Raw genomic sequence first — 144,179 nt, 5'->3', positions numbered from 1 at the left:
GAAATCCCTTCTGCATGACCTCCACAAACCAAAGGAAAATATTTGTGAAATTCCCACGTAGAAGACAAGATACACTTGCCAAGGAGGCAGTGGCAAGAATTTTGACACTCCAAATGTAGAGTGTGTGTTTAGGAAGCAGTCACAGTTTCCATGAGAGAGTCCCATGAAATCAATTAGGAAGATCCATGCTCTAGCCCTACCATGCAAGTGATGTGACTTGAAAGAGTCACTTAGTCTTAGTAACCATCATCACTAACAACTAAGTCAATGAATAAAGGTCCTCAGGTGCCAAGCTACAAAATGTGGGATGAGCATGGATGAGGATGGGTGGGAGAAGTCTCCAACTCTAACACAATTAGGGAAGGATGTGCTGACCTCAAGTGGCTGGGGGGCTGGGATCCTGCCACAGAGGGGGATTCCAAACCTCACATCCCCTGACCCAGGTCAGAAGACCAGGTAGAGTCCAAGGACCCTGGGGTGGCCCAATGGCAATAAAGGTCAAAAGGAACTAGGGATCTGCCTGGTCCCTCAATCCCCTACTCTGAGCAGGGCTGCATGACGAGGCCAGAGGCCATCCACAGCAATCTGCCTTTACAGGAAAACAGGGACTGCAGGCTGCCTCTGGCTCACTGAATCAGGGTGGTGTTTTCATAAAGCAAGACCACTTCCTCACATTTGACCAGCAGCTCATGTGTTGATAGCACAATGACTGACTTGACTCAGGCCCTGATGAATGAAATAGAAAATTCATAGCAAACCCATCTTTAGCTCTTCCACATCATCAGGGGCTCTGATTCAATTCCGTCCAGAAAGGTGTCTGAAATGATTTCTAAACATGCTGGGGACTCACCTCTGTGTGGAACTTTTCAGGAAAAAGGGGATCAAATCTCATGAAGCAACTCTTCTCTCTTCTAGCCCATGGGCAATGCAAGGAACCTGCATGATACCAGAGGCTCACTTCTCTCTTCTCATGTCTTCTGGAAAGGATTCGTTAATGCTTCCTGCAAGGTGAAGCAGAAGCCTGCATCCCCAGCTGCACAGAAGTGTTTTAGGGCAGTGTCTCCCTTAAAACCCAAAAATAAAAAAACAGGTCATTCAACAGGCACATGGATTCGAGTACATGTTCAATGATCCCTCCTCCCTGGAGCCTTCCACATGCCCATCTTCCACATTCACAGAGCAATGCTTGGCCATTCTCAAGACCAGGAGACCATGATGCTCATCACCAGGAAGTCAATAAGGAACATGAAGAGAGCAGCATGGATTGCAGAAGGTGGCACATCAAGGATCTTCAGCTCTGCTGCTAGAACACAAGAGCTTAACTTCAGTATTGACTTTTTGCCAACTACCAAGTACGATAGCAGTGTCAAGCCCAATATGCAGATATGCAAGTAGTAGGTGACACCCCGCATCCATTCACAAAAGTGGGCAACATCTGCATCAGAACAAGGAAGTATCTTACCCTTACTCATAAAAATCATCAGAAACAAAATAAAATGGATGCAAGACTTCTCATTTCACTATTAGGTAGCTGTTGGAATTCCCTATTAAATAATACCTCCTCCAAAATAAAAAGTATCTCAGACATGTGTCAACTATTCAATGGATGACATTTTAAAAACTATGGACTTTACTTAATATTTATGTATGCTATATCCCTGCCTAAGGCTCTATGAGAAAGGAGCACATAGAATTGGATCTTTGAAAATCTCACATTTGCTGATAAATATTACTGCTGATCTCAGGCATGGCGAAGTGAAAAGTGGGACTTTGGATATTCCAAGAATGCTATGTTGTGGGCTTGGTGTCCCTGATTCATACATAGCATATGGTTTCTATGAAATCCAGTGAGGGAGCAGGAGTAACGAAGCTGATTGCACAGATGACCTCAGGGAATACTGACAGATAGGCCAAATGAAAAATATGCTCCAGCTAACCATTGGTATTTGGGCTTCTGATCCCAGTCCTGTTTTTAAAAAAGGTGCAGACAGGCAGTGTTCATTAAAAACTGTCTACCATGTAAAAGTGGGTAATTTAAATGGCATCTAGTTACACATCTGATAGAATGGTCTGGCAACATATGAATTTCATTCTAACAACAACAACAACAACAAAACATAGAAAATGAGACATAAAGATAAAACCTTGTCTTCACCAGGATGCCTAAAAATAGGTTTTATTTGGCTCATGCCAATAAATATCTTTCAATAGAATTTCTGATTTCTGAATGAATCCATTCAACTTCATACTGCACAGATCACAAGGTTTTCTTTACAGAATATTCTCTTCTTCTTCTTAAAGCCTCACATAGAAAATGTCTCACAGGACATAGGAGGGGAATGACCCAAAGGATGAGAGAATGGCTGGAACCGTTCTCAAATGTGCCCATGTAGCCTAAAGTTTGAAGGCATCTAATTGTACTCTAAAACAATTATGAACCTATTCGATCCATTATTAATAAATATCACCACTTTACCACTTGAACCAAATCACAGAAAATTGGAAACAGATGATCTTTGGCTTTGATACCTTTACTTCTGTTTCATTACTCAGAGTCGATCAACTCTATACTTCAAGTGACACAGATTTATTACAGAATGCCTAAGATCCTAAGGATCTATTTTAGCTCAGCCCATGGTATTGCTTCATTATTTTATTATTTTGTAAGTAATAAAATATAACTTCATGTTGGATGATATATTCAAGCCATGAATATATCATCCAACATTGTTCTTCCCAAAATATTAGCCCAATTTCTGCGCGCGCTCACTTACTGTTCAGGAATTTTACTAATTGTTTGAAGGTTCTAGAGGACCTGTTAGACTCCTAATGGACAAACCATACAACATACTCCAGAGAACGGACGAGTGCCATAAGAAGAAAATAAGGTCAGCCTACAGCAATGGGCAGCTGCCTGCCCTCGGCTGGGAGGAGCCCTGGCCATGGCACCAGGGCTGCTGGGCAGCAGAAGCCTCCACAGCCCTGCAGGGAGCCTGGAGCACAGCTCTGCCTAACCATGCTCAGCCCTGGACAGATGCACATGAGTTCCCATCACAGGCTCGAGTGTGACAGTCCCAGGTGCATGCCTGTCATGCCAGCCACCAGGGAGGCTGAGGCAAGAGGAACGTTTGAGGTCAGCCTTGGCAACTTAGACCCCGAGGCAAAGGGGAAATACTTTTACAGGGGTCTCTGAGGGTGTAGCTCAGGTAGGTCACTTGCCTCACAGGCTCAAGGCCCTGGGTTCAATCCCCAGAACCCACGTACACACAAAAAGTGAACTTGGAATATTGTTTAAAATGATGGATCAGGTACACACAAGGACTTCAATATGACCTCTCAGAGGAGCTCAATTTGAGATCAGACTGAACAAAAGACCACCTGGACCATTGACTCAGTGTCTGAAACCCTCTGTGAGCATGGGAAGCACTGCTGGCAAGACACCAGAGGGCCAAAGCACTTGTGCCCCCTGCAGGGGCGTCTCTTGTCTACCGCCAAAGACTGTTCCCCTCCTGGGGCAGCTGAGAGCAAGCTGGGCCTTGGAGCAAGGACTAGTGCTTTAGATATAGACTATGCAAGCAAGGGGCAATGTCTTTAATAAAACTAAAATTAAAAAGTCACATTGAAATAATTTTAAAAAGAAGAAAATAAGGTCAAGTAGAGGAAGCCCATTTTCACAGGAAAAAATCCCCCAGTGAAAAGCATCAGAATAGATACCAAGGAAAATACCAACAAAAACAGTGTGCTCCCACTATGTATCTACTCAACATGCAAAAGTTAGAAAGCTAGATGATACAATCCTGGCCACAGGTAGAGCTATGCAGAAGAGCCACCTGGCAGTGCTTAGTCAAAGAAGTAAACATGCACACTTTGACCTAGAAATTCCACCTGTGTGTAAACCAGGCGGTGCTTAAGCAGTTTCACAAGGGGACATGCACAGGGAAATTTATCCTCAGGTTCTTATAGAGTTGTCTGTGCTTACAGGGAGTTGATGGTTGTCAAGATGCCCACAGCTGCGAAAGTCAAAAGCTAAAAAAATAATAGATGCCAACCTGGATATATTAATAATCCCGTATCTATGATCACCTTCATAAGGTAGCTTCCCAACTTCTGTGTGGAAGTGTGTTTCTCCTTGGCCCTTACACTGTTGTGGAGACCACTAGGAGTTCAGCTTTGTGCAGGATCATCTGACCTGGACTTTTGGCAAGACCTGTACAGCCCTCACACATGCTCAGATGCTACAGGACTTTTCAGACCAGTCCAGACAACAGTAGGCATCCATTCATTGTCTGCACTCTACAGATTCCTAGATGCACGACATTCATTACCATCAAATGCAGAATTTTCATCAAAAACTAATATATATATCATTCCAATCTGAATCAAGAAAATCGGAAATATCCCCAAATCCAAAGAGTGGATCCCCATTGTGATGCTACAAGTTGAAAATTCCACAGCTGACCTCATGGGATGGTTCACAGTCAAAAGACAGCTGCATGAAAAATATTACATGACCTTCCTGCTATGTGAAAAGTGGCATGTGAAGTACACATGCATGTCTTCCTCAGACATGGGTTCATTTGCAAGACACCTTGTGCAATTGAAAATACTCCAAAAGGGGAGAAATCAGAACCATGTCTCCAAAGTATTTCAGCAGAGACCAACTCCATCTGTCTATCTATCTCTCAGTGAGTGTGTGTGCTCTTGTGTGTGTTTGTGTGTCTTTGTTTGTGTTTGTACCATCATAGCTGATACTTCATTGCCCCCATTGGAAAACTGACTCAGATAATGCCATCTGCCAAACTCCTAAAAACCAAAGTTCTTGCTGATAGAATGAAACATTCCTTCCTGTTGGTTTGGATGTGTCCTTTAGGAATCACTGCTACATTTAGTATACTCAAATCATCACAGTAGATCAGGTAACAAAAACATATATATGTTAAAATAATAATAATATATTAATGGAAACAACAAATACAGGATAGAGTAACAACTGTGTTACTAAACAAGGTCAAGGACAATGGCAAACTATAGATTCAAACTTTGAAGAAAATAGTAATCAATGTAAATATTCCTGGGCTGCCTCAGCCCCGCCCAGGCACACAGCAACAGAATGGTTTTGCAAGCATCCTCAGGAGGGCAGGAGCCTTCTTTGCAGGACGAGAGGGAGGTTGAGGCGCGATCCACCCATCATTCTTTTGGGAGAGGCTCCTTTTCCTCAGCACAAAGTTGGATTTTTTGTGAGGATTCTTGGCATCAAATACGTTGGCCTCTGCTGGAATCCTCAGCTCTGGGGAGAGAGGGGTGTACAAAAAGAAGGTGGCACTCAGGAGGTGCTCCCTAGGACACGCCAACATCTGAGAGCCTGTGCCAGAAAAGGCCAGAGCCACACACCTGAGAGCTCTCCAATTCAGCACCAATACCAACAAAGACAGCCTCCACAGTCCTCCCTGAGGAAGAACTAGGCAGAGCACTTCAACAGACCTAATGTCTGTTCCTACCGAAGGCTTTGGACTCCAGAATATCTCAGGTCCTCTTGCATCTGCCAAAGCACACCACTAGGGTTTGCATCTGAAATCTCCCACAAAAGGCTCCTGTGCCGAAGATTCAGTCCCCACATGAGCCATCTTCATAGGTGGGTTTGGAGGGAAGCATTGGATGGTGAGTGCTCTGATGTCAACATGAAATTCTCATTCAAGATGAATACACTACTGGGGGGTGGGAGGGACTGGAAGAAAGGTTGAGCATGGTTGGAGTAAGACCTAAACAGGGTTGTGCCCTGGGCAACAGTACCTTGTTCCTGTTGGCTCCACTGAATCCTCATTCTCCAAGGAGAGGTCCTCCCTCTCCATCTTTCTCTCTCTCCCTCTCTGCCAGCCTCGTTCTCTCTCTCCCAGTCTATGCCTTTGTGGCAAGGGCTGAGGAGCTCTCCACTGCCACACACTAGAGCTTTATGGACAGCCTCAGTGCACAACCAAAGAGAAAGCTATGAAACCCAGAGAAAAAAGGCCTAGGATTCCTCCTCTGAGTTATTTTCCTCAAGTATGGCCACAGTGAGGACAGGCTGACCAGCACGGATACCACGTTAGAGCCATGCTTCTGCGTTGGTGGAGCCCGACTCCATGTGAACCAGGCTTCTGAGAATGGAGGCCACATTCCAAATACTGCCCTACTGAGAACAATGGTTCCAAAGACCAGCAAAGGGACTGCTTCCCTCCAACATGGCGTATGGCCCAGTGGTGCCATGACCCCGAGTGGGGGAATACAACAGCCGCTTCTCCTTCCTCTGAACATGTGTTTCCTGTCGCCCTCCTCTAACATAGAGCCTGTTCTCCATTCCTTCTGGGTTGGATGTGGAGATCTCTGCTATGAATTTCTTAGGCTACCAAGGCCCCAGACAGACTTCCTCTTCCATAGACTCTACTAACCTAACAGTAGGTTAAGATAGGAGACAAGTGATCCTAGAACTCATAGGGATGGTGGTCTTCAGGGTACATAGGCTGGGATAATGGCTGCTGTGGTGTTTGGCTCACAAAAACCAACCAACCAACCAACGAAAAAGCGCTGGCATTATTATCAGATGAGCTCTGTGGCTACGTGCTCAGGAAGCCCTCATCTGACTTTAGTTAGGGATCACAACCTGGCTATTGTGATCACTCCTTGCCTAGTGGACTCAGGTGCGTAAGACCATGGAATTTATGCAAAAACAGATGATTCAGGCTGTCTCCCAGGCTGTCTTTTCTTCCCAATTTCATCCTGTTACTGCTTGCTAGAATCCTGGCAATGCTCTGCCCAGGCAGTGGTTTTTTGGTCACACAGAAGGCTTTCAATAGTACTGCTTCAGTCCACAAAATGCCAGTTCCCTCTTTAGCCCATGCATTCCCATGTTCCTTTGAAACCACTCCTATCCCAGACCATGAAAACATACTGCTCCTGGAGAGAGGCTTTCCTCCTCACTCCTCAAAGATGTCAGCTTTGGATGCCTGTTCATGTCCAGGGGAGGGCACCTGGTGGGGAGCCGCAATATCCACCGGGGTATACCATTGGACCTCAAGACCTTCCACCAGCAGAAGTGCAGTTGGCTTTGTGCACGAACCCAACACACCTGTTGGAGTGTTCTTGGGGGTCAGAGACTACTCTTTGTTGCTAAGAGTTGACCTGAGTCCACATCCTGACCCTTGCTCTCTGCTATCTGATTGTCTCACTTACTCTGATGGCGAGAGATGATTTGGCCCAGCTCATAATCCTCTGGATTCTCCTCAGTAAGGAAGTGTAGGTCGAGGGCGCTGCGGATGAAGACAGGAGCCCTATCGTGGCAGGTCACCTGGAGCAGCATGGGAGACAGGCCTTCAGGAAATGGGCCTTGAAGTGACTACTCAAGGACAGTGGGCAGGGGCATTCTGGAGGCACCTCCACTCTAAATACAAGGGCAACATCCATGACCCTACTACCCGAGGCTGACCTCCTGCTCATCGTGTGGGCTCTTCCCACAGGCTACTAGCCCAATCCTTGTACATAGGACTTACTGGGCCTGCCATTGCTCTTTGTGGAGCTGCACTCCTCTCGGAGTGAAAGGACCCCACTACCTGCATACAGATGCAATCTCATCCCACAAGTTGGGAGGAATGGGACAATAGCCTCCAAGATCCCAGGTCTGCCCGAGGATGCAGGCGGCATTGGGAATGGCCTAGGCACAAAACCTAGAGGCTTTGGTCTGGATTGCCAGGGCCAAAAACAGACCCAGGAACATGACCACACACAGGAGAGCTGAAAGATAGCCACGAGAGCTCCTGGCCTCCAGAGGCTCAGTGCTGGCTGGGATGTAGGAGGGCACCTCATCCGGCAAGGGTGGTCATTGGGTTACCTGGACATTTAGTGTGCTTGCTCCACATCCATATCGACTCTGCAGAGAGACTCTCTCAGCTCCTTGTTCAAGGAACATGGAGAACCTCACACTGCTGTCCTCCTCCATAGACGTCAGCATCCCATACAAGGGAACCTGCAACCTAGTTCCTGTCCTATTCTCATCTGTCACCCATACCTGTCCCTGCCCTTCTGGACTGCATGCTGCCACCTGACACACAGACTCCCTCAGACATGGCAGTGGACAAGCTGCTGCACTCGCTCATCTCAGCTCCAGCCCTTCACACTGACCTCTCCCTTCTTGATTCCCATCTATCCTCCTGATCATCCAGAAGCTCCAAATTCAAGAGGGCATGAGTAGTCCATGGTATTGGACCAGTGTCTGCTCCCCACCCAGGTGTAAGCACCACGGGACACCCCTGCTCCCAGGCTTACCAGAACACTCTTGGCCATCTCTGGACTTTGTGTTTCTAAGTGGACACGAATTAAGCAGGTGTCTCCCACCTGCTTGTGGGAAAGCGGCCTGGAGGACTTGCAGGTTGATTCTGAGAACTGTGGGGGATGGAACATCAGCAAACCCAGAAACAGAAAGCCACCCCAGACTGTCAGTTGGCTCTATGGGCTTCCAGCAAATATGTCCAGGTGCTGAGGCTTCTTATTTCCTCAGGTCGGAGTGGAATGGCAGCACATGCACAGCTTGAATAAGGTAGGTGTTTACCTCCTTTCCCTTGACCTGGGGGCATTTCCTCACGATGAAAGATTGTATTCCCAGATTCATGGACAGACACACGAGTGAGTGGTCAGAGACCTTGATTTCTGCAGAGCGAATTGGAGAGAATTGTTAGGTGGCACTCAAGGATTATACCACAAAACACCCACAACCCCTGAGAGTCTCCGCCAGGCCCATCACACTTTGGTATTTTGGGGCCAAGGCCCACTTTCTCTTGGCTGTCAGTTATCCTGAGCCCACTGTGGATCATGTCTCCCCACTGTCTGATTGTCCTACTTACTCTCATCCTCAGACATCATATACAGCAGCTCAAAGTTGTCCACATCCTCATGCTGCAACAAATTTTGGTCCAAGGCCCTGCGGATGAGGCTTGTCACCGTCTCCTGAAAGGTCACCTGGATCAGGGTGGGACAAATGTCATCAGAGAATGGCTTTTAGAAGAGCTACCCAGAAGACTGTGGTCAAACCTTCAGGAGAAATCTCAGCTACATATACAAGGGCACAATCTTGTTATCCTGCTACCTGAGTGTGTCCTCCATATACCACCTGGGTTCTTGCAATGTGCTACTAGAACAATCCTGGTACAAATATCTGCCTGTACCTGCCATCTCCCCTCCCCCTGGGGAGCCACATTCCACTCATGTCAAAGGACCAAACTGCCTATGCACAGACACACTCTCATCTCACTGAGATGAGAGCAATGGGCCAGGGATCTGCGCACCAAGTGTGATCTGGGATGCAGGCTGCCTTTGTGGGTGCAAGAGGCAGATGCACTGAAAATTTGGGTCCTGACTGCCACGACACAAAACAGACTCAGATACAAGAGTGTGCACTTGAGTGCTTCATGATAGCTTTGAGAGGCCCTGGCCTCTGGAAGCTCGGTGCGGGTCTGGTTGTCATGATGTACTTGACTCAGCACTGGCAGTCACTGAACATGTCTCCTCTGCAGCTGGACACCTGCAGCATTAGCGTGTCTACTGCACATCCATAGAAATTCTGCCAAGAACCCCTTTAGCTCCGTATTTACATACATGCAAAGCCTAACATTCCGAAGCTTTGGCATGACCCCCAAGGTGATCCCGACCCCAAATTCCTACACCTAGTCATGCTAAGGAGGTTCTCTTCCCTGCCACCAGGAACACATCCCCTCCTACACATGTGACAAGTCACTGCCACCTCCTCTGCTCCAACTTCACTCATTGAGAATACCAAGTTCTAGGCACTGCAGCCTGCACCCTGGACATATCTCTGCCTTCATCTGTCCACAGCACTTCCGTCTGCACTTCTGGCCTGCAAAACCCACAATACACAGGCCCACTCACCACTGAAGCTGGGCATGCTGATGCTCTCCCTCCTCAGGTCAAGCCCTTAAGACGGACCTCTCTCTTCTTTATTTCCCACCATAGCCCTGGGGTTGGCTGTGTCTCCTGCCTTCCACTGTGTGGACACCCAGGAGGCAGCCCTGCTGTCGGGCTTACCGGGATGCGCTTTGTCTCCCTCAGGCTCTGTCCCTCTAGGAGGACGTGAACAACGCGGCTGTCTTCCACCTGCTCGCTGGAGTGAAGCAGTGAGGAGCTGCTACTCACAGCTGCTGGGGTCCTGGATGCCACTGCCACAGAAGGTTCCAAGAACTGTGGGGGATGACAACATCAGCAAAGCCCAGCAACTGCACCCCACCCAGCCTGGCAGTTGGCTCTGTGGGCATTCTACAACATCCATCCAGAACCTGAGGTTCTTGTCCCCTTGGAGGATGTGGAGTGGCACCAGGAGTAAAGACTGAAGAAGGTGGCTGTTTTGGGAACAAGAGATCCAGCACCTGCTGGGTGGGGATGAAATCCCAGGAGATTAACCCCATGTTGCTGCTGAAATGTAGGTTCCTCCCACAAATGACAGGCAGGAGCTCATTCCTAAGCTGGTCCTGCCTGTAAGGTTCAAGGCTCTGAACCCTGAAGGGCTCCTCCGTGTTCTGATCATTTTCACCCTGGGTTGGGACCAAGAATGGTGGGTTCAAAATGGAAATGGTGACAAACAGAAAAATGACTTGTGCCAATACACTAGAGTCAAAGCACAATGGGACAGTTCCCATCAGTACAAACACACACACACACACACACACACACACACACACACACACACACACAGAGTCAGAATAGGAGTCCTGGGCCATTCATCAGGGATCAGACTAGAGGGCCTGCTGGGCTCACCTGCCCTGTGCTACTCACTGTTACTCTTGAGCTCCTCTGCGACAATCGCCAGAGGCTCTGGCGTCTAAGATGAAGCCTCACCCAGTGTATCCACAAAAGGGCTAGTTGGCCCCCCTGAGATTCCTGGGAGCCTGAGGCTCGGCATTGTCTGCAACCACAGGAGAACATCCTTCTCCCTCCAGTGGCTCCAACCAAGTGAGCTCCGATGGCTTGGTCAGTGAAGTGGGTGCCTGGATACCAGGGTTCCATGTTCTGTTTGATCCATTGTCAAGGCAATGATGTCATTTCCTGTGCCCATACCTGAGCCTCTTTTCACATAAGACCACTTTCAACAGCCCTATGGGCTGCCGATTTCTCCTCCATGCCTACCCATCTCAGGTGCGCAGGTGTTCACCAACAACTACCCAAACATCCCCACCAGCATCTGCCCTGCTTGGTGCCACTAGAGTTCCAGCTTGGAGCCTTCAAAAATGCATTCACAACCAGTCCTTCCCTCTCAGCAGCTTTTGGACCCTGGTCCCATCATTGTGCAACTCATGGTGTGCCCAGTCTTTTCTGGAAAGTAGGGTAGCATCTAATCTCTAGGGTTTATTGTGTCTATTGGCCCATAACACCCTCTGTTCTCTCTGAAACCAGAGATGGGACTCACAGGTGGCTAAAGCACAAATGTAGAGATGGGATAATCACAAGAAAGGGAGAGACAAAGAATGCACCCTAACTCAATCAGGCCTGTGTCCCACACAGGGACATGGCCAATGTCCGTCCCATCGTGGCTGCAGTTCCCTCTCTACACCATGGCAAGTTGGAGGGGACTGAGATGCAGAGGCTGCTCCCCTCTGCCATACAACTTCCCAAGGCTTCTCCAAAGATTTCAAAAGGGCCAAGTGTGTCTCACAGAGACTCCGAGGTACCACAGCATCCTGCTGCCCAGAACCGGTTCACCCCTCACCTCAAGGGGGCTCAGCCTCTGGATTCATGGGAATTGAAGTGGGTACAGGTGATGGGATATCACCTCCAAGACTGAGTTATGCCAAGTCCATGACCCCTGTCTGCATCCCTGTCTCCAGCACCACTCCCCCCTCTCTCTTTCCTCCTCAGAGCAAACAAATCCATTTAGCAAGTGTGTCCTGTGATAAAGACATGACGGTCACCCATCCTCTCATTACAAAAACACTGAGGCTCAGCCAACATGGATCCTACAGGGAACACAGGCATAAACTCAGACTCCGATCCTCCCAGCCGAGCCTCAGTGGAGCCTGGACTCCCAGCCTCCTGAGTCAAGGAAACAGAGGTTCCTAGCCGAGCCACCTTGGATGCAGCCGCACACAAACTGAACTCATCAATGCCCCTTGCTCTCAGTTGTGAGTAAGAGGGGAAGTGGTGTTTCACAACCCTGGACATCAAGTGCAGTCTCCAGGCTTTGGGGTGTGCCCTGGCCTCTGTCTATCTGCCCAGGCTCTCCTACCCACACTGGCCTCTTACCCAACCTCCTCCTAGGGCCAAACTCAATCCTGCCTCTCAATTTCTGCTGCCTTCCCCAACACACTGCTCCCCAAAATGAGCAGGGCTGGCTCTCGGTTATCATGCTGGTGCCAGCAGCAATGCCACCCCACTGACATAATTCTGAGTCCCAACCTAGGCACTCCAGCTGTCTTTGCCACACCTGGCCTGTTTGGGCTCTGGCTCTTGCTCTTTTCTTTCATGTGCATGTGTTTTGAGGTTTTGAGTTTCTCCCACTGCAGAACTGCAGCTGTGGCAGGGTAGAGCTCATGAGGGTGACATTCTGAGCCACATCCAATCCCATCAGGACTGTTCACTGGGGTGACTGCTGGAACACAGTGATGAGTGAACACATGGGAGGTGGTTGGACCCACCTTGCCTCTGAGTGGCTTCCTTTCAGGACAGGAATGTAGGCATGGGAGCCCCTGGCGTGGGATGCTTTGCACAAGGCGTGACCATGGGCTCTCTTTCCTGGCAAAAATGGCTCCACTCAGCATGGAGAGCACTGTCATTCCTGGTGGCTAACAACAGCCCTGGACCCCAGAAAGGAACCCACACTCAAGATTAACGTCTGAGTGTGCGTGTCCTCGAGGAAATGAGGTCTCCTGATCCCAGGTGCAAAGGGGTAAGTCCTCTAACTCCAGGGGCCATGAAGGGACATCTGAGTTTCCCTTGTCCTTCTTTCCCTCTCTAACTAACCACAGTTAGGACCCTGGCCTCATTCCCCAGTGAGGATCATTAGGCTCCATAAAGGACAGTCTCTAAGATGCTCAGTGGACCAACACCCTCTGCACAACCCATAACCCTATTCACCCAAGAGGCAAGAGGATTTCTATTCAGGAAAACCAGGAAAGGGAGAGCCTTTCTCAAGGACACAAGGACATTAGTGAGTGAGGGAGTGATTAATGGATGGAGAACTATTTCCAACACCAACTTCCAGGAGCATATATGGCCCCCTGGAGAATTCTGCAGTGTGTTGGTGATTAAGGAGAACGTGTGAATTCAGGGGTCACTAGGTCCTCTCAGCCATAAGGAGGGAAACTGCCATAAAGGAACTAGGACAAGGGTGCGAGGAATGCTCACTGGTGGGAGATCGGAAGGAAGGAAAGTGTACTCATTAGAAAAGTGTCGCCTGAAAATTCTTAGCCAGCCAAAAGTCGTGCGAACTTGTGTGGGAAAAGAGTCTTTGCACAGTGATGAAGCTAAGAGCTCACATGATGGAACACAGCATCAACTGGGACCAAATCCAATATCTGATATTCTTGTAGGAAGAGGAGAGTCTGGACCCAGATACCAGGGAGACTGGGGGATACCGGATATGTGAGGTTGGAGCCAGGGCGGGATGCCCATATGGGAACCACAGATCGTGGGCAGCAATAGGAGAGTGGGCAAGGGCTGGGAGAGTTGGGGAGACAGTCCCCTTGAAACCTGGGAGGGGTTATGGCACTGGGACAGCCCAACACCTACTGTGTTGAGCCTCTGGAGCTCAACGGAAGACACTTCCTCTGTTGTCGGCCACCCAGTTAACAGAGTTTGGTTGCAGCAGCCTAGGACCCAGCTGAAGGTCTGAGCATGTTGGCCATGCAGGTTGGATCTGGACCACAGACACCCTCATCAGAGATTGTAGGGTCTCAGCCCTGAGGCAAGACAGGAACTAAGTCAGGCCAGGTGGGGAAACGGATAGGCACACACTCTGGGGGCTGGTGCCTGTGTTACTGGGAGCACTTCTGATCGCAATTCCCTGATCTGCTGCCAACACAGGCTACAGAGGAGGGTACAGAAACACAGAACACGGATCTGCCCCACTCAGTGGGCCCAGGCCAACACCACACCCAGCAGCCTCGTGCCATACCCAATGAGTCTCGAAGCGGCCCCCTCTTCCCATCCTGAGAGCTCTTCCCTTCCTCATGTGCCAATAGCTCCCTACTGTCACTGGCAATATCTACTCTGTGAGATGTCAACATCCGTGGGTACTGTTCTCTCATCCCAGGACAGTGTGGTCCCACACACCCTGGTGAAATGGGCCACCTGGAGGCTGGACCTGGAGGTTGTTGAGGCTGAATGGCAGCGGTGGTCCTCTGGCACTTAATATTATTTAAGTTAAAAAAAAAACAAAAACAAAAACAAAAAACGGGTCTTGGTGCTCAAAAATGTTTGATTTGCATATTCTCATCCCCTAACCCCAATATTTTCATTATTTCCTCACATATGAAATCTTACTAGCATAAAGGTAATTTCGTATTAAACAAAGTGGATTGAAATAACATTGGTAAAAATAATCAATCACCATACTTTCAATTTTTGTTCTGCTTTCCTGTTAGAAACCACTTGGATACAAGAGAACAGAGGACAGACTCATGGAAATGCTTGAAATGACAAGAAGCTCCCACTCAAGCTCAGCATTCAGTCCTGGACAGGGTAAGACCAGGCCACTTTGACATCTGTGCCAAAGAGTCTACCAGACAGAATCCTCTGACTGATCCCTGACTGAGCCATAGGAACTGGCTAGAAAAGCCTTCACATCCTCAATACATTCTTCACGTCAGAATACTTGACAACCATTGATATCCATCTCTCGTTAACTTGCTCCCCAGCCAACCATTCTTCAACAAATTCAAAGGAGTAACTCATGCAAGCACACAGAAAGGGGTGTTCACTACACACATCCATGTGCGAAAAAGACAACTGGTATTTCTTGTTTGGGCTATTTCAAATGAAATCCCTTCTGCATGACCTCCACAAACCAAAGGAAAATATTTGTGAAATTCCCACGTAGAAGACAAGATACACTTGCCAAGGAGGCAGTGGCAAGAATTTTGACACTCCAAATGTAGAGTGAGTGTTTAGGAAGCAGTCACAGTTTCCATGAGAGAGTCCCATGAAATCAATTAGGAAGATCCATGCTCTAGCCCTACCATGCAAGTGATGTGACTTGAAAGAGTCACTTAGTCTTAGTAACCATCATCACTAACAACTAAGTCAATGAATAAAGGTCCTCAGGTGCCAAGCTACAAAATGTGGGATGAGCATGGATGAGGATGGGTGGGAGAAGTCTCCAACTCTAACACAATTAGGGAAGGATGTGCTGACCTCAAGTGGCTGGGGGGCTGGGATCCTGCCACAGAGGGGGATTCCAAACCTCACATCCCCTGACCCAGGCCAGAAGACCAGGTAGAGTCCAAGGACCCTGGGGTGGCCCAATGGCAATAAAGGTCAAAAGGAACTAGGGATCTGCCTGGTCCCTCAATCCCCTACTCTGAGCAGGGCTGCATGACGAGGCCAGAGGCCATCCACAGCAATCTGCCTTTACAGGAAAACAGGGACTGCAGGCTGCCTCTGGCTCACTGAATCAGGGTGGTGTTTTCATAAAGCAAGACCACTTCCTCACATTTGACCAGCAGCTCATGTGTTGACAGCACAATGACTGACTTGACTCAGGCCCTGATGAATGAAATAGAAAATTCATAGCAAACCCATCTTTAGCTCTTCCACATCATCAGGGGCTCTGATTCAATTCCGTCCAGAAAGGTGTCTGAAATGATTTCTAAACATGCTGGGGACTCACCTCTGTGTGGAACTTTTCAGGAAAAAGGGGATCAAATCTCATGAAGGAACTCTTCTCTCTTCTAGCCCATGGGCAATGCAAGGAACCTGCATGATACCAGAGGCTCACTTCTCTCTTCTCGTGTCTTCTGGAAAGGATTCGTTAATGCTTCCTGCAAGGTGAAGCAGAAGCCTGCATCCCCAGCTGCACAGAAGTGTTTTAGGGCAGTGTCTCCCTTAAAACCCAAAAATAAAAAAAACAGGTCATTCAACAGGCACATGGATTCGAGTACATGTTCAATGATCCCTCCTCCCTGGAGCCTTCCACATGCCCATCTTCCACATTCACAGAGCAATGCTTGGCCATTCTCAAGACCAGGAGACCATGATGCTCATCACCAGGAAGTCAATAAGGAACATGAAGAGAGCAGCATGGATTGCAGAAGGTGGCACATCAAGGATCTTCAGCTCTGCTGCTAGAACACAAGAGCTTAACTTCAGTATTGACTTTTTGCCAACTACCAAGTACGATAGCAGTGTCAAGCCCAATATGCAGATATGCAAGTAGTAGGTGACACCCCGCATCCATTCACAAAAGTGGGCAACATCTGCGTCAGAACAAGGAAGTATCTTACCCTTACTCATAAAAATCATCAGAAACAAAATAAAATGGATGCAAGACTTCTCATTTCACTATTAGGTAGCTGTTGGAATTCCCTATTAAATAATACCTCCTCCAAAATAAAAAGTATCTCAGACATGTGTCAACTATTCAATGGATGACATTTTAAAAACTATGGACTTTACTTAATATTTATGTATGCTATATCCCTGCCTAAGGCTCTATGAGAAAGGAGCACATAGAATTGGATCTTTGAAAATCTCACATTTGCTGATAAATATTACTGCTGATCTCAGGCATGGCGAAGTGAAAAGTGGGACTTTGGATATTCCAAGAATGCTATGTTGTGGGATTGGTGTCCCTGATTCATACATAGCATATGGTTTCTATGAAATCCAGTGAGGGAGCAGGAGTAACGAAGCTGATTGCACAGATGACCTCAGGGAATACTGACAGATAGGCCAAATGAAAAATATGCTCCAGCTAACCATTGGTATTTGGGCTTCTGATCCCAGTCCTGTTTTTAAAAAAGGTGCAGACAGGCAGTGTTCATTAAAAACTGTCTACCATGTAAAAGTGGGTAATTTAAATGGCATCTAGTTACACATCTGATAGAATGGTCTGGCAACATATGAATTTCATTCTAACAACAACAACAACAACAAAACATAGAAAATGAGACATAAAGATAAAACCTTGTCTTCACCAGGATGCCTAAAAATAGGTTTTATTTGGCTCATGCCAATAAATATCTTTCAATAGAATTTCTGATTTCTGAATGAATCCATTCAACTTCATACTGCACAGATCACAAGGTTTTCTTTACAGAATATTCTCTTCTTCTTCTTAAAGCCTCACATAGAAAATGTCTCACAGGACATAGGAGGGGAATGACCCAAAGGATGAGAGAATGGCTGGAACCGTTCTCAAATGTGCCCATGTAGCCTAAAGTTTGAAGGCATCTAATTGTACTCTAAAACAATTATGAACCTATTCGATCCATTATTAATAAATATCACCACTTTACCACTTGAACCAAATCACAGAAAATTGGAAACAGATGATCATTGGCTTTGATACCTTTACTTCTGTTTCATTACTCAGAGTCGATCAACTCTATACTTCAAGTGACACAGATTTATTACAGAATGCCTAAGATCCTAAGGATCTATTTTAGCTCAGCCCATGGTATTGCTTCATTATTTTATTATTTTGTAAGTAATAAAATATAACTTCATGTTGGATGATATATTCAAGCCATGAATATATCATCCAACATTGTTCTTCCCAAAATATTAGCCCAATTTCTGCGCGCGCTCACTTACTGTTCAGGAATTTTACTAATTGTTTGAAGGTTCTAGAGGACCTGTTAGACTCCTAATGGACAAACCATACAACATACTCCAGAGAACGGACGAGTGCCATAAGAAGAAAATAAGGTCAGCCTACAGCAATGGGCAGCTGCCTGCCCTCGGCTGGGAGGAGCCCTGGCCATGGCACCAGGGCTGCTGGGCAGCAGAAGCCTCCAAAGCCCTGCAGGGAGCCTGGAGCACAGCTCTGCCTAACCATGCTCAGCCCTGGACAGATGCACATGAGTTCCCATCACAGGCTCGAGTGTGACAGTCCCAGGTGCATGCCTGTCATGCCAGCCACCAGGGAGGCTGAGGCAAGAGGAACGTTTGAGGTCAGCCTTGGCAACTTAGACCCCGAGGCAAAGGGGAAATACTTTTACAGGGGTCTCTGAGGGTGTAGCTCAGGTAGGTCACTTGCCTCACAGGCTCAAGGCCCTGGGTTCAATCCCCAGAACCCACGTACACACAAAAAGTGAACTTGGAATATTGTTTAAAATGATGGATCAGGTACACACAAGGACTTCAATATGACCTCTAAGAGGAGCTCAATTTGAGATCAGACTGAACAAAAGACCACCTGGACCATTGACTCAGTGTCTGAAACCCTCTGTGAGCATGGGAAGCACTGCTGGCAAGACACCAGAGGGCCAAAGCACTTGTGCCCCCTGCAGGGGCGTCTCTTGTCTACCGCCAAAGACTGTTCCCCTCCTGGGGCAGCTGAGAGCAAGCTGGGCCTTGGAGCAAGGACTAGTGCTTTAGATATAGACTATGCAAGCAAGGGGCAATGTCTTTAATAAAACTAAAATTAAAAAGTCACATTGAAATAATTTTAAAAAGAAGAAAATAAGGTCAAGTAGAGGAAGCCCATTTTCACAGGAAAAAATCCCCCAGTGAAAAGCATCAGAATAGATACCAAGAAAAATACCAACAAAAACAGTGTGCTCCCACTATGTATCTACTCAACATGCAAAAGTTAGAAAGCTAGATGATACAATCCTGGCCACAGGTAGAGCTATGCAGAAGAGCCACCTGGCAGTGCTTAGTCAAAGAAGTAAACATGCACACTTTGACCTAGAAATTCCACCTGTGTGTAAACCAGGCGGTGCTTAAGCAGTTTCACAAGGGGACATGCACAGGGAAATTTATCCTCAGGTAGAGTTGTCTGTGCTTACAGGGAGTTGATGGTTGTCAAGATGCCCACAGCTGCGAAAGTCAAAAGCTAAAAAAATAATAGATGCCAACCTGGATATATTAATAATCCCGTATCTATGATCACCTTCATAAGGTAGCTTCCCAACTTCTGTGTGGAAGTGTGTTTCTCCTTGGCCCTTACACTGTTGTGGAGACCACTAGGAGTTCAGCTTTGTGCAGGATCATCTGACCTGGACTTTTGGCAAGACCTGTACAGCCCTCACACATGCTCAGATGCTACAGGACTTTTCAGACCAGTCCAGACAACAGTAGGCATCCATTCATTGTCTGCACTCTACAGATTCCTAGATGCACGACATTCATTACCATCAAATGCAGAATTTTCATCAAAAACTAATATATATATCATTCCAATCTGAATCAAGAAAATCGGAAATATCCCCAAATCCAAAGAGTGGATCCCCATTGTGATGCTACAAGTTGAAAATTCCACAGCTGACCTCATGGGATGGTTCACAGTCAAAAGACAGCTGCATGAAAAATATTACATGACCTTCCTGCTATGTGAAAAGTGGCATGTGAAGTACACATGCATGTCTTCCTCAGACATGGGTTCATTTGCAAGACACCTTGTGCAATTGAAAATACTCCAAAAGGGGAGAAATCAGAACCATGTCTCCAAAGTATTTCAGCAGAGACCAACTCCATCTGTCTATCTATCTCTCAGTGAGTGTGTGTGCTCTTGTGTGTGTTTGTGTGTCTTTGTTTGTGTTTGTACCATCATAGCTGATACTTCATTGCCCCCATTGGAAAACTGACTCAGATAATGCCATCTGCCAAACTCCTAAAAACCAAAGTTCTTGCTGATAGAATGAAACATTCCTTCCTGTTGGTTTGGATGTGTCCTTTAGGAATCACTGCTACATTTAGTATACTCAAATCATCACAGTAGATCAGGTAACAAAAACATATATTTTAAAATAATAATAATATATTAATGGAAACAACAAATACAGGATAGAGTAACAACTGTGTTACTAAACAAGGTCAAGGACAATGGCAAACTATAGATTCAAACTTTGAAGAAAATAGTAATCAATGTAAATATTCCTGGGCTGCCTCAGCCCCGCCCAGGCACACAGCAACAGAATGGTTTTGCAAGCATCCTCAGGAGGGCAGGAGCCTTCTTTGCAGGACGAGAGGGAGGTTGAGGCTCGATCCACCCATCATTCTTTTGGGAGAGGCTCCTTTTCCTCAGCACAAAGTTGGATTTTTTGTGAGGATTCTTGGCATAAAATACGTTGGCCTCTGCTGGAATCCTCAGCTCTGGGGATAGAGGGGTGTACAAAAAGAAGGTGGCACTCAGGAGGTGCTCCCTAGGACACGCCAACATCTGAGAGCCTGTGCCAGAAAAGGCCAGAGCCACACACCTGAGAGCTCTCCAATTCAGCACCAATACCAACAAAGACAGCCTCCACAGTCCTCCCTGAGGAAGAACTAGGCAGAGCACTTCAACAGACCTAATGTCTGTTCCTACCGAAGGCTTTGGACTCCAGAATATCTCAGGTCCTCTTGCATCTGCCAAAGCACACCACTAGGGTTTGCATCTGAAATCTCCCACAAAAGGCTCCTGTGCCGAAGATTCAGTCCCCACATGAGCCATCTTCATAGGTGGGTTTGGAGGGAAGCATTGGATGGTGAGTGCTCTGATGTCAACATGAAATTCTCATTCAAGATGAATACACTACTGGGGGGTGGGAGGGACTGGAAGAAAGGTTGAGCATGGTTGGAGTAAGACCTAAACAGGGTTGTGCCCTGGGCAACAGTACCTTGTTCCTGTTGGCTCCACTGAATCCTCATTCTCCAGGAGAGGTCCTCCCTCTCCATCTTTCTCTCTCTCCCTCTCTGCCAGCCTCGTTCTCTCTCTCCCAGTCTATGCCTTTGTGGCAAGGGCTGAGGAGCTCTCCACTGCCACACACTAGAGCTTTATGGACAGCCTCAGTGCACAACCAAAGAGAAAGCTATGAAACCCAGAGAAAAAAGGCCTAGGATTCCTACTCTGAGTTATTTTCCTCAAGTATGGCCACAGTGAGGACAGGCTGACCAGCACGGATACCACGTTAGAGCCATGCTTCTGCGTTGGTGGAGCCCGACTCCATGTGAACCAGGCTTCTGAGAATGGAGGCCACATTCCAAATACTGCCCTACTGAGAACAATGGTTCCAAAGACCAGCAAAGGGACTGCTTCCCTCCAACATGGCGTATGGCCCAGTGGTGCCATGACCCCGAGTGGGGGAATACAACAGCCGCTTCTCCTTCCTCTGAACATGTGTTTCCTGTCGCCCTCCTCTAACCTAGAGCCTGTTCTCCATCCCTTCTGGGTTGGATGTGGAGATCTCTGCTATGAATTTCTTAGGCTACCAAGGCCCCAGACAGACTTCCTCTTCCATAGACTCTACTAACCTAACAGTAGGTTAAGATAGGAGACAAGTGATCCTAGAACTCATAGGGATGGTGGTCTTCAGGGTACATAGGCTGGGATAATGGCTGCTGTGGTGTTTGGCTCACAAAAACCAACCAACCAACCAACGAAAAAGCGCTGGCATTATTATCAGATGAGCTCTGTGGCTACGTGCTCAGGAAGCCCTCATCTGACTTTAGTTAGGGATCACAACCTGGCTATTGTGATCACTCCTTGCCTAGTGGACTCAGGTGCGTAAGACCATGGAATTTATGCAAAAACAGATGATTCAGGCTGTCTCCCAGGCTGTCTTTTCTTCCCAATTTCATCCTGTTACTGCTTGCTAGAATCCTGGCAGTGCTCTGCCCAGGCAGTTGTTTTTTGGTCACACAGAAGGCTTTCAATAGTACTGCTTCAGTCCACAAAATGCCAGTTCCCTCTTTAGCCCATGCATTCCCATGTTCCTTTGAAACCACTCCTATCCCAGACCATGAAAACATACTGCTCCTGGAGAGAGGCTTTCCTCCTCACTCCTCAAAGATGTCAGCTTTGGATGCCTGTTCATGTCCAGGGGAGGGCACCTGGTGGGGAGCCGCAATATCCACCGGGGTATACCATTGGACCTCAAGACCTTCCACCAGCAGAAGTGCAGTTGGCTTTGTGCACGAAACCAACACACCTGTTGGAGTGTTCTTGGGGGTCAGAGACTACTCTTTGTTGCTAAGAGTTGACCTGAGTCCACATCCTGACCCTTGCTCTCTGCTATCTGATTGTCTCACTTACTCTGACGGCGAGAGATGATTTGGCCCAGCTCATAATCCTCTGGATTCTCCTCAGTAAGGAAGTGTAGGTCGAGGGTGCTGCGGATGACGACAGGAGCCCTATCGTGGCAGGTCACCTGGAGCAGCATGGGAGACAGGCCTTCAGGAAATGGGCCTTGAAGTGACTACTCAAGGACAGTGGGCAGGGGCATTCTGGAGGCACCTCCACTCTAAATACAAGGGCAACATCCATGACCCTACTACCCGAGGCTGACCTCCTGCTCATCGTGTGGGCTCTTCCCACAGGCTACTAGCCCAATCCTTGTACATAGGACTTCCTGGGCCTGCCATTGCTCTTTGTGGAGCTGCACTCCTCTCGGAGTGAAAGGACCCCACTACCTGCATACAGATGCAATCTCATCCCACAAGTTGGGAGGAATGGGACAATAGCCTCCAAGATCCCAGGTCTGCCCGAGGATGCAGGCGGCATTGGGAATGGCCTAGGCACAAAACCTAGAGGCTTTGGTCTGGATTGCCAGGGCCAAAAACAGACCCAGGAACATGACCACACACAGGAGAATTTATGCAAAAATTTATGCAAAAACAGATGATTCAGGCTGTCTCCCACCTCATCCGGCAAGGGTGGTCATTGGGTTACCTGGACATTTAGTGTGCTTGCTCCACATCCATATCGACTCTGCAGAGAGACTCTCTCAGCTCCTTGTTCAAGGAACATGGAGAACCTCACACTGCTGTCCTCCTCCATAGACGTCAGCATCCCATACAAGGGAACCTGCAACCTAGTTCCTGTCCTATTCTCATCTGTCACCCATACCTGTCCCTGCCCTTCTGGACTGCATGCTGCCACCTGACACACAGACTCCCTCAGACATGGCAGTGGACAAGCTGCTGCACTCGCTCATCTCAGCTCCAGCCCTTCACACTGACCTCTCCCTTCTTGATTCCCATCTATCCTCCTGATCATCCAGAAGCTCCAAATTCAAGAGGGCATGAGTAGTCCATGGTATTGGACCAGTGTCTGCTCCCCACCCAGGTGTAAGTACCACGGGACACCCCTGCTCCCAGGCTTACCAGAACACTCTTGGCCATCTCTGGACTTTGTGTTTCTAAGTGGACACGAATTAAGCAGGTGTCTCCCACCTGCTTGTGGGAAAGCGGCCTGGAGGACTTGCAGGTTGATTCTGAGAACTGTGGGGGATGGAACATCAGCAAACCCAGAAACAGAAAGCCACCCCAGACTGTCAGTTGGCTCTATGGGCTTCCAGCAAATATGTCCAGGTGCTGAGGCTTCTTATTTCCTCAGGTCGGAGTGGAATGGCAGCACATGCACAGCTTGAATAAGGTAGGTGTTTACCTCCTTTCCCTTGACCTGGGGGCGTTTCCTCACGATGAAATATTGTATTCCCAGATTCATGGACAGACACACGAGTGAGTGGTCAGAGACCTTGATTTCTGCAGAGCGAAGTGGAGAGAATTGTTAGGTGGCACTCAAGGATTATACCACAAAACACCCACAACCCCTGAGAGTCTCCGCCAGGCCCATCACACTTTGGTATTTTGGGGCCAAGGCCCACTTTCTCTTGGCTGTCAGTTATCCTGAGCCCACTGTGGATCATGTCTCCCCACTGTCTGATTGTCCTACTTACTCTCATCCTCAGACATCATATACAGCAGCTCAAAGTTGTCCATATCCTCATGCTGCAACAAATTTTGGTCCAAGGCCCTGCGGGTGAGGCTTGTCACCGTCTCCTGAAAGGTCACCTGGATCAGGGTGGGACAATTGTTATCAGAGAATGGCTTTTAGAAGAGCTACCCAGAAGACTGTGGTCAAACATTCAGGAGAAATCTCAGCTACATATACAAGGGCACAATCTTGTTATCCTGCTACCTGAGTGTGTCCTCCATATACCACCTGGGTTCTTGCAATGTGCTACTAGAACAATCCTGGTACAAATATCTGCCTGTACCTGCCATCTCCCCTCCCCCTGGGGAGCCACATTCCACTCATGTCAAAGGACCAAACTGCCTATGCACAGACACACTCTCATCTCACTGAGATGAGAGCAATGGGCCAGGGATCTGCGCACCAAGTGTGATCTGGGATGCAGGCTGCCTTTGTGGGTGGAAGAGGCAGATGCACTGAAAATTTGGGTCCTGACTGCCACGACACAAAACAGACTCAGATACAAGAGTGTGCACTTGAGTGCTTCATGATAGCTTTGAGAGGCCCTGGCCTCTGGAAGCTCGGTGCGGGTCTGGTTGTAATGATGTACTTGACTCAGCACTGGCAGTCACTGAACATGTCTCCTCTGCAGCTGGACACCTGCAGCATTAGCGTGTCTACTGCACATCCATAGAAATTCTGCCAAGAACCCCTTTAGCTCCGTATTTACATACATGCAAAGCCTAACATTCCGAAGCTTTGGCATGACCCCCCAGGTGATCCCGACCCCAAATTCCTACACCTAGTCATGCTAAGGAGGTTCTCTTCCCTGCCACCAGGAACACATCCCCTCCTACACATGTGACAAGTCACTGCCACCTCCTCTGCTCCAACTTCACTCATTGAGAATACCAAGTTCTAGGCACTGCAGCCTGCACCCTGGACATATCTCTGCCTTCATCTGTCCACAGCACTTCCGTCTGCACTTCTGGCCTGCAAAACCCACAATACACAGGCCCACTCACCACTGAAGCTGGGCATGCTGATGCTCTCCCTCCTCAGGTCAAGCCCTTAAGACGGACCTCTCTCTTCTTTATTTCCCACCATAGCCCTGGGGTTGGCTGTGTCTCCTGCCTTCCACTGTGTGGACACCCAGGAGGCAGCCCTGCTGTCGGGCTTACCGGGATGCGCTTTGTCTCCCTCAGGCTCTGTCCCTCTAGGAGGACGTGAACAACGCGGCTGTCTTCCACCTGCTCGCTGGAGTGAAGCAGTGAGGAGCTGCTACTCACAGCTGCTGGGGTCCTGGATGCCACTGCCACAGAAGGTTCCAAGAACTGTGGGGGATGACAACATCAGCAAAGCCCAGCAACTGCACCCCACCCAGCCTGGCAGTTGGCTCTGTGGGCATTCTACAACATCCATCCAGAACCTGAGGTTCTTGTCCCCTTGGAGGATGTGGAGTGGCACCAGGAGTAAAGACTGAAGAAGGTGGCTGTTTTGGGAACAAGAGATCCAGCACCTGCTGGGTGGGGATGAAATCCCAGGAGATTAACCCCATGTTGCTGCTGAAATGTAGGTTCCTCCCACAAATGACAGGCAGGAGCTCATTCCTAAGCTGGTCCTGCCTGTAAGGTTCAAGGCTCTGAACCCTGAAGGGCTCCTCCGTGTTCTGATCATTTTCACCCTGGGTTGGGACCAAGAATGGTGGGTTCAAAATGGAAATGGTGACAAACAGAAAAATGACTTGTGCCAATACACTAGAGTCAAAGCACAATGGGACAGTTCCCATCAGTACAAACACACACACACACACACACACACACACACACACACACAGAGTCAGAATAGGAGTCCTGGGCCATTCATCAGGGATCAGACTAGAGGGCCTGCTGGGCTCACCTGCCCTGTGCTACTCACTGTTACTCTTGAGCTCCTCTGCGACAATCGCCAGAGGCTCTGGCGTCTAAGATGAAGCCTCACCCAGTGTATCCACAAAAGGGCTAGTTGGCCCCCCTGAGATTCCTGGGAGCCTGAGGCTCGGCATTGTCTGCAACCACAGGAGAACATCCTTCTCCCTCCAGTGGCTCCAACCAAGTGAGCTCGGATGGCTTGGTCAGTGAAGTGGGTGCCTGGATACCAGGGTTCCATGTTCTGTTTGATCCATTGTCAAGGCAATGATGTCATTTCCTGTGCCCATACCTGAGCCTCTTTTCACATAAGACCACTTTCAACAGCCCTATGGGCTGCCGATTTCTCCTCCATGCCTACCCATCTCAGGTGCGCAGGTGTTCACCAACAACTACCCAAACATCCCCACCAGCATCTGCCCTGCTTGGTGCCACTAGAGTTCCAGCTTGGAGCCTTCAAAAATGCATTCACAACCAGTCCTTCCCTCTCAGCAGCTTTTGGCCCCTGGTCCCATCATTGTGCAACTCATGGTGTGCCCAGTCTTTTCTGGAAAGTAGGGTAGCATCTAATCTCTAGGGTTTATTGTGTCTATTGGCCCATAACACCCTCTGTTCTCTCTGAAACCAGAGATGGGACTCACAGGTGGCTAAAGCACAAATGTAGAGATGGGATAATCACAAGAAAGGGAGAGACAAAGAATGCACCCTAACTCAATCAGGCCTGTGTCCCACACAGGGACATGGCCAATGTCCGTCCCATCGTGGCTGCAGTTCCCTCTCTACACCATGGCAAGTTGGAGGGGACTGAGATGCAGAGGCTGCTCCCCTCTGCCATACAACTTCCCAAGGCTTCTCCTAAGATTTCAAAAGGGCCAAGTGTGTCTCACAGAGACTCCGAGGTACCACAGCATCCTGCTGCCCAGAACCGGTTCACCCCTCACCTCAAGGGGGCTCAGCCTCTGGATTCATGGGAATTGAAGTGGGTACAGGTGATGGGATATCACCTCCAAGACTGAGTTATGCCAAGTCCATGACCCCTGTCTGCATCCCTGTCTCCAGCACCACTCCCCCCTCTCTCTTTCCTCCTCAGAGCAAACAAATCCATTTAGCAAGTGTGTCCTGTGATAAAGACATGACGGTCACCCATCCTCTCATTACAAAAACACTGAGGCTCAGCCAACATGGATCCTACAGGGAACACAGGCATAAACTCAGACTCCGATCCTCCCAGCCGAGCCTCAGTGGAGCCTGGACTCCCAGCCTCCTGAGTCAAGGAAACAGAGGTTCCTAGCCGAGCCACCTTGGATGCAGCCGCACACAAACTGAACTCATCAATGCCCCTTGCTCTCAGTTGTGAGTAAGAGGGGAAGTGGTGTTTCACAACCCTGGACATCAAGTGCAGTCTCCAGGCTTTGGGGTGTGCCCTGGCCTCTGTCTATCTGCCCAGGCTCTCCAACCCACACTGGCCTCTTACCCAACCTCCTCCTAGGGCCAAACTCAATCCTGCCTCTCAATTTCTGCTGCCTTCCCCAACACACTGCTCCCCAAAATGAGCAGGGCTGGCTCTCGGTTATCATGCTGGTGCCAGCAGCAATGCCACCCCACTGACATAATTCTGAGTCCCAACCTAGGCACTCCAGCTGTCTTTGCCACACCTGGCCTGTTTGGGCTCTGGCTCTTGCTCTTTTCTTTCATGTGCATGTGTTTTGAGGTTTTGAGTTTCTCCCACTGCAGAACTGCAGCTGTGGCAGGGTAGAGCTCATGAGGGTGACATTCTGAGCCACATCCAATCCCATCAGGACTGTTCACTGGGGTGACTGCTGGAACACAGTGATGAGTGAACACATGGGAGGTGGTTGGACCCACCTTGCCTCTGAGTGGCTTCCTTTCAGGACAGGAATGTAGGCATGGGAGCCCCTGGCGTGGGATGCTTTGCACAAGGCGTGACCATGGGCTCTCTTTCCTGGCAAAAATGGCTCCACTCAGCATGGAGAGCACTGTCATTCCTGGTGGCTAACAACAGCCCTGGACCCCAGAAAGGAACCCACACTCAAGATTAACGTCTGAGTGTGCGTGTCCTCGAGGAAATGAGGTCTCCTGATCCCAGGTGCAAAGGGGTAAGTCCTCTAACTCCAGGGGCCATGAAGGGACATCTGAGTTTCCCTTGTCCTTCTTTCCCTCTCTAACTAACCACAGTTAGGACCCTGGCCTCATTCCCCAGTGAGGATCATTAGGCTCCATAAAGGACAGTCTCTAAGATGCTCAGTGGACCAACACCCTCTGCACAACCCATAACCCTATTCACCCAAGAGGCAAGAGGATTTCTATTCAGGAAAACCAGGAAAGGGAGAGCCTTTCTCAAGGACACAAGGACATTAGTGAGTGAGGGAGTGATTAATGGATGGAGAACTATTTCCAACACCAACTTCCAGGAGCATATATGGCCCCCTGGAGAATTCTGCAGTGTGTTGGTGATTAAGGAGAACGTGTGAATTCAGGGGTCACTAGGTCCTCTCAGCCATAAGGAGGGAAACTGCCATAAAGGAACTAGGACAAGGGTGCGAGGAATGCTCACTGGTGGGAGATCGGAAGGAAGGAAAGTGTACTCATTAGAAAAGTGTCGCCTGAAAATTCTTAGCCAGCCAAAAGTCGTGCGAACTTGTGTGGGAAAAGAGTCTTTGCACAGTGATGAAGCTAAGAGCTCACATGATGGAACACAGCATCAACTGGGACCAAATCCAATATCTGATATTCTTGTAGGAAGAGGAGAGTCTGGACCCAGATACCAGGGAGACTGGGGGATACCGGATATGTGAGGTTGGAGCCAGGGCGGGATGCCCATATGGGAACCACAGATCGTGGGCAGCAATAGGAGAGTGGGCAAGGGCTGGGAGAGTTGGGGAGACAGTCCCCTTGAAACCTGGGAGGGGTTATGGCACTGGGACAGCCCAACACCTACTGTGTTGAGCCTCTGGAGCTCAACGGAAGACACTTCCTCTGTTGTCGGCCACCCAGTTAACAGAGTTTGGTTGCAGCAGCCTAGGACCCAGCTGAAGGTCTGAGCATGTTGGCCATGCAGGTTGGATCTGGACCACAGACACCCTCATCAGAGATTGTAGGGTCTCAGCCCTGAGGCAAGACAGGCACTAAGTCAGGCCAGGTGGGGAAACGGATAGGCACACACTCTGGGGGCTGGTGCCTGTGTTACTGGGAGCACTTCTGATCGCAATTCCCTGATCTGCTGCCAACACAGGCTACAGAGGAGGGTACAGAAACACAGACCACGGATCTGCCCCACTCAGTGGGCCCAGGCCAACACCACACCCAGCAGCCTCGTGCCATACCCAATGAGTCTCGAAGCGGCCCCCTCTTGCCATCCCGAGAGCTCTTCCCTTCCTCATGTGCCAATAGCTCCCTACTGTCACTGGCAATATCTACTCTGTGAGATGTCAACATCCGTGGGTACTGTTCTCTCATCCCAGGACAGTGTGGTCCCACACACCCTGGTGAAATGGGCCACCTGGAGGCTGGACCTGGAGGTTGTTGAGGCTGAATGGCAGCCTCGGTCCTCTGGCACTTAATATTATTTAAGTTAAAATAAAACAAAAACAAAAACAAAAAACGGGTCTTGGTGCTCAAAAATGTTTGATTTGCATATTCTCATCCCCTAACCCCAATATTTTCATTATTTCCTCACATATGAAATCTTACTAGCATAAAGGTAATTTCGTATTAAACAAAGTGGATTGAAATAACATTGGTAAAAATAATCAATCACCATACTTTCAATTTTTGTTCTGGTTTCCTGTTAGAAACCACTTGGATACAAGAGAACAGAGGACAGACTCATGGAAATGCTTGAAATGACAAGAAGCTCCCACTCAAGCTCAGCATTCAGTCCTGGACAGGGTAAGACCAGGCCACTTTGACATCTGTGCCAAAGAGTCTACCAGACAGAATCCTCTGACTGATCCCTGACTGAGCCATAGGAACTGGCTAGAAAAGCCTTCACATCCTCAATACATTCTTCACGTCAGAATACTTGACAACCATTGATATCCATCTCTCGTTAACTTGCTCCCCAGCCAACCATTCTTCAACAAATTCAAAGGAGTAACTCATGCAAGCACACAGAAAGGGGTGTTCACTACACACATCCATGTGCGAAAAAGACAACTGGTATTTCTTGTTTGGGCTATTTCAAATGAAATCCCTTCTGCATGACCTCCACAAACCAAAGGAAAATATTTGTGAAATTCCCACGTAGAAGACAAGATACACTTGCCAAGGAGGCAGTGGCAAGAATTTTGACACTCCAAATGTAGAGTGTGTGTTTAGGAAGCAGTCACAGTTTCCATGAGAGAGTCCCATGAAATCAATTAGGAAGATCCATGCTCTAGCCCTACCATGCAAGTGATGTGACTTGAAAGAGTCACTTAGTCTTAGTAACCATCATCACTAACAACTAAGTCAATGAATAAAGGTCCTCAGGTGCCAAGCTACCAAATGTGGGATGAGCATGGATGAGGATGGGTGGGAGAAGTCTCCAACTCTAACACAATTAGGGAAGGATGTGCTGACCTCAAGTGGATGGGGGGGCTGGGATCCTGCCACAGAGGGGGATTCCAAACCTCACATCCCCTGACCCAGGCCAGAAGACCAGGTAGAGTCCAAGGACCCTGGGGTGGCCCAATGGCAATAAAGGTCAAAAGGAACTAGGGATCTGCCTGGTCCCTCAATCCCCTACTCTGAGCAGGGCTGCATGACGAGGCCAGAGGCCATCCACAGCAATCTGCCTTTACAGGAAAACAGGGACTGCAGGCTGCCTCTGGCTCACTGAATCAGGGTGGTGTTTTCATAATGCAAGACCACTTCCTCACATTTGACCAGCAGCTCATGTGTTGACAGCACAATGACTGACTTGACTCAGGCCCTGATGAATGAAATAGAAAATTCATAGCAAACCCATCTTTAGCTCTTCCACATCATCAGGGGCTCTGATTCAATTCCGTCCAGAAAGGTGTCTGAAATGATTTCTAAACATGCTGGGGACTCACCTCTGTGTGGAACTTTTCAGGAAAAAGGGGATCAAATCTCATGAAGCAACTCTTCTCTCTTCTAGCCCATGGGCAATGCAAGGAACCTGCATGATACCAGAGGCTCACTTCTCTCTTCTCATGTCTTCTGGAAAGGATTCGTTAATGCTTCCTGCAAGGTGAAGCAGAAGCCTGCATCCCCAGCTGCACAGAAGTGTTTTAGGGCAGTGTCTCCCTTAAAACCCAAAAATAAAAAAACAGGTCATTCAACAGGCACATGGATTCGAGTACATGTTCAATGATCCCTCCTCCCTGGAGCCTTCCACATGCCCATCTTCCACATTCACAGAGCAATGCTTGGCCATTCTCAAGACCAGGAGACCATCATGCTCATCACCAGGAAGTCAATAAGGAACATGAAGAGAGCAGCATGGATTGCAGAAGGTGGCACATCAAGGATCTTCAGCTCTGCTGCTAGAACACAAGAGCTTAACTTCAGTATTGACTTTTTGCCAACTACCAAGTACGATAGCAGTGTCAAGCCCAATATGCAGATATGCAAGTAGTAGGTGACACCCCGCATCCATTCACAAAAGTGGGCAACATCTGCGTCAGAACAAGGAAGTATCTTACCCTTACTCATAAAAATCATCAGAAACAAAATAAAATGGATGCAAGACTTCTCATTTCACTATTAGGTAGCTGTTGGAATTCCCTATTAAATAATACCTCCTCCAAAATAAAAAGTATCTCAGACATGTGTCAACTATTCAATGGATGACATTTTAAAAACTATGGACTTTACTTAATATTTATGTATGCTATATCCCTGCCTAAGGCTCTAATAGAAAGGAGCACATAGAATTGGATCTTTGAAAATCTCACATTTGCTGATAAATATTACTGCTGATCTCAGGCATGGCGAAGTGAAAAGTGGGACTTTGGATATTCCAAGAATGCTATGTTGTGGGATTGGTGTCCCTGATTCATACATAGCATATGGTTTCTATGAAATCCAGTGAGGGAGCAGGAGTAACGAAGCTGATTGCACAGATGACCTCAGGGAATACTGACAGATAGGCCAAATGAAAAATATGCTCCAGCTAACCATTGGTATTTGGGCTTCTGATCCCAGTCCTGTTTTTAAAAAAGGTGCAGACAGGCAGTGTTCATTAAAAACTGTCTACCATGTAAAAGTGGGTAATTTAAATGGCATCTAGTTACACATCTGATAGAATGGTCTGGCAACATATGAATTTCATTCTAACAACAACAACAACAACAAAACATAGAAAATGAGACATAAAGATAAAACCTTGTCTTCACCAGGATGCCTAAAAATAGGTTTTATTTGGCTCATGCCAATAAATATCTTTCAATAGAATTTCTGATTTCTGAATGAATCCATTCAACTTCATACTGCACAGATCACAAGGTTTTCTTTACAGAATATTCTCTTCTTCTTCTTAAAGCCTCACATAGAAAATGTCTCACAGGACATAGGAGGGGAATGACCCAAAGGATGAGAGAATGGCTGGAACCGTTCTCAAATGTGCCCATGTAGCCTAAAGTTTGAAGGCATCTAATTGTACTCTAAAACAATTGTGAACCTATTCGATCCATTATTAATAAATATCACCACTTTACCACTTGAACCAAATCACAGAAAATTGGAAACAGATGATCATTGGCTTTGATACCTTTACTTCTGTTTCATTACTCAGAGTCGATCAACTCTATACTTCAAGTGACACAGATTTATTACAGAATGCCTAAGATCCTAAGGATCTATTTTAGCTCAGCCCATGGTATTGCTTCATTATTTTATTATTTTGTAAGTAATAAAAAATAACTTCATGTTGGATGATATATTCAAGCCATGAATATATCATCCAACATTGTTCTTCCCAAAATATTAGCCCAATTTCTGCGCGCGCTCACTTACTGTTCAGGAATTTTACTAATTGTTTGAAGGTTCTAGAGGACCTGTTAGACTCCTAATGGACAAACCATACAACATACTCCAGAGAACGGACGAGTGCCATAAGAAGAAAATAAGGTCAGCCTACAGCAATGGGCAGCTGCCTGCCCTCGGCTGGGAGGAGCCCTGGCCATGGCACCAGGGCTGCTGGGCAGCAGAAGCCTCCACAGCCCTGCAGGGAGCCTGGAGCACAGCTCTGCCTAACCATGCTCAGCCCTGGACAGATGCACATGAGTTCCCATCACAGGCTCGAGTGTGACAGTCCCAGGTGCATGCCTGTCATGCCAGCCACCAGGGAGGCTGAGGCAAGAGGAACGTTTGAGGTCAGCCTTGGCAACTTAGACCCCGAGGCAAAGGGGAAATACTTTTACAGGGGTCTCTGAGGGTGTAGCTCAGGTAGGTCACTTGCCTCACAGGCTCAAGGCCCTGGGTTCAATCCCCAGAACCCACGTACACACAAAAAGTGAACTTGGAATATTGTTTAAAATGATGGATCAGGTACACACAAGGACTTCAATATGACCTCTCAGAGGAGCTCAATTTGAGATCAGACTGAACAAAAGACCATCTGGACCATTGACTCTGTGTCTGAAACCCTCTGTGAGCATGGGAAGCACTGCTGGCAAGACACCAGAGGGCCAAAGCACTTGTGCCCCCTGCAGGGGTGTCTCTTGTCTACCTCCAAAGACTGTTCCCCTCCTGGGGCAGCTGAGAGCAAGCTGGGCCTTGGAGCAAGGACTAGTGCTTTAGATATAGACTATGCAAGCAAGGGGCAATGTCTTTAATAAAACTAAAATTAAAAAGTCACATTGAAAAAATTTTAAAAAGAAGAAAATAAGGTCAAGTAGAGGAAGCCCATTTTCACAGGAAAAAATCCCCCAGTGAAAAGCATCAGAATAGATACCAAGAAAAATACCAACAAAAACAGTGTGCTCCCACTATGTATCTACTCAACATGCAAAAGTTAGACAGCTAGATAATACAATCCTGGCCACAGGTAGAGCTATGCAGAAGAGCCACCTGGCAGTGCTTAGTCAAAGAAGTAAACATGCACACTTTGACCTAGAAATTCCACCTGTGTGTAAACCAGGCGGTGCTTAAGCAGTTTCACAAGGGGACATGCACAGGGAAATTTATCCTCAGGTTCTTATAGAGTTGTCTGTGCTTACAGGGAGTTGATGGTTGTCAAGATGCCCACAGCTGCGAAAGTCAAAAGCTAAAAAAATAATAGATGCCAACCTGGATATATTAATAATCCCGTATCTATGATCACCTTCATAAGGTAGCTTCCCAACTTCTGTGTGGAAGTGTGTTTCTCCTTGGCCCTTACACTGTTGTGGAGACCACTAGGAGTTCAGCTTTGTGCAGGATCATCTGACCTGGACTTTTGGCAAGACCTGTACAGCCCTCACACATGCTCAGATGCTACAGGACTTTTCAGACCAGTCCAGACAACAGTAGGCATCCATTCATTGTCTGCACTCTACAGATTCCTAGATGCACGACATTCATTACCATCAAATGCAGAATTTTCATCAAAAACTAATATATATATCATTCCAATCTGAATCAAGAAAATCAGAAATATCCCCAAATCCAAAGAGTGGATCCCCATTGTGATGCTACAAGTTGAAAATTCCACAGCTGACCTCATGGGATGGTTCACAGTCAAAAGACAGCTGCATGAAAAATATTACATGACCTTCCTGCTATGTGAAAAGTGGCATGTGAAGTACACATGCATGTCTTCCTCAGACATGGGTTCATTTGCAAGACACCTTGTGCAATTGAAAATACTCCAAAAGGGGAGAAATCAGAACCATGTCTCCAAAGTATTTCAGCAGAGACCAACTCCATCTGTCTATCTATCTCTCAGTGAGTGTGTGTGCTCTTGTGTGTGTTTGTGTGTCTTTGTTTGTGTTTGTACCATCATAGATGATACTTCATTGCCCCCATTGGAAAACTGACTCAGATAATGCCATCTGCCAAACTCCTAAAAACCAAAGTTCTTGCTGATAGAATGAAGCATTACTTCCTGTTGGTTTGGATGTGTCCTTTAGGAATCACTGCTACATTTAGTATACTCAAATCATCACAGTAGATCAGGTAACAAAAACATATATATTTTAAAATAATAATAATATATTAATGGAAACAACAAATACAGGATAGAGTAACAACTGTGTTACTAAACAAGGTCAAGGACAATGGCAAACTATAGATTCAAACTTTGAAGAAAATAGTAATCTATGTAAATATTCCTGGGCTGCCTCAGCCCCGCCCAGGCACACAGCAACAGAATGGTTTTGCAAGCATCCTCAGGAGGGCAGGAGCCTTCTTTGCAGGACGAGAGGGAGGTTGAGGCTCGATCCACCCATCATTCTTTTGGGAGAGGCTCCTTTTCCTCAGCACAAAGTTGGATTTTTTGTGAGGATTCTTGGCATCAAATACGTTGGCCTCTGCTGGAATCCTCAGCTCTGGGGAGAGAGGGGTGTACAAAAAGAAGGTGGCACTCAGGAGGTGCTCCCTAGGACACGCCAACATCTGAGAGCCTGTGCCAGAAAAGGCCAGAGCCACACACCTGTGAGCTCTCCAATTCAGCACCAATACCAACAAAGACAGCCTCCACAGTCCTCCCTGAGGAAGAACTAGGCAGAGCACTTCAACAGACCTAATGTCTGTTCCTACCGAAGGCTTTGGACTCCAGAATATCTCAGGTCCTCTTGCATCTGCCAAAGCACACCACTAGGGTTTGCATCTGAAATCTCCCACAAAAGGCTCCTGTGCCGAAGATTCAGTCCCCACATGAGCCATCTTCATAGGTGGGTTTGGAGGGAAGCATTGGATGGTGAGTGCTCTGATGTCAACATGAAATTCTCATTCAAGATGAATACACTACTGGGGGGTGGGAGGGACTGGAAGAAAGGTTGAGCATGGTTGAAGTAAGACCTAAACAGGGTTGTGCCCTGGGCAACAGTACCTTGTTCCTGTTGGCTCCACTGAATCCTCATTCTCCAAGGAGAGGTCCTCCCTCTCCATCTTTCTCTCTCTCCCTCTCTGCCAGCCTCGTTCTCTCTCTCCCAGTCTATGCCTTTGTGGCAAGGGCTGAGGAGCTCTCCACTGCCACACACTAGAGCTTTATGGACAGCCTCAGTGCACAACCAAAGAGAAAGCTATGAAACCCAGAGAAAAAAGGCCTAGGATTCCTCCTCTGAGTTATTTTCCTCAAGTATGGCCACAGTGAGGACAGGCTGACCAGCACGGATACCACGTTAGAGCCATGCTTCTGCGTTGGTGGAGCCCGCCTCCATGTGAACCAGGCTTCTGAGAATGGAGGCCACATTCCAAATACTGCCCTACTGAGAACAATGGTTCCAAAGACCAGCAAAGGGACTGCTTCCCTCCAACATGGTGTATGGCCCAGTGGTGCCATGACCCCGAGTGGGGGAATACAACAGCCGCTTCTCCTTCCTCTGAACATGTGTTTCCTGTCGCCCTCCTCTAACCTAGAGCCTGTTCTCCATCCCTTCTGGGTTGGATGTGGAGATCTCTGCTATGAATTTCTTAGGCTACCAAGGCCCCAGACAGACTTCCTCTTCCATAGACTCTACTAACCTAACAGTAGGTTAAGATAGGAGACAAGTGATCCTAGAACTCATAGGGATGGTGGTCTTCAGGGTACATAGGCTGGGATAATGGCTGCTGTGGTGTTTGGCTCACAAAAACCAACCAACCAACCAACGAAAAAGCGCTGGCATTATTATCAGATGAGCTCTGTGGCTACGTGCTCAGGAAGCCCTCATCTGACTTTAGTTAGGGATCACAACCTGGCTATTGTGATCACTCCTTGCCTAGTGGACTCAGGTGCGTAAGACCATGGAATTTATGCAAAAACAGATGATTCAGGCTGTCTCCCAGGCTGTGTTTTCTTCCCAATTTCATCCTGTTACTGCTTGCTAGAATCCTGGCAATGCTCTGCCCAGGCAGTGGTTTTTTGGTCACACAGAAGGCTTTCAATAGTACTGCTTCAGTCCACAAAATGCCAGTTCCCTCTTTAGCCCATGCATTCCCATGTTCCTTTGAAACCACTCCTATCCCAGACCATGAAAACATACTGCTCCTGGAGAGAGGCTTTCCTCCTCACTCCTCAAAGATGTCAGCTTTGGATGCCTGTTCATGTCCAGGGGAGGGCACCTGGTGGGGAGCCGCAATATCCACCGGGGTATACCATTGGACCTCAAGACCTTCCACCAGCAGAAGTGCAGTTGGCTTTGTGCACGAACCCAACACACCTGTTGGAGTGTTCTTGGGGGTCAGAGACTACTCTTTGTTGCTAAGAGTTGACCTGAGTCCACATCCTGACCCTTGCTCTCTGCTATCTGATTGTCTCACTTACTCTGACGGCGAGAGATGATTTGGCCCAGCTCATAATCCTCTGGATTCTCCTCAGTAAGGAAGTGTAGGTCGAGGGCGCTGCGGATGACGACAGGAGCCCTATCGTGGCAGGTCACCTGGAGCAGCATGGGAGACAGGCCTTCAGGAAATGGGCCTTGAAGTGACTACTCAAGGACAGTGGGCAGGGGCATTCTGGAGGCACCTCCACTCTAAATACAAGGGCAACATCCATGACCCTACTACCCGAGGCTGACCTCCTGCTCATCGTGTGGGCTCTTCCCACAGGCTACTAGCCCAATCCTTGTACATAGGACTTCCTGGGCCTGCCATTGCTCTTTGTGGAGCTGCACTCCTCTCGGAGTGAAAGGACCCCACTACCTGCATACAGATGCAATCTCATCCCACAAGTTGGGAGGAATGGGACAATAGCCTCCAAGATCCCAGGTCTGCCCGAGGATGCAGGCGGCATTGGGAATGGCCTAGGCACAAAACCTAGAGGCTTTGGTCTGGATTGCCAGGGCCAAAAACAGACCCAGGAACATGACCACACACAGGAGAGCTGAAAGATAGCCACGAGAGCTCCTGGCCTCCAGAGGCTCAGTGCTGGCTGGGATGTAGGAGGGCACCTCATCCGGCAAGGGTGGTCATTGGGTTACCTGGACATTTAGTGTGCTTGCTCCACATCCATATCGACTCTGCAGAGAGACTCTCCCAGCTCCTTGTTCAAGGAACATGGAGAACCTCACACTGCTGTCCTCCTCCATAGACGTCAGCATCCCATACAAGGGAACCTGCAACCTAGTTCCTGTCCTATTCTCATCTGTCACCCATACCTGTCCCTGCCCTTCTGGACTGCATGCTGCCACCTGACACACAGACTCCCTCAGACATGGCAGTGGACAAGCTGCTGCACTCGCTCATCTCAGCTCCAGCCCTTCACACTGACCTCTCCCTTCTTGATTCCCATCTATCCTCCTGATCATCCAGAAGCTCCAAATTCAAGAGGGCATGAGTAGTCCATGGTATTGGACCAGTGTCTGCTCCCCACCCAGGTGTAAGCACCACGGGACACCCCTGCTCCCAGGCTTACCAGAACACTCTTGGCCATCTCTGGACTTTGTGTTTCTAAGTGGACACGAATTAAGCAGGTGTCTCCCACCTGCTTGTGGGAAAGCGGCCTGGAGGACTTGCAGGTTGATTCTGAGAACTGTGGGGGATGGAACATCAGCAAACCCAGAAACAGAAAGCCACCCCAGACTGTCAGTTGGCTCTATGGGCTTCCAGCAAATATGTCCAGGTGCTGAGGCTTCTTATTTCCTCAGGTCGGAGTGGAATGGCAGCACATGCACAGCTTGAATAAGGTAGGTGTTTACCTCCTTTCCCTTGACCTGGGGGCGTTTCCTCACCATGAAATATTGTATTCCCAGATTCATGGACAGACACACGAGTGAGTGGTCAGAGACCTTGATTTCTGCAGAGCGAAGTGGAGAGAATTGTTAGGTGGCACTCAAGGATTATACCACAAAACACCCACAACCCCTGAGAGTCTCCGCCAGGCCCATCACACTTTGGTATTTTGGGGCCAAGGCCCACTTTCTCTTGGCTGTCAGTTATCCTGAGCCCACTGTGGATCATGTCTCCCCACTGTCTGATTGTCCTACTTACTCTCATCCTCAGACATCATATACAGCAGCTCAAAGTTGTCCACATCCTCATGCTGCAACAAATTTTGGTCCAAGGCCCTGCGGATGAGGCTTGTCACCGTCTCCTGAAAGGTCACCTGGATCAGGGTGGGACAAATGTCATCAGAGAATGGCTTTTAGAAGAGCTACCCAGAAGACTGTGGTCAAACATTCAGGAGAAATCTCAGCTACATATACAAGGGCACAATCTTGTTATCCTGCTACCTGAGTGTGTCCTCCATATACCACCTGGGTTCTTGCAATGTGCTACTAGAACAATCCTGGTACAAATATCTGCCTGTACCTGCCATCTCCCCTCCCCCTGGGGAGCCACATTCCACTCATGTCAAAGGACCAAACTGCCTATGCACAGACACACTCTCATCTCACTGAGATGAGAGCAATGGGCCAGGGATCTGCGCACCAAGTGTGATCTGGGATGCAGGCTGCCTTTGTGGGTGGAAGAGGCAGATGCACTGAAAATTTGGGTCCTGACTGCCACGACACAAAACAGACTCAGATACAAGAGTGTGCACTTGAGTGCTTCATGATAGCTTTGAGAGGCCCTGGCCTCTGGAAGCTCGGTGCGGGTCTGGTTGTCATGATGTACTTGACTCAGCACTGGCAGTCACTGAACATGTCTCCTCTGCAGCTGGACACCTGCAGCATTAGCGTGTCTACTGCACATCCATAGAAATTCTGCCAAGAACCCCTTTAGCTCCGTATTTACATACATGCAAAGCCTAACATTCCGAAGCTTTGGCATGACCCCCCAGGTGATCCCGACCCCAAATTCCTACACCTAGTCATGCTAAGGAGGTTCTCTTCCCTGCCACCAGGAACACATCCCCTCCTACACATGTGACAAGTCACTGCCACCTCCTCTGCTCCAACTTCACTCATTGAGAATACCAAGTTCTAGGCACTGCAGCCTGCACCCTGGACATATCTCTGCCTTCATCTGTCCACAGCACTTCCGTCTGCACTTCTAGCCTGCAAAACCCACAATACACAGGCCCACTCACCACTGAAGCTGGGCATGCTGATGCTCTCCCTCCTCAGGTCAAGCCCTTAAGACGGACCTCTCTCTTCTTTATTTCCCACCATAGCCCTGGGGTTGGCTGTGTCTCCTGCCTTCCACTGTGTGGACACCCAGGAGGCAGCCCTGCTGTCGGGCTTACCGGGATGCGCTTTGTCTCCCTCAGGCTCTGTCCCTCTAGGAGGACGTGAACAATGTGGCTGTCTTCCACCTGCTCGCTGGAGTGAAGCAGTGAGGAGCTGCTACTCACAGCTGCTGGGGTCCTGGATGCCACTGCCACAGAAGGTTCCAAGAACTGTGGGGGATGACAACATCAGCAAAGCCCAGCAACTGCACCCCACCCAGCCTGGCAGTTGGCTCTGTGGGCATTCTACAACATCCATCCAGAACCTGAGGTTCTTGTCCCCTTGGAGGATGTGGAGTGGCACCAGGAGTAAAGACTGAAGAAGGTGGCTGTTTTGGGAACAAGAGATCCAGCACCTGCTGGGTGGGGATGAAATCCCAGGAGATTAACCCCATGTTGCTGCTGAAATGTAGGGTCCTCCCACAAATGACAGGCAGGAGCTCATTCCTAAGCTGGTCCTGCCTGTAAGGTTCAAGGCTCTGAACCCTGAAGGGCTCCTCCGTGTTCTGATCATTTTCACCCTGGGTTGGGACCAAGAATGGTGGGTTCAAAATGGAAATGGTGACAAACAGAAAAATGACTTGTGCCAATACACTAGAGTCAAAGCACAATGGGACAGTTCCCATCAGTACAAACACACACACACACACACACACACACACACACACACACACACACACACAGAGTCAGAATAGGAGTCCTGGGCCATTCATCAGGGATCAGACTAGAGGGCCTGCTGGGCTCACCTGCCCTGTGCTACTCACTGTTACTCTTGAGCTCCTCTGCGACAATCGCCAGAGGCTCTGGCGTCTAAGATGAAGCCTCACCCAGTGTATCCACAAAAGGGCTAGTTGGCCCCCCTGAGATTCCTGGGAGCCTGAGGCTCGGCATTGTCTGCAACCACAGGAGAACATCCTTCTCCCTCCAGTGGCTCCAACCAAGTGAGCTCGGATGGCTTGGTCAGTGAAGTGGGTGCCTGGATACCAGGGTTCCATGTTCTGTTTGATCCATTGTCAAGGCAATGATGTCATTTCCTGTGCCCATACCTGAGCCTCTTTTCACATAAGACCACTTTCAACAGCCCTATGGGCTGCCGATTTCTCCTCCATGCCTACCCATCTCAGGTGCGCAGGTGTTCACCAACAACTACCCAAACATCCCCACCAGCATCTGCCCTGCTTGGTGCCACTAGAGTTCCAGCTTGGAGCCTTCAAAAATGCATTCACAACCAGTCCTTCCCTCTCAGCAGCTTTTGGCCCCTGGTCCCATCATTGTGCAACTCATGGTGTGCCCAGTCTTTTCTGGAAAGTAGGGTAGCATCTAATCTCTAGGGTTTATTGTGTCTATTGGCCCATAACACCCTCTGTTCTCTCTGAAACCAGAGATGGGACTCACAGGTGGCTAAAGCACAAATGTAGAGATGGGATAATCACAAGAAAGGGAGAGACAAAGAATGCACCCTAACTCAATCAGGCCTGTGTCCCACACAGGGACATGGCCAATGTCCGTCCCATCGTGGCTGCAGTTCCCTCTCTACACCATGGCAAGTTGGAGGGGACTGAGATGCAGAGGCTGCTCCCCTCTGCCATACAACTTCCCAAGGCTTCTCCTAAGATTTCAAAAGGGCCAAGTGTGTCTAGTGTTGGGGTCTCACAGAGACTCCGAGGTACCACAGCATCCTGCTGCCCAGAACCGGTTCACCCCTCACCTCAAGGGGGCTCAGCCTCTGGATTCATGGGAATTGAAGTGGGTACAGGTGATGGGATATCACCTCCAAGACTGAGTTATGCCAAGTCCATGACCCCTGTCTGCATCCCTGTCTCCAGCACCACTCCCCCCTCTCTCTTTCCTCCTCAGAGCAAACAAATCCATTTAGCAAGTGTGTCCTGTGATAAAGACATGACGGTCACCCATCCTCTCATTACAAAAACACTGAGGCTCAGCCAACATGGATCCTACAGGGAACACAGGCATAAACTCAGACTCCGATCCTCCCAGCCGAGCCTCAGTGGAGCCTGGACTCCCAGCCTCCTGAGTCAAGGAAACAGAGGTTCCTAGCCGAGCCACCTTGGATGCAGCCGCACACAAACTGAACTCATCAATGCCCCTTGCTCTCAGTTGTGAGTAATAGGGGAAGTGGTGTTTCACAACCCTGGACATCAAGTGCAGTCTCCAGGCTTTGGGGTGTGCCCTGGCCTCTGTCTATCTGCCCAGGCTCTCCTACCCACACTGGCCTCTTACCCAACCTCCTCCTAGGGCCAAACTCAATCCTGCCTCTCAATTTCTGCTGCCTTCCCCAACACACTGCTCCCCAAAATGAGCAGGGCTGGCTCTCGGTTATCATGCTGGTGCCAGCAGCAATGCCACCCCACTGACATAATTCTGAGTCCCAACCTAGGCACTCCAGCTGTCTTTGCCACACCTGGCCTGTTTGGGCTCTGGCTCTTGCTCTTTTCTTTCATGTGCATGTGTTTTGAGGTTTTGAGTTTCTCCCACTGCAGAACTGCAGCTGTGGCAGGTAGAGCTCATGAGGGTGACATTCTGAGCCACATCCAATCCCATCAGGACTATTCACTGGGGTGACTGCTGGAACACAGTGATGAGTGAACACATGGGAGGTGGTTGGACCCACCTTGCCTCTGAGTGGCTTCCTTTCAGGACAGGAATGTAGGCATGGGAGCCCCTGGCGTGGGATGCTTTGCACAAGGCGTGACCATGGGCTCTCTTTCCTGGCAAAAATCCTCCACTCAGCATGGAGAGCACTGTCATTCCTGGTGGCTAACAACAGCCCTGGACCCCAGAAAGGAACCCACACTCAAGATTAACGTCTGAGTGTGCGTGTCCACGAGGAAATGAGGTCTCCTGATCCCAGGTGCAAAGGGGTAAGTCCTCTAACTCCAGGGGCCATGAAGGGACATCTGAGTTTCCCTTGTCCTTCTTTCCCTCTCTAACTAACCACAGTTAGGACCCTGGCCTCATTCCCCAGTGAGGATCATTAGGCTCCATAAAGGACAGTCTCTAAGATGCTCAGTGGACCAACACCCTCTGCACAACCCATAACCCTATTCACCCAAGAGGCAAGAGGATTTCTATTCAGGAAAACCAGGAAAGGGAGAGCCTTTCTCAAGGACACAAGGACATTAGTGAGTGAGGGAGTGATTAATGGATGGAGAACTATTTCCAACACCAACTTCCAGGAGCATATATGGCCCCCTGGAGAATTCTGCAGTGTGTTGGTGATTAAGGAGAACGTGTGAATTCAGGGGTCACTAGGTCCTCTCAGCCATAAGGAGGGAAACTGCCATAAAGGAACTAGGACAAGGGTGCGAGGAATGCTCACTGGTGGGAGATCGGAAGGAAGGAAAGTGTACTCATTAGAAAAGTGTCGCCTGAAAATTCTTAGCCAGCCAAAAGTCGTGCGAACTTGTGTGGGAAAAGAGTCTTTGCACAGTGATGAAGCTAAGAGCTCACATGATGGAACACAGCATCAACTGGGACCAAATCCAATATCTGATATTCTTGTAGGAAGAGGAGAGTCTGGACCCAGATACCAGGGAGACTGGGGGATACCGGATATGTGAGGTTGGAGCCAGGGCGGGATGCCCATATGGGAACCACAGATCGTGGGCAGCAATAGGAGAGTGGGCAAGGGCTGGGAGAGTTGGGGAGACAGTCCCCTTGAAACCTGGGAGGGGTTATGGCACTGGGACAGCCCAACACCTACTGTGTTGAGCCTCTGGAGCTCAACGGAAGACACTTCCTCTGTTGTCGGCCACCCAGTTAACAGAGTTTGGTTGCAGCAGCCTAGGACCCAGCTGAAGGTCTGAGCATGTTGGCCATGCAGGTTGGATCTGGACCACAGACACCCTCATCAGAGATTGTAGGGTCTCAGCCCTGAGGCAAGACAGGCACTAAGTCAGGCCAGGTGGGGAAACGGATAGGCACACACTCTGGGGGCTGGTGCCTGTGTTACTGGGAGCACTTCTGATCGCAATTCCCTGATCTGCTGCCAACACAGGCTACAGAGGAGGGTACAGAAACACAGACCACGGATCTGCCCCACTCAGTGGGCCCAGGCCAACACCACACCCAGCAGCCTCGTGCCATACCCAATGAGTCTCTAAGCGGCCCCCTCTTCCCATCCTGAGAGCTCTTCCCTTCCTCATGTGCCAATAGCTCCCTACTGTCACTGGCAATATCTACTCTGTGAGATGTCAACATCCGTGGGTACTGTTCTCTCATCCCAGGACAGTGTGGTCCCACAAACCCTGGTGAAATGGGCCACCTGGAGGCTGGACCTGGAGGTTGTTGAGGCTGAATGGCAGCGGTGGTCCTCTGGCACTTAATATTATTTAAGTTAAAAAAAAAACAAAAACAAAAAACGGGTCTTGGTGCTCAAAAATGTTTGATTTGCATATTCTCATCCCCTAACCCCAATATTTTCATTATTTCCTCACATATGAAATCTTACTAGCATAAAGGTAATTTCGTATTAAACAAAGTGGATTGAAATAACATTGGTAAAAATAATCAATCACCATACTTTCAATTTTTGTTCTGCTTTCCTATTAGAAACCACTTGGATACAAGAGAACAGAGGACAGACTCATGGAAATGCTTGAAATGACAAGAAGCTCTCACTCAAGCTCAGCATTCAGTCCTGGACAGGGTAAGACCAGGCCACTTTGACATCTGTGCCAAAGAGTCTACCAGACAGAATCCTCTGACTGATCCCTGACTGAGCCATAGGAACTGGCTAGAAAAGCCTTCACATCCTCAATACATTCTTCACGTCAGAATACTTGACAACCATTGATATCCATCTCTCGTTAACTTGCTCCCCAGCCAACCATTCTTCAACAAATTCAAAGGAGTAACTCATGCAAGCACACAGAAAGGGGTGTTCACTACACACATCCATGTGCGAAAAAGACAACTGGTATTTCTTGTTTGGGCTATTTCAAATGAAATCCCTTCTGCATGACCTCCACAAACCAAAGGAAAATATTTGTGAAATTCCCACGTAGAAGACAAGATACACTTGCCAAGGAGGCAGTGGCAAGAATTTTGACACTCCAAATGTAGAGTGTGTGTTTAGGAAGCCGTCACAGTTTCCATGAGAGAGTCCCATGAAATCAATTAGGAAGATCCATGCTGTAGCCCTACCATGCAAGTGATGTGACTTGAAAGAGTCACTTAGTCTTAGTAACCATCATCACTAACAACTAAGTCAATGAATAAAGGTCCTCAGGTGCCAAGCTACAAAATGTGGGATGAGCATGGATGAGGATGGGTGGGAGAAGTCTCCAACTCTAACACAATTAGGGAAGGATGTGCTGACCTCAAGTGGCTGGGGGGCTGGGATCCTGCCACAGAGGGGGATTCCAAACCTCACATCCCCTGACCCAGGCCAGAAGACCAGGTAGAGTCCAAGGACCCTGGGGTGGCCCAATGGCAATAAAGGTCAAAAGGATCTAGGGATCTGCCTGGTCCCTCAATCCCCTACTCTGAGCAGGGCTGCATGACGAGGCCAGAGGCCATCCACAGCAATCTGCCTTTACAGGAAAACAGGGACTGCAGGCTGCCTCTGGCTCACTGAATCAGGGTGGTGTTTTCATAAAGCAAGACCACTTCCTCACATTTGACCAGCAGCTCATGTGTTGACAGCACAATGACTGACTTGACTCAGGCCCTGATGAATGAAATAGAAAATTCATAGCAAACCCATCTTTAGCTCTTCCACATCATCAGGGGCTCTGATTCAATTCCGTCCAGAAAGGTGTCTGAAATGATTTCTAAACATGCTGGGGACTCACCTCTGTGTGGAACTTTTCAGGAAAAAGGGGATCAAATCTCATGAAGCAACTCTTCTCTCTTCTAGCCCATGGGCAATGCAAGGAACCTGCATGATACCAGAGGCTCACTTCTCTCTTCTCATGTCTTCTGGAAAGGATTCGTTAATGCTTCCTGCAAGGTGAAGCAGAAGCCTGCATCCCCAGCTGCACAGAAGTGTTTTAGGGCAGTGTCTCCCTTAAAACCCAAAAATAAAAAAACAGGTCTTTCAACAGGCACATGGATTCGAGTACATGTTCAATGATCCCTCCTCCCTGGAGCCTTCCACATGCCCATCTTCCACATTCACAGAGCAATGCTTGGCCATTCTCAAGACAAGGAGACCATGATGCTCATCACCAGGAAGTCAATAAGGAACATGAAGAGAGCAGCATGGATTGCAGAAGGTGGCACATCAAGGATCTTCAGCTCTGCTGCTAGAACACAAGAGCTTAACTTCAGTATTGACTTTTTGCCAACTACCAAGTACGATAGCAGTGTCAAGCCCAATATGCAGATATGCAAGTAGTAGGTGACACCCCGCATCCATTCACAAAAGTGGGCAACATCTGCATCAGAACAAGGAAGTATCTTACCCTTACTCATAAAAATCATCAGAAACAAAATAAAATGGATGCAAGACTTCTCATTTCACTATTAGGTAGCTGTTGGAATTCCCTATTAAATAATACCTCCTCCAAAATAAAAAGTATCTCAGACATGTGTCAACTATTCAATGGATGACATTTTAAAAACTATGGACTTTACTTAATATTTATGTATGCTATATCCCTGCCTAAGGCTCTATGAGAAAGGAGCACATAGAATTGGATCTTTGAAAATCTCACATTTGCTGATAAATATTACTGCTGATCTCAGGCATGGCGAAGTGAAAAGTGGGACTTTGGATATTCCAAGAATGCTATGTTGTGGGATTGGTGTCCCTGATTCATACATAGCATATGGTTTCTATGAAATCCAGTGAGGGAGCAGGAGTAACGAAGCTGATTGCACAGATGACCTCAGGGAATACTGACAGATAGGCCAAATGAAAAATATGCTCCAGCTAACCATTGGTATTTGGGCTTCTGATCCCAGTCCTGTTTTTAAAAAAGGTGCAGACAGGCAGTGTTCATTAAAAACTGTCTACCATGTAAAAGTGGGTAATTTAAATGGCATCTAGTTACACATCTGATAGAATGGTCTGGCAACATATGAATTTCATTCTAACAACAACAACAACAACAAAACATAGAAAATGAGACATAAAGATAAAACCTTGTCTTCACAAGGATGCCTAAAAATAGGTTTTATTTGGCTCATGCAAATAAATATCTTTCAATAGAATTTCTGATTTCTGAATGAATCCATTCAACTTCATACTGCACAGATCACAAGGTTTTCTTTACAGAATATTCTCTTCTTCTTCTTAAAGCCTCACATAGAAAATGTCTCACAGGACATAGGAGGGCTAAAGTTTGAAGGCATCTAATTGTACTCTAAAACAATTATGAACCTATTCGATCCATTATTAATAAATATCACCACTTTACCACTTGAACCAAATCACAGAAAATTGGAAACAGATGATCATTGGCTTTGATACCTTTACTTCTGTTTCATTACTCAGAGTCGATCAACTCTATACTTCAAGTGACACAGATTTACTACAGAATGCCTAAGATCCTAAGGATCTATTTTAGCTCAGCCCATGGTATTGCTTCATTATTTTATTATTTTGTAAGTAATAAAATATAACTTCATGTTGGATGATATATTCAAGCCATGAATATATCATCCAACATTGTTCTTCCCAAAATATTAGCCCAATTTCTGCGCGCGCTCACTTACTGTTTAGGAATTTTACTAATTGTTTGAAGGTTCTAGAGGACCTGTTAGACTCCTAATGGACAAACCATACAACATACTCCAGAGAACGGACGAGTGCCATAAGAAGAAAATAAGGTCAGCCTACAGCAATGGGCAGCTGCCTGCCCTCGGCTGGGAGGAGCCCTGGCCATGGCACCAGGGCTGCTGGGCAGCAGAAGCCTCCACAGCCCTGCAGGGAGCCTGGAGCACAGCTCTGCCTAACCATGCTCAGCCCTGGACAGATGCACATGAGTTCCCATCACAGGCTCGAGTGTGACAGTCCCAGGTGCATGCCTGTCATGCCAGCCACCAGGGAGGCTGAGGCAAGAGGAACGTTTGAGGTCAGCCTTGGCAACTTAGACCCCGAGGCAAAGGGGAAATACTTTTACAGGGGTCTCTGAGGGTGTAGCTCAGGTAGGTCACTTGCCTCACAGGCTCAAGGCCCTGGGTTCAATCCCCAGAACCCACGTACACACAAAAAGTGAACTTGGAATATTGTTTAAAATGATGGATCAGGTACACACAAGGACTTCAATATGACCTCTCAGAGGAGCTCAATTTGAGATCAGACTGAACAAAAGACCACCTGGACCATTGACTCAGTGTCTGAAACAATCTGTGAGCATGGGAAGCACTGCTGGCAAGACACCAGAGGGCCAAAGCACTTGTGCCCCCTGCAGGGGTGTCTCTTGTCTACCGCCAAAGACTGTTCCCCTCCTGGGGCAGCTGAGAGCAAGCTGGGCCTTGGAGCAAGGACTAGTGCTTTAGATATAGACTATGCAAGCAAGGGGCAATGTCTTTAATAAAACTAAAATTAAAAAGTCACATTGAAAAAATTTTAAAAAGAAGAAAATAAGGTCAAGTAGAGGAAGCCCATTTTCACAGGAAAAAATCCCCCAGTGAAAAGCATCAGAATAGATACCAAGAAAAATACCAACAAAAACAGTGTGCTCCCACTATGTATCTACTCAACATGCAAAAGTTAGAAAGCTAGACAATACAATCCTGGCCACAGGTAGAGCTATGCAGAAGAGCCACCTGGCAGTGCTTAGTCAAAGAAGTAAACATGCACACTTTGACCTAGAAATTCGACCTGTGTGTAAACCAGGCGGTGCTTAAGCAGTTTCACAAGGGGACATGCACAGGGAAATTTATCCTCAGGTTCTTATAGAGTTGTCTGTGCTTACAGGGAGTTGATGGTTGTCAAGATGCCCACAGCTGCGAAAGTCAAAAGCTAAAAAAATAATAGATGCCAACCTGGATATATTAATAATCCCGTATCTATGATCACCTTCATAAGGTAGCTTCCCAACTTCTGTGTGGAAGTGTGTTTCTCCTTGGCCCTTACACTGGTGTGGAGACCACTAGGAGTTCAGCTTTGTGCAGGATCATCTGACCTGGACTTTTGGCAAGACCTGTACAGCCCTCACACATGCTCAGATGCTACAGGACTTTTCAGACCAGTCCAGACAACAGTAGGCATCCATTCATTGTCTGCACTCTACAGATTCCTAGATGCACGACATTCATTACCATCAAATGCAGAATTTTCATCAAAAACTAATATATATATCATTCCAATCTGAATCAAGAAAATCGGAAATATCCCCAAATCCAAAGAGTGGATCCCCATTGTGATGCTACAAGTTGAAAATTCCACAGCTGACCTCATGGGATGGTTCACAGTCAAAAGACAGCTGCATGAAAAATATTACATGACCTTCCTGCTATGTGAAAAGTGGCATGTGAAGTACACATGCATGTCTTCCTCAGACATGGGTTCATTTGCAAGACACCTTGTGCAATTGAAAATACTCCAAAAGGGGAGAAATCAGAACCATGTCTCCAAAGTATTTCAGCAGAGACCAACTCCATCTGTCTATCTATCTCTCAGTGAGTGTGTGTGCTCTTGTGTGTGTTTGTGTGTCTTTGTTTGTGTTTGTACCATCACAGCTGATACTTCATTGCCCCCATTGGAAAACTGACTCAGATAATGCCATCTGCCAAACTCCTAAAAACCAAAGTTCTTGCTGATAGAATGAAACATTCCTTCCTGTTGGTTTGGATGTGTCCTTTAGGAATCACTGCTACATTTAGTATACTCAAATCATCACAGTAGATCAGGTAACAAAAACATATATATTTTAAAATAATAATAATATATTAATGGAAACAACAAATACAGGATAGAGTAACAACTGTGTTACTAAACAAGGTCAAGGACAATGGCAAACTATAGATTCAAACTTTGAAGAAAATAGTAATCAATGTAAATATTCCTGGGCTGCCTCAGCCCCACCCAGGCACACAGCAACAGAATGGTTTTGCAAGCATCCTCAGGAGGGCAGGAGCCTTCTTTGCAGGACGAGAGGGAGGTTGAGGCTCGATCCACCCATCATTCTTTTTGGAGAGGCTCCTTTTCCTCAGCACAAAGTTGGATTTTTTGTGAGGATTCTTGGCATCAAATACGTTGGCCTCTGCTGGAATCCTCAGCTCTGGGGAGAGAGGGGTGTACAAAAAGAAGGTGGCACTCAGGAGGTGCTCCCTAGGACACGCCAACATCTGAGAGCCTGTGCCAGAAAAGGCCAGAGCCACACACCTGAGAGCTCTCCAATTCAGCACCAATACCAACAAAGACAGCCTCCACAGTCCTCCCTGAGGAAGAACTAGGCAGAGCACTTCAACAGACCTAATGTCTGTTCCTACCGAAGGCTTTGGACTCCAGAATATCTCAGGTCCTCTTGCATCTGCCAAAGCACACCACTAGGGTTTGCATCTGAAATCTCCCACAAAAGGCTCCTGTGCCGAAGATTCAGTCCCCACATGAGCCATCTTCATAGGTGGGTTTGGAGGGAAGCATTGGATGGTGAGTGCTCTGATGTCAACATGAAATTCTCATTCAAGATGAATACACTACTGGGGGGTGGGAGGGACTGGAAGAAAGGTTGAGCATGGTTGGAGTAAGACCTAAACAGGGTTGTGCCCTGGGCAACAGTACCTTGTTCCTGTTGGCTCCACTGAATCCTCATTCTCCAAGGAGAGGTCCTCCCTCTCCATCTTTCTCTCTCTCCCTCTCTGCCAGCCTCGTTCTCTCTCTCCCAGTCTATGCCTTTGTGGCAAGGGCTGAGGAGCTCTCCACTGCCACACACTAGAGCTTTATGGACAGCCTCAGTGCACAACCAAAGAGAAAGCTATGAAACCCAGAGAAAAAAGGCCTAGGATTCCTCCTCTGAGTTATTTTCCTCAAGTATGGCCACAGTGAGGACAGGCTGACCAGCACGGATACCACGTTAGAGCCATGCTTCTGCGTTGGTGGAGCCCGCCTCCATGTGAACCAGGCTTCTGAGAATGGAGGCCACATTCCAAATACTGCCCTACTGAGAACAATGGTTCCAAAGACCAGCAAAGGGACTGCTTCCCTCCAACATGGTGTATGGCCCAGTGGTGCCATGACCCCGAGTGGGGGAATACAACAGCCGCTTCTCCTTCCTCTGAACATGTGTTTCCTGTCGCCCTCCTCTAACATAGAGCCTGTTCTCCATCCCTTCTGGGTTGGATGTGGAGATCTCTGCTATGAATTTCTTAGGCTACCAAGGCCCCAGACAGACTTCCTCTTCCATAGACTCTACTAACCTAACAGTAGGTTAAGATAGGAGACAAGTGATCCTAGAACTCATAGGGATGGTGGTCTTCAGGGTACATAGGCTGGGATAATGGCTGCTGTGGTGTTTGGCTCACAAAAACCAACCAACCAACCAACGAAAAAGCGCTGGCATTATTATCAGATGAGCTCTGTGGCTACGTGCTCAGGAAGCCCTCATCTGACTTTAGTTAGGGATCACAACCTGGCTATTGTGATCACTCCTTGCCTAGTGGACTCAGGTGCGTAAGACCATGGAATTTATGCAAAAACAGATGATTCAGGCTGTCTCCCAGGCTGTCTTTTCTTCCCAATTTCATCCTGTTACTGCTTGCTAGAATCCTGGCAATGCTCTGCCCAGGCAGTGGTTTTTTGGTCACACAGAAGGCTTTCAATAGTACTGCTTCAGTCCACAAAATGCCAGTTCCCTCTTTAGCCCATGCATTCCCATGTTCCTTTGAAACCACTCCTATCCCAGACCATGAAAACATACTGCTCCTGGAGAGAGGCTTTCCTCCTCACTCCTCAAAGATGTCAGCTTTGGATGCCTGTTCATGTCCAGGGGAGGGCACCTGGTGGGGAGCCGCAATATCCACCGGGGTATACCATTGGACCTCAAGACCTTCCACCAGCAGAAGTGCAGTTGGCTTTGTGCACGAACCCAACACACCTGTTGGAGTGTTCTTGGGGGTCAGAGACTACTCTTTGTTGCTAAGAGTTGACCTGAGTCCACATCCTGACCCTTGCTCTCTGCTATCTGATTGTCTCACTTACTCTGACGGCGAGAGATGATTTGGCCCAGCTCATAATCCTCTGGATTCTCCTCAGTAAGGAAGTGTAGGTCGAGGGTGCTGCGGATGACGACAGGAGCCCTATCGTGGCAGGTCACCTGGAGCAGCATGGGAGACAGGCCTTCAGGAAATGGGCCTTGAAGTGACTACTCAAGGACAGTGGGCAGGGGCATTCTGGAGGCACCTCCACTCTAAATACAAGGGCAACATCCATGACCCTACTACCCGAGGCTGACCTCCTGCTCATCGTGTGGGCTCTTCCCACAGGCTACTAGCCCAATCCTTGTACATAGGACTTCCTGGGCCTGCCATTGCTCTTTGTGGAGCTGCACTCCTCTCGGAGTGAAAGGACCCCACTCCCTGCATACAGATGCAATCTCATCCCACAAGTTGGGAGGAATGGGACAATAGCCTCCAAGATCCCAGGTCTGCCCGAGGATGCAGGCGGCATTGGGAATGGCCTAGGCACAAAACCTAGAGGCTTTGGTCTGGATTGCCAGGGCCAAAAACAGACCCAGGAACATGACCACACACAGGAGAATTTATGCAAAAATTTATGCAAAAACAGATGATTCAGGCTGTCTCCCACCTCATCCGGCAAGGGTGGTTATTGGTTTACCTGGACATTTACTGTGCTTGCTCCACATCCATATCGACTCTGCAGAGAGACTCTCTCAGCTCCTTGTTCAAGGAACATGGAGAACCTCACACTGCTGTCCTCCTCCATAGACGTCAGCATCCCATACAAGGGAACCTGCAACCTAGTTCCTGTCCTATTCTCATCTGTCACCCATACCTGTCCCTGCCCTTCTGGACTGCATGCTGCCACCTGACACACAGACTCCCTCAGACATGGCAGTGGACAAGCTGCTGCACTCGCTCATCTCAGCTCCAGCCCTTCACACTGACCTCTCCCTTCTTGATTCCCATCTATCCTCCTGATCATCCAGAAGCTCCAAATTCAAGAGGGCATGAGTAGTCCATGGTATTGGACCAGTGTCTGCTCCCCACCCAGGTGTAAGCACCACGGGACACCCCTGCTCCCAGGCTTACCAGAACACTCTTGGCCATCTCTGGACTTTGTGTTTCTAAGTGGACACGAATTAAGCAGGTGTCTCCCACCTGCTTGTGGGAAAGCGGCCTGGAGGACTTGCAGGTTGATTCTGAGAACTGTGGGGGATGGAACATCAGCAAACCCAGAAACAGAAAGCCACCCCAGACTGTCAGTTGGCTCTATGGGCTTCCAGCAAATATGTCCAGGTGCTGAGGCTTCTTATTTCCTCAGGTCGGAGTGGAATGGCAGCACATGCACAGCTTGAATAAGGTAGGTGTTTACCTCCTTTCCCTTGACCTGGGGGCGTTTCCTCACGATGAAATATTGTATTCCCAGATTCATGGACAGACACACGAGTGAGTGGTCAGAGACCTTGATTTCTGCAGAGCGAAGTGGAGAGAATTGTTAGGTGGCACTCAAGGATTATACCACAAAACACCCACAACCCCTGAGAGTCTCCGCCAGGCCCATCACACTTTGGTATTTTGGGGCCAAGGCCCACTTTCTCTTGGCTGTCAGTTATCCTGAGCCCACTGTGGATCATGTCTCCCCACTGTCTGATTGTCCTACTTACTCTCATCCTCAGACATCATATACAGCAGCTCAAAGTTGTCCACATCCTCATGCTGCAACAAATTTTGGTCCAAGGCCCTGCGGATGAGGCTTGTCACCGTCTCCTGAAAGGTCACCTGGATCAGGGTGGGACAAATGTCATCAGAGAATGGCTTTTAGAAGAGCTACCCAGAAGACTGTGGTCAAACATTCAGGAGAAATCTCAGCTACATATACAAGGGCACAATCTTGTTATCCTGCTACCTGAGTGTGTCCTCCATATACCACCTGGGTTCTTGCAATGTGCTACTAGAACAATCCTGGTACAAATATCTGCCTGTACCTGCCATCTCCCCTCCCCCTGGGGAGCCACATTCCACTCATGTCAAAGGACCAAACTGCCTATGCACAGACACACTCTCATCTCACTGAGATGAGAGCAATGGGCCAGGGATCTGCGCACCAAGTGTGATCTGGAATGCAGGCTGCCTTTGTGGGTGGAAGAGGCAGATTCACTGAAAACTTGAGTCCTGACTGCCACGACACAAAACAGACTCAGATACAAGAGTGTGCACTTGAGTGCTTCATGATAGCTTTGAGAGGCCCTGGCCTCTGGAAGCTCGGTGCGGGTCTGGTTGTAATGATGTACTTGACTCAGCACTGGCAGTCACTGAACATGTCTCCTCTGCAGCTGGACACCTGCAGCATTAGCGTGTCTACTGCACATCCATAGAAATTCTGCCAAGAACCCCTTTAGCTCCGTATTTACATACATGCAAAGCCTAACATTCCGAAGCTTTGGCATGACCCCCCAGGTGATCCCGACCCCAAATTCCTACACCTAGTCATGCTAAGGAGGTTCTCTTCCCTGCCACCAGGAACACATCCCCTCCTACACATGTGACAAGTCACTGCCACCTCCTCTGCTCCAACTTCACTCATTGAGAATACCAAGTTCTAGGCACTGCAGCCTGCACCCTGGACATATCTCTGCCTTCATCTGTCCACAGCACTTCCGTCTGCACTTCTGGCCTGCAAAACCCACAATACACAGGCCCACTCACCACTGAAGCTGGGCATGCTGATGCTCTCCCTCCTCAGGTCAAGCCCTTAAGACGGACCTCTCTCTTCTTTATTTCCCACCATAGCCCTGGGGTTGGCTGTGTCTCCTGCCTTCCACTGTGTGGACACCCAGGAGGCAGCCCTGCTGTCGGGCTTACCGGGATGCGCTTTGTCTCCCTCAGGCTCTGTCCCTCTAGGAGGACGTGAACAACGCGGCTGTCTTCCACCTGCTCGCTGGAGTGAAGCAGTGAGGAGCTGCTACTCACAGCTGCTGGGGTCCTGGATGCCACTGCCACAGAAGGTTCCAAGAACTGTGGGGGATGACAACATCAGCAAAGCCCAGCAACTGCACCCCACCCAGCCTGGCAGTTGGCTCTGTGGGCATTCTACAACATCCATCCAGAACCTGAGGTTCTTGTCCCCTTGGAGGATGTGGAGTGGCACCAGGAGTAAAGACTGAAGAAGGTGGCTGTTTTGGGAACAAGAGATCCAGCACCTGCTGGGTGGGGATGAAATCCCAGGAGATTAACCCCATGTTGCTGCTGAAATGTAGGTTCCTCCCACAAATGACAGGCAGGAGCTCATTCCTAAGCTGGTCCTGCCTGTAAGGTTCAAGGCTCTGAACCCTGAAGGGCTCCTCCGTGTTCTGATCATTTTCACCCTGGGTTGGGACCAAGAATGGTGGGTTCAAAATGGAAATGGTGACAAACAGAAAAATGACTTGTGCCAATACACTAGAGTCAAAGCACAATGGGACAGTTCCCATCAGTACAAACACACACACACACACACACACACACACACACACACACACACAGAGTCAGAATAGGAGTCCTGGGCCATTCATCAGGGATCAGACTAGAGGGCCTGCTGGGCTCACCTGCCCTGTGCTACTCACTGTTACTCTTGAGCTCCTCTGCGACAATCGCCAGAGGCTCTGGCGTCTAAGATGAAGCCTCACCCAGTGTATCCACAAAAGGGCTAGTTGGCCCCCCTGAGATTCCTGGGAGCCTGAGGCTCGGCATTGTCTGCAACCACAGGAGAACATCCTTCTCCCTCCAGTGGCTCCAACCAAGTGAGCTCCGATGGCTTGGTCAGTGAAGTGGGTGCCTGGATACCAGGGTTCCATGTTCTGTTTGATCCATTGTCAAGGCAATGATGTCATTTCCTGTGCCCATACCTGAGCCTCTTTTCACATAAGACCACTTTCAACAGCCCTATGGGCTGCCGATTTCTCCTCCATGCCTACCCATCTCAGGTGCGCAGGTGTTCACCAACAACTACCCAAACATCCCCACCAGCATCTGCCCTGCTTGGTGCCACTAGAGTTCCAGCTTGGAGCCTTCAAAAATGCATTCACAACCAGTCCTTCCCTCTCAGCAGCTTTTGGACCCTGGTCCCATCATTGTGCAACTCATGGTGTGCCCAGTCTTTTCTGGAAAGTAGGGTAGCATCTAATCTCTAGGGTTTATTGTGTCTATTGGCCCATAACACCCTCTGTTCTCTCTGAAACCAGAGATGGGACTCACAGGTGGCTAAAGCACAAATGTAGAGATGGGATAATCACAAGAAAGGGAGAGACAAAGAATGCACCCTAACTCAATCAGGCCTGTGTCCCACACAGGGACATGGCCAATGTCCGTCCCATCGTGGCTGCAGTTCCCTCTCTACACCATGGCAAGTTGGAGGGGACTGAGATGCAGAGGCTGCTCCCCTCTGCCATACAACTTCCCAAGGCTTCTCCTAAGATTTCAAAAGGGCCAAGTGTGTCTAGTGTTGGGGTCTCACAGAGACTCCGAGGTACCACAGCATCCTGCTGCCCAGAACCGGTTCACCCCTCACCTCAAGGGGGCTCAGCCTCTGGATTCATGGGAATTGAAGTGGGTACAGGTGATGGGATATCACCTCCAAGACTGAGTTATGCCAAGTCCATGACCCCTGTCTGCATCCCTGTCTCCAGCACCACTCCCCCCTCTCTCTTTCCTCCTCAGAGCAAACAAATCCATTTAGCAAGTGTGTCCTGTGATAAAGACATGACGGTCACCCATCCTCTCATTACAAAAACACTGAGGCTCAGCCAACATGGATCCTACAGGGAACACAGGCATAAACTCAGACTCCGATCCTCCCAGCCGAGCCTCAGTGGAGCCTGGACTCCCAGCCTCCTGAGTCAAGGAAACAGAGGTTCCTAGCCGAGCCACCTTGGATGCAGCCGCACACAAACTGAACTCATCAATGCCCCTTGCTCTCAGTTGTGAGTAAGAGGGGAAGTGGTGTTTCACAACCCTGGACATCAAGTGCAGTCTCCAGGCTTTGGGGTGTGCCCTGGCCTCTGTCTATCTGCCCAGGCTCTCCAACCCACACTGGCCTCTTACCCAACCTCCTCCTAGGGCCAAACTCAATCCTGCCTCTCAATTTCTGCTGCCTTCCCCAACACACTGCTCCCCAAAATGAGCAGGGCTGGCTCTCGGTTATCATGCTGGTGCCAGCAGCAATGCCACCCCACTGACATAATTCTGAGCCCCAACCTAGGCACTCCAGCTGTCTTTGCCACACCTGGCCTGTTTGGGCTCTGGCTCTTGCTCTTTTCTTTCATGTGCATGTGTTTTGAGGTTTTGAGTTTCTCCCACTGCAGAACTGCAGCTGTGGCAGGGTAGAGCTCATGAGGGTGACATTCTGAGCCACATCCAATCCCATCAGGACTGTTCACTGGGGTGACTGCTGGAACACAGTGATGAGTGAACACATGGGAGGTGGTTGGACCCACCTTGCCTCTGAGTGGCTTCCTTTCAGGACAGGAATGTAGGCATGGGAGCCCCTGGCGTGGGATGCTTTGCACAAGGCGTGACCATGGGCTCTCTTTCCTGGCAAAAATGGCTCCACTCAGCATGGAGAGCACTGTCATTCCTGGTGGCTAACAACAGCCCTGGACCCCAGAAAGGAACCCACACTCAAGATTAACGTCTGAGTGTGCGTGTCCTCGAGGAAATGAGGTCTCCTGATCCCAGGTGCAAAGGGGTAAGTCCTCTAACTCCAGGGGCCATGAAGGGACATCTGAGTTTCCCTTGTCCTTCTTTCCCTCTCTAACTAACCACAGTTAGGACCCTGGCCTCATTCCCCAGTGAGGATCATTAGGCTCCATAAAGGACAGTCTCTAAGATGCTCAGTGGACCAACACCCTCTGCACAACCCATAACCCTATTCACCCAAGAGGCAAGAGGATTTCTATTCAGGAAAACCAGGAAAGGGAGAGCCTTTCTCAAGGACACAAGGACATTAGTGAGTGAGGGAGTGATTAATGGATGGAGAACTATTTCCAACACCAACTTCCAGGAGCATATATGGCCCCCTGGAGAATTCTGCAGTGTGTTGGTGATTAAGGAGAACGTGTGAATTCAGGGGTCACTAGGTCCTCTCAGCCATAAGGAGGGAAACTGCCATAAAGGAACTAGGACAAGGGTGCGAGGAATGCTCACTGGTGGGAGATCGGAAGGAAGGAAAGTGTACTCATTAGAAAAGTGTCGCCTGAAAATTCTTAGCCAGCCAAAAGCCGTGCGAACTTGTGTGGGAAAAGAGTCTTTGCACAGTGATGAAGCTAAGAGCTCACATGATGGAACACAGCATCAACTGGGACCAAATCCAATATCTGATATTCTTGTAGGAAGAGGAGAGTCTGGACCCAGATACCAGGGAGACTGGGGGATACCGGATATGTGAGGTTGGAGCCAGGGCGGGATGCCCATATGGGAACCACAGATCGTGGGCAGCAATAGGAGAGTGGGCAAGGGCTGGGAGAGTTGGGGAGACAGTCCCCTTGAAACCTGGGAGGGGTTATGGCACTGGGACAGCCCAACACCTACTGTGTTGAGCCTCTGGAGCTCAACGGAAGACACTTCCTCTGTTGTCGGCCACCCAGTTAAGAGAGTTTGGTTGCAGCAGCCTAGGACCCAGCTGAAGGTCTGAGCATGTTGGCCATGCAGGTTGGATCTGGACCACAGACACCCTCATCAGAGATTGTAGGGTCTCAGCCCTGAGGCAAGACAGGCACTAAGTCAGGCCAGGTGGGGAAACGGATAGGCACACACTCTGGGGGCTGGTGCCTGTGTTACTGGGAGCACTTCTGATCGCAATTCCCTGATCTGCTGCCAACACAGGCTACAGAGGAGGGTACAGAAACACAGACCACGGATCTGCCCCACTCAGTGGGCCCAGGCCAACACCACACCCAGCAGCCTCGTGCCATACCCAATGAGTCTCGAAGCGGCCCCCTCTTCCCATCCTGAGAGCTCTTCCCTTCCTCATGTGCCAATAGCTCCCTACTGTCACTGGCAATATCTACTCTGTGAGATGTCAACATCCGTGGGTACTGTTCTCTCATCCCAGGACAGTGTGGTCCCACACACCCTGGTGAAATGGGCCACCTGGAGGCTGGACCTGGAGGTTGTTGAGGCTGAATGGCAGCGGTGGTCCTCTGGCACTTAATATTATTTAAGTTAAAAAAAAACTAAAGCAAAAACAAAAAACGGGTCTTGGTGCTCAAAAATGTTTGATTTGCATATTCTCATCCCCTAACCCCAATATTTTCATTATTTCCTCACATATGAAATCTTACTAGCATAAAGGTAATTTCGTATTAAACAAAGTGGATTGAAATAACATTGGTAAAAATAATCAATCACCATACTTTCAATTTTTGTTCTGCTTTCCTATTAGAAACCACTTGGATACAAGAGAACAGAGGACAGACTCATGGAAATGCTTGAAATGACAAGAAGCTCCTACTCAAGCTCAGCATTCAGTCCTGGACAGGGTAAGACCAGGCCACTTTGACATCTGTGCCAAAGAGTCTACCAGACAGAATCCTCTGACTGATCCCTGACTGAGCCATAGGAACTGGCTAGAAAAGCCTTCACATCCTCAATACATTCTTCACGTCAGAATACTTGACAACCATTGATATCCATCTCTCGTTAACTTGCTCCCCAGCCAACCATTCTTCAACAAATTCAAAGGAGTAACTCATGCAAGCACACAGAAAGGGGTGTTCACTACACACATCCATGTGCGAAAAAGACAACTGGTATTTCTTGTTTGGGCTATTTCAAATGAAATCCCTTCTGCATGACCTCCACAAACCAAAGGAGAATATTTGTGAAATTCCCACGTAGAAGACAAGATACACTTGCCAAGGAGGCAGTGGCAAGAATTTTGACACTCCAAATGTAGAGTGTGTGTTTAGGAAGCAGTCACAGTTTCCATGAGAGAGTCCCATGAAATCAATTAGGAAGATCCATGCTCTAGCCCTACCATGCAAGTGATGTGACTTGAAAGAGTCACTTAGTCTTAGTAACCATCATCACTAACAACTAAGTCAATGAATAAAGGTCCTCAGGTGCCAAGCTACAAAATGTGGGATGAGCATGGATGAGGATGGGTGGGAGAAGTCTCCAACTCTAACACAATTAGGGAAGGATGTGCTGACCTCAAGTGGCTGGGGGGCTGGGATCCTGCCACAGAGGGGGATTCCAAACCTCACATCCCCTGACCCAGGCCAGAAGACCAGGTAGAGTCCAAGGACCCTGGGGTGGCCCAATGGCAATAAAGGTCAAAAGGAACTAGGGATCTGCCTGGTCCCTCAATCCCCTACTCTGAGCAGGGCTGCATGACGAGGCCAGAGGCCATCCACAGCAATCTGCCTTTACAGGAAAACAGGGACTGCAGGCTGCCTCTGGCTCACTGAATCAGGGTGGTGTTTTCATAAAGCAAGACCACTTCCTCACATTTGACCAGCAGCTCATGTGTTGACAGCACAATGACTGACTTGACTCAGGCCCTGATGAATGAAATAGAAAATTCATAGCAAACCCATCTTTAGCTCTTCCACATCATCAGGGGCTCTGATTCAATTCCGTCCAGAAAGGTGTCTGAAATGATTTCTAAACATGCTGGGGACTCACCTCTGTGTGGAACTTTTCAGGAAAAAGGGGATCAAATCTCATGAAGCAACTCTTCTCTCTTCTAGCCCATGGGCAATGCAAGGAACCTGCATGATACCAGAGGCTCACTTCTCTCTTCTCATGTCTTCTGGAAAGGATTCGTTAATGCTTCCTGCAAGGTGAAGCAGAAGCCTGCATCCCCAGCTGCACAGAAGTGTTTTAGGGCAGTGTCTCCCTTAAAACCCAAAAATAAAAAAACAGGTCATTCAACAGGCACATGGATTCGAGTACATGTTCAATGATCCCTCCTCCCTGGAGCCTTCCACATGCCCATCTTCCACATTCACAGAGCAATGCTTGGCCATTCTCAAGACCAGGAGACCATGATGCTCATCACCAGGAAGTCAATAAGGAACATGAAGAGAGCAGCATGGATTGCAGAAGGTGGCACATCAAGGATCTTCAGCTCTGCTGCTAGAACACAAGAGCTTAACTTCAGTATTGACTTTTTGCCAACTACCAAGTACGATAGCAGTGTCAAGCCCAATATGCAGATATGCAAGTAGTAGGTGACACCCCGCATCCATTCACAAAAGTGGGCAACATCTGCATCAGAACAAGGAAGTATCTTACCCTTACTCATAAAAATCATCAGAAACAAAATAAAATGGATGCAAGACTTCTCATTTCACTATTAGGTAGCTGTTGGAATTCCCTATTAAATAATACCTCCTCCAAAATAAAAAGTATCTCAGACATGTGTCAACTATTCAATGGATGACATTTTAAAAACTATGGACTTTACTTAATATTTATGTATGCTATATCCCTGCCTAAGGCTCTATGAGAAAGGAGCACATAGAATTGGATCTTTGAAAATCTCACATTTGCTGATAAATATTACTGCTGATCTCAGGCATGGCGAAGTGAAAAGTGGGACTTTGGATATTCCAAGAATGCTATGTTGTGGGATTGGTGTCCCTGATTCATACATAGCATATGGTTTCTATGAAATCCAGTGAGGGAGCAGGAGTAACGAAGCTGATTGCACAGATGACCTCAGGGAATACTGACAGATAGGCCAAATGAAAAATATGTTCCAGCTAACCATTGGTATTTGGGCTTCTGATCCCAGTCCTGTTTTTAAAAAAGGTGCAGACAGGCAGTGTTCATTAAAAACTGTCTACCATGTAAAAGTGGGTAATTTAAATGGCATCTAGTTACACATCTGATAGAATGGTCTGGCAACATATGAATTTCATTCTAACAACAACAACAACAACAAAACATAGAAAATGAGACATAAAGATAAAACCTTGTCTTCACCAGGATGCCTAAAAATAGGTTTTATTTGTCTCATGCAAATAAATATCTTTCAATAGAATTTCTGATTTCTGAATGAATCCATTCAACTTCATACTGCACAGATCACAAGGTTTTCTTTACAGAATATTCTCTTCTTCTTCTTAAAGCCTCACATAGAAAATGTCTCACAGGACATAGGAGGGCTAAAGTTTGAAGGCATCTAATTGTACTCTAAAACAATTATGAACCTATTCGATCCATTATTAATAAATATCACCACTTTACCACTTGAACCAAATCACAGAAAATTGGAAACAGATGATCATTGGCTTTGATACCTTTACTTCTGTTTCATTACTCAGAGTCGATCAACTCTATACTTCAAGTGACACAGATTTATTACAGAATGCCTAAGATCCTAAGGATCTATTTTAGCTCAGCCCATGGTATTGCTTCATTATTTTATTATTTTGTAAGTAATAAAATATAACTTCATGTTGGATGATATATTCAAGCCATGAATATATCATCCAACATTGTTCTTCCCAAAATATTAGCCCAATTTCTGCGCGTGCTCACTTACTGTTCAGGAATTTTACTAATTGTTTGAAGGTTCTAGAGGACCTGTTAGACTCCTAATGGACAAACCATACAACATACTCCAGAGAACGGACGAGTGCCATAAGAAGAAAATAAGGTCAGCCTACAGCAATGGGCAGCTGCCTGCCCTCGGCTGGGAGGAGCCCTGGCCATGGCACCAGGGCTGCTGGGCAGCAGAAGCCTCCACAGCCCTGCAGGGAGCCTGGAGCACAGCTCTGCCTAACCATGCTCAGCCCTGGACAGATGCACATGAGTTCCCATCACAGGCTCGAGTGTGACAGTCCCAGGTGCATGCCTGTCATGCCAGCCACCAGGGAGGCTGAGGCAAGAGGAACGTTTGAGGTCAGCCTTGGCAACTTAGACCCCGAGGCAAAGGGGAAATACTTTTACAGGGGTCTCTGAGGGTGTAGCTCAGGTAGGTCACTTGCCTCACAGGCTCAAGGCCCTGGGTTCAATCCCCAGAACCCACGTACACACAAAAAGTGAACTTGGAATATTGTTTAAAATGATGGGTCAGGTACACACAAGGACTTCAATATGACCTCTCAGAGGAGCTCAATTTGAGATCAGACTGAACAAAAGACCACCTGGACCATTGACTCAGTGTCTGAAACCCTCTGTGAGCATGGGAAGCACTGCTGGCAAGACACCAGAGGGCCAAAGCACTTGTGCCCCCTGCAGGGGTGTCTCTTGTCTACCGCCAAAGACTGTTCCCCTCCTGGGGCAGCTGAGAGCAAGCTGGGCCTTGGAGCAAGGACTAGTGCTTTAGATATAGACTATGCAAGCAAGGGGCAATGTCTTTAATAAAACTAAAATTAAAAAGTCACATTGAAAAAATTTTAAAAAGAAGAAAATAAGGTCAAGTAGAGGAAGCCCATTTTCACAGGAAAAAATCCCCCAGTGAAAAGCATCAGAATAGATACCAAGAAAAATACCAACAAAAACAGTGTGCTCCCACTATGTATCTACTCAACATGCAAAAGTTAGAAAGCTAGACAATACAATCCTGGCCACAGGTAGAGCTATGCAGAAGAGCCACCTGGCAGTGCTTAGTCAAAGAAGTAAACATGCACACTTTGACCTAGAAATTCGACCTGTGTGTAAACCAGGCGGTGCTTAAGCAGTTTCACAAGGGGACATGCACAGGGAAATTTATCCTCAGGTTCTTATAGAGTTGTCTGTGCTTACAGGGAGTTGATGGTTGTCAAGATGCCCACAGCTGCGAAAGTCAAAAGCTAAAAAAATAATAGATGCCAACCTGGATATATTAATAATCCCGTATCTATGATCACCTTCATAAGGTAGCTTCCCAACATCTGTGTGGAAGTGTGTTTCTCCTTGGCCCTTACACTGTTGTGGAGACCACTAGGAGTTCAGCTTTGTGCAGGATCATCTGACCTGGACTTTTGGCAAGACCTGTACAGCCCTCACACATGCTCAGATGCTACAGGACTTTTCAGACCAGTCCAGACAACAGTAGGCATCCATTCATTGTCTGCACTCTACAGATTCCTAGATGCACGACATTCATTACCATCAAATGCAGAATTTTCATCAAAAACTAATATATATATATATATCATTCCAATCTGAATCAAGAAAATCGGAAATATCCCCAAATCCAAAGAGTGGATCCCCATTGTGATGCTACAAGTTGAAAATTCCACAGCTGACCTCATGGGATGGTTCACAGTCAAAAGACAGCTGCATGAAAAAGATTACATGACCTTCCTGCTATGTGAAAAGTGGCATGTGAAGTACACATGCATGTCTTCCTCAGACATGGGTTCATTTGCAAGACACCTTGTGCAATTGAAAATACTCCAAAAGGGGAGAAATCAGAACCATGTCTCCAAAGTATTTCAGCAGAGACCAACTCCATCTGTCTATCTATCTCTCAGTGAGTGTGTGTGCTCTTGTGTGTGTTTGTGTGTCTTTGTTTGTGTTTGTACCATCACAGCTGATACTTCATTGCCCCCATTGGAAAACTGACTCAGATAATGCCATCTGCCAAACTCCTAAAAACCAAAGTTCTTGCTGATAGAATGAAACATTCCTTCCTGTTGGTTTGGATGTGTCCTTTAGGAATCACTGCTACATTTAGTATACTCAAATCATCACAGTAGATCAGGTAACAAAAACATATATATTTTAAAATAATAATAATATATTAATGGAAACAACAAATACAGGATAGAGTAACAACTGTGTTACTAAACAAGGTCAAGGACAATGGCAAACTATAGATTCAAACTTTGAAGAAAATAGTAATCAATGTAAATATTCCTGGGCTGCCTCAGCCCCGCCCAGGCACACAGCAACAGAATGGTTTTGCAAGCATCCTCAGGAGGGCAGGAGCCTTCTTTGCAGGACGAGAGGGAGGTTGAGGCTCGATCCACCCATCATTCTTTTGGGAGAGGCTCCTTTTCCTCAGCACAATGTTGGATTTTTTGTGAGGATTCTTGGCATCAAATACGTTGGCCTCTGCTGGAATCCTCAGCTCTGGGGAGAGAGGGGTGTACAAAAAGAAGGTGGTACTCAGGAGGTGCTCCCTAGGACACGCCAACATCTGAGAGCCTGTGCCAGAAAAGGCCAGAGCCACACACCTGAGAGCTCTCCAATTCAGCACCAATACCAACAAAGACAGCCTCCACAGTCCTCCCTGAGGAAGAACTAGGCAGAGCACTTCAACAGACCTAATGTCTGTTCCTACCGAAGGCTTTGGACTCCAGAATATCTCAGGTCCTCTTGCATCTGCCAAAGCACACCACTAGGGTTTGCATCTGAAATCTCCCACAAAAGGCTCCTGTGCCTAAGATTCAGTCCCCACATGAGCCATCTTCATAGGTGGGTTTGGAGGGAAGCATTGGATGGTGAGTGCTCTGATGTCAACATGAAATTCTCATTCAAGATGAATACACTACTGGGGGGTGGGAGGGACTGGAAGAAAGGTTGAGCATGGTTGGAGTAAGACCTAAACAGGGTTGTGCCCTGGGCAACAGTACCTTGTTCCTGTTGGCTCCACTGAATCCTCATTCTCCAAGGAGAGGTCCTCCCTCTCCATCTTTCTCTCTCTCCCTCTCTGCCAGCCTCGTTCTCTCTCTCCCAGTCTATGCCTTTGTGGCAAGGGCTGAGGAGCTCTCCACTGCCACACACTAGAGCTTTATGGACAGCCTCAGTGCACAACCAAAGAGAAAGCTATGAAACCCAGAGAAAAAAGGCCTAAGATTCCTCCTCTGAGTTATTTTCCTCAAGTATGGCCACAGTGAGGACAGGCTGACCAGCACGGATACCACGTTAGAGCCATGCTTCTGCGTTGGTGGAGCCCGCCTCCATGTGAACCAGGCTTCTGAGAATGGAGGCCACATTCCAAATACTGCCCTACTGAGAACAATGGTTCCAAAGACCAGCAAAGGGACTGCTTCCCTCCAACATGGTGTATGGCCCAGTGGTGCCATGACCCCGAGTGGGGGAATACAACAGCCGCTTCTCCTTCCTCTGAACATGTGTTTCCTGTCGCCCTCCTCTAACCTAGAGCCTGTTCTCCATCCCTTCTGGGTTGGATGTGGAGATATCTGCTATGAATTTCTTAGGCTACCAAGGCCCCAGACAGACTTCCTCTTCCATAGACTCTACTAACCTAACAGTAGGTTAAGATAGGAGACAAGTGATCCTAGAACTCATAGGGATGGTGGTCTTCAGGGTACATAGGCTGGGATAATGGCTGCTGTGGTGTTTGGCTCACAAAAACCAACCAACCAACCAACGAAAAAGCGCTGGCATTATTATCAGATGAGCTCTGTGGCTACGTGCTCAGGAAGCCCTCATCTGACTTTAGTTAGGGATCACAACCTGGCTATTGTGATCACTCCTTGCCTAGTGGACTCAGGTGCGTAAGACCATGGAATTTATGCAAAAACAGATGATTCAGGCTGTCTCCCAGGCTGTGTTTTCTTCCCAATTTCATCCTGTTACTGCTTGCTAGAATCCTGGCAATGCTCTGCCCAGGCAGTGGTTTTTTGGTCACACAGAAGGCTTTCAATAGTACTGCTTCAGTCCACAAAATGCCAGTTCCCTCTTTAGCCCATGCATTCCCATGTTCCTTTGAAACCACTCCTATCCCAGACCATGAAAACACACTGCTCCTGGAGAGAGGCTTTCCTCCTCACTCCTCAAAGATGTCAGCTTTGGATGCCTGTTCATGTCCAGGGGAGGGCACCTGGTGGGGAGCCGCAATATCCACCGGGGTATACCATTGGACCTCAAGACCTTCCACCAGCAGAAGTGCAGTTGGCTTTGTGCACGAACCCAACACACCTGTTGGAGTGTTCTTGGGGGTCAGAGACTACTCTTTGTTGCTAAGAGTTGACCTGAGTCCACATCCTGACCCTTGCTCTCTGCTATCTGATTGTCTCACTTACTCTGACGGCGAGAGATGATTTGGCCCAGCTCATAATCCTCTGGATTCTCCTCAGTAAGGAAGTGTAGGTCGAGGGCGCTGCGGATGACGACAGGAGCCCTATCGTGGCAGGTCACCTGGAGCAGCATGGGAGACAGGCCTTCAGGAAATGGGCCTTGAAGTGACTACTCAAGGACAGTGGGCAGGGGCATTCTGGAGGCACCTCCACTCTAAATACAAGGGCAACATCCATGACCCTACTACCCGAGGCTGACCTCCTGCTCATCGTGTGGGCTCTTCCCACAGGCTACTAGCCCAATCCTTGTACATAGGACTTCCTGGGCCTGCCATTGCTCTTTGTGGAGCTGCACTCCTCTCGGAGTGAAAGGACCCCACTACCTGCATACAGATGCAATCTCATCCCACAAGTTGGGAGGAATGGGACAATAGCCTCCAAGATCCCAGGTCTGCCCGAGGATGCAGGCGGCATTGGGAATGGCCTAGGCACAAAACCTAGAGGCTTTGGTCTGGATTGCCAGGGCCAAAAACAGACCCAGGAACATGACCACACACAGGAGAGCTGAAAGATAGCCACGAGAGCTCCTGGCCTCCAGAGGCTCAGTGCTGGCTGGGATGTAGGAGGGCACCTCATCCGGCAAGGGTGGTCATTGGGTTACCTGGACATTTAGTGTGCTTGCTCCACATTCATATCGACTCTGCAGAGAGACTCTCTCAGCTCCTTGTTCAAGGAACATGGAGAACCTCACACTGCTGTCCTCCTCCATAGACGTCAGCATCCCATACAAGGGAACCTGCAACCTAGTTCCTGTCCTATTCTCATCTGTCACCCATACCTGTCCCTGCCCTTCTGGACTGCATGCTGCCACCTGACACACAGACTCCCTCAGACATGGCAGTGGACAAGCTGCTGCACTCGCTCATCTCAGCTCCAGCCCTTCACACTGACCTCTCCCTTCTTGATTCCCATCTATCCTCCTGATCATCCAGAAGCTCCAAATTCAAGAGGGCATGAGTAGTCCATGGTATTGGACCAGTGTCTGCTCCCCACCCAGGTGTAAGCACTACGGGACACCCCTGCTCCCAGGCTTACCAGAACACTCTTGGCCATCTCTGGACTTTGTGTTTCTAAGTGGACACGAATTAAGCAGGTGTCTCCCACCTGCTTGTGGGAAAGCGGCCTGGAGGACTTGCAGGTTGATTCTGAGAACTGTGGGGGATGGAACATCAGCAAACCCAGAAACAGAAAGCCACCCCAGACTGTCAGTTGGCTCTATGGGCTTCCAGCAAATATGTCCAGGTGCTGAGGCTTCTTATTTCCTCAGGTCGGAGTGGAATGGCAGCACATGCACAGCTTGAATAAGGTAGGTGTTTACCTCCTTTCCCTTGACCTGGGGGCGTTTCCTCACGATGAAATATTGTATTCCCAGATTCATGGACAGACACACGAGTGAGTGGTCAGAGACCTTGATTTCTGCAGAGCGAAGTGGAGAGAATTGTTAGGTGGCACTCAAGGATTATACCACAAAACACCCACAACCCCTGAGAGTCTCCGCCAGGCCCATCACACTTTGGTATTTTGGGGCCAAGGCCCACTTTCTCTTGGCTGTCCGTTATCCTGAGCCCACTGTGGATCATGTCTCCCCACTGTCTGATTGTCCTACTTACTCTCATCCTCAGACATCATATACAGCAGCTCAAAGTTGTCCACATCCTCATGCTGCAACAAATTTTGGTCCAAGGCCCTGCGGATGAGGCTTGTCACCGTCTCCTGAAAGGTCACCTGGATCAGGGTGGGACAAATGTCATCAGAGAATGGCTTTTAGAAGAGCTACCCAGAAGACTGTGGTCAAACATTCAGGAGAAATCTCAGCTACATATACAAGGGCACAATCTTGTTATCCTGCTACCTGAGTGTGTCCTCCATATACCACCTGGGTTCTTGCAATGTGCTACTAGAACAATCCTGGTACAAATATCTGCCTGTACCTGCCATCTCCCCTCCCCCTGGGGAGCCACATTCCACTCATGTCAAAGGACCAAACTGCCTATGCACAGACACACTCTCATCTCACTGAGATGAGAGCAATGGGCCAGGGATCTGCGCACCAAGTGTGATCTGGGATGCAGGCTGCCTTTGTGGGTGGAAGAGGCAGATGCACTGAAAATTTGGGTCCTGACTGCCACGACACAAAACAGACTCAGATACAAGAGTGTGCACTTGAGTGCTTCATGATAGCTTTGAGAGGCCCTGGCCTCTGGAAGCTCGGTGCGGGTCTGGTTGTAATGATGTACTTGACTCAGCACTGGCAGTCACTGAACATGTCTCCTCTGCAGCTGGACACCTGCAGCATTAGCGTGTCTACTGCACATCCATAGAAATTCTGCCAAGAACCCATTAGCTCCGTATTTACATACATGCAAAGCCTAACATTCCGAAGCTTTGGCATGACCCCCCAGGTGATCCCGACCCCAAATTCCTACACCTAGTCATGCTAAGGAGGTTCTCTTCCCTGCCACCAGGAACACATCCCCTCCTACACATGTGACAAGTCACTGCCACCTCCTCTGCTCCAACTTCACTCATTGAGAATACCAAGTTCTAGGCACTGCAGCCTGCACCCTGGACATATCTCTGCCTTCATCTGTCCACAGCACTTCCGTCTGCACTTCTGGCCTGCAAAACCCACAATACACAGGCCCACTCACCACTGAAGCTGGGCATGCTGATGCTCTCCCTCCTCAGGTCAAGCCCTTAAGACGGACCTCTCTCTTCTTTATTTCCCACCATAGCCCTGGGGTTGGCTGTGTCTCCTGCCTTCCACTGTGTGGACACCCAGGAGGCAGCCCTGCTGTCGGGCTTACCGGGATGCGCTTTGTCTCCCTCAGGCTCTGTCCCTCTAGGAGGACGTGAACAACGCGGCTGTCTTCCACCTGCTCGCTGGAGTGAAGCAGTGAGGAGCTGCTACTCACAGCTGCTGGGGTCCTGGATGCCACTGCCACAGAAGGTTCCAAGAACTGTGGGGGATGACAACATCAGCAAAGCCCAGCAACTGCACCCCACCCAGCCTGGCAGTTGGCTCTGTGGGCATTCTACAACATCCATCCAGAACCTGAGGTTCTTGTCCCCTTGGAGGATGTGGAGTGGCACCAGGAGTAAAGACTGAAGAAGGTGGCTGTTTTGGGAACAAGAGATCCAGCACCTGCTGGGTGGGGATGAAATCCCAGGAGATTAACCCCATGTTGCTGCTGAAATGTAGGTTCCTCCCACAAATGACAGGCAGGAGCTCATTCCTAAGCTGGTCCTGCCTGTAAGGTTCAAGGCTCTGAACCCTGAAGGGCTCCTCCGTGTTCTGATCATTTTCACCCTGGGTTGGGACCAAGAATGGTGGGTTCAAAATGGAAATGGTGACAAACAGAAAAATGACTTGTGCCAATACACTAGAGTCAAAGCACAATGGGACAGTTCCCATCAGTACAAACACACACACACACACACACACACACACACACACACACACAGAGTCAGAATAGGAGTCCTGGGCCATTCATCAGGGATCAGACTAGAGGGCCTGCTGGGCTCACCTGCCCTGTGCTACTCACTGTTACTCTTGAGCTCCTCTGCGACAATCGCCAGAGGCTCTGGCGTCTAAGATGAAGCCTCACCCAGTGTATCCACAAAAGGGCTAGTTGGCCCCCCTGAGATTCCTGGGAGCCTGAGGATCGGCATTGTCTGCAACCACAGGAGAACATCCTTCTCCCTCCAGTGGCTCCAACCAAGTGAGCTCGGATGGCTTGGTCAGTGAAGTGGGTGCCTGGATACCAGGGTTCCATGTTCTGTTTGATCCATTGTCAAGGCAATGATGTCATTTCCTGTGCCCATACCTGAGCCTCTTTTCACATAAGACCACTTTCAACAGCCCTATGGGCTGCCGATTTCTCCTCCATGCCTACCCATCTCAGGTGCGCAGGTGTTCACCAACAACTCCCCAAACATCCCCACCAGCATCTGCCCTGCTTGGTGCCACTAGAGTTCCAGCTTGGAGCCTTCAAAAATGCATTCACAACCAGTCCTTCCCTCTCAGCAGCTTTTGGCCCCTGGTCCCATCATTGTGCAACTCATGGTGTGCCCAGTCTTTTCTGGAAAGTAGGGTAGCATCTAATCTCTAGGGTTTATTGTGTCTATTGGCCCATAACACCCTCTGTTCTCTCTGAAACCAGAGATGGGACTCACAGGTGGCTAAAGCACAAATGTAGAGATGGGATAATCACAAGAAAGGGAGAGACAAAGAATGCACCCTAACTCAATCAGGCCTGTGTCCCACACAGGGACATGGCCAATGTCCGTCCCATCGTGGCTGCAGTTCCCTCTCTACACCATGGCAAGTTGGAGGGGACTGAGATGCAGAGGCTGCTCCCCTCTGCCATACAACTTCCCAAGGCTTCTCCTAAGATTTCAAAAGGGCCAAGTGTGTCTAGTGTTGGGGTCTCACAGAGACTCCGAGGTACCACAGCATCCTGCTGCCCAGAACCGGTTCACCCCTCACCTCAAGGGGGCTCAGCCTCTGGATTCATGGGAATTGAAGTGGGTACAGGTGATGGGATATCACCTCCAAGACTGAGTTATGCCAAGTCCATGACCCCTGTCTGCATCCCTGTCTCCAGCACCACTCCCCCCTCTCTCTTTCCTCCTCAGAGCAAACAAATCCATTTAGCAAGTGTGTCCTGTGATAAAGACATGACGGTCACCCATCCTCTCATTACAAAAACACTGAGGCTCAGCCAACATGGATCCTACAGGGAACACAGGCATAAACTCAGACTCCGATCCTCCCAGCCGAGCCTCAGTGGAGCCTGGACTCCCAGCCTCCTGAGTCAAGGAAACAGAGGTTCCTAGCCGAGCCACCTTGGATGCAGCCGCACACAAACTGAACTCATCAATGCCCCTTGCTCTCAGTTGTGAGTAAGAGGGGAAGTGGTGTTTCACAACCCTGGACATCAAGTGCAGTCTCCAGGCTTTGGGGTGTGCCCTGGCCTCTGTCTATCTGCCCAGGCTCTCCAACCCACACAGGCCTCTTACCCAACCTCCTCCTAGGGCCAAACTCAATCCTGCCTCTCAATTTCTGCTGCCTTCCCCAACACACTGCTCCCCAAAATGAGCAGGGCTGGCTCTCGGTTATCATGCTGGTGCCAGCAGCAATGCCACCCCACTGACATAATTCTGAGTCCCAACCTAGGCACTCCAGCTGTCTTTGCCACACCTGGCCTGTTTGGGCTCTGGCTCTTGCTCTTTTCTTTCATGTGCATGTGTTTTGAGGTTTTGAGTTTCTCCCACTGCAGAACTGCAGCTGTGGCAGGGTAGAGCTCATGAGGGTGACATTCTGAGCCACATCCAATCCCATCAGGACTGTTCACTGGGGTGACTGCTGGAACACAGTGATGAGTGAACACATGGGAGGTGGTTGGACCCACCTTGCCTCTGAGTGGCTTCCTTTCAGGACAGGAATGTAGGCATGGGAGCCCCTGGCGTGGGATGCTTTGCACAAGGCGTGACCATGGGCTCTCTTTCCTGGCAAAAATGGCTCCACTCAGCATGGAGAGCACTGTCATTCCTGGTGGCTAACAACAGCCCTGGACCCCAGAAAGGAACCCACACTCAAGATTAACGTCTGAGTGTGCGTGTCCTCGAGGAAATGAGGTCTCCTGATCCCAGGTGCAAAGGGGTAAGTCCTCTAACTCCAGGGGCCATGAAGGGACATCTGAGTTTCCCTTGTCCTTCTTTCCCTCTCTAACTAACCACAGTTAGGACCCTGGCCTCATTCCCCAGTGAGGATCATTAGGCTCCATAAAGGAGAGTCTCTAAGATGCTCAGTGGACCAACACCCTCTGCACAACCCATAACCCTATTCACCCAAGAGGCAAGAGGATTTCTATTCAGGAAAACCAGGAAAGGGAGAGCCTTTCTCAAGGACACAAGGACATTAGTGAGTGAGGGAGTGATTAATGGATGGAGAACTATTTCCAACACCAACTTCCAGGAGCATATATGGCCCCCTGGAGAATTCTGCAGTGTGTTGGTGATTAAGGAGAACGTGTGAATTCAGGGGTCACTAGGTCCTCTCAGCCATAAGGAGGGAAATTGCCATAAAGGAACTAGGACAAGGGTGCGAGGAATGCTCACTGGTGGGAGATCGGAAGGAAGGAAAGTGTACTCATTAGAAAAGTGTCGCCTGAAAATTCTTAGCCAGCCAAAAGTCGTGCGAACTTGTGTGGGAAAAGAGTCTTTGCACAGTGATGAAGCTAAGAGCTCACATGATGGAACACAGCATCAACTGGGACCAAATCCAATATCTGATATTCTTGTAGGAAGAGGAGAGTCTGGACCCAGATACCAGGGAGACTGGGGGATACCGGATATGTGAGGTTGGAGCCAGGGCGGGATGCCCATATGGGAACCACAGATCGTGGGCAGCAATTGGAGAGTGGGCAAGGGCTGGGAGAGTTGGGGAGACAGTCCCCTTGAAACCTGGGAGGGGTTATGGCACTGGGACAGCCCAACACCTACTGTGTTGAGCCTCTGGAGCTCAACGGAAGACACTTCCTCTGTTGTCGGCCACCCAGTTAACAGAGTTTGGTTGCAGCAGCCTAGGACCCAGCTGAAGGTCTGAGAATGTTGGCCATGCAGGTTGGATCTGGACCACAGACACCCTCATCAGAGATTGTAGGGTCTCAGCCCTGAGGCAAGACAGGCACTAAGTCAGGCCAGGTGGGGAAACGGATAGGCACACACTCTGGGGGCTGGTGCCTGTGTTACTGGGAGCACTTCTGATCGCAATTCCCTGATCTGCTGCCAACACAGGCTACAGAGGAGGGTACAGAAACACAGACCACGGATCTGCCCCACTCAGTGGGCCCAGGCCAACACCACACCCAGCAGCCTCGTGCCATACCCAATGAGTCTCGAAGCGGCCCCCTCTTCCCATCCTGAGAGCTCTTCCCTTCCTCATGTGCCAATAGCTCCCTACTGTCACTGGCAATATCTACTCTGTGAGATGTCAACATCCGTGGGTACTGTTCTCTCATCCCAGGACAGTGTGGTCCCACACACCCTGGTGAAATGGGCCACCTGGAGGCTGGACCTGGAGGTTGTTGAGGCTGAATGGCAGCGGTGGTCCTCTGGCACTTAATATTATTTAAGTTAAAAAAACAAAAACAAAAACAAAAACAAAAAACGGGTCTTGGTGCTCAAAAATGTTTGATTTGCATATTCTCATCCCCTAACCCCAATATTTTCATTATTTCCTCACATATGAAATCTTACTAGCATAAAGGTAATTTCGTATTAAACAAAGTGGATTGAAATAACATTGGTAAAAATAATCAATCACCATACTTTCAATTTTTGTTCTGCTTTCCTATTAGAAACCACTTGGATACAAGAGAACAGAGGACAGACTCATGGAAATGCTTGAAATGACAAGAAGCTCCCACTCAAGCTCAGCATTCAGTCCTGGACAGGGTAAGACCAGGCCACTTTGACATCTGTGCCAAAGAGTCTACCAGACAGAATCCTCTGACTGATCCCTGACTGAGCCATAGGAACTGGCTAGAAAAGCCTTCACATCCTCAATACATTCTTCACGTCAGAATACTTGACAACCATTGATATCCATCTCTCGTTAACTTGCTCCCCAGCCAACCATTCTTCAACAAATTCAAAGGAGTAACTCATGCAAGCACACAGAAAGGGGTGTTCACTACACACATCCATGTGCGAAAAAGACAACTGGTATTTCTTGTTTGGGCTATTTCAAATGAAATCCCTTCTGCATGACCTCCACAAACCAAAGGAAAATATTTGTGAAATTCCCACGTAGAAGACAAGATACACTTGCCAAGGAGGCAGTGGCAAGAATTTTGACACTCCAAATGTAGAGTGTGTGTTTAGGAAGCAGTCACAGTTTCCATGAGAGAGTCCCATGAAATCAATTAGGAAGATCCATGCTCTAGCCCTACCATGCAAGTGATGTGACTTGAAAGAGTCACTTAGTCTTAGTAACCATCATCACTAACAACTAAGTCAATGAATAAAGGTCCTCAGGTGCCAAGCTACAAAATGTGGGATGAGCATGGATGAGGATGGGTGGGAGAAGTCTCCAACTCTAACACAATTAGGGAAGGATGTGCTGACCTCAAGTGGCTGGGGGGCTGGGATCCTGCCACAGAGGGGGATTCCAAACCTCACATCCCCTGACCCAGGCCAGAAGACCAGGTAGAGTCCAAGGACCCTGGGGTGGCCCAATGGCAATAAAGGTCAAAAGGAACTAGGGATCTGCCTGGTCCCTCAATCCCCTACTCTGAGCAGGGCTGCATGACGAGGCCAGAGGCCATCCACAGCAATCTGCCTTTACAGGAAAACAGGGACTGCAGGCTGCCTCTGGCTCACTGAATCAGGGTGGTGTTTTCATAAAGCAAGACCACTTCCTCACATTTGACCAGCAGCTCATGTGTTGACAGCACAATGACTGACTTGACTCAGGCCCTGATGAATGAAATAGAAAATTCATAGCAAACCCATCTTTAGCTCTTCCACATCATCAGGGGCTCTGATTCAATTCCGTCCAGAAAGGTGTCTGAAATGATTTCTAAACATGCTGGGGACTCACCTCTGTGTGGAACTTTTCAGGAAAAAGGGGATCAAATCTCATGAAGCAACTCTTCTCTCTTCTAGCCCATGGGCAATGCAAGGAACCTGCATGATACCAGAGGCTCACTTCTCTCTTCTCGTGTCTTCTGGAAAGGATTCGTTAATGCTTCCTGCAAGGTGAAGCAGAAGCCTGCATCCCCAGCTGCACAGAAGTGTTTTAGGGCAGTGTCTCCCTTAAAACCCAAAAATAAAAAAACAGGTCATTCAACAGGCACATGGATTCGAGTACATGTTCAATGATCCCTCCTCCCTGGAGCCTTCCACATGCCCATCTTCCACATTCACAGAGCAATGCTTGGCCATTCTCAAGACCAGGAGACCATGATGCTCATCACCAGGAAGTCAATAAGGAACATGAAGAGAGCAGCATGGATTGCAGAAGGTGGCACATCAAGGATCTTCAGCTCTGCTGCTAGAACACAAGAGCTTAACTTCAGTATTGACTTTTTGCCAACTACCAAGTACGATAGCAGTGTCAAGCCCAATATGCAGATATGCAAGTAGTAGGTGACACCCCGCATCCATTCACAAAAGTGGGCAACATCTGCATCAGAACAAGGAAGTATCTTACCCTTACTCATAAAAAATCATCAGAAACAAAATAAAATGGATGCAAGACTTCTCATTTCACTATTAGGTAGCTGTTGGAATTCCCTATTAAATAATACCTCCTCCAAAATAAAAAGTATCTCAGACATGTGTCAACTATTCAATGGATGACATTTTAAAAACTATGGACTTTACTTAATATTTATGTATGCTATATCCCTGCCTAAGGCTCTATGAGAAAGGAGCACATAGAATTGGATCTTTGAAAATCTCACATTTGCTGATAAATATTACTGCTGATCTCAGGCATGGCGAAGTGAAAAGTGGGACTTTGGATATTCCAAGAATGCTATGTTGTGGGATTGGTGTCCCTGATTCATACATAGCATATGGTTTCTATGAAATCCAGTGAGGGAGCAGGAGTAACGAAGCTGATTGCACAGATGACCTCAGGGAATACTGACAGATAGGCCAAATGAAAAATATACTCCAGCTAACCATTGGTATTTGGGCTTCTGATCCCAGTCCTGTTTTTAAAAAAGGTGCAGACAGGCAGTGTTCATTAAAAACTGTCTACCATGTAAAAGTGGGTAATTTAAATGGCATCTAGTTACACATCTGATAGAATGGTCTGGCAACATATGAATTTCATTCTAACAACAACAACAACAACAACAAAACATAGAAAATGAGACATAAAGATAAAACCTTGTCTTCACCAGGATGCCTAAAAATAGGTTTTATTTGGCTCATGCCAATAAATATCTTTCAATAGAATTTCTGATTTCTGAATGAATCCATTCAACTTCATACTGCACAGATCACAAGGTTTTCTTTACAGAATATTCTCTTCTTCTTCTTAAAGCCTCACATAGAAAATGTCTCACAGGACATAGGAGGGGAATGACCCAAAGGATGAGAGAATGGCTGGAACCGTTCTCAAATGTGCCCATGTAGCCTAAAGTTTGAAGGCATCTAATTGTACTCTAAAACAATTATGAACCTATTCGATCCGTTATTAATAAATATCACCACTTTACCACTTGAACCAAATCACAGAAAATTGGAAACAGATGATCATTGGCTTTGATACCTTTACTTCTGTTTCATTACTCAGAGTCGATCAACTCTATACTTCAAGTGACACAGATTTATTACAGAATGCCTAAGATCCTAAGGATCTATTTTAGCTCAGCCCATGGTATTGCTTCATTATTTTATTATTTTGTAAGTAATAAAATATAACTTCATGTTGGATGATATATTCAAGCCATGAATATATCATCCAACATTGTTCTTCCCAAAATATTAGCCCAATTTCTGCGCGTGCTCACTTACTGTTCAGGAATTTTACTAATTGTTTGAAGGTTCTAGAGGACCTGTTAGACTCCTAATGGACAAACATACTCCAGAGAACGGACGAGTGCCATAAGAAGAAAATAAGGTCAGCCTACAGCAATGGGCAGCTGCCTGCCCTCGGCTGGGAGGAGCCCTGGCCATGGCACCAGGGCTGCTGGGCAGCAGAAGCTTCCACAGCCCTGCAGGGAGCCTGGAGCACAGCTCTGCCTAACCATGCTCAGCCCTGGACAGATGCACATGAGTTCCCATCACAGGCTCGAGTGTGACAGTCCCAGGTGCATGCCTGTCATGCCAGCCACCAGGGAGGCTGAGGCAAGAGGAACGTTTGAGGTCAGCCTTGGCAACTTAGACCCCGAGGCAAAGGGGAAATACTTTTACAGGGGTCTCTGAGGGTGTAGCTCAGGTAGGTCACTTGCCTCACAGGCTCAAGGCCCTGGGTTCAATCCCCAGAACCCACGTACACACAAAAAGTGAACTTGGAATATTGTTTAAAATGATGGGTCAGGTACACACAAGGACTTCAATATGACCTCTCAGAGGAGCTCAATTTGAGATCAGACTGAACAAAAGACCACCTGGACCATTGACTCAGTGTCTGAAACCCTCTGTGAGCATGGGAAGCACTGCTGGCAAGACACCAGAGGGCCAAAGCACTTGTGCCCCCTGCAGGGGCGTCTCTTGTCTACCGCCAAAGACTGTTCCCCTCCTGGGGCAGCTGAGAGCAAGCTGGGCCTTGGAGCAAGGACTAGTGCTTTAGATATAGACTATGCAAGCAAGGGGCAATGTCTTTAATAAAACTAAAATTAAAAAGTCACATTGAAAAAATTTTAAAAAGAAGAAAATAAGGTCAAGTAGAGGAAGCCCATTTTCACAGGAAAAAATCCCCCAGTGAAAAGCATCAGAATAGATACCAAGAAAAATACCAACAAAAACAGTGTGCTCCCACTATGTATCTACTCAACATGCAAAAGTTAGAAAGCTAGATAATACAATCCTGGCCACAGGTAGAGCTATGCAGAAGAGCCACCTGGCAGTGCTTAGTCAAAGAAGTAAACATGCACACTTTGACCTAGAAATTCGACCTGTGTGTAAACCAGGCGGTGCTTAAGCAGTTTCACAAGGGGACATGCACAGGGAAATTTATCCTCAGGTTCTTATAGAGTTGTCTGTGCTTACAGGGAGTTGATGGTTGTCAAGATGCCCACAGCTGCGAAAGTCAAAAGCTAAAAAAATAATAGATGCCAACCTGGATATATTAATAATCCCGTATCTATGATCACCTTCATAAGGTAGCTTCCCAACTTCTGTGTGGAAGTGTGTTTCTCCTTGGCCCTTACACTGTTGTGGAGACCACTAGGAGTTCAGCTTTGTGCAGGATCATCTGACCTGGACTTTTGGCAAGACCTGTACAGCCCTCACACATGCTCAGATGCTACAGGACTTTTCAGACCAGTCCAGACAACAGTAGGCATCCATTCATTGTCTGCACTCTACAGATTCCTAGATGCACGACATTCATTACCATCAAATGCAGAATTTTCATCAAAAACTAATATATATATCATTCCAATCTGAATCAGGAAAATCGGAAATATCCCCAAATCCAAAGAGTGGATCCCCATTGTGATGCTACAAGTTGAAAATTCCACAGCTGACCTCATGGGATGGTTCACAGTCAAAAGACAGCTGCATGAAAAAGATTACATGACCTTCCTGCTATGTGAAAAGTGGCATGTGAAGTACACATGCATGTCTTCCTCAGACATGGGTTCATTTGCAAGACACCTTGTGCAATTGAAAATACTCCAAAAGGGGAGAAATCAGAACCATGTCTCCAAAGTATTTCAGCAGAGACCAACTCCATCTGTCTATCTATCTCTCAGTGAGTGTGTGTGCTCTTGTGTGTGTTTGTGTGTCTTTGTTTGTGTTTGTACCATCACAGCTGATACTTCATTGCCCCCATTGGAAAACTGACTCAGATAATGCCATCTGCCAAACTCCTAAAAACCAAAGTTCTTGCTGATAGAATGAAACATTCCTTCCTGTTGGTTTGGATGTGTCCTTTAGGAATCACTGCTACATTTAGTATACTCAAATCATCACAGTAGATCAGGTAACAAAAACATATATATTTTAAAATAATAATAATATATTAATGGAAACAACAAATACAGGATAGAGTAACAACTGTGTTACTAAACAAGGTCAAGGACAATGGCAAACTATAGATTCAAACTTTGAAGAAAATAGTAATCAATGTAAATATTCCTGGGCTGCCTCAGCCCCGCCCAGGCACACAGCAACAGAATGGTTTTGCAAGCATCCTCAGGAGGGCAGGAGCCTTCTTTGCAGGACAAGAGGGAGGTTGAGGCTCGATCCACCCATCATTCTTTTGGGAGAGGCTCCTTTTCCTCAGCACAAAGTTGGATTTTTTGTGAGGATTCTTGGCATAAAATACGTTGGCCTCTGCTGGAATCCTCAGCTCTGGGGAGAGAGGGGTGTACAAAAAGAAGGTGGCACTCAGGAGGTGCTCCCTAGGACACGCCAACATCTGAGAGCCTGTGCCAGAAAAGGCCAGAGCCACACACCTGAGAGCTCTCCAATTCAGCACCAATACCAACAAAGACAGCCTCCACAGTCCTCCCTGAGGAAGAACTAGGCAGAGCACTTCAACAGACCTAATGTCTGTTCCTACCGAAGGCTTTGGACTCCAGAATATCTCAGGTCCTCTTGCATCTGCCAAAGCACACCACTAGGGTTTGCATCTGAAATCTCCCACAAAAGGCTCCTGTGCCGAAGATTCAGTCCCCACATGAGCCATCTTCATAGGTGGGTTTGGAGGGAAGCATTGGATGGTGAGTGCTCTGATGTCAACATGAAATTCTCATTCAAGATGAATACACTACTGGGGGGTGGGAGGGACTGGAAGAAAGGTTGAGCATGGTTGGAGTAAGACCTAAACAGGGTTGTGCCCTGGGCAACAGTACCTTGTTCCTGTTGGCTCCACTGAATCCTCATTCTCCAAGGAGAGGTCCTCCCTCTCCATCTTTCTCTCTCTCCCTCTCTGCCAGCCTCGTTCTCTCTCTCCCAGTCTATGCCTTTGTGGCAAGGGCTGAGGAGCTCTCCACTGCCACACACTAGAGCTTTATGGACAGCCTCAGTGCACAACCAAAGAGAAAGCTATGAAACCCAGAGAAAAAAGGCCTAGGATTCCTCCTCTGAGTTATTTTCCTCAAGTATGGCCACAGTGAGGACAGGCTGACCAGCGCGGATACCACGTTAGAGCCATGCTTCTGCGTTGGTGGAGCCCGCCTCCATGTGAACCAGGCTTCTGAGAATGGAGGCCACATTCCAAATACTGCCCTACTGAGAACAATGGTTCCAAAGACCAGCAAAGGGACTGCTTCCCTCCAACATGGCGTATGGCCCAGTGGTGCCATGACCCCGAGTGGGGGAATACAACAGCCGCTTCTCCTTCCTCTGAACATGTGTTTCCTGTCGCCCTCCTCTAACCTAGAGCCTGTTCTCCATCCCTTCTGGGTTGGATGTGGAGATCTCTGCTATGAATTTCTTAGGCTACCAAGGCCCCAGACAGACTTCCTCTTCCATAGACTCTACTAACCTAACAGTAGGTTAAGATAGGAGACAAGTGATCCTAGAACTCATAGGGATGGTGGTCTTCAGGGTACATAGGCTGGGATAATGGCTGCTGTGGTGTTTGGCTCACAAAAACCAACCAACCAACCAACGAAAAAGCGCTGGCATTATTATCAGATGAGCTCTGTGGCTACGTGCTCAGGAAGCCCTCATCTGACTTTAGTTAGGGATCACAACCTGGCTATTGTGATCACTCCTTGCCTAGTGGACTCAGGTGCGTAAGACCATGGAATTTATGCAAAAACAGATGATTCAGGCTGTCTCCCAGGCTGTGTTTTCTTCCCAATTTCATCCTGTTACTGCTTGCTAGAATCCTGGCAATGCTCTGCCCAGGCAGTGGTTTTTTGGTCACACAGAAGGCTTTCAATAGTACTGATTCAGTCCACAAAATGCCAGTTCCCTCTTTAGCCCATGCATTCCCATGTTCCTTTGAAACCACTCCTATCCCAGACCATGAAAACATACTGCTCCTGGAGAGAGGCTTTCCTCCTCACTCCTCAAAGATGTCAGCTTTGGATGCCTGTTCATGTCCAGGGGAGGGCACCTGGTGGGGAGCCGCAATATCCACCGGGGTATACCATTGGACCTCAAGACCTTCCACCAGCAGAAGTGCAGTTGGCTTTGTGCACGAACCCAACACACCTGTTGGAGTGTTCTTGAGGGTCAGAGACTACTCTTTGTTGCTAAGAGTTGACCTGAGTCCACATCCTGACCCTTGCTCTCTGCTATCTGATTGTCTCACTTACTCTGATGGCGAGAGATGATTTGGCCCAGCTCATAATCCTCTGGATTCTCCTCAGTAAGGAAGTGTAGGTCGAGGGCGCTGCGGATGACGACAGGAGCCCTATCGTGGCAGGTCACCTGGAGCAGCATGGGAGACAGGCCTTCAGGAAATGGGCCTTGAAGTGACTACTCAAGGACAGTGGGCAGGGGCATTCTGGAGGCACCTCCACTCTAAATACAAGGGCAACATCCATGACCCTACTACCCGAGGCTGACCTCCTGCTCATCGTGTGGGCTCTTCCCACAGGCTACTAGCCCAATCCTTGTACATAGGACTTCCTGGGCCTGCCATTGCTCTTTGTGGAGCTGCACTCCTCTCGGAGTGAAAGGACCCCACTACCTGCATACAGATGCAATCTCATCCCACAAGTTGGGAGGAATGGGACAATAGCCTCCAAGATCCCAGGTCTGCCCGAGGATGCAGGCGGCATTGGGAATGGCCTAGGCACAAAACCTAGAGGCTTTGGTCTGGATTGCCAGGGCCAAAAACAGACCCAGGAACATGACCACACACAGGAGAGCTGAAAGATAGCCACGAGAGCTCCTGGCCTCCAGAGGCTCAGTGCTGGCTGGGATGTAGGAGGCCACCTCATCCGGCAAGGGTGGTCATTGGGTTACCTGGACATTTAGTGTGCTTGCTCCACATCCCTATCGACTCTGCAGAGAGACTCTCTCAGCTCCTTGTTCAAGGAACATGGAGAACCTCACACTGCTGTCCTCCTCCATAGACGTCAGCATCCCATACAAGGGAACCTGCAACCTAGTTCCTGTCCTATTCTCATCTGTCACCCATACCTGTCCCTGCCCTTCTGGACTGCATGCTGCCACCTGACACACAGACTCCCTCAGACATGGCAGTGGACAAGCTGCTGCACTCGCTCATCTCAGCTCCAGCCCTTCACACTGACCTCTCCCTTCTTGATTCCCATCTATCCTCCTGATCATCCAGAAGCTCCAAATTCAAGAGGGCATGAGTAGTCCATGGTATTGGACCAGTGTCTGCTCCCCTCCCAGGTGTAAGCACCACGGGACACCCCTGCTCCCAGGCTTACCAGAACACTCTTGGCCATCTCTGGACTTTGTGTTTCTAAGTGGACACGAATTAAGCAGGTGTCTCCCACCTGCTTGTGGGAAAGCGGCCTGGAGGACTTGCAGGTTGATTCTGAGAACTGTGGGGGATGGAACATCAGCAAACCCAGAAACAGAAAGCCACCCCAGACTGTCAGTTGGCTCTATGGGCTTCCAGCAAATATGTCCAGGTGCTGAGGCTTCTTATTTCCTCAGGTCGGAGTGGAATGGCAGCACATGCACAGCTTGAATAAGGTAGGTGTTTACCTCCTTTCCCTTGACCTGGGGGCGTTTCCTCACCATGAAATATTGTATTCCCAGATTCATGGACAGACACACGAGTGAGTGGTCAGAGACCTTGATTTCTGCAGAGCGAAGTGGAGAGAATTGTTAGGTGGCACTCAAGGATTATACCACAAAACACCCACAACCCCTGAGAGTCTCCGCCAGGCCCATCACACTTTGGTATTTTGGGGCCAAGGCCCACTTTCTCTTGGCTGTCAGTTATCCTGAGCCCACTGTGGATCATGTCTCCCCACTGTCTGATTGTCCTACTTACTCTCATCCTCAGACATCATATACAGCAGCTCAAAGTTGTCCACATCCTCATGCTGCAACAAATTTTGGTCCAAGGCCCTGCGGATGAGGCTTGTCACCGTCTCCTGAAAGGTCACCTGGATCAGGGTGGGACAAATGTCATCAGAGAATGGCTTTTAGAAGAGCTACCCAGAAGACTGTGGTCAAACATTCAGGAGAAATCTCAGCTACATATACAAGGGCACAATCTTGTTATCCTGCTACCTGAGTGTGTCCTCCATATACCACCTGGGTTCTTGCAATGTGCTACTAGAACAATCCTGGTACAAATATCTGCCTGTACCTGCCATCTCCCCTCCCCCTGGGGAGCCACATTCCACTCATGTCAAAGGACCAAACTGCCTATGCACAGACACACTCTCATCTCACTGAGATGAGAGCAATGGGCCAGGGATCTGCGCACCAAGTGTGATCTGGGATGCAGGCTGCCTTTGTGGGTGGAAGAGGCAGATGCACTGAAAATTTGGGTCCTGACTGCCACGACACAAAACAGACTCAGATACAAGAGTGTGCACTTGAGTGCTTCATGATAGCTTTGAGAGGCCCTGGCCTCTGGAAGCTCGGTGCGGGTCTGGTTGTCATGATGTACTTGACTCAGCACTGGCAGTCACTGAACATGTCTCCTCTGCAGCTGGACACCTGCAGCATTAGCGTGTCTACTGCACATCCATAGAAATTCTGCCAAGAACCCCTTTAGCTCCGTATTTACATACATGCAAAGCCTAACATTCCGAAGCTTTGGCATGACCCCCCAGGTGATCCCGACCCCAAATTCCTACACCTAGTCATGCTAAGGAGGTTCTCTTCCCTGCCACCAGGAACACATCCCCTCCTACACATGTGACAAGTCACTGCCACCTCCTCTGCTCCAACTTCACTCATTGAGAATACCAAGTTCTAGGCACTGCAGCCTGCACCCTGGACATATCTCTGCCTTCATCTGTCCACAGCACTTCCGTCTGCACTTCTGGCCTGCAAAACCCACAATACACAGGCCCACTCACCACTGAAGCTGGGCATGCTGATGCTCTCCCTCCTCAGGTCAAGCCCTTAAGACGGACCTCTCTCTTCTTTATTTCCCACCATAGCCCTGGGGTTGGCTGTGTCTCCTGCCTTCCACTGTGTGGACACCCAGGAGGCAGCCCTGCTGTCGGGCTTACCGGGATGCGCTTTGTCTCCCTCAGGCTCTGTCCCTCTAGGAGGACGTGAACAACGCGGCTGTCTTCCACCTGCTCGCTGGAGTGAAGCCGTGAGGAGCTGCTACTCACAGCTGCTGGGGTCCTGGATGCCACTGCCACAGAAGGTTCCAAGAACTGTGGGGGATGACAACATCAGCAAAGCCCAGCAACTGCACCCCACCCAGCCTGGCAGTTGGCTCTGTGGGCATTCTACAACATCCATCCAGAACCTGAGGTTCTTGTCCCCTTGGAGGATGTGGAGTGGCACCAGGAGTAAAGACTGAAGAAGGTGGCTGTTTTGGGAACAAGAGATCCAGCACCTGCTGGGTGGGGATGAAATCCCAGGAGATTAACCCCATGTTGCTGCTGAAATGTAGGTTCCTCCCACAAATGACAGGCAGGAGCTCATTCCTAAGCTGGTCCTGCCTGTAAGGTTCAAGGCTCTGAACCCTGAAGGGCTCCTCCGTGTTCTGATCATTTTCACCCTGGGTTGGGACCAAGAATGGTGGGTTCAAAATGGAAATGGTGACAAACAGAAAAATGACTTGTGCCAATACACTAGAGTCAAAGCACAATGGGACAGTTCCCATCAGTACAAACACACACACACACACACACACACACACACACACACACACACACAGAGTCAGAATAGGAGTCCTGGGCCATTCATCAGGGATCAGACTAGAGGGCCTGCTGGGCTCACCTGCCCTGTGCTACTCACTGTTACTCTTGAGCTCCTCTGCGACAATCGCCAGAGGCTCTGGCGTCTAAGATGAAGCCTCACCCAGTGTATCCACAAAAGGGCTAGTTGGCCCCCCTGAGATTCCTGGGAGCCTGAGGCTCGGCATTGTCTGCAACCACAGGAGAACATCCTTCTCCCTCCAGTGGCTCCAACCAAGTGAGCTCGGATGGCTTGGTCAGTGAAGTGGGTGCCTGGATACCAGGGTTCCATGTTCTGTTTGATCCATTGTCAAGGCAATGATGTCATTTCCTGTGCCCATACCTGAGCCTCTTTTCACATAAGACCACTTTCAACAGCCCTATGGGCTGCCGATTTCTCCTCCATGCCTACCCATCTCAGGTGCGCAGGTGTTCACCAACAACTACCCAAACATCCCCACCAGCATCTGCCCTGCTTGGTGCCACTAGAGTTCCAGCTTGGAGCCTTCAAAAATGCATTCACAACCAGTCCTTCCCTCTCAGCAGCTTTTGGACCCTGGTCCCATCATTGTGCAACTCATGGTGTGCCCAGTCTTTTCTGGAAAGTAGGGTAGCATCTAATCTCTAGGGTTTATTGTGTCTATTGGCCCATAACACCCTCTGTTCTCTCTGAAACCAGAGATGGGACTCACAGGTGGCTAAAGCACAAATGTAGAGATGGGATAATCACAAGAAAGGGAGAGACAAAGAATGCACCCTAACTCAATCAGGCCTGTGTCCCACACAGGGACATGGCCAATGTCCGTCCCATCGTGGCTGCAGTTCCCTCTCTACACCATGGCAAGTTGGAGGGGACTGAGATGCAGAGGCTGCTCCCCTCTGCCATACAACTTCCCAAGGCTTCTCCTAAGATTTCAAAAGGGCCAAGTGTGTCTAGTGTTGGGGTCTCACAGAGACTCCGAGGTACCACAGCATCCTGCTGCCCAGAACCGGTTCACCCCTCACCTCAAGGGGGCTCAGCCTCTGGATTCATGGGAATTGAAGTGGGTACAGGTGATGGGATATCACCTCCAAGACTGAGTTATGCCAAGTCCATGACCCCTGTCTGCATCCCTGTCTCCAGCACCACTCCCCCCTCTCTCTTTCCTCCTCAGAGCAAACAAATCCATTTAGCAAGTGTGTCCTGTGATAAAGACATGACGGTCACCCATCCTCTCATTACAAAAACACTGAGGCTCAGCCAACATGGATCCTACAGGGAACACAGGCATAAACTCAGACTCCGATCCTCCCAGCCGAGCCTCAGTGGAGCCTGGACTCCCAGCCTCCTGAGTCAAGGAAACAGAGGTTCCTAGCCGAGCCACCTTGGATGCAGCCGCACACAAACTGAACTCATCAATGCCCCTTGCTCTCAGTTGTGAGTAAGAGGGGAAGTGGTGTTTCACAACCCTGGACATCAAGTGCAGTCTCCAGGCTTTGGGGTGTGCCCTGGCCTCTGTCTATCTGCCCAGGCTCTCCAACCCACACTGGCCTCTTACCCAACCTCCTCCTAGGGCCAAACTCAATCCTGCCTCTCAATTTCTGCTGCCTTCCCCAACACACTGCTCCCCAAAATGAGCAGGGCTGGCTCTCGGTTATCATGCTGGTGCCAGCAGCAATGCCACCCCACTGACATAATTCTGAGCCCCAACCTAGGCACTCCAGCTGTCTTTGCCACACCTGGCCTGTTTGGGCTCTGGCTCTTGCTCTTTTCTTTCATGTGCATGTGTTTTGAGGTTTTGAGTTTCTCCCACTGCAGAACTGCAGCTGTGGCAGGGTAGAGCTCATGAGGGTGACATTCTGAGCCACATCCAATCCCATCAGGACTGTTCACTGGGGTGACTGCTGGAACACAGTGATGAGTGAACACATGGGAGGTGGTTGGACCCACCTTGCCTCTGAGTGGCTTCCTTTCAGGACAGGAATGTAGGCATGGGAGCCCCTGGCGTGGGATGCTTTGCACAAGGCGTGACCATGGGCTCTCTTTCCTGGCAAAAATGGCTCCACTCAGCATGGAGAGCACTGTCATTCCTGGTGGCTAACAACAGCCCTGGACCCCAGAAAGGAACCCACACTCAAGATTAACGTCTGAGTGTGCGTGTCCTCGAGGAAATGAGGTCTCCTGATCCCAGGTGCAAAGGGGTAAGTCCTCTAACTCCAGGGGCCATGAAGGGACATCTGAGTTTCCCTTGTCCTTCTTTCCCTCTCTAACTAACCACAGTTAGGACCCTGGCCTCATTCCCCAGTGAGGATCATTAGGCTCCATAAAGGACAGTCTCTAAGATGCTCAGTGGACCAACACCCTCTGCACAACCCATAACCCTATTCACCCAAGAGGCAAGAGGATTTCTATTCAGGAAAACCAGGAAAGGGAGAGCCTTTCTCAAGGACACAAGGACATTAGTGAGTGAGGGAGTGATTAATGGATGGAGAACTATTTCCAACACCAACTTCCAGGAGCATATATGGCCCCCTGGAGAATTCTGCAGTGTGTTGGTGATTAAGGAGAACGTGTGAATTCAGGGGTCACTAGGTCCTCTCAGCCATAAGGAGGGAAACTGCCATAAAGGAACTAGGACAAGGGTGCGAGGAATGCTCACTGGTGGGAGATCGGAAGGAAGGAAAGTGTACTCATTAGAAAAGTGTCGCCTGAAAATTCTTAGCCAGCCAAAAGTCGTGCGAACTTGTGTGGGAAAAGAGTCTTTGCACAGTGATGAAGCTAAGAGCTCACATGATGGAACACAGCATCAACTGGGACCAAATCCAATATCTGATATTCTTGTAGGAAGAGGAGAGTCTGGACCCAGATACCAGGGAGACTGGGGGATACCGGATATGTGAGGTTGGAGCCAGGGCGGGATGCCCATATGGGAACCACAGATCGTGGGCAGCAATAGGAGAGTGGGCAAGGGCTGGGAGAGTTGGGGAGACAGTCCCCTTGATACCTGGGAGGGGTTATGGCACTGGGACAGCCCAACACCTACTGTGTTGAGCCTCTGGAGCTCAACGGAAGACACTTCCTCTGTTGTCGGCCACCCAGTTAACAGAGTTTGGTTGCAGCAGCCTAGGACCCAGCTGAAGGTCTGAGCATGTTGGCCATGCAGGTTGGATCTGGACCACAGACACCCTCATCAGAGATTGTAGGATCTCAGCCCTGAGGCAAGACAGGCACTAAGTCAGGCCAGGTGGGGAAACGGATAGGCACACACTCTGGGGGCTGGTGCCTGTGTTACTGGGAGCACTTCTGATCGCAATTCCCTGATCTGCTGCCAACACAGGCTACAGAGGAGCGTACAGAAACACAGACCACGGATCTGCCCCACTCAGTGGGCCCAGGCCAACACCACACCCAGCAGCCTCGTGCCATACCCAATGAGTCTCGAAGCGGCCCCCTCTTCCCATCCTGAGAGCTCTTCCCTTCCTCATGTGCCAATAGCTCCCTACTGTCACTGGCAATATCTACTCTGTGAGATGTCAACATCCGTGGGTACTGTTCTCTCATCCCAGGACAGTGTGGTCCCACACACCCTGGTGAAATGGGCCACCTGGAGGCTGGACCTGGAGGTTGTTGAGGCTGAATGGCAGCGGTGGTCCTCTGGCACTTAATATTATTTAAGTTAAAAAAAAAAAAAAAAAAAAAAAAAACGGGTCTTGGTGCTCAAAAATGTTTGATTTGCATATTCTCATTCCCTAACCCCAATATTTTCATTATTTCCTCACATATGAAATCTTACTAGCATAAAGGTAATTTCGCATTAAACAAAGTGGATTGAAATAACATTGGTAAAAATAATCAATCACCATACTTTCAATTTTTGTTCTGCTTTCCTATTAGAAACCACTTGGATACAAGAGAACAGAGGACAGACTCATGGAAATGCTTGAAATGACAAGAAGCTCCCACTCAAGCTCAGCATTCAGTCCTGGACAGGGTAAGACCAGGCCACTTTGACATCTGTGCCAAAGAGTCTACCAGACAGAATCCTCTGACTGATCCCTGACTGAGCCATAGGAACTGGCTAGAAAAGCCTTCACATCCTCAATACATTCTTCACGTCAGAATACTTGACAACCATTGATATCCATCTCTCGTTAACTTGCTCCCCAGCCAACCATTCTTCAACAAATTCAAAGGAGTAACTCATGCAAGCACACAGAAAGGGGTGTTCACTACACACATCCATGTGCGAAAAAGACAACTGGTATTTCTTGTTTGGGCTATTTCAAATGAAATCCCTTCTGCATGACCTCCACAAACCAAAGGAGAATATTTGTGAAATTCCCACGTAGAAGACAAGATACACTTGCCAAGGAGGCAGTGGCAAGAATTTTGACACTCCAAATGTAGAGTGTGTGTTTAGGAAGCAGTCACAGTTTCCATGAGAGAGTCCCATGAAATCAATTAGGAAGATCCATGCTCTAGCCCTACCATGCAAGTGATGTGACTTGAAAGAGTCACTTAGTCTTAGTAACCATCATCACTAACAACTAAGTCAATGAATAAAGGTCCTCAGGTGCCAAGCTACAAAATGTGGGATGAGCATGGATGAGGATGGGTGGGAGAAGTCTCCAACTCTAACACAATTAGGGAAGGATGTGCTGACCTCAAGTGGCTGGGGGGCTGGGATCCTGCCACAGAGGGGGATTCCAAACCTCACATCTCCTGACCCAGGCCAGAAGACCAGGTAGAGTCCAAGGACCCTGGGGTGGCACAATGGCAATAAAGGTCAAAAGGAACTAGGGATCTGCCTGGTCCCTCAATCCCCTACTCTGAGCAGGGCTGCATGACGAGGCCAGAGGCCATCCACAGCAATCTGCCTTTACAGGAAAACAGGGACTGCAGGCTGCCTCTGGCTCACTGAATCAGGGTGGTGTTTTCATAAAGCAAGACCACTTCCTCACATTTGACCAGCAGCTCATGTGTTGACAGCACAATGACTGACTTGACTCAGGCCCTGATGAATGAAATAGAAAATTCATAGCAAACCCATCTTTAGCTCTTCCACATCATCAGGGGCTCTGATTCAATTCCGTCCAGAAAGGTGTCTGAAATGATTTCTAAACATGCTGGGGACTCACCTCTGTGTGGAACTTTTCAGGAAAAAGGGGATCAAATCTCATGAAGCAACTCTTCTCTCTTCTAGCCCATGGGCAATGCAAGGAACCTGCATGATACCAGAGGCTCACTTCTCTCTTCTCATGTCTTCTGGAAAGGATTCGTTAATGCTTCCTGCAAGGTGAAGCAGAAGCCTGCATCCCCAGCTGCACAGAAGTGTTTTAGGGCAGTGTCTCCCTTAAAACCCAAAAATAAAAAAACAGGTCATTCAACAGGCACATGGATTCGAGTACATGTTCAATGATCCCTCCTCCCTGGAGCCTTCCACATGCCCATCTTCCACATTCACAGAGCAATGCTTGGCCATTCTCAAGACCAGGAGACCATGATGCTCATCACCAGGAAGTCAATAAGGAACATGAAGAGAGCAGCATGGATTGCAGAAGGTGGCACATCAAGGATCTTCAGCTCTGCTGCTAGAACACAAGAGCTTAACTTCAGTATTGACTTTTTGCCAACTACCAAGTACGATAGCAGTGTCAAGCCCAATATGCAGATATGCAAGTAGTAGGTGACACCCCGCATCCATTCACAAAAGTGGGCAACATCTGCATCAGAACAAGGAAGTATCTTACCCTTACTCATAAAAATCATCAGAAACAAAATAAAATGGATGCAAGACTTCTCATTTCACTATTAGGTAGCTGTTGGAATTCCCTATTAAATAATACCTCCTCCAAAATAAAAAGTATCTCAGACATGTGTCAACTATTCAATGGATGACATTTTAAAAACTATGGACTTTACTTAATATTTATGTATGCTATATCCCTGCCTAAGGCTCTATGAGAAAGGAGCACATAGAATTGGATCTTTGAAAATCTCACATTTGCTGATAAATATTACTGCTGATCTCAGGCATGGCGAAGTGAAAAGTGGGACTTTGGATATTCCAAGAATGCTATGTTGTGGGATTGGTGTCCCTGATTCATACATAGCATATGGTTTCTATGAAATCCAGTGAGGGAGCAGGAGTAACGAAGCTGATTGCACAGATGACCTCAGGGAATACTGACAGATAGGCCAAATGAAAAATATGCTCCAGCTAACCATTGGTATTTGGGCTTCTGATCCCAGTCCTGTTTTTAAAAAAAGGTGCAGACAGGCAGTGTTCATTAAAAACTGTCTACCATGTAAAAGTGGGTAATTTAAATGGCATCTAGTTACACATCTGATAGAATGGTCTGGCAACATATGAATTTCATTCTAACAACAACAACAACAACAAAACATAGAAAATGAGACATAAAGATAAAACCTTGTCTTCACCAGGATGCCTAAAAATAGGTTTTATTTGGCTCATGCAAATAAATATCTTTCAATAGAATTTCTGATTTCTGAATGAATCCATTCAACTTCATACTGCACAGATCACAAGGTTTTCTTTACAGAATATTCTCTTCTTCTTCTTAAAGCCTCACATAGAAAATGTCTCACAGGACATAGGAGGGGAATGACCCAAAGGATGAGAGAATGGCTGGAACCGTTCTCAAATGTGCCCATGTAGCCTAAAGTTTGAAGGCATCTAATTGTACTCTAAAACAATTATGAACCTATTCGATCCGTTATTAATAAATATCACCACTTTACCACTTGAACCAAATCACAGAAAATTGGAAACAGATGATCATTGGCTTTGATACCTTTACTTCTGTTTCATTACTCAGAGTCGATCAACTCTATACTTCAAGTGACACAGATTTATTACAGAATGCCTAAGATCCTAAGGATCTATTTTAGCTCAGCCCATGGTATTGCTTCATTATTTTATTATTTTGTAAGTAATAAAATATAACTTCATGTTGGATGATATATTCAAGCCATGAATATATCATCCAACATTGTTCTTCCCAAAATATTAGCCCAATTTCTGCGCGTGCTCACTTACTGTTCAGGAATTTTACTAATTGTTTGAAGGTTCTAGAGTGTGGTGAGCCGTTTCTGTGAACTGTGGCTGCCATTACAAGATGGCGCTGGTTTCCCCTGTAGTCTGTGACAAACAACTCCTTATCAGAATGAGTTGGCACGGTGTGACTTGGCACCCTGTGAGAAAAGTCCACGTGGCAGCTTCGCATTGGGGCTTGAGGTGATTTATTAAGGCTGGGAGGGGCATCCGGGGGAGAGAAGAAAAAGTATCAAGGACCTGAATAAACTGCTGAGAGAAGATTCCCGAGTTGCGTCTTCCTTGCGGGCAAGGGGTCGCGACAAGTGGTGCCGAGACCCGGGAACCAGAACTTTCAGTCAGTCAGGGGTGGTGCACCGGTTAGTCCCAGGTGAGTGGGATCTGCTATGAAAGCAGGGATAGTCCCAATACGTGGGATCCGCGTCCAAAGCGGGGTCAGCTCCTCTACAAAGAAAGAGAGAGCCTCATGTTTATTGCAGCTGCACTGTGTACTTTCACTTTTGTTTTCTGTGTTTCTTTTGTTGTGTCATCTCGTTTTTGTTTTTTGTGGTATCTCTTGTTGTTTTTTGTGCGTCTTTTGTTGTTGTGTCATGGGTGTCACATCTTCAAGTCCGCTCCTCCTGGCCCTAGATGACCTGTTACGTTCCAAGGGCCTGGAAGTGAAACGTAGTACTTTAGAGAGATTTTTACAGAAGATAGATATTGCTGCACCGTGGTTTGCATTCTCGGGCAGCCTTACTATACCTAGCTGGGATAAATTAGGCAAAGACCTTGACTTTGCTTCTGAGCAGGGCATGTTAGAGGGTGGGGTGATACCCCTTTGGAAGATGGTCCGTAGTTGCCTCACAGATGGCAGATGTCAGGAAGCACTTACTAAAGGACAGGAAGTTTTAGAGCAATTACATGAGGAGAAGTCAGAGACGGCAGAAAGTGAGGTATCTCAGGAGGATGGGAGTGTGCGGAGCATGAAACAGGGGAGGAGGCGGCTGTCTCCGGCAAGAAGTGAGATATCTCAGAAGGATGGGAATGTACGGAATGTGAAACAGGGGAGGAGAGGATTGTATCCAGATCTCAGTGCGCTGCGCACACCCCCATGCGAAAGTGGGTCAGAGAAAGAGGAGGATGAGGAGGAGGAGCTTGGGAGGCTGTCTTGTCAGCTAGGGAGTGTAGGCATGGGAGAAGGGAACAGAAATAAACAGGGGCTCAAGAAAAATGATCCTCCAGATCCATCGCCGTATGGTGGGGGTGTTTCGGGGAGAGCTTTCCATGCCCAAACATGGAGGGCTGTTAACGCTGAGATGGGTCTTGCTTATCCAGTTTTTCAGGATGACAATAGGGGAAGATTCCATGAACCCTTAGATTTCAAAATTGTGAAGACCCTGGCAGAGTCCGTGCGCACTTATGGGGTGGATGCCGCCTTCACACTAACTCAGGTGGAGGGTTTGTCTAGATACTGCATGACTCCCTCTGACTGGGCTAGCCTTGTTCGGGCTTGTGTTTCCCCGGGTAAATATTTGGACTGGAGAGCATTTATGCTAGAGGGCGCAATAGAGCAGGCCGCCCAAAACCATGCGGCGGGACACCCCGCTTGGGATAAGGACATGCTTTTGGGGCAGGGGAGATTTGCTAATCAACAGACAGGATTTCCTCTTGAGGTATATGACCAAATTAACAGCATTTGCATTCGGGCATGGAAATCACTTCCAAATAGAGGAGAGGTATCTGGTAATTTGACTAAGATTCTACAAGGCCCTACAGAACCCTTTTCAGATTTTGTTGCTAGGATGGTAGATGCCGCTGAAAAGATTTTTGGGGATCCTGATAGAGCCATGCCCCTTATCAAGCAATTGGTTTTTGAGCAATGCACCAAGGAATGTAAAGCAGCAATCACTCCTTATAAAAACAAGGGCATAGAAGCATGGATGAAGGTGTGTAGAGAGATTGGAGGACCTTTAACTAATTCAGGCCTTGCAGCTGCTATCCTTCGGATTGCCAAAGGGGGCGGTCCTGGTGCCAGAACATGCTTCCATTGTGGTCAATCTGGTCATTTCAGACGGGAATGTCCCAAAAAAGACAGTTTTACTGGACCTCCTTACGGTGGCCCTTCCAATGGCCTTCGTCTACCGGGGTTGTGTCCAAGATGCAAAAAGGGGAAACATTGGGCAAGAGAGTGTCAATCAGTGAGAGACATCCATGGACAGCCTGTTTCAGCTGGGCCAAAAAACGGCCAACGGGGCCCCCGACCCCAGGGCCCACAAATATATGGGGCAATGGAGAATGTCACACCCGCACCCGAGACATGGCCGTCTCTACGCCATCCCATGAAACGCGGAGAGCCACTACAGGCGCCGCAGGATTGGACCTCTGTTCCACCTCCAGACTCGTATTAACACCTAAGATGGGAGTCCAATTGGTGGAAACTGAGTTTAAAGGGCCTTTACCACCTGGCACTGTAGGTTTGCTAATTGGACGTGCATCCTCTATCTTGCAAGGTCTTCATGTTTTCCCTGGAGTCATCAGCCCTGATGCTGTAGGGACAGTAAAGGTTATGGTGGAAGCTCCAAGGGGCATTGTGTCTATCTCTCCAGGGGATCGGATTGCTCAATTACTAATTTTGCCTAGCTTGCATACCCACTTCCCTTCTGACTCAAGGTCACGGACGGGAGATGAGATTGGTGCCACCGGAGGAAATTGTGCCTATTTGTCACTGAATATGAGCAATCGCCCCACTTTGGAGTTAAGCATAGAAGGTAAATCTATTGTGGGATTGCTGGACACAGGGGCGGTACCATTCCGCTTTGGAAATTAGTGAGGGGGTGTATAATGGATGGTAAATGCCAGAAAGCTGTGAGCGAGGGCCAGGCTGTTCTTGAGCAATTGCATGAAGAAAAATCAGAGGGGTCACATAGCGAGGTAGCAGAAAGTCTTAGGAGTAAGAGTGGTGAACAGATAAGGGAGTCTAATGTTAAACAGAGGAGAAGGCTCTATCCAGACTTGACTGAGTTAAAAACTCCCAAGGACACAAGTAGCTCGGACAGTTCTGAGGAATTAGATCCACCCTAGCCGCTCTCAACCCCGCCTTCTCATCTTCCCCCTCCCTATCAGGCCCACAGAAAAATCTTAATTGACCTTCTCCAGAATATTCACCATGGCTTATTTTAGGACTTTCAGCAAAAGAATCTCTACAAAAAGGTTTAATGTAGATAAACTTCCTATTTTCATGTTGCCCTGTTTTATTTGGCTACTGTCTGAAAAAATCAGCATTCCAGGCACGGGACACTCCCTTACTAGTTTTTCACAAAAATATGTAACAAGGCCTCTGGCCTTGAGCTGGGCTTCACAGTGCTGACTACATTTCTAAGATAAGGGAGTTACTAACTGGGCTCCATGGTAACAGCTGGCAGGAGGAAAAACTGGAAAGGGAGATAGAAGAACTGGAGGGTCGATTGAAAAAGTCAAGATTTAAAGCACCTACAGCCCCGATCGCTGTCACGCTCCCTCCTTATAACCCCGATTGGGACAAGGACAACCCCAGAAGGCTGGGGGGTGTTCAGTGGCAGCCTAAGACGGCCCAAACTTCCCAGTAATTAAAAACTTGGATGCCGATGGACAGCCGGCCAGAGTACATGTTCCTCTAGCCTTTAAGGATATTAAACAACTAAAGGAGGCAGTTACTAATTACGGATCCCATGCCCCCTTTACATTGACTCTCTTCGAGTCTTTCTCTGCCAATCAGCTGACACCTAGTGACTGGCAACAGCTTTGCATGGCTGTGTTGTCCGGAGGGGATTTTTTGTTGTGGAAAAGTGAAAATCAAGAGAGGTGTCGCGAGCTAGCCCGAGTCAATCAGGACGCCGGCTTCCCACGGCATAACCTTGAAATGTTAACAGGCTTGGGACAATATGCTATCATAAATCAACAAATTAATTATAATCCTGGGGTCTATGCTCAGATAGCTACAGCAGCCATTTAGGCTTGGAAGGCTCTACCTATTTCAAATGCTAAAACAAAAATTTCAAAAATTGCTCAAGGACCCTCTGAGCCTTATTCTGACTTCATTGCCTGATTGATGCAGGTAGCAGGAAAAATATTCCCTAACTTGGAACAAGCAACGCTGGTCATTAAGCAATTGGCTCTTAAATATGCAAATTCCTATTGCCAAAATGCCATTAAATCTACCAGAGCAAAGAGTGTTGATGACATGATTCGAGCTTGTAAGGATATTGATGGAGCTCATATTACAGGACAGGTTCTGGCCGCTGCCCTCAAAACGGAAACAGGGGCCCGACCCGGGCCCCGGAATCCTAGGTGTATGGGGCAATCCAGGGACGGAATGGTACCCCGGGGAGTGGGCGACTTCGTCACCTCCCACGGACCAACCCCTTTCTATCTGTAGACTCCCTAGGGGAATGCCAGGAAGTACAGGATGTACAACTGCAACCGCAAGTCGCAGAGACAGAACAAGCTGCTACCGCAGTAAGATCTTGGCCAGGCGGGGGAAAATGCAGACAAAATCAAACAAAATACAATCGGCTAAGAAAACTTGGAGAACTTTTGCCCTGAAAATGGGCACCAGACTCCATGTTGTTTGCATCACCATGGTAACCATGGGGTGCCTGGCCAGCATAGCTGCTTCCTGGTCCCACCTCCCACACTTTTGCGGGCTTCTGATTGGTTCTTCCACAGTCACTCAGACAGGACTTCTAGTCCCGCTTTCCAGCCACTAACCTGTACTGCTGTGTTTCAGGTTTCTACCGGAGCTGCTCAGAGCCTGTATTTTTTTTACAACAAAATGCCTACCTGTAAATGCTAATGAAAGATATCTTTTTCAGACAAAATTTAATTCCACAGGTTTCTATGTTACAGTCCTAAATTTAAGCTAGTTCTAAGTTAAATAACCTGACTTTTTCTCTATAGTTGTGTTACTAAATAATGATCTATTGATGAGAGATATCAAATATGCTTCTTTATATTTTACTTTTAATTTTGAAGGTTATGAGGATGCATTTGCTCGCCACAGGAACAAGCCGGCAAAGTTCCTGTGATGACCAAAAAATCCTTATTTTCATTGCTAACTATAAAAATAAAAATGTATACTCAAGGATCTTATTTCAGTTACATCAAGTGACGTCACATAGAAGAGTGCACTCCTAGTTAAAAATAAATTTAAATGGATCCAAATATTTTAAGACCACGTGGTTACATAAAGTTAATACAATTATAAGTCATGTTCTTATTCTTAATATATATATATATTTTTAGATATTTAGATAACCTATATTTGTTAATCTATAAATTAATTAGTACATGCCTAATTAATTAGTTAATATATATTTGCCTAATTGTTTTTCTTCAACAGAAAACCTATAATTTAAGTTTTATATTTACATTTATCAGATACTCTGTTTTTTCAGTTACAGATATTTGAGATAAATGTGTTTAGTATAAATTTGCTTTTAAGTAAAAATACAATCAAGTAATTTCTAAATCTCAAAGTAGAATTAATCAACACATTTTATCTGGGATTTTGGCTGCTAATCAAAGGATAGATCTGCTTCAAGCTCAAGTTGAGGAATTGTCTGACCTAGTACATTTGGGTTGTATTGATCAACGAGCACATTTATGCATAACCTCTGTCAGATTGAATGATTCCAGGAATGCTTCCCGCATCATTGGCGGATATTTGGCCGGAAACTGGTCCATGGAAGCGGAAGACATGATCCAGTCTCAACTAACCCAAATAGCTGTCTTGAATAGTACCCGTGTCGATCCCGTGACCTTGGGACAATTCACCGATTGGATATCTTCTGCCTTTTCCTTTTTTAAAGAGTGGGTGGGGGTAGGCGTTTTTGGTGCAATGTGTTGCTTTGGTATGTTTCTCTGCTTGTGGTTTCTCTGTCGCCTCAAGGCCCGCAGTGCTCACGATAAGGCTATGATCATACAAGCTCTTGCTGCTTTAGAAAACGGCAACTCGCCACAGGTCTGGCTTTCGCATCTTAAACAGTAAACCTTTGACATGGTCGTTACACCCCAAGTTATTATAACATTGCACTGGGATCGACATGTCCTTCTTTTGTCACTCTTCTAATGCTGGAACTTCTACCATATCTTTCCTTTGTGCATACCTCTCCTCCCTGCCTTTCTGCACTAGGATTTTGCTAGCTAATCTTACAGTCCAACTACACCTGCCATTTGATGGTGATGGTCATGGGTCCTGTTTATGGAGGCGGTTACCATAACAATGTCCTGTTGGCCACAACATGCTGAGCTGATCTTGTGGTACCCAGTGACGGGCAACTTCCACGCTTGCACTACAACCTAAGACAGGGGAATGGGGCCTCCCCAGAGACGGGTAAGCAGTGCAGGGGCGGTGGATGACCTAAGACAGGGGCTACTTGATTCCCTTTGACATGCAATAAACAAAAGAGGGGAACTTGCTGATAGCAGGCCTTCCCTGGCCCCCGGGGCCCAGCCCCCAATTCCTTGTTCTGCATGTCGAAGTGGCCAGCTCACTAGGCCATGACATATGTGCTCCACGGGAACGTCTTGACCTTTATCTAACAATGGCAGATGTCACAACCAAATTTCTCCCCCTCTCTATTGTCCGTGCCTTTCTCTTAGGGTGTTGCCAACTTAATTTTGTCTGTACTACGAAGGCAGCCTCAGCTGTCCCCCTTTGTCTACCATCGTCACGGTACAGGATGCGAGGCAAGGCACTGCACTTGAGTGATCCTTGGAATGGACCTCAAGGAGAGCATGTCCTATTGCATGCGGGTTTGACGTCCTTCCTTACCCCACCTTATCCACGCCCCGCCCCACGAAAAAAGGCGTCGGCTGATATGGCCTCGGATCTGGGGAAGGGGCCTCTTTAGGACTGAGCCATACTATGCAGCCACTTCTGCACAGTGGGATACGACCTCTACTCTCGCCTGTATTGTCGTAATAAAACAAAAAAGGGGGAACTGTGGTGAGCCGTTTCTGTGAACTGTGGCCGCCATTACAAGATGGCGCTGGTTTCCCCTGTAGTCTGTGACAAACAACTCCTTATCAGAATGAGTTGGCACGCTGTGACTTGGCACCCTGTGAGAAAAGTCCACGTGGCAGCTTCGCATTGGGGCTTGAGGTGATTTATTAAGGCTGGGAGGGGCATCCGGGGGAGAGAAGAAAAAGTATCAAGGACCTGAATAAACTGCTGAGAGAAGATTCCCGAGTTGCGTCTTCCTTGCGGGCAAGGGGTCGCGACACTAGAGGACCTGTTAGACTCCTAATGGACAAACCATACAACATACTCCAGAGAACGGACGAGTGCCATAAGAAGAAAATAAGGTCAGCCTACAGCAATGGGCAGCTGCCTGCCCTCGGCTGGGAGGAGCCCTGGCCATGGCACCAGGGCTGCTGGGCAGCAGAAGCCTCCACAGCCCTGCAGGGAGCCTGGAGCACAGCTCTGCCTAACCATGCTCAGCCCTGGACAGATGCACATGAGTTCCCATCACAGGCTCGAGTGTGACAGTCCCAGGTGCATGCCTGTCATGCCAGCCACCAGGGAGGCTGAGGCAAGAGGAACGTTTGAGGTCAGCCTTGGCAACTTAGACCCCGAGGCAAAGGGGAAATACTTTTACAGGGGTCTCTGAGGGTGTAGCTCAGGTAGGTCACTTGCCTCACAGGCTCAAGGCCCTGGGTTCAATCCCCAGAACCCACGTACACACAAAAAGTGAACTTGGAATATTGTTTAGAATGATGGATCAGGTACACACAAGGACTTCAATATGACCTCTCAGAGGAGCTCAATTTGAGATCAGACTGAACAAAAGACCACCTGGACCATTGACTCAGTGTCTGAAACCCTCTGTGAGCATGGGAAGCACTGCTGGCAAGACACCAGAGGGCCAAAGCACTTGTGCCCCCTGCAGCGGCGTCTCTTGTCTACCGCCAAAGACTGTTCCCCTCCTGGGGCAGCTGAGAGCAAGCTGGGCCTTGGAGCAAGGACTAGTGCTTTAGATATAGACTATGCAAGCAAGGGGCAATGTCTTTAATAAAACTAAAATTAAAAAGTCACATTGAAAAAATTTTAAAAAGAAGAAAATAAGGTCAAGTAGAGGAAGCCCATTTTCACAGGAAAAAATCCCCCAGTGAAAATCATCAGAATAGATACCAAGAAAAATACCAACAAAAACAGTGTGCTCCCACTATGTATCTACTCAACATGCAAAAGTTAGAAAGCTAGATGATACAATCCTGGCCACAGGTAGAGCTATGCAGAAGAGCCACCTGGCAGTGCTTAGTCAAAGAAGTAAACATGCACACTTTGACCTAGAAATTCCACCTGTGTGTAAACCAGGCGGTGCTTAAGCAGTTTCACAAGGGGACATGCACAGGGAAATTTATCCTCAGGTTCTTATAGAGTTGTCTGTGCTTACAGGGAGTTGATGGTTGTCAAGATGCCCACAGCTGCGAAAGTCAAAAGCTAAAAAAATAATAGATGCCAACCTGGATATATTAATAATCCCGTATCTATGATCACCTTCATAAGGTAGCTTCCCAACTTCTGTGTGGAAGTGTGTTTCTCCTTGGCCCTTACACTGTTGTGGAGACCACTAGGAGTTCAGCTTTGTGCAGGATCATCTGACCTGGACTTTTGGCAAGACCTGTACAGCCCTCACACATGCTCAGATGCTACAGGACTTTTCAGACCAGTCCAGACAACAGTAGGCATCCATTCATTCTCTGCACTCTACAGATTCCTAGATGCACGACATTCATTACCATCAAATGCAGAATTTTCATCAAAAACTAATATATATATCATTCCAATCTGAATCAAGAAAATCGGAAATATCCCCAAATCCAAAGAGTGGATCCCCATTGTGATGCTACAAGTTGAAAATTCCACAGCTGACCTCATGGGATGGTTCACAGTCAAAAGACAGCTGCATGAAAAATATTACATGACCTTCCTGCTATGTGAAAAGTGGCATGTGAAGTACACATGCATGTCTTCCTCAGACATGGGTTCATTTGCAAGACACCTTGTGCAATTGAAAATACTCCAAAAGGGGAGAAATCAGAACCATGTCTCCAAAGTATTTCAGCAGAGACCAACTCCATCTGTCTATCTATCTCTCAGTGAGTGTGTGTGCTCTTGTGTGTGTTTGTGTGTCTTTGTTTGTGTTTGTACCATCACAGCTGATACTTCATTGCCCCCATTGGAAAACTGACTCAGATAATGCCATCTGCCAAACTCCTAAAAACCAAAGTTCTTGCTGATAGAATGAAACATTCCTTCCTGTTGGTTTGGATGTGTCCTTTAGGAATCACTGCTACATTTAGTATACTCAAATCATCACAGTAGATCAGGTAACAAAAACATATATATTTTAAAATAATAATAATATATTAATGGAAACAACAAATACAGGATAGAGTAACAACTGTGTTACTAAACAAGGTCAAGGACAATGGCAAACTATAGATTCAAACTTTGAAGAAAATAGTAATCAATGTAAATATTCCTGGGCTGCCTCAGCCCCGCCCAGGCTCACAGCCCCAGAATGGTTTTGCAAGCATCCTCAGGAGGGCTGGAGCCTTCTTTGCAGGACGAGAGGGAGGTTGAGGCTCGATCCACCCATCATTCTTTTGGGAGAGGCTCCTTTTCCTCAGCACAAAGTTGGATTTTTTGTGAGGATTCTTGGCATAAAATACGTTGGCCTCTGCTGGAATCCTCAGCTCTGGGGAGAGAGGGGTGTACAAAAAGAAGGTGGCACTCAGGAGGTGCTCCCTAGGACACGCCAACATCTGAGAGCCTGTGCCAGAAAAGGCCAGAGCCACACACCTGAGAGCTCTCCAATTCAGCACCAATACCAACAAAGACAGCCTCCACAGTCCTCCCTGAGGAAGAACTAGGCAGAGCACTTCAACAGACCTAATGTCTGTTCCTACCGAAGGCTTTGGACTCCAGAATATCTCAGGTCCTCTTGCATCTGCCAAAGCACACCACTAGGGTTTGCATCTGAAATCTCCCACAAAAGGCTCCTGTGCCGAAGATTCAGTCCCCACATGAGCCATCTTCATAGGTGGGTTTGGAGGGAAGCATTGGATGGTGAGTGCTCTGATGTCAACATGAAATTCTCATTCAAGATGAATACACTACTGGGGGGTGGGAGGGACTGGAAGAAAGGTTGAGCATGCTTGGAGTAAGACCTAAACAGGGTTGTGCCCTGGGCAACAGTACCTTGTTCCTGTTGGCTCCACTGAATCCTCATTCTCCAAGGAGAGGTCCTCCCTCTCCATCTTTCTCTCTCTCCCTCTCTGCCAGCCTCGTTCTCTCTCTCCCAGTCTATGCCTTTGTGGCAAGGGCTGAGGAGCTCTCCACTGCCACACACTAGAGCTTTATGGACAGCCTCAGTGCACAACCAAAGAGAAAGCTATGAAACCCAGAGAAAAAAGGCCTAGGATTCCTCCTCTGAGTTATTTTCCTCAAGTATGGCCACAGTGAGGACAGGCTGACCAGCGCGGATACCACGTTAGAGCCATGCTTCTGCGTTGGTGGAGCCCGCCTCCATGTGAACCAGGCTTCTGAGAATGGAGGCCACATTCCAAATACTGCCCTACTGAGAACAATGGTTCCAAAGACCAGCAAAGGGACTGCTTCCCTCCAACATGGTGTATGGCCCAGTGGTGCCATGACCCCGAGTGGGGGAATACAACAGCCGCTTCTCCTTCCTCTGAACATGTGTTTCCTGTCGCTCTCCTCTAACCTAGAGCCTGTTCTCCATCCCTTCTGGGTTGGATGTGGAGATCTCTGCTATGAATTTCTTAGGCTACCAAGTCCCCAGACAGACTTCCTCTTCCATAGACTCTACTAACCTAACAGTAGGTTAAGATAGGAGACAAGTGATCCTAGAACTCATAGGGATGGTGGTCTTCAGGGTACATAGGCTGGGATAATGGCTGCTGTGGTGTTTGGCTCACAAAAACCAACCAACCAACCAACGAAAAAGCGCTGGCATTATTATCAGATGAGCTCTGTGGCTACGTGCTCAGGAAGCCCTCATCTGACTTTAGTTAGGGATCACAACCTGGCTATTGTGATCACTCCTTGCCTAGTGGACTCAGGTGCGTAAGACCATGGAATTTATGCAAAAACAGATGATTCAGGCTGTCTCCCAGGCTGTGTTTTCTTCCCAATTTCATCCTGTTACTGCTTGCTAGAATCCTGGCAATGCTCTGCCCAGTCAGTGGTTTTTTGGTCACACAGAAGGCTTTCAATAGTACTGCTTCAGTCCACAAAATGCCAGTTCCCTCTTTAGCCCATGCATTCCCATGTTCCTTTGAAACCACTCCTATCCCAGACCATGAAAACACACTGCTCCTGGAGAGAGGCTTTCCTCCTCACTCCTCAAAGATGTCAGCTTTGGATGCCTGTTCATGTCCAGGGGAGGGCACCTGGTGGGGAGCCGCAATATCCACCGGGGTATACCATTGGACCTCAAGACCTTCCACCAGCAGAAGTGCAGTTGGCTTTGTGCACGAACCCAACACACCTGTTGGAGTGTTCTTGGGGGTCAGAGACTACTCTTTGTTGCTAAGAGTTGACCTGAGTCCACATCCTGACCCTTGCTCTCTGCTATCTGATTGTCTCACTTACTCTGACGGCGAGAGATGATTTGGCCCAGCTCATAATCCTCTGGATTCTCCTCAGTAAGGAAGTGTAGGTCGAGGGCGCTGCGGATGACGACAGGAGCCCTATCGTGGCAGGTCACCTGGAGCAGCATGGGAGACAGGCCTTCAGGAAATGGGCCTTGAAGTGACTACTCAAGGACAGTGGGCAGGGGCATTCTGGAGGCACCTCCACTCTAAATACAAGGGCAACATCCATGACCCTACTACCCGAGGCTGACCTCCTGCTCATCGTGTGGGCTCTTCCCACAGGCTACTAGCCCAATCCTTGTACATAGGACTTCCTGGGCCTGCCATTGCTCTTTGTGGAGCTGCACTCCTCTCGGAGTGAAAGGACCCCACTACCTGCATACAGATGCAATCTCATCCCACAAGTTGGGAGGAATGGGACAATAGCCTCCAAGATCCCAGGTCTGCCCGAGGATGCAGGCGGCATTGGGAATGGCCTAGGCACAAAACCTAGAGGCTTTGGTCTGGATTGCCAGGGCCAAAAACAGACCCAGGAACATGACCACACACAGGAGAGCTGAAAGATAGCCACGAGAGCTCCTGGCCTCCAGAGGCTCAGTGCTGGCTGGGATGTAGGAGGGCACCTCATCCGGCAAGGGTGGTCATTGGGTTACCTGGACATTTAGTGTGCTTGCTCCACATCCATATCGACTCTGCAGAGAGACTCTCTCAGCTCCTTGTTCAAGGAACATGGAGAACCTCACACTGCTGTCCTCCTCCATAGACGTCAGCATCCCATACAAGGGAACCTGCAACCTAGTTCCTGTCCTATTCTCATCTGTCACCCATACCTGTCCCTGCCCTTCTGGACTGCATGCTGCCACCTGACACACAGACTCCCTCAGACATGGCAGTGGACAAGCTGCTGCACTCGCTCATCTCAGCTCCAGCCCTTCACACTGACCTCTCCCTTCTTGATTCCCATCTATCCTCCTGATCATCCAGAAGCTCCAAATTCAAGAGGGCATGAGTAGTCCATGGTATTGGACCAGTGTCTGCTCCCCACCCAGGTGTAAGCACCACGGGACACCCCTGCTCCCAGGCTTACCAGAACACTCTTGGCCATCTCTGGACTTTGGGTTTCTAAGTGGACACGAATTAAGCAGGTGTCTCCCACCTGCTTGTGGGAAAGCGGCCTGGAGGACTTGCAGGTTGATTCTGAGAACTGTGGGGGATGGAACATCAGCAAACCCAGAAACAGAAAGCCACCCCAGACTGTCAGTTGGCTCTATGGGCTTCCAGCAAATATGTCCAGGTGCTGAGGCTTCTTATTTCCTCAGGTCGGAGTGGAATGGCAGCACATGCACAGCTTGAATAAGGTGGGTGTTTACCTCCTTTCCCTTGACCTGGGGGCGTTTCCTCACCATGAAATATTGTATTCCCAGATTCATGGACAGACACACGAGTGAGTGGTCAGAGACCTTGATTTCTGCAGAGCGAAGTGGAGAGAATTGTTAGGTGGCACTCAAGGATTATACCACAAAACACCCACAACCCCTGAGAGTCTCCGCCAGGCCCATCACACTTTGGTATTTTGGGGCCAAGGCCCACTTTCTCTTGGCTGTCAGTTATCCTGAGCCCACAGTGGATCATGTCTCCCCACTGTCTGATTGTCCTACTTACTCTCATGCTCAGACATCATATACAGCAGCTCAATGATGTCCACATCCTCATGCTGCAACAAATTTTGGTCCAAGGCCCTGCGGATGAGGCTTGTCACCATCTCCTGAAAGGTCACCTGGATCAGGGTGGGACAAATGTCATCAGAGAATGGCTTTTAGAAGAGCTACCCAGAAGACTGTGGTCAAACATTCAGGAGAAATCTCAGCTACATATACAAGGGCACAATCTTGTTATCCTGCTACCTGAGTGTGTCCTCCATATACCACCTGGGTTCTTGCAATGTGCTACTAGAACAATCCTGGTACAAATATCTGCCTGTACCTGCCATCTCCCCTCCCCCTGGGGAGCCACATTCCACTCATGTCAAAGGACCAAACTGCCTATGCACACACACACTCTCATCTCACTGAGATGAGAGCAATGGGCCAGGGATCTGCGCACCAAGTGTGATCTGGGATGCAGGCTGCCTTTGTGGGTGGAAGAGGCAGATGCACTGAAAATTTGGGTCCTGACTGCCACGACACAAAACAGACTCAGATACAAGAGTGTGCACTTGAGTGCTTCATGATAGCTTTGAGAGGCCCTGGCCTCTGGAAGCTCGGTGCGGGTCTGGTTGTCATGATGTACTTGACTCAGCACTGGCAGTCACTGAACATGTCTCCTCTGCAGCTGGACACCTGCAGCATTAGCGTGTCTACTGCACATCCATAGAAATTCTGCCAAGAACCCCTTTAGCTCCGTATTTACATACATGCAAAGCCTAACATTCCGAAGCTTTGGCATGACCCCCCAGGTGATCCCGACCCCAAATTCCTACACCTAGTCATGCTAAGGAGGTTCTCTTCCCTGCCACCAGGAACACATCCCCTCCTACACATGTGACAAGTCACTGCCACCTCCTCTGCTCCAACTTCACTCATTGAGAATACCAAGTTCTAGGCACTGCAGCCTGCACCCTGGACATATCTCTGCCTTCATCTGTCCACAGCACTTCCGTGTGCACTTCTGGCCTGCAAAACCCACAATACACAGGCCCACTCACCACTGAAGCTGGGCATGCTGATGCTCTCCCTCCTCAGGTCAAGCCCTTAAGACGGACCTCTCTCTTCTTTATTTCCCACCATAGCCCTGGGGTTGGCTGTGTCTCCTGCCTTCCACTGTGTGGACACCCAGGAGGCAGCCCTGCTGTCGGGCTTACCGGGATGCGCTTTGTCTCCCTCAGGCTCTGTCCCTCTAGGAGGACGTGAACAATGTGGCTGTCTTCCACCTGCTCGCTGGAGTGAAGCAGTGAGGAGCTGCTACTCACAGCTGCTGGGGTCCTGGATGCCACTGCCACAGAAGGTTCCAAGAACTGTGGGGGATGACAACATCAGCAAAGCCCAGCAACTGCACCCCACCCAGCCTGGCAGTTGGCTCTGTGGGCATTCTACAACATCCATCCAGAACCTGAGGTTCTTGTCCCCTTGGAGGATGTGGAGTGGCACCAGGAGTAAAGACTGAAGAAGGTGGCTGTTTTGGGAACAAGAGATCCAGCACCTGCTGGGTGGGGATGAAATCCCAGGAGATTAACCCCATGTTGACAAACAGAAAAATGACTTGTGCCAATACACTAGAGTCAAAGCACAATGGGACAGTTCCCATCAGTACAAACACACACACACACACACACACACCACACACACACACACACACAGAGTCAGAATAGGAGTCCTGGGCCATTCATCAGGGATCAGACTAGAGGGCCTGCTGGGCTCACCTGCCCTGTGCTACTCACTGTTACTCTTGAGCTCCTCTGCGACAATCGCCAGAGGCTCTGGCGTCTAAGATGAAGCCTCACCCAGTGTATCCACAAAAGGGCTAGTTGGCCCCCCTGAGATTCCTGGGAGCCTGAGGCTCGGCATTGTCTGCAACCACAGGAGAACATCCTTCTCCCTCCAGTGGCTCCAACCAAGTGAGCTCGGATGGCTTGGTCAGTGAAGTGGGTGCCTGGATACCAGGGTTCCATGTTCTGTTTGATCCATTGTCAAGGCAATGATGTCATTTCCTGTGCCCATACCTGAGCCTCTTTTCACATAAGACCACTTTCAACAGCCCTATGGGCTGCCGATTTCTCCTCCATGCCTACCCATCTCAGGTGCGCAGGTGTTCACCAACAACTCCCCAAACATCCCCACCAGCATCTGCCCTGCTTGGTGCCACTAGAGTTCCAGCTTGGAGCCTTCAAAAATGCATTCACAACCAGTCCTTCCCTCTCAGCAGCTTTTGGACCCTGGTCCCATCATTGTGCAACTCATGGTGTGCCCAGTCTTTTCTGGAAAGTAGGGTAGCATCTAATCTCTAGGGTTTATTGTGTCTATTGGCCCATAACACCCTCTGTTCTCTCTGAAACCAGAGATGGGACTCACAGGTGGCTAAAGCACAAATGTAGAGATGGGATAATCACAAGAAAGGGAGAGACAAAGAATGCACCCTAACTCAATCAGGCCTGTGTCCCACACAGGGACATGGCCAATGTCCGTCCCATCGTGGCTGCAGTTCCCTCTCTACACCATGGCAAGTTGGAGGGGACTGAGATGCAGAGGCTGCTCCCCTCTGCCATTCAACTTCCCAAGGCTTCTCCTAAGATTTCAAAAGGGCCAAGTGTGTCTAGTGTTGGGGTCTCACAGAGACTCCGAGGTACCACAGCATCCTGCTGCCCAGAACCGGTTCACCCCTCACCTCAAGGGGGCTCAGCCTCTGGATTCATGGGAATTGAAGTGGGTACAGGTGATGGGATATCACCTCCAAGACTGAGTTATGCCAAGTCCATGACCCCTGTCTGCATCCCTGTCTCCAGCACCACTCCCCCCTCTCTCTTTCCTCCTCAGAGCAAACAAATCCATTTAGCAAGTGTGTCCTGTGATAAAGACATGACGGTCACCCATCCTCTCATTACAAAAACACTGAGGCTCAGCCAACATGGATCCTACAGGGAACACAGGCATAAACTCAGACTCCGATCCTCCCAGCCGAGCCTCAGTGGAGCCTGGACTCCCAGCCTCCTGAGTCAAGGAAACAGAGGTTCCTAGCCGAGCCACCTTGGATGCAGCCGCACACAAACTGAACTCATCAATGCCCCTTGCTCTCAGTTGTGAGTAAGAGGGGAAGTGGTGTTTCACAACCCTGGACATCAAGAGCAGTCTCCAGGCTTTGGGGTGTGCCCTGGCCTCTGTCTATCTGCCCAGGCTCTCCAACCCACACTGGCCTCTTACCCAACCTCCTCCTAGGGCCAAACTCAATCCTGCCTCTCAATTTCTGCTGCCTTCCCCAACACACTGCTCCCCAAAATGAGCAGGGCTGGCTCTCGGTTATCATGCTGGTGCCAGCAGCAATGCCACCCCACTGACATAATTCTGAGTCCCAACCTAGGCACTCCAGCTGTCTTTGCCACACCTGGCCTGTTTGGGCTCTGGCTCTTGCTCTTTTCTTTCATGTGCATGTGTTTTGAGGTTTTGAGTTTCTCCCACTGCAGAACTGCAGCTGTGGCAGGGTAGAGCTCATGAGGGTGACATTCTGAGCCACATCCAATCCCATCAGGACTGTTCACTGGGGTGACTGCTGGAACACAGTGATGAGTGAACACATAGGAGGTGGTTGGACCCACCTTGCCTCTGAGTGGCTTCCTTTCAGGACAGGAATGTAGGCATGGGAGCCCCTGGCATGGGATGCTTTGCACAAGGCGTGACCATGGGCTCTCTTTCCTGGCAAAAATGGCTCCACTCAGCATGGAGAGCACTGTCATTCCTGGTGGCTAACAACAGCCCTGGACCCCAGAAAGGAACCCACACTCAAGATTAACGTCTGAGTGTGCGTGTCCTCGAGGAAATGAGGTCTCCTGATCCCAGGTGCAAAGGGGTAAGTCCTCTAACTCCAGGGGCCATGAAGGGACATCTGAGTTTCCCTCGTCCTTCTTTCCCTCTCTAACTAACCACAGTTAGGACCCTGGCCTCATTCCCCAGTGAGGATCATTAGGCTCCATAAAGGACAGTCTCTAAGATGCTCAGTGGACCAACACCCTCTGCACAACCCATAACCCTATTCACCCAAGAGGCAAGAGGATTTCTATTCAGGAAAACCAGGAAAGGGAGAGCCTTTCTCAAGGACACAAGGACATTAGTGAGTGAGGGAGTGATTAATGGATGGAGAACTATTTCCAACACCAACTTCCAGGAGCATATATGGCCCCCTGGAGAATTCTGCAGTGTGTTGGTGATTAAGGAGAACGTGTGAATTCAGGGGTCACTAGGTCCTCTCAGCCATAAGGAGGGAAAATGCCATAAAGGAACTAGGACAAGGGTGCGAGGAATGCTCACTGGTGGGAGATCGGAAGGAAGGAAAGTGTACTCATTAGAAAAGTGTCGCCTGAAAATTCTTAGCCAGCCAAAAGCCATGCGAACTTGTGTGGGAAAAGAGTCTTTGCACAGTGATGAAGCTAAGAGCTCACATGATGGAACACAGCATCAACTGGGACCAAATCCAATATCTGATATTCTTGTAGGAAGAGGAGAGTCTGGACCCAGATACCCGGGAGACTGGGGGATACCGGATATGTGAGGTTGGAGCCAGGGCGGGATGCCCATATGGGAACCACAGATCGTGGGCAGCAATAGGAGAGTGGGCAAGGGCTGGGAGAGTTGGGGAGACAGTCCCCTTGAAACCTGGGAGGGGTTATGGCACTGGGACAGCCCAACACCTACTGTGTTGAGCCTCTGGAGCTCAACGGAAGACACTTCCTCTGTTGTCGGCCACCCAGTTAACAGAGTTTGGTTGCAGCAGCCTAGGACCCAGCTGAAGGTCTGAGCATGTTGGCCATGCAGGTTGGATCTGGACCACAGACACCCTCATCAGAGATTGTAGGGTCTCAGCCCTGAGGCAAGACAGGCACTAAGTCAGGCCAGGTGGGGAAACGGATAGGCACACACTCTGGGGGCTGGTGCCTGTGTTACTGGGAGCACTTCTGATCGCAATTCCCTGATCTGCTGCCAACACAGGCTACAGAGGAGCGTACAGAAACACAGACCATGGATCTGCCCCACTCAGTGGGCCCAGGCCAACACCACACCCAGCAGCCTCGTGCCATACCCAATGAGTCTCGAAGCGGCCCCCTCTTCCCATCCTGAGAGCTCTTCCCTTCCTCATGTGCCAATAGCTCCCTACTGTCACTGGCAATATCTACTCTGTGAGATGTCAACATCCGTGGGTACTGTTCTCTCATCCCAGGACAGTGTGGTCCCACACACCCTGGTGAAATGGGCCACCTGGAGGCTGGACCTGGAGGTTGTTGAGGCTGAATGGCAGCGGTGGTCCTCTGGCACTTAATATTATTTAAGTTAATAAAAAAAAAACAAAAACAAAAACAAAAAACGGGTCTTGGTGCTCAAAAATGTTTGATTTGCATATTCTCATCCCCTAACCCCAATATTTTCATTATTTCCTCACATATGAAATCTTACTAGCATAAAGGTAATTTCGTATTAAACAAAGTGGATTGAAATAACATTGGTAAAAATAATCAATCACCATACTTTCAATTTTTGTTCTGCTTTCCTATTAGAAACCACTTGGATACAAGAGAACAGAGGACAGACTCATGGAAATGCTTGAAATGACAAGAAGCTCCCACTCAAGCTCAGCATTCAGTCCTGGACAGGGTAAGACCAGGCCACTTTGACATCTGTGCCAAAGAGTCTACCAGACAGAATCCTCTGACTGATCCCTGACTGAGCCATAGGAACTGGCTAGAAAAGCCTTCACATCCTCAATACATTCTTCACGTCAGAATACTTGACAACCATTGATATCCATCTCTCGTTAACTTGCTCCCCAGCCAACCATTCTTCAACAAATTCAAAGGAGTAACTCATGCAAGCACACAGAAAGGGGTGTTCACTACACACATCCATGTGCGAAAAAGACAACTGGTATTTCTTGTTTGGGCTATTTCAAATGAAATCCCTTCTGCATGACCTCCACAAACCAAAGGAAAATATTTGTGAAATTCCCACGTAGAAGACAAGATACACTTGCCAAGGAGGCAGTGGCAAGAATTTTGACACTCCAAATGTAGAGTGTGTGTTTAGGAAGCAGTCACAGTTTCCATGAGAGAGTCCCATGAAATCAATTAGGAAGATCCATGCTCTAGCCCTACCATGCAAGTGATGTGACTTGAAAGAGTCACTTAGTCTTAGTAACCATCATCACTAACAACTAAGTCAATGAATAAAGGTCCTCAGGTGCCAAGCTACAAAATGTGGGATGAGCATGGATGAGGATGGGTGGGAGAAGTCTCCAACTCTAACACAATTAGGGAAGGATGTGCTGACCTCAAGTGGCTGGGGGGCTGGGATCCTGCCACAGAGGGGGATTCCAAACCTCACATCCCCTGACCCAGGCCAGAAGACCAGGTAGAGTCCAAGGACCCTGGGGTGGCCCAATGGCAATAAAGGTCAAAAGGAACTAGGGATCTGCCTGGTCCCTCAATCCCCTACTCTGAGCAGGGCTGCATGACGAGGCCAGAGGCCATCCACAGCAATCTGCCTTTACAGGAAAACAGGGACTGCAGGCTGCCTCTGGCTCACTGAATCAGGGTGGTGTTTTCATAAAGCAAGACCACTTCCTCACATTTGACCAGCAGCTCATGTGTTGACAGCACAATGACTGACTTGACTCAGGCCCTGATGAATGAAATAGAAAATTCATAGCAAACCCATCTTTAGCTCTTCCACATCATCAGGGGCTCTGATTCAATTCCGTCCAGAAAGGTGTCTGAAATGATTTCTAAACATGCTGGGGACTCACCTCTGTGTGGAACTTTTCAGGAAAAAGGGGATCAAATCTCATGAAGCATCTCTTCTCTCTTCTAGCCCATGGGCAATGCAAGGAACCTGCATGATACCAGAGGCTCACTTCTCTCTTCTCATGTCTTCTGGAAAGGATTCGTTAATGCTTCCTGCAAGGTGAAGCAGAAGCCTGCATCCCCAGCTGCACAGAAGTGTTTTAGGGCAGTGTCTCCCTTAAAACCCAAAAATAAAAAAACAGGTCATTCAACAGGCACATGGATTCGAGTACATGTTCAATGATCCCTCCTCCCTGGAGCCTTCCACATGCCCATCTTCCACATTCACAGAGCAATGCTTGGCCATTCTCAAGACCAGGAGACCATGATGCTCCTCACCAGGAAGTCAATAAGGAACATGAAGAGAGCAGCATGGATTGCAGAAGGTGGCACATCAAGGATCTTCAGCTCTGCTGCTAGAACACAAGAGCTTAACTTCAGTATTGACTTTTTGCCAACTACCAAGTACGATAGCAGTGTCAAGCCCAATATGCAGATATGCAAGTAGTAGGTGACACCCCGCATCCATTCACAAAAGTGGGCAACATCTGCATCAGAACAAGGAAGTATCTTACCCTTACTCATAAAAATCATCAGAAACAAAATAAAATGGATGCAAGACTTCTCATTTCACTATTAGGTAGCTGTTGGAATTCCCTATTAAATAATACCTCCTCCAAAATAAAAAGTATCTCAGACATGTGTCAACTATTCAATGGATGACATTTTAAAAACTATGGACTTTACTTAATATTTATGTATGCTATATCCCTGCCTAAGGCTCTATGAGAAAGGAGCACATAGAATTGGATCTTTGAAAATCTCACATTTGCTGATAAATATTACTGCTGATCTCAGGCATGGCGAAGTGAAAAGTGGGACTTTGGATATTGCAAGAATGCTATGTTGTGGGATTGGTGTCCCTGATTCATACATAGCATATGGTTTCTATGAAATCCAGTGAGGGAGCAGGAGTAACGAAGCTGATTGCACAGATGACCTCAGGGAATACTGACAGATAGGCCAAATGAAAAATATGCTCCAGCTAACCATTGGTATTTGGGCTTCTGATCCCAGTCCTGTTTTTAAAAAAGGTGCAGACAGGCAGTGTTCATTAAAAACTGTCTACCATGTAAAAGTGGGTAATTTAAATGGCATCTAGTTACACATCTGATAGAATGGTCGGGCAACATATGAATTTCATTCTAACAACAACAACAACAACAAAACATAGAAAATGAGACATAAAGATAAAACCTTGTCTTCACCAGGATGCCTAAAAATAGGTTTTATTTGGCTCATGCAAATAAATATCTTTCAATAGAATTTCTGATTTCTGAATGAATCCATTCAACTTCATACTGCACAGATCACAAGGTTTTCTTTACAGAATATTCTCTTCTTCTTCTTAAAGCCTCACATAGAAAATGTCTCACAGGACATAGGAGGGCTAAAGTTTGAAGGCATCTAATTGTACTCTAAAACAATTATGAACCTATTCGATCCATTATTAATAAATATCACCACTTTACCTCTTGAACCAAATCACAGAAAATTGGAAACAGATGATCATTGGCTTTGATACCTTTACTTCTGTTTCATTACTCAGAGTCGATCAACTCTATACTTCAAGTGACACAGATTTATTACAGAATGCCTAAGATCCTAAGGTTCTATTTTAGCTCAGCCCATGGTATTGCTTCATTATTTTATTATTTTGTAAGTAATAAAATATAATTTCATGTTGGATGATATATTCAAGCCATGAATATATCATCCAACATTGTTCTTCCCAAAATATTAGCCCAATTTCTGCGCGCGCTCACTTACTGTTCAGGAATTTTACTAATTGTTTGAAGGTTCTAGAGGACCTGTTAGACTCCTAATGGACAAACCATACAACATACTCCAGAGAACGGACGAGTGCCATAAGAAGAAAATAAGGTCAGCCTACAGCAATGGGCAGCTGCCTGCCCTCGGCTGGGAGGAGCCCTGGCCATGGCACCAGGGCTGCTGGGCAGCAGAAGCCTCCACAGCCCTGCAGGGAGCCTGGAGCACAGCTCTGCCTAACCATGCTCAGCCCTGGACAGATGCACATGAGTTCCCATCACAGGCTCGAGTGTGACAGTCCCAGGTGCATGCCTGTCATGCCAGCCACCAGGGAGGCTGAGGCAAGAGGAACGTTTGAGGTCAGCCTTGGCAACTTAGACCCCGAGGCAAAGGGGAAATACTTTTACAGGGGTCTCTGAGGGTGTAGCTCAGGTAGGTCACTTGCCTCACAGGCTCAAGGCCCTGGGTTCAATCCCCAGAACCCACGTACACACAAAAAGTGAACTTGGAATATTGTTTAAAATGATGGGTCAGGTACACACAAGGACTTCAATATGACCTCTCAGAGGAGCCCAATTTGAGATCAGACTGAACAAAAGACCACCTGGACCATTGACTCAGTGTCTGAAACCCTCTGTGAGCATGGGAAGCACTGCTGGCAAGACACCAGAGGGCCAAAGCACTTGTGCCCCCTGCAGGGGTGTCTCTTGTCTACCGCCAAAGACTGTTCCCCTCCTGGGGCAGCTGAGAGCAAGCTGGGCCTTGGAGCAAGGACTAGTGCTTTAGATATAGAATATGCAAGCAAGGGGCAATGTCTTTAATAAAACTAAAATTAAAAAGTCACATTGAAAAAATTTTAAAAAGAAGAAAATAAGGTCAAGTAGAGGAAGCCCATTTTCACAGGAAAAAATCCCCCAGTGAAAAGCATCAGAATAGATACCAAGAAAAATACCAACAAAAACAGTGTGCTCCCACTATGTATCTACTCAACCTGCAAAAGTTAGAAAGCTAGATAATACAATCCTGGCCACAGGTAGAGCTATGCAGAAGAGCCACCTGGCAGTGCTTAGTCAAAGAAGTAAACATGCACACTTTGACCTAGAAATTCCACCTGTGTGTAAACCAGGCGGTGCTTAAGCAGTTTCACAAGGGGACATGCACAGGGAAATTTATCCTCAGGTTCTTATAGAGTTGTCTGTGCTTACAGGGAGTTGATGGTTGTCAAGATGCCCACAGCTGCGAAAGTCAAAAGCTAAAAAAATAATAGATGCCAACCTGGATATATTAATAATCCCGTATCTATGATCACCTTCATAAGGTAGCTTCCCAACTTCTGTGTGGAAGTGAGTTCCTCCTTGGCCCTTACACTGTTGTGGAGACCACTAGGAGTTCAGCTTTGTGCAGGATCATCTGACCTGGACTTTTGGCAAGACCTGTACAGCCCTCACACATGCTCAGATGCTACAGGACTTTTCAGACCAGTCCAGACAACAGTAGGCATCCATTCATTGTCTGCACTCTACAGATTCCTAGATGCACGACATTCATTACCATCAAATGCAGAATTTTCATCAAAAACTAATATATATATCATTCCAATCTGAATCAAGAAAATCGGAAATATCCCCAAATCCAAAGAGTGGATCCCCATTGTGATGCTACAAGTTGAAAATTCCACAGCTGACCTCATGGGATGGTTCACAGTCAAAAGACAGCTGCATGAAAAATATTACATGACCTTCCTGCTATGTGAAAAGTGGCATGTGAAGTACACATGCATGTCTTCCTCAGACATGGGTTCATTTGCAAGACACCTTGTGCAATTGAAAATACTCCAAAAGGGGAGAAATCAGAACCATGTCTCCAAAGTATTTCAGCAGAGACCAACTCCATCTGTCTATCTATCTCTCAGTGAGTGTGTGTGCTCTTGTGTGTGTTTGTGTGTCTTTGTTTGTGTTTGTACCATCATAGCTGATACTTCATTGCCCCCATTGGAAAACTGACTCAGATAATGCCATCTGCCAAACTCCTAAAAACCAAAGCTCTTGCTGATAGAATGAAACATTCCTTCCTGTTGGTTTGGATGTGTCCTTTAGGAATCACTGCTACATTTAGTATACTCAAATCATCACAGTAGATCAGGTAACAAAAACATATATATTTTAAAATAATAATAATATATTAATGGAAACAACAAATACAGGATAGAGTAACAACTGTGTTACTAAACAAGGTCAAGGACAATGGCAAACTATAGATTCAAACTTTGAAGAAAATAGTAATCAATGTAAATATTCCTGGGCTGCCTCAGCCCCGCCCAGGCACACAGCAACAGAATGGTTTTGCAAGCATCCTCAGGAGGGCAGGAGCCTTCTTTGCAGGACGAGAGGGAGGTTGAGGCTCGATCCACCCATCATTCTTTTGGGAGAGGCTCCTTTTCCTCAGCACAAAGTTGGATTTTTTGTGAGGATTCTTGGCATCAAATACGTTGGCCTCTGCTGGAATCCTCAGCTCTGGGGAGAGAGGGGTGTACAAAAAGAAGGTGGCACTCAGGAGGTGCTCCCTAGGACACGCCAACATCTGAGAGCCTGTGCCAGAAAAGGCCAGAGCCACACACCTGAGAGCTCTCCAATTCAGCACCAATACCAACAAAGACAGCCTCCACAGTCCTCCCTGAGGAAGAACTAGGCAGAGCACTTCAACAGACCTAATGTCTGTTCCTACCGAAGGCTTTGGACTCCAGAATATCTCAGGTCCTCTTGCATCTGCCAAAGCACACCACTAGGGTTTGCATCTGAAATCTCCCACAAAAGGCTCCTGTGCCGAAGATTCAGTCCCCACATGAGCCATCTTCATAGGTGGGTTTGGAGGGAAGCATTGGATGGTGAGTGCTGATGTCAACATGAAATTCTCATTCAAGATGAATACACTACTGGGGGGTGGGAGGGACTGGAAGAAAGGTTGAGCATGGTTGGAGTAAGACCTAAACAGGGTTGTGCCCTGGGCAACAGTACCTTGTTCCTGTTGGCTCCACTGAATCCTCATTCTCCAAGGAGAGGTCCTCCCTCTCCATCTTTCTCTCTCTCCCTCTCTGCCAGCCTCGTTCTCTCTCTCCCAGTCTATGCCTTTGTGGCAAGGGCTGAGGAGCTCTCCACTGCCACACACTAGAGCTTTATGGACAGCCTCAGTGCACAACCAAAGAGAAAGCTATGAAACCCAGAGAAAAAAGGCCTAGGATTCCTCCTCTGAGTTATTTTCCTCAAGTATGGCCACAGTGAGGACAGGCTGACCAGCGCGGATACCACGTTAGAGCCATGCTTCTGCGTTGGTGGAGCCCGCCTCCATGTGAACCAGGCTTCTGAGAATGGAGGCCACATTCCAAATACTGCCCTACTGAGAACAATGGTTCCAAAGACCAGCAAAGGGACTGCTTCCCTCCAACATGGTGTATGGCCCAGTGGTGCCATGACCCCGAGTGGGGGAATACAACAGCCGCTTCTCCTTCCTCTGAACATGTGTTTCCTGTCGCCCTCCTCTAACCTAGAGCCTGTTCTCCATCCCTTCTGGGTTGGATGTGGAGATCTCTGCTATGAATTTCTTAGGCTACCAAGGCCCCAGACAGACTTCCTCTTCCATAGACTCTACTAACCTAACAGTAGGTTAAGATAGGAGACAAGTGATCCTAGAACTCATAGGGATGGTGGTCTTCAGGGTACATAGGCTGGGATAATGGCTGCTGTGGTGTTTGGCTCACAAAAACCAACCAACCAACCAACGAAAAAGCGCTGGCATTATTATCAGATGAGCTCTGTGGCTACGTGCTCAGGAAGCCCTCATCTGACTTTAGTTAGGGATCACAACCTGGCTATTGTGATCACTCCTTGCCTAGTGGACTCAGGTGCGTAAGACCATGGAATTTATGCAAAAACAGATGATTCAGGCTGTCTCCCAGGCTGTGTTTTCTTCCCAATTTCATCCTGTTACTGCTTGCTAGAATCCTGGCAATGCTCTGCCCAGGCAGTGGTTTTTTGGTCACACAGAAGGCTTTCAATAGTACTGCTTCAGTCCACAAAATGCCAGTTCCCTCTTTAGCCCATGCATTCCCATGTTCCTTTGAAACCACTCCTATCCCAGACCATGAAACATACTGCTCCTGGAGAGAGGCTTTCCTCCTCACTCCTCAAAGATGTCAGCTTTGGATGCCTGTTCATGTCCAGGGGAGGGCACCTGGTGGGGAGCCGCAATATCCACCGGGGTATACCATTGGACCTCAAGACCTTCCACCAGCAGAAGTGCAGTTGGCTTTGTGCACGAACCCAACACACCTGTTGGAGTGTTCTTGGGGGTCAGAGACTACTCTTTGTTGCTAAGAGTTGACCTGAGTCCACATCCTGACCCTTGCTCTCTGCTATCTGATTGTCTCACTCTGACGGCGAGAGATGATTTGGCCCAGCTCATAATCCTCTGGATTCTCCTCAGTAAGGAAGTGTAGGTCGAGGGCGCTGCGGATGACGACAGGAGCCCTATCGTGGCAGGTCACCTGGAGCAGCATGGGAGACAGGCCTTCAGGAAATGGGCCTTGAAGTGACTACTCAAGGACAGTGGGCAGGGGCATTCTGGAGGCACCTCCACTCTAAATACAAGGGCAACATCCATGACCCTACTACCCGAGGCTGACCTCCTGCTCATCGTGTGGGCTCTTCCCACAGGCTACTAGCCCAATCCTTGTACATAGGACTTCCTGGGCCTGCCATTGCTCTTTGTGGAGCTGCACTCCTCTCGGAGTGAAAGGACCCCACTACCTGCATACAGATGCAATCTCATCCCACAAGTTGGGAGGAATGGGACAATAGCCTCCAAGATCCCAGGTCTGCCCGAGGATGCAGGCGGCATTGGGAATGGCCTAGGCACAAAACCTAGAGGCTTTGGTCTGGATTGCCAGGGCCAAAAACAGACCCAGGAACATGACCACACACAGGAGAGCTGAAAGATAGCCACGAGAGCTCCTGGCCTCCAGAGGCTCAGTGCTGGCTGGGATGTAGGAGGGCACCTCATCCGGCAAGGGTGGTCATTGGGTTACCTGGACATTTAGTGTGCTTGCTCCACATCCATATCGACTCTGCAGAGAGACTCTCTCAGCTCCTTGTTCAAGGAACATGGAGAACCTCACACTGCTGTCCTCCTCCATAGACGTCAGCATCCCATACAAGGGAACCTGCAACCTAGTTCCTGTCCTATTCTCATCTGTCACCCATACCTGTCCCTGCCCTTCTGGACTGCATGCTGCCACCTGACACACAGACTCCCTCAGACATGGCAGTGGACAAGCTGCTGCACTCGCTCATCTCAGCTCCAGCTCTTCACACTGACCTCTCCCTTCTTGATTCCCATCTATCCTCCTGATCATCCAGAAGCTCCAAATTCAAGAGGGCATGAGTAGTCCATGGTATTGGACCAGTGTCTGCTCCCCACCCAGGTGTAAGCACCACGGGACACCCCTGCTCCCAGGCTTACCAGAACACTTTGGCCATGTTTGGACTTTGTGTTTCTAAGTGGACACGAATTAAGCAGGTGTCTCCCACCTGCTTGTGGGAAAGCGGCCTGGAGGACTTGCAGGTTGATTCTGAGAACTGTGGGGGATGGAACATCAGCAAACCCAGAAACAGAAAGCCACCCCAGACTGTCAGTTGGCTCTATGGGCTTCCAGCAAATATGTCCAGGTGCTGAGGCTTCTTATTTCCTCAGGTCGGAGTGGAATGGCAGCACATGCACAGCTTGAATAAGGTAGGTGTTTACCTCCTTTCCCTTGACCTGGGGGCGTTTCCTCACGATGAAATATTGTATTCCCAGATTCATGGACAGACACACGAGTGAGTGGTCAGAGACCTTGATTTCTGCAGAGCGAAGTGGAGAGAATTGTTAGGTGGCACTCAAGGATTATACCACAAAACACCCACAACCCCTGAGAGTCTCCGCCAGGCCCATCACACTTTGGTATTTTGGGGCCAAGGCCCACTTTCTCTTGGCTGTCAGTTATCCTGAGCCCACTGTGGATCATGTCTCCCCACTGTCTGATTGTCCTACTTACTCTCATCCTCAGACATCATATACAGCAGCTCAAAGTTGTCCACATCCTCATGCTGCAACAAATTTTGGTCCAAGGCCCTGCGGATGAGGCTTGTCACCGTCTCCTGAAAGGTCACCTGGATCAGGGTGGGACAAATGTCATCAGAGAATGGCTTTTAGAAGAGCTACCCAGAAGACTGTGGTCAAACATTCAGGAGAAATCTCAGCTACATATACAAGGGCACAATCTTGTTATCCTGCTACCTGAGTGTGTCCTCCATATACCACCTGGGTTCTTGCAATGTGCTACTAGAACAATCCTGGTACAAATATCTGCCTGTACCTGCCATCTCCCCTCCCCCTGGGGAGCCACATTCCACTCATGTCAAAGGACCAAACTGCCTATGCACAGACACACTCTCATCTCACTGAGATGAGAGCAATGGGCCAGGGATCTGCGCACCAAGTGTGATCTGGGATGCAGGCTGCCTTTGTGGGTGGAAGAGGCAGATGCACTGAAAATTTGGGTCCTGACTGCCACGACACAAAACAGACTCAGATACAAGAGTGTGCACTTGAGTGCTTCATGATAGCTTTGAGAGGCCCTGGCCTCTGGAAGCTCGGTGCGGGTCTGGTTGTAATGATGTACTTGACTCAGCACTGGCAGTCACTGAACATGTCTCCTCTGCAGCTGGACACCTGCAGCATTAGCGTGTCTACTGCACATCCATAGAAATTCTGCCAAGAACCCCTTTAGCTCCGTATTTACATACATGCAAAGCCTAACATTCCGAAGCTTTGGCATGACCCCCCAGGTGATCCCGACCCCAAATTCCTACACCTAGTCATGCTAAGGAGGTTCTCTTCCCTGCCACCAGGAACACATCCCCTCCTACACATGTGACAAGTCACTGCCACCTCCTCTGCTCCAACTTCACTCATTGAGAATACCAAGTTCTAGGCACTGCAGCCTGCACCCTGGACATATCTCTGCCTTCATCTGTCCACAGCACTTCCGTCTGCACTTCTGGCCTGCAAAACCCACAATACACAGGCCCACTCACCACTGAAGCTGGGCATGCTGATGCTCTCCCTCCTCAGGTCAAGCCCTTAAGACGGACCTCTCTCTTCTTTATTTCCCACCATAGCCCTGGGGTTGGCTGTGTCTCCTGCCTTCCACTGTGTGGACACCCAGGAGGCAGCCCTGCTGTCGGGCTTACCGGGATGCGCTTTGTCTCCCTCAGGCTCTGTCCCTCTAGGAGGACGTGAACAACACGGCTGTCTTCCACCTGCTCGCTGGAGTGAAGCAGTGAGGAGCTGCTACTCACAGCTGCTGGGGTCCTGGATGCCACTGCCACAGAAGGTTCCAAGAACTGTGGGGGATGACAACATCAGCAAAGCCCAGCAACTGCACCCCACCCAGCCTGGCAGTTGGCTCTGTGGGCATTCTACAACATCCATCCAGAACCTGAGGTTCTTGTCCCCTTGGAGGATGTGGAGTGGCACCAGGAGTAAAGACTGAAGAAGATGGCTGTTTTGGGAACAAGAGATCCAGCACCTGCTGGGTGGGGATGAAATCCCAGGAGATTAACCCCATGTTGCTGCTGAAATGTAGGTTCCTCCCACAAATGACAGGCAGGAGCTCATTCCTAAGCTGGTCCTGCCTGTAAGGTTCAAGGCTCTGAACCCTGAAGGGCTCCTCCGTGTTCTGATCATTTTCACCCTGGGTTGGGACCAAGAATGGTGGGTTCAAAATGGAAATGGTGACAAACAGAAAAATGACTTGTGCCAATACACTAGAGTCAAAGCACAATGGGACAGTTCCCATCAGTACAAACACACACACACACACACACACACACACACACACACACACACACAGAGTCAGAATAGGAGTCCTGGGCCATTCATCAGGGATCAGACTAGAGGGCCTGCTGGGCTCACCTGCCCTGTGCTACTCACTGTTACTCTTGAGCTCCTCTGTGACAATCGCCAGAGGCTCTGGCGTCTAAGATGAAGCCTCACCCAGTGTATCCACAAAAGGGCTAGTTGGCCCCCCTGAGATTCCTGGGAGCCTGAGGCTCGGCATTGTCTGCAACCACAGGAGAACATCCTTCTCCCTCCAGTGGCTCCAACCAAGTGAGCTCGGATGGCTTGGTCAGTGAAGTGGGTGCCTGGATACCAGGGTTCCATGTTCTGTTTGATCCATTGTCAAGGCAATGATGTCATTTCCTGTGCCCATACCTGAGCCTCTTTTCACATAAGACCACTTTCAACAGCCCTATGGGCTGCCGATTTCTCCTCCATGCCTACCCATCTCAGGTGCGCAGGTGTTCACCAACAACTACCCAAACATCCCCACCAGCATCTGCCCTGCTTGGTGCCACTAGAGTTCCAGCTTGGAGCCTTCAAAAATGCATTCACAACCAGTCCTTCCCTCTCAGCAGCTTTTGGACCCTGGTCCCATCATTGTGCAACTCATGGTGTGCCCAGTCTTTTCTGGAAAGTAGGGTAGCATCTAATCTCTAGGGTTTATTGTGTCTATTGGCCCATAACACCCTCTGTTCTCTCTGAAACCAGAGATGGGACTCACATGTGGCTAAAGCACAAATGTAGAGATGGGATAATCACAAGAAAGGGAGAGACAAAGAATGCACCCTAACTCAATCAGGCCTGTGTCCCACACAGGGACATGGCCAATGTCCGTCCCATCGTGGCTGCAGTTCCCTCTCTACACCATGGCAAGTTGGAGGGGACTGAGATGCAGAGGCTGCTCCCCTCTGCCATACAACTTCCCAAGGCTTCTCCTAAGATTTCAAAAGGGCCAAGTGTGTCTAGTGTTGGGGTCTCACAGAGACTCCGAGTTACCACAGCATCCTGCTGCCCAGAACCGGTTCACCCCTCACCTCAAGGGGGCTCAGCCTCTGGATTCATGGGAATTGAAGTGGATACAGGTGATGGGATATCACCTCCAAGACTGAGTTATGCCAAGTCCATGACCCCTGTCTGCATCCCTGTCTCCAGCACCACTCCCCCCTCTCTCTTTCCTCCTCAGAGCAAACAAATCCATTTAGCAAGTGTGTCCTGTGATAAAGACATGACGGTCACCCATCCTCTCATTACAAAAACACTGAGGCTCAGCCAACATGGATCCTACAGGGAACACAGGCATAAACTCAGACTCCGATCCTCCCAGCCGAGCCTCAGTGGAGCCTGGACTCCCAGCCTCCTGAGTCAAGGAAACAGAGGTTCCTAGCCGAGCCACCTTGGATGCAGCCGCACACAAACTGAACTCATCAATGCCCCTTGCTCTCAGTTGTGAGTAAGAGGGGAAGTGGTGTTTCACAACCCTGGACATCAAGTGCAGTCTCCAGGCTTTGGGGTGTGCCCTGGCCTCTGTCTATCTGCCCAGGCTCTCCAACCCACACTGGCCTCTTACCCAACCTCCTCCTAGGGCCAAACTCAATCCTGCCTCTCAATTTCTGCTGCCTTCCCCAACACACTGCTCCCCAAAATGAGCAGGGCTGGCTCTCGGTTATCATGCTGGTGCCAGCAGCAATGCCACCCCACTGACATAATTCTGAGTCCCAACCTAGGCACTCCAGCTGTCTTTGCCACACCTGGCCTGTTTGGGCTCTGGCTCTTGCTCTTTTCTTTCATGTGCATGTGTTTTGAGGTTTTGAGTTTCTCCCACTGCAGAACTGCAGCTGTGGCAGGGTAGAGCTCATGAGGGTGACATTCTGAGCCACATCCAATCCCATCAGGACTGTTCACTGGGGTGACTGCTGGAACACAGTGATGAGTGAACACATGGGAGGTGGTTGGACCCACCTTGCCTCTGAGTGGCTTCCTTTCAGGACAGGAATGTAGGCATGGGAGCCCCTGGCGTGGGATGCTTTGCACAAGGCGTGACCATGGGCTCTCTTTCCTGGCAAAAATGGCTCCACTCAGCATGGAGAGCACTGTCATTCCTGGTGGCTAACAACAGCCCTGGACCCCAGAAAGGAACCCACACTCAAGATTAACGTCTGAGTGTGCGTGTCCTCGAGGAAATGAGGTCTCCTGATCCCAGGTGCAAAGGGGTAAGTCCTCTAACTCCAGGGGCCATGAAGGGACATCTGAGTTTCCCTTGTCCTTCTTTCCCTCTCTAACTAACCACAGTTAGGACCCTGGCCTCATTCCCCAGTGAGGATCATTAGGCTCCATAAAGGAGAGTCTCTAAGATGCTCAGTGGACCAACACCCTCTGCACAACCCATAACCCTATTCACCCAAGAGGCAAGAGGATTTCTATTCAGGAAAACCAGGAAAGGGAGAGCCTTTCTCAAGGACACAAGGACATTAGTGAGTGAGGGAGTGATTAATGGATGGAGAACTATTTCCAACACCAACTTCCAGGAGCATATATGGCCCCCTGGAGAATTCTGCAGTGTGTTGGTGATTAAGGAGAACGTGTGAATTCAGGGGTCACTAGGTCCTCTCAGCCATAAGGAGGGAAACTGCCATAAAGGAACTAGGACAAGGGTGCGAGGAATGCTCACTGGTGGGAGATCGGAAGGAAGGAAAGTGTACTCATTAGAAAAGTGTCGCCTGAAAATTCTTAGCCAGCCAAAAGCCGTGCGAACTTGTGTGGGAAAAGAGTCTTTGCACAGTGATGAAGCTAAGAGCTCACATGATGGAACACAGCATCAACTGGGACCAAATCCAATATCTGATATTCTTGTAGGAAGAGGAGAGTCTGGACCCAGATACCAGGGAGACTGGGGGATACCGGATATGTGAGGTTGGAGCCAGGGCGGGATGCCCATATGGGAACCACAGATCGTGGGCAGCAATAGGAGAGTGGGCAAGGGCTGGGAGAGTTGGGGAGACAGTCCCCTTGAAACCTGGGAGGGGTTATGGCACTGGGACAGCCCAACACCTACTGTGTTGAGCCTCTGGAGCTCAACGGAAGACACTTCCTCTGTTGTCGGCCACCCAGTTAACAGAGTTTGGTTGCAGCAGCCTAGGACCCAGCTGAAGGTCTGAGCATGTTGGCCATGCAGGTTGGATCTGGACCACAGACACCCTCATCAGAGATTGTAGGGTCTCAGCCCTGAGGCAAGACAGGCACTAAGTCAGGCCAGGTGGGGAAACGGATAGGCACACACTCTGGGGGCTGGTGCCTGTGTTACTGGGAGCACTTCTGATCACAATTCCCTGATCTGCTGCCAACACAGGCTACAGAGGAGGGTACAGAAACACAGACCACGGATCTGCCCCACTCAGTGGGCCCAGGCCAACACCACACCCAGCAGCCTCGTGCCATACCCAATGAGTCTCGAAGCGGCCCCCTCTTCCCATCCTGAGAGCTCTTCCCTTCCCCATGTGCCAATAGCTCCCTACTGTCACTGGCAATATCTACTCTGTGAGATGTCAACATCCGTGGGTACTGTTCTCTCATCCCAGGACAGTGTGGTCCCACACACCCTGGTGAAATGGGCCACCTGGAGGCTGGACCTGGAGGTTGTTGAGGCTGAATGGCAGCGGTGGTCCTCTGGCACTTAATATTATTTAAGTTAAAAAAAAAAACAAAAACAAAAACAAAAAACGGGTCTTGGTGCTCAAAAATGTTTGATTTGCATATTCTCATCCCCTAACCCCAATATTTTCATTATTTCCTCACATATGAAATCTTACTAGCATAAAGGTAATTTCGTATTAAACAAAGTGGATTGAAATAACATTGGTAAAAATAATCAATCACCATACTTTCAATTTTTGTTCTGCTTTCCTATTAGAAACCACTTGGATACAAGAGAACAGAGGACAGACTCATGGAAATGCTTGAAATGACAAGAAGCTCCCACTCAAGCTCAGCATTCAGTCCTGGACAGGGTAAGACCAGGCCACTTTGACATCTGTGCCAAAGAGTCTACCAGACAGAATCCTCTGACTGATCCCTGACTGAGCCATAGGAACTGGCTAGAAAAGCCTTCACATCCTCAATACATTCTTCACGTCAGAATACTTGACAACCATTGATATCCATCTCTCGTTAACTTGCTCCCCAGCCAACCATTCTTCAACAAATTCAAAGGAGTAACTCATGCAAGCACACAGAAAGGGGTGTTCACTACACACATCCATGTGCGAAAAAGACAACTGGTATTTCTTGTTTGGGCTATTTCAAATGAAATCCCTTCTGCATGACCTCCACAAACCAAAGGAAAATATTTGTGAAATTCCCACGTAGAAGACAAGATACACTTGCCAAGGAGGCAGTGGCAAGAATTTTGACACTCCAAATGTAGAGTGTGTGTTTAGGAAGCAGTCACAGTTTCCATGAGAGAGTCCCATGAAATCAATTAGGAAGATCCATGCTCTAGCCCTACCATGCAAGTGATGTGACTTGAAAGAGTCACTTAGTCTTAGTAACCATCATCACTAACAACTAAGTCAATGAATAAAGGTCCTCAGGTGCCAAGCTACAAAATGTGGGATGAGCATGGATGAGGATGGGTGGGAGAAGTCTCCAACTCTAACACAATTAGGGAAGGATGTGCTGACCTCAAGTGGCTGGGGGGCTGGGATCCTGCCACAGAGGGGGATTCCAAACATCACATCCCCTGACCCAGGCCAGAAGACCAGGTAGAGTCCAAGGACCCTGGGGTGGCCCAGTGGCAATAAAGGTCAAAAGGAACTAGGGATCTGCCTTGTCCCTCAATCCCCTACTCTGAGCAGGGCTGCATGACGAGGCCAGAGGCCATCCACAGCAATCTGCCTTTACAGGAAAACAGGGACTGCAGGCTGCCTCTGGCTCACTGAATCAGGGTGGTGTTTTCATAAAGCAAGACCACTTCCTCACATTTGACCAGCAGCTCATGTGTTGACAGCACAATGACTGACTTGACTCAGGCCCTGATGAATGAAATAGAAAATTCATAGCAAACCCATCTTTAGCTCTTCCACATCATCAGGGGCTCTGATTCAATTCCGTCCAGAAAGGTGTCTGAAATGATTTCTAAACATGCTGGGGACTCACCTCTGTGTGGAACTTTTCAGGAAAAAGGGGATCAAATCTCATGAAGCAACTCTTCTCTCTTCTAGCCCATGGGCAATGCAAGGAACCTGCATGATACCAGAGGCTCACTTCTCTCTTCTCATGTCTTCTGGAAAGGATTCGTTAATGCTTCCTGCAAGGTGAAGCAGAAGCCTGCATCCCCAGCTGCACAGAAGTGTTTTAGGGCAGTGTCTCCCTTAAAACCCAAAAATAAAAAAACAGGTCATTCAACAGGCACATGGATTCGAGTACATGTTCAATGATCCCTCCTCCCTGGAGCCTTCCACATGCCCATCTTCCACATTCACAGAGCAATGCTTGGCCATTCTCAAGACCAGGAGACCATGATGCTCCTCACCAGGAAGTCAATAAGGAACATGAAGAGAGCAGCATGGATTGCAGAAGGTGGCACATCAAGGATCTTCAGCTCTGCTGCTAGAACACAAGAGCTTAACTTCAGTATTGACTTTTTGCCAACTACCAAGTACGATAGCAGTGTCAAGCCCAATATGCAGATATGCAAGTAGTAGGTGACACCCCGCATCCATTCACAAAAGTGGGCAACATCTGCATCAGAACAAGGAAGTATCTTACCCTTACTCATAAAAATCATCAGAAACAAAATAAAATGGATGCAAGACTTCTCATTTCACTATTAGGTAGCTGTTGGAATTCCCTATTAAATAATACCTCCTCCAAAATAAAAAGTATCTCAGACATGTGTCAACTATTCAATGGATGACATTTTAAAAACTATGGACTTTACTTAATATTTATGTATGCTATATCCCTGCCTAAGGCTCTATGAGAAAGGAGCACATAGAATTGGATCTTTGAAAATCTCACATTTGCTGATAAATATTACTGCTGATCTCAGGCATGGCGAAGTGAAAAGTGGGACTTTGGATATTCCAAGAATGCTATGTTGTGGGATTGGTGTCCCTGATTCATACATAGCATATGGTTTCTATGAAATCCAGTGAGGGAGCAGGAGTAACGAAGCTGATTGCACAGATGACCTCAGGGAATACTGACAGATAGGCCAAATGAAAAATATGTTCCAGCTAACCATTGGTATTTGGGCTTCTGATCCCAGTCCTGTTTTTAAAAAAGGTGCAGACAGGCAGTGTTCATTAAAAACTGTCTACCATGTAAAAGTGGGTAATTTAAATGGCATCTAGTTACACATCTGATAGAATGGTCGGGCAACATATGAATTTCATTCTAACAACAACAAAACATAGAAAATGAGACATAAAGATAAAACCTTGTCTTCACCAGGATGCCTAAAAATAGGTTTTATTTGGCTCATGCAAATAAATATCTTTCAATAGAATTTCTGATTTCTGAATGAATCCATTCAACTTCATACTGCACAGATCACAAGGTTTTCTTTACAGAATATTCTCTTCTTCTTCTTAAAGCCTCACATAGAAAATGTCTCACAGGACATAGGAGGGCTAAAGTTTGAAGGCATCTAATTGTACTCTAAAACAATTATGAACCTATTCGATCCATTATTAATAAATATCACCACTTTACCTCTTGAACCAAATCACAGAAAATTGGAAACAGATGATCATTGGCTTTGATACCTTTACTTCTGTTTCATTACTCAGAGTCGATCAACTCTATACTTCAAGTGACACAGATTTATTACAGAATGCCTAAGATCCTAAGGATCTATTTTAGCTCAGCCCATGGTATTGCTTCATTATTTTATTATTTTGTAAGTAATAAAATATAACTTCATGTTGGATGATATATTCAAGCCATGAATATATCATCCAACATTGTTCTTCCCAAAATATTAGCCCAATTTCTGCGCGCGCTCACTTACTGTTCAGGAATTTTACTAATTGTTTGAAGGTTCTAGAGGACCTGTTAGACTCCTAATGGACAAACCATACAACATACTCCAGAGAACGGACGAGTGCCATAAGAAGAAAATAAGGTCAGCCTACAGCAATGGGCAGCTGCCTGCCCTCGGCTGGGAGGAGCCCTGGCCATGGCACCAGGGCTGCTGGGCAGCAGAAGCCTCCACAGCCCTGCAGGGAGCCTGGAGCACAGCTCTGCCTAACCATGCTCAGCCCTGGACAGATGCACATGAGTTCCCATCACAGGCTCGAGTGTGACAGTCCCAGGTGCATGCCTGTCATGCCAGCCACCAGGGAGGCTGAGGCAAGAGGAACGTTTGAGGTCAGCCTTGGCAACTTAGACCCCGAGGCAAAGGGGAAATACTTTTACAGGGGTCTCTGAGGGTGTAGCTCAGGTAGGTCACTTGCCTCACAGGCTCAAGGCCCTGGGTTCAATCCCCAGAACCCACGTACACACAAAAAGTGAACTTGGAATATTGTTTAAAATGATGGGTCAGGTACACACAAGGACTTCAATATGACCTCTCAGAGGAGCTCAATTTGAGATCAGACTGAACAAAAGACCACCTGGACCATTGACTCAGTGTCTGAAACCCTCTGTGAGCATGGGAAGCACTGCTGGCAAGACACCAGAGGGCCAAAGCACTTGTGCCCCCTGCAGGGGTGTCTCTTGTCTACCGCCAAAGACTGTTCCCCTCCTGGGGCAGCTGAGAGCAAGCTGGGCCTTGGAGCAAGGACTAGTGCTTTAGATATAGACTATGCAAGCAAGGGGCAATGTCTTTAATAAAACTAAAATTAAAAAGTCACATTGAAAAAATTTTAAAAAGAAGAAAATAAGGTCAAGTAGAGGAAGCCCATTTTCACAGGAAAAAATCCCCCAGTGAAAAGCATCAGAATAGATACCAAGAAAAATACCAACAAAAACAGTGTGCTCCCACTATGTATCTACTCAACCTGCAAAAGTTAGAAAGCTAGATAATACAATCCTGGCCACAGGTAGAGCTATGCAGAAGAGCCACCTGGCAGTGCTTAGTCAAAGAAGTAAACATGCACACTTTGACCTAGAAATTCCACCTGTGTGTAAACCAGGCGGTGCTTAAGCAGTTTCACAAGGGGACATGCACAGGGAAATTTATCCTCAGGTTCTTATAGAGTTGTCTGTGCTTACAGGGAGTTGATGGTTGTCAAGATGCCCACAGCTGCGAAAGTCAAAAGCTAAAAAAATAATAGATGCCAACCTGGATATATTAATAATCCCGTATCTATGATCACCTTCATAAGGTAGCTTCCCAACTTCTGTGTGGAAGTGAGTTCCTCCTTGGCCCTTACACTGTTGTGGAGACCACTAGGAGTTCAGCTTTGTGCAGGATCATCTGACCTGGACTTTTGGCAAGACCTGTACAGCCCTCACACATGCTCAGATGCTACAGGACTTTTCAGACCAGTCCAGACAACAGTAGGCATCCATTCATTGTCTGCACTCTACAGATTCCTAGATGCACGACATTCATTACCATCAAATGCAGAATTTTCATCAAAACCTAATATATATATCATTCCAATCTGAATCAAGAAAATCGGAAATATCCCCAAATCCAAAGAGTGGATCCCCATTGTGATGCTACAAGTTGAAAATTCCACAGCTGACCTCATGGGATGGTTCACAGTCAAAAGACAGCTGCATGAAAAATATTACATGACCTTCCTGCTATGTGAAAAGTGGCATGTGAAGTACACATGCATGTCTTCCTCAGACATGGGTTCATTTGCAAGACACCTTGTGCAATTGAAAATACTCCAAAAGGGGAGAAATCAGAACCATGTCTCCAAAGTATTTCAGCAGAGACCAACTCCATCTGTCTATCTATCTCTCAGTGAGTGTGTGTGCTCTTGTGTGTGTTTGTGTGTCTTTGTTTGTGTTTGTACCATCACAGCTGATACTTCATTGCCCCCATTGGAAAACTGACTCAGATAATGCCATCTGCCAAACTCCTAAAAAACAAAGTTCTTGCTGATAGAATGAAACATTCCTTCCTGTTGGTTTGGATGTGTCCTCTAGGAATCACTGCTACATTTAGTATACTCAAATCATCACAGCAGATCAGGTAACAAAAACATATATATTTTAAAATAATAATAATATATTAATGGAAACAACAAATACAGGATAGAGTAACAACTGTGTTACTAAACAAGGTCAAGGACAATGGCAAACTATAGATTCAAACTTTGAAGAAAATAGTAATCAATGTAAATATTCCTGGGCTGCGTCAGCCCCGCCCAGGCACACAGCAACAGAATGGTTTTGCAAGCATCCTCAGGAGGGCAGGAGCCTTCTTTGCAGGACGAGAGGGAGGTTGAGGCTCGATCCACCCATCATTCTTTTGGGAGAGGCTCCTTTTCCTCAGCACAAAGTTGGATTTTTTGTGAGGATTCTTGGCATAAAATACGTTGGCCTCTGCTGGAATCCTCAGCTCTGGGGAGAGAGGGGTGTACAAAAAGAAGGTGGCACTCAGGAGGTGCTCCCTAGGACACGCCAACATCTGAGAGCCTGTGCCAGAAAAGGCCAGAGCCACACACCTGAGAGCTCTCCAATTCAGCACCAATACCAACAAAGACAGCCTCCACAGTCCTCCCTGAGGAAGAACTAGGCAGAGCACTTCAACAGACCTAATGTCTGTTCCTACCGAAGGCTTTGGACTCCAGAATATCTCAGGTCCTCTTGCATCTGCCAAAGCACACCACTAGGGTTTGCATCTGAAATCTCCCACAAAAGGCTCCTGTGCCGAAGATTCAGTCCCCACATGAGCCATCTTCATAGGTGGGTTTGGAGGGAAGCATTGGATGGTGAGTGCTCTGATGTCAACATGAAATTCTCATTCAAGATGAATACACTACTGGGGGGTGGGAGGGACTGGAAGAAAGGTTGAGCATGGTTGGAGTAAGACCTAAACAGGGTTGTGCCCTGGGCAACAGTACCTTGTTCCTGTTGGCTCCACTGAATCCTCATTCTCCAAGGAGAGGTCCTCCCTCTCCATCTTTCTCTCTCTCCCTCTCTGCCAGCCTCGTTCTCTCTCTCCCAGTCTATGCCTTTGTGGCAAGGGCTGAGGAGCTCTCCACTGCCACACACTAGAGCTTTATGGACAGCCTCAGTGCACAACCAAAGAGAAAGCTATGAAACCCAGAGAAAAAAGGCCTAGGATTCCTCCTCTGAGTTATTTTCCTCAAGTATGGCCACAGTGAGGACAGGCTGACCAGCGCGGATACCACGTTAGAGCCATGCTTCTGCGTTGGTGGAGCCCGCCTCCATGTGAACCAGGCTTCTGAGAATGGAGGCCACATTCCAAATACTGCCCTACTGAGAACAATGGTTCCAAAGACCAGCAAAGGGACTGCTTCCCTCCAACATGGTGTATGGCCCAGTGGTGCCATGACCCCGAGTGGGGGAATACAACAGCCGCTTCTCCTTCCTCTGAACATGTGTTTCCTGTCGCCCTCCTCTAACCTAGAGCCTGTTTTCCATCCCTTCTGGGTTGGATGTGGAGATCTCTGCTATGAATTTCTTAGGCTACCAAGGCCCCAGACAGACTTCCTCTTCCATAGACTCTACTAACCTAACAGTAGGTTAAGATAGGAGACAAGTGATCCTAGAACTCATTGGGATGGTGGTCTTCAGGGTACATAGGCTGGGATAATGGCTGCTGTGGTGTTTGGCTCACAAAAACCAACCAACCAACCAACGAAAAAGCGCTGGCATTATTATCAGATGAGCTCTGTGGCTACGTGCTCAGGAAGCCCTCATCTGACTTTAGTTAGGGATCACAACCTGGCTATTGTGATCACTCCTTGCCTAGTGGACTCAGGTGCGTAAGACCATGGAATTTATGCAAAAACAGATGATTCAGGCTGTCTCCCAGGCTGTGGTTTCTTCCCAATTTCATCCTGTTACTGCTTGCTAGAATCCTGGCAATGCTCTGCCCAGGCAGTGGTTTTTTGGTCACACAGAAGGCTTTCAATAGTACTGCTTCAGTCCACAAAATGCCAGTTCCCTCTTTAGCCCATGCATTCCCATGTTCCTTTGAAACCACTCCTATCCCAGACCATGAAAACATACTGCTCCTGGAGAGAGGCTTTCCTCCTCACTCCTCAAAGATGTCAGCTTTGGATGCCTGTTCATGTCCAGGGGAGGGCACCTGGTGGGGAGCCGCAATATCCACCGGGGTATACCATTGGACCTCAAGACCTTCCACCAGCAGAAGTGCAGTTGGCTTTGTGCACGAACCCAACACACCTGTTGGAGTGTTCTTGGGGGTCAGAGACTACTCTTTGTTGCTAAGAGTTGACCTGAGTCCACATCCTGACCCTTGCTCTCTGCTATCTGATTGTCTCACTTACTCTGACGGCGAGAGATGATTTGGCCCAGCTCATAATCCTCTGGATTCTCCTCAGTAAGGAAGTGTAGGTCGAGGGCGCTGCGGATGACGACAGGAGCCCTATCGTGGCAGGTCACCTGGAGCAGCATGGGAGACAGGCCTTCAGGAAATGGGCCTTGAAGTGACTACTCAAGGACAGTGGGCAGGGGCATTCTGGAGGCACCTCCACTCTAAATACAAGGGCAACATCCATGACCCTACTACCCGAGGCTGACCTCCTGCTCATCGTGTGGGCTCTTCCCACAGGCTACTAGCCCAATCCTTGTACATAGGACTTCCTGGGCCTGCCATTGCTCTTTGTGGAGCTGCACTCCTCTCGGAGTGAAAGGACCCCACTACCTGCATACAGATGCAATCTCATCCCACAAGTTGGGAGGAATGGGACAATAGCCTCCAAGATCCCAGGTCTGCCCGAGGATGCAGGCGGCATTGGGAATGGCCTAGGCACAAAACCTAGAGGCTTTGGTCTGGATTGCCAGGGCCAAAAACAGACCCAGGAACATGACCACACACAGGAGAGCTGAAAGATAGCCACGAGAGCTCCTGGCCTCCAGAGGCTCAGTGCTGGCTGGGATGTAGGAGGGCACCTCATCCGGCAAGGGTGGTCATTGGGTTACCTGGACATTTAGTGTGCTTGCTCCACATCCATATCGACTCTGCAGAGAGACTCTCTCAGCTCCTTGTTCAAGGAACATGGAGAACCTCACACTGCTGTCCTCCTCCATAGACGTCAGCATCCCATACAAGGGAACCTGCAACCTAGTTCCTGTCCTATTCTCATCTGTCACCCATACCTGTCCCTGCCCTTCTGGACTGCATGCTGCCACCTGACACACAGACTCCCTCAGACATGGCAGTGGACAAGCTGCTGCACTCGCTCATCTCAGCTCCAGCCCTTCACACTGACCTCTCCCTTCTTGATTCCCATCTATCCTCCTGATCATCCAGAAGCTCCAAATTCAAGAGGGCATGAGTAGTCCATGGTATTGGACCAGTGTCTGCTCCCCACCCAGGTGTAAGCACCACGGGACACCTCTGCTCCCAGGCTTACCAGAACACTCTTGGCCATCTCTGGACTTTGTGTTTCTAAGTGGACACGAATTAAGCAGGTGTCTCCCACCTGCTTGTGGGAAAGCGGCCTGGAGGACTTGCAGGTTGATTCTGAGAACTGTGGGGGATGGAACATCAGCAAACCCAGAAACAGAAAGCCACCCCAGACTGTCAGTTGGCTCTATGGGCTTCCAGCAAATATGTCCAGGTGCTGAGGCTTCTTATTTCCTCAGGTCGGAGTGGAATGGCAGCACATGCACAGCTTGAATAAGGTAGGTGTTTACCTCCTTTCCCTTGACCTGGGGGCGTTTCCTCACCATGAAATATTGTATTCCCAGATTCATGGACAGACACACGAGTGAGTGGTCAGAGACCTTGATTTCTGCAGAGCGAAGTGGAGAGAATTGTTAGGTGGCACTCAAGGATTATACCACAAAACACCCACAACCCCTGAGAGTCTCCGCCAGGCCCATCACACTTTGGTATTTTGGGTCCAAGGCCCACTTTCTCTTGGCTGTCAGTTATCCTGAGCCCACTGTGGATCATGTCTCCCCACTGTCTGATTGTCCTACTTACTCTCATCCTCAGACATCATATACAGCAGCTCAAAGTTGTCCACATCCTCATGCTGCAACAAATTTTGGTCCAAGGCCCTGCGGATGAGGCTTGTCACCGTCTCCTGAAAGGTCACCTGGATCAGGGTGGGACAAATGTCATCAGAGAATGGCTTTCAGAAGAGCTACCCAGAAGACTGTGGTCAAACATTCAGGAGAAATCTCAGCTACATATACAAGGGCACAATCTTGTTATCCTGCTACCTGAGTGTGTCCTCCATATACCACCTGGGTTCTTGCAATGTGCTACTAGAACAATCCTGGTACAAATATCTGCCTGTACCTGCCATCTCCCCTCCCCCTGGGGAGCCACATTCCACTCATGTCAAAGGACCAAACTGCCTATGCACACACACACTCTCATCTCACTGAGATGAGAGCAATGGGCCAGGGATCTGCGCACCAAGTGTGATCTGGGATGCAGGCTGCCTTTGTGGGTGGAAGAGGCAGATGCACTGAAAATTTGGGTCCTGACTGCCACGACACAAAACAGACTCAGATACAAGAGTGTGCACTTGAGTGCTTCATGATAGCTTTGAGAGGCCCTGGCCTCTGGAAGCTCGGTGCGGGTCTGGTTGTCATGATGTACTTGACTCAGCACTGGCAGTCACTGAACATGTCTCCTCTGCAGCTGGACACCTGCAGCATTAGCGTGTCTACTGCACATCCATAGAAATTCTGCCAAGAACCCCTTTAGCTCCGTATTTACATACATGCAAAGCCTAACATTCCGAAGCTTTGGCATGACCCCCCAGGTGATCCCGACCCCAAATTCCTACACCTAGTCATGCTAAGGAGGTTCTCTTCCCTGCCACCAGGAACACATCACCTCCTACACATGTGACAAGTCACTGCCACCTCCTCTGCTCCAACTTCACTCATTGAGAATACCAAGTTCTAGGCACTGCAGCCTGCACCCTGGACATATCTCTGCCTTCATCTGTCCACAGCACTTCCGTGTGCACTTCTGGCCTGCAAAACCCACAATACACAGGCCCACTCACCACTGAAGCTGGGCATGCTGATGCTCTCCCTCCTCAGGTCAAGCCCTTAAGACGGACCTCTCTCTTCTTTATTTCCCACCATAGCCCTGGGGTTGGCTGTGTCTCCTGCCTTCCACTGTGTGGACACCCAGGAGGCAGCCCTGCTGTCGGGCTTACCGGGATGCGCTTTGTCTCCCTCAGGCTCTGTCCCTCTAGGAGGACGTGAACAACGCGGCTGTCTTCCACCTGCTCGCTGGAGTGAAGCCGTGAGGAGCTGCTACTCACAGCTGCTGGGGTCCTGGATGCCACTGCCACAGAAGGTTCCAAGAACTGTGGGGGATGACAACATCAGCAAAGCCCAGCAACTGCACCCCACCCAGCCTGGCAGTTGGCTCTGTGGGCATTCTACAACATCCATCCAGAACCTGAGGTTCTTGTCCCCTTGGAGGATGTGGAGTGGCACCAGGAGTAAAGACTGAAGAAGGTGGCTGTTTTGGGAACAAGAGATCCAGCACCTGCTGGGTGGGGATGAAATCCCAGGAGATTAACCCCATGTTGCTGCTGAAATGTAGGTTCCTCCCACAAATGACAGGCAGGAGCTCATTCCTAAGCTGGTCCTGCCTGTAAGGTTCAAGGCTCTGAACCCTGAAGGGCTCCTCCGTGTTCTGATCATTTTCACCCTGGGTTGGGACCAAGAATGGTGGGTTCAAAATGGAAATGGTGACAAACAGAAAAATGACTTGTGCCAATACACTAGAGTCAAAGCACAATGGGACAGTTCCCATCAGTACAAACACACACACACACACACACACACACACACACACACACACACACACAGAGTCAGAATAGGAGTCCTGGGCCATTCATCAGGGATCAGACTAGAGGGCCTGCTGGGCTCACCTGCCCTGTGCTACTCACTGTTACTCTTGAGCTCCTCTGCGACAATCGCCAGAGGCTCTGGCGTCTAAGATGAAGCCTCACCCAGTGTATCCACAAAAGGGCTAGTTGGCCCCCCTGAGATTCCTGGGAGCCTGAGGCTCGGCATTGTCTGCAACCACAGGAGAACATCCTTCTCCCTCCAGTGGCTCCAACCAAGTGAGCTCGGATGGCTTGGTCAGTGAAGTGGGTGCCTGGATACCAGGGTTCCATGTTCTGTTTGATCCATTGTCAAGGCAATGATGTAATTTCCTGTGCCCATACCTGAGCCTCTTTTCACATAAGACCACTTTCAACAGCGCTATGGGCTGCCGATTTCTCCTCCATGCCTACCCATCTCAGGTGCGCAGGTGTTCACCAACAACTACCCAAACATCCCCACCAGCATCTGCCCTGCTTGGTGCCACTAGAGTTCCAGCTTGGAGCCTTCAAAAATGCATTCACAACCAGTCCTTCCCTCTCAGCAGCTTTTGGACCCTGGTCCCATCATTGTGCAACTCATGGTGTGCCCAGTCTTTTCTGGAAAGTAGGGTAGCATCTAATCTCTAGGGTTTATTGTGTCTATTGGCCCATAACACCCTCTGTTCTCTCTGAAACCAGAGATGGGACTCACAGGTGGCTAAAGCACAAATGTAGAGATGGGATAATCACAAGAAAGGGAGAGACAAAGAATGCACCCTAACTCAATCAGGCCTGTGTCCCACACAGGGACATGGCCAATGTCCGTCCCATCGTGGCTGCAGTTCCCTCTCTACACCATGGCAAGTTGGAGGGGACTGAGATGCAGAGGCTGCTCCCCTCTGCCATACAACTTCCCAAGGCTTCTCCTAAGATTTCAAAAGGGCCAAGTGTGTCTAGTGTTGGGGTCTCACAGAGACTCCAAGGTACCACAGCATCCTACTGCCCAGAACCGGTTCACCCCTCACCTCAAGGGGGCTCAGCCTCTGGATTCATGGGAATTGAAGTGGGTACAGGTTATGGGATATCACCTCCAAGACTGAGTTATGCCAAGTCCATGACCCCTGTCTGCATCCCTGTCTCCAGCACCACTCCCCCCTCTCTCTTTCCTCCTCAGAGCAAACAAATCCATTTAGCAAGTGTGTTCTGTGATAAAAACATGACGGTCACCCATCCTCTCATTACAAAAACACTGAGGCTCAGCCAACATGGATCCTACAGGGAACACAGGCATAAACTCAGACTCCGATCCTCCCAGCCGAGCCTCAGTGGAGCCTGGACTCCCAGCCTCCTGAGTCAAGGAAACAGAGGTTCCTAGCCGAGCCACCTTGGATGCAGCCGCACACAAACTGAACTCATCAATGCCCCTTGCTCTCAGTTGTGAGTAAGAGGGGAAGTGGTGTTTCACAACCCTGGACATCAAGTGCAGTCTCCAGGCTTTGGGGTGTGCCCTGGCCTCTGTCTATCTGCCCAGGCTCTCCAACCCACACTGGCCTCTTACCCAACCTCCTCCTAGGGCCAAACTCAATCCTGCCTCTCAATTTCTGCTGCCTTCCCCAACACACTGCTCCCCAAAATGAGCAGGGCTGGCTCTCGGTTATCATGCTGGTGCCAGCAGCAATGCCACCCCACTGTCATAATTCTGAGGCCCAACCTAGGCACTCCAGCTGTCTTTGCCACACCTGGCCTGTTTGGGCTCTGGCTCTTGCTCTTTTCTTTCATGTGCATGTGTTTTGAGGTTTTGAGTTTCTCCCACTGCAGAACTGCAGCTGTGGCAGGGTAGAGCTCATGAGGGTGACATTCTGAGCCACATCCAATCCCATCAGGACTGTTCACTGGGGTGACTGCTGGAACACAGTGATGAGTGAACACATGGGAGGTGGTTGGACCCACCTTGCCTCTGAGTGGCTTCCTTTCAGGACAGGAATGTAGGCATGGGAGCCCCTGGCGTGGGATGCTTTGCACAAGGCGTGACCATGGGCTCTCTTTCCTGGCAAAAATGGCTCCACTCAGCATGGAGAGCACTGTCATTCCTGGTGGCTAACAACAGCCCTGGACCCCAGAAAGGAACCCACACTCAAGATTAACGTCTGAGTGTGCGTGTCCTCGAGGAAATGAGGTCTCCTGATCCCAGGTGCAAAGGGGTAAGTCCTCTAACTCCAGGGGCCATGAAGGGACATCTGAGTTTCCCTTGTCCTTCTTTCCCTCTCTAACTAACCACAGTTAGGACCCTGGCCTCATTCCCCAGTGAGGATCATTAGGCTCCATAAAGGACAGTCTCTAAGATGCTCAGTGGACCAACACCCTCTGCACAACCCATAACCCTATTCACCCAAGAGGCAAGAGGATTTCTATTCAGGAAAACCAGGAAAGGGAGAGCCTTTCTCAAGGACACAAGGACATTAGTGAGTGAGGGAGTGATTAATGGATGGAGAACTATTTCCAACACCAACTTCCAGGAGCATATATGGCCCCCTGGAGAATTCTGCAGTGTGTTGGTGATTAAGGAGAACGTGTGAATTCAGGGGTCACTAGGTCCTCTCAGCCATAAGGAGGGAAACTGCCATAAAGGAACTAGGACAAGGGTGCGAGGAATGCTCACTGGTGGGAGATCGGAAGGAAGGAAAGTGTACTCATTAGAAAAGTGTCGCCTGAAAATTCTTAGCCAGCCAAAAGCCGTGCGAACTTGTGTGGGAAAAGAGTCTTTGCACAGTGATGAAGCTAAGAGCTCACATGATGGAACACAGCATCAACTGGGACCAAATCCAATATCTGATATTCTTGTAGGAAGAGGAGAGTCTGGACCCAGATACCAGGGAGACTGGGGGATACCGGATATGTGAGGTTGGAGCCAGGGCGGGATGCCCATATGGGAACCACAGATCGTGGGCAGCAATAGGAGAGTGGGCAAGGGCTGGGAGAGTTGGGGAGACAGTCCCCTTGAAACCTGGGAGGGGTTATGGCACTGGGACAGCCCAACACCTACTGTGTTGAGCCTCTGGAGCTCAACGGAAGACACTTCCTCTGTTGTCGGCCACCCAGTTAACAGAGTTTGGTTGCAGCAGCCTAGGACCCAGCTGAAGGTCTGAGCATGTTGGCCATGCAGGTTGGATCTGGACCACAGACACCCTCATCAGAGATTGTAGGGTCTCAGCCCTGAGGCAAGACAGGCACTAAGTCAGGCCAGGTGGGGAAACGGATAGGCACACACTCTGGGGGCTGGTGCCTGTGTTACTGGGAGCACTTCTGATCGCAATTCCCTGATCTGCTGCCAACACAGGCTACAGAGGAGGGTACAGAAACACAGACCACGGATCTGCCCCACTCAGTGGGCCCAGGCCAACACCACACCCAGCAGCCTCGTGCCATACCCAATGAGTCTCGAAGCGGCCCCCTCTTCCCATCCTGAGAGCTCTTCCCTTCCTCATGTGCCAATAGCTCCCTACTGTCACTGGCAATATCTACTCTGTGAGATGTCAACATCCGTGGGTACTGTTCTCTCATCCCAGGACAGTGTGGTCCCACACACCCTGGTGAAATGGGCCACCTGGAGGCTGGACCTGGAGGTTGTTGAGGCTGAATGGCAGCGGTGGTCCTCTGGCACTTAATATTATTTAAGTTAAAAAAAAAAAAACAAAAACAAAAACAAAAAACGGGTCTTGGTGCTCAAAAATGTTTGATTTGCATATTCTCATCCCCTAACCCCAATATTTTCATTATTTCCTCACATATGAAATCTTACTAGCATAAAGGTAATTTCGTATTAAACAAAGTGGATTGAAATAACATTGGTAAAAATAATCAATCACCATACTTTCAATTTTTGTTCTGCTTTCCTATTAGAAACCACTTGGATACAAGAGAACAGAGGACAGACTCATGGAAATGCTTGAAATGACAAGAAGCTCCCACTCAAGCTCAGCATTCAGTCCTGGACAGGGTAAGACCAGGCCACTTTGACATCTGTGCCAAAGAGTCTACCAGACAGAATCCTCTGACTGATCCCTGACTGAGCCATAGGAACTGGCTAGAAAAGCCTTCACATCCTCAATACATTCTTCACGTCAGAATACTTGACAACCATTGATATCCATCTCTCGTTAACTTGCTCCCCAGCCAACCATTCTTCAACAAATTCAAAGGAGTAACTCATGCAAGCACACAGAAAGGGGTGTTCACTACACACATCCATGTGCGAAAAAGACAACTGGTATTTCTTGTTTGGGCTATTTCAAATGAAATCCCTTCTGCATGACCTCCACAAACCAAAGGAAAATATTTGTGAAATTCCCACGTAGAAGACAAGATACACTTGCCAAGGAGGCAGTGGCAAGAATTTTGACACTCCAAATGTAGAGTGTGTGTTTAGGAAGCAGTCACAGTTTCCATGAGAGAGTCCCATGAAATCAATTAGGAAGATCCATGCTCTAGCCCTACCATGCAAGTGATGTGACTTGAAAGAGTCACTTAGTCTTAGTAACCATCATCACTAACAACTAAGTCAATGAATAAAGGTCCTCAGGTGCCAAGCTACAAAATGTGGGATGAGCATGGATGAGGATGGGTGGGAGAAGTCTCCAACTCTAACACAATTAGGGAAGGATGTGCTGACCTCAAGTGGCTGGGGGGCTGGGATCCTGCCACAGAGGGGGATTCCAAACCTCACATCCCCTGACCCAGGCCAGAAGACCAGGTAGAGTCCAAGGACCCTGGGGTGGCCCAATGGCAATAAAGGTCAAAAGGAACTAGGGATCTGCCTGGTCCCTCAATCCCCTACTCTGAGCAGGGCTGCATGACGAGGCCAGAGGCCATCCACAGCAATCTGCCTTTACAGGAAAACAGGGACTGCAGGCTGCCTCTGGCTCACTGAATCAGGGTGGTGTTTTCATAAAGCAAGACCACTTCCTCACATTTGACCAGCAACTCATGTGTTGACAGCACAATGACTGACTTGACTCAGGCCCTGATGAATGAAATAGAAAATTCATAGCAAACCCATCTTTAGCTCTTCCACATCATCAGGGGCTCTGATTCAATTCCGTCCAGAAAGGTGTCTGAAATGATTTCTAAACATGCTGGGGACTCACCTCTGTGTGGAACTTTTCAGGAAAAAGGGGATCAAATCTCATGAAGCAACTCTTCTCTCTTCTAGCCCATGGGCAATGCAAGGAACCTGCATGATACCAGAGGCTCACTTCTCTCTTCTCATGTCTTCTGGAAAGGATTCGTTAATGCTTCCTGCAAGGTGAAGCAGAAGCCTGCATCCCCAGCTGCACAGAAGTGTTTTAGGGCAGTGTCTCCCTTAAAACCCAAAAATAAAAAAACAGGTCATTCAACAGGCACATGGATTCGAGTACATGTTCAATGATCCCTCCTCCCTGGAGCCTTCCACATGCCCATCTTCCACATTCACAGAGCAATGCTTGGCCATTCTCAAGACCAGGAGACCATGATGCTCATCACCAGGAAGTCAATAAGGAACATGAAGAGAGCAGCATGGATTGCAGAAGGTGGCACATCAAGGATCTTCAGCTCTGCTGCTAGAACACAAGAGCTTAACTTCAGTATTGACTTTTTGCCAACTACCAAGTACGATAGCAGTGTCAAGCCCAATATGCAGATATTCAAGTAGTAGGTGACACCCCGCCTCCATTCACAAAAGTGGGCAACATCTGCATCAGAACAAGGAAGTATCTTACCCTTACTCATAAAAATCATCAGAAACAAAATAAAATGGATGCAAGACTTCTCATTTCACTATTAGGTAGCTGTTGGAATTCCCTATTAAATAATACCTCCTCCAAAATAAAAAGTATCTCAGACATGTGTCAACTATTCAATGGATGACATTTTAAAAACTATGGACTTTACTTAATATTTATGTATGCTATATCCCTGCCTAAGGCTCTATGAGAAAGGAGCACATAGAATTGGATCTTTGAAAATCTCACATTTGCTGATAAATATTACTGCTGATCTCAGGCATGGCGAAGTGAAAAGTGGGACTTTGGATATTCCAAGAATGCTATGTTGTGGGATTGGTGTCCCTGATTCATACATAGCATATGGTTTCTATGAAATCCAGTGAGGGAGCAGGAGTAACGAAGCTGATTGCACAGATGACCTCAGGGAATACTGACAGATAGGCCAAATGAAAAATATGCTCCAGCTAACCATTGGTATTTGGGCTTCTGATCCCAGTCCTGTTTTTAAAAAAGGTGCAGACAGGCAGTGTTCATTAAAAACTGTCTACCATGTAAAAGTGGGTAATTTAAATGGCATCTAGTTACACATCTGATAGAATGGTCTGGCAACATATGAATTTCATTCTAACAACAACAACAACAACAAAACATAGAAAATGAGACATAAAGATAAAACCTTGTCTTCACCAGGATGCCTAAAAATAGGTTTTATTTGGCTCATGCCAATAAATATCTTTCAATAGAATTTCTGATTTCTGAATGAATCCATTCAACTTCATACTGCACAGATC

The sequence above is a fragment of the Urocitellus parryii genome, chromosome Y (assembly GCF_045843805.1).
Source record: "Urocitellus parryii isolate mUroPar1 chromosome Y, mUroPar1.hap1, whole genome shotgun sequence".
Classification (NCBI taxonomy): domain Eukaryota; kingdom Metazoa; phylum Chordata; class Mammalia; order Rodentia; family Sciuridae; genus Urocitellus; species Urocitellus parryii.
Note: the sequence above shows the minus strand (reverse complement) of the source record.